This window comes from Sinohyriopsis cumingii, chromosome 14 (assembly GCF_028554795.1).
Source record: "Sinohyriopsis cumingii isolate HCF-2022 chromosome 14, ASM2855479v2, whole genome shotgun sequence".
NCBI lineage: Eukaryota > Metazoa > Mollusca > Bivalvia > Unionida > Unionidae > Sinohyriopsis > Sinohyriopsis cumingii.
In genome coordinates this window covers 4709287-4853465 of record NC_142974.1, presented here as the reverse complement: position 1 = coordinate 4853465, position 144179 = coordinate 4709287, and the positions used below count along the sequence as shown (strand labels likewise).

Sequence of the window (144179 nt, the reverse complement as noted above, 5' to 3'; positions counted from 1 at the left end):
GTTAGTATCTGATGACCATCAATTTTACACAACACTAGCGTTATCTTCCTTAAATCAATGTACCGGTAAGGACATTTTACACTGTAATATCCGTCCTACACTTAAACCATTGTCTCAGCCTGAATGTGTCAATAGTCTATTTTTGGATGATAAGACTAATATCCATCAGACTTGTAACTTCCGTTTTATGACAAACCGCGTTGTACCACATATTCTTGATATTACTTCAAATCAAATATTAGTTTATCTTATAGACGAAATAATATTAGAATGTCAAAATCAACGTCGAGTTATTAAGGGTTGTAGTTTTTGTATTATGAACATCCCATGTCATTGCGCAGCTGTTACCACGTCGATGACTTACGACGGACATATCACTACTTGTACTGACAATTCGACAGAAGTTACTCAACTTCACCCAATTAATTTAGCACTTTTACAACAATTCTTCAATTCTACACTTAGCAGCCATCTTAGGTAAACACATCTTTTGACAATCCTTTGACTATTTCCTTGCCTGAATTCAAATTGTACGAGCACCAAATGTCACAATTTTTCGCTACAGATAAGGAAATCGATTTAAATCTTAAGAAGGTAGCCGCACGCGCTAAAACAGATCAAAAGATCTTTTCGTCCTTGGCAGAAACAATGTTAAGTGGTGAAATTTCGATTGACAATGATTCTTGGTTTGATTCCCTTCATATTATGACTATAATTAGTTTTTCATTGTCGATTCTTAACACCTTGGCGATTGTTTGGCTTATATGGCGTTTTAGAGCATTGTCAACTGCACTGTTACTTGCACATACGACAAAAGCACAATCTACAGTCCACTTCCAATATACCATTGCACCTACGACTTCTTCCCCTGACTGGTTTACTACTATTTCTGATGTCCTCACATGGGATCATTGGATCTTTTCAGTTTCCATCATGACGTTTGTAATTGCCCTTGTCCAAGTCTATAAATGGATTTCACAGTCCAATGCACGAACTAAACTTCGTCTTGAAATAACTACGGGAGTTCAATGTATGATGGTAGATATTCTTCAGCTTAGCCTATGTCCCTCATATTGGAACATTACTGGACCATCGATGATTGATAACCTTCATGTCACAGGTTACCTTCGACCTCGATTGCATGTCACATGGACAGGTTTTAAGCTCACCAAAGTGAACAGTAACGCTGAACTAACCATGCCAACCTCGTTCAGCATCGACATCGCATCCGCATACAAAATTCGTTCAATATTTAGCCAACCCTTCTGTGCTCACGTTATTTCGACACACCATGATATTGCGTTTCCACAACGCTCGGACGGAAGTATTTCGGAATGTTCTCCTCAATCACACCCTCTCTTACCACTTTACACTATTTTACCGTAAATACACACATATGTGCCCATGTCTTATTTCCTAACAGGAAAATATGACTGTCTTTTCTTGATGGGTTAATAATAATAATAAAAAAACCCCACCTATATCTATATTAGAGTGCAAATTGTCTTCGATTGATTTAACATATAACAACTAATTTTGTGTGAATAACCATGTATTTTTGTCAACATATTTTTTTTATAAGCAAATGAATAGCTTATCAAGTATATCTATTATATTTTGTTTTTTTTTTGTTCTTCTTCAAAACCAGCACCGTAACATCGAACATACACACTTCCGAAGCACGAAGGATCGTGTGGTGAGATACGGTAAGCCTCTAAACCCTAGATCCTCAAGAAATATTTATAAAATAATATATATATATATATATATATATATATATATATATATAAACCGCCGATCAACGATAAAGGATGGAAGGGTCAATCGTACTAATTTTCGGTACAGATAAAGAAATTGTCTTACAATCGCCTGTACTCGAAAAGGTGGTTGACCTCTCACCCGTGTTGCAGGCACTTCAGAGATGGGGAGAATCTTCTCTACACATGGAAAAATTTGATATATCGATAGTTAGACACTTAATTTTATCAATTGACAGAGGCACGACAATGTATAATAATCCAAAATTACTATTTCATATTGTTGGCATCGCAGCGTATCTTCTGTTTACTGAAGAAACTTTAGCTCAATTACTTACTGGTGGTGTACCTTCTTCGGACGCAATTCCGAGCTTTCTAGGTTTTTTTCACCAACTTTTAACGCACGCATACTTTGGATTGGCTGAACTATATATCCGCAATGCGAAATTACCCCTTTCGCTTATACAAAATCCACAAATTTCTTATCACAAATTCAAAAAGTTATGCCGAGATGCTCATAATCTCCAAGAATATCTAACCAAAAGAGTAAGACCAAGCTGTGTGTGTCCCCGGTGCACTCAGCATCGTACAGATCGTTGTCGACCAGATCCTAATAGTTATAGACCCCAACTTGTTCTTCGAGGTAGAATACGTATCTTCCCTCAACGTTCCGCACTACCTTCATATTTAGCACTTAAAAATAAACAAACGACTTCTACACAGAACAAAGATACACCGTAAAAACAATACAGATCTTAGGGTTTCTGTTATTTAGTAAAGTACACAGATAAATACCCTCAGTCTGTGGATGTCTACGACGGTAACCGTCTGGAAATCCTCTTGTCACGGCGACAATCATCTGACAGGTCTAGTGGTAGAAGTAGTTTGCGTAGAATTTCTACTAATATTGGTCAGCGTTACTTGAAATTTTATTTAATGTCGTGCCATGACCTCCTTATTGCATTTATTTTTAACAAAAAAATAAGAAAATAAAAGGTGATTTCTAACCGATATTGTCAAATGTTCCATCCATTATATTGAGAATCTTATTAAATATTTTGAAGAAAGAAAAACAAAATACTCCTTATTGCATTTTTGTTGTTTGATGCTTTTTAGTGAGTATTTTAAATTACTCACTGTATTTTTGTATTTTACTAAGTACGTTGCAATGATTTTTCTCATGGTAATTTTTGTATTTTATTAAGTATTTTGCAGTGATTTGTTTCAGTGTATTTTCAATTTTACTGAATATTGTACAGTGATTTTTAGTGATTTTTTCTTATTGTATTTCTTCAAAGTATGCCGAGTATTTTGCAGTGACCCTTCTCATTGCATTTGATGTACTTTACAGAGTATTCTGCAGTGATTTTTCTTATTGTATTTTTCAATTTTACTGAGTACCTTGCAGTGATTTGTTTTCTCATTGCAATTTTGTATTTTACTGAAAATTTTGCAGTGTTTTTTTTCTCTCATTGTACCTTTTGATATTTTATGAATACTTGCATTGTTTTTCGCATTGTATATTTTGTATTTTATTCTGTGTTTGCAGTGTTTTTCTCATGTATTTTTGAATTTACAATATATTTCACAACATTTTATTACTGAATGTCTTGATCTGTCACCTTTTACCTACTATTTATGAATGTAATTTTTTTCTTTTTCTCGAGCCTCGAGGACTCGGCTCAAATGAACCGGAGGGTATTATTAGGACAGAATTTTTCAGTACAAGTAACAAGATTGAAATTTTCTTTAAATTGTATTAAGAGTAAGTTTTGATTAAATTGTATTAGACGTAAATTGATAAATCATACTGAAAGTAATCCTCTACTAAAATATATTGAGATTTAATCCATTTATTCGTGTTACAATTATATACTACTATTCAACAATGATTACGATATTATGATCAAGTACGAACCGTCTTATACAAAACATTACTTGTATCTCAGACTCAGCAGAAAGAGGGTACATTCATCAGGTTATAAAAATAGCGAACTAGACAGATTCCAAAAATTCTTATGGAGGGCAAATGTGCTGATCTTGCAGAAGTACTTACGTAATAATGTACATAGACCTAGACAATAATCTGTAAGAGACTACGAAGCCTCGCTTTGAGATTCTGGCCAAACGCAAGAGCTAAAGAACACGCCATATTTGGCGTTGTCTTAAGAAAGCGGGTATATTAAGTCCAGCCGCGGGTCAACACCAGTTTTGCTGGCCAGAAGCTCAAGCAGTCTCTGTCTTTTGCAGTTCGATCCAGAGTACCTTCAATTCCCCAAGAATGTAGTCACGTCTTCATCATCGAATGACACTACATCAAATGACTTGAACTTCCCTCCTTTCTTCTCTCTCTCTCTCTCGGAATTGAGAAACGGATTGACTTAGAGTTTACGAAGCAAAACTCTTCGTAAAATCAATATCAAGTTCAATTAAATAGTCTTTAATGCTATTTTGTCAAATTCTTAAGAGTTTTCAGAAAATTGAAAAACAAATATGTTAGTAACATAACATCCGTAACTAAATTCATGATACCGGTTTCTGTGCTTTATGTTTTTACTTAGATGCTCTACAGCCAACATCATTGTGTTTTCTCTTACTTCATACTTGCAGTTTTTGAATGATGATGACAAACTGTCCTATATATTAAACTATTATTAAATATCAAATGTTAAAAAACATGTTTAGATAGTTTAACAGTCAAGAAATATTTGGTTTCTTTTTGAAATAAAGATAGCAAGATGTTTTTACAATAACGATCACTAGTTGTGTTTTTTTCAAAATATTTGATGTATTCCTAGACTAAATTGGTGTGTAGAATATATAATGCATCTCATAGTTGAATATTTTTTTCTTTATTACGGGTAGCCGTTTTAATTTTAACATCCATAACGCTCGTTTTTATTGTCATAACTAGACACACTAAAATTTTGTAAATTCTCAAATTTGGTGTGAGAAAAATTGGATTTTAATCACTGAAATATCCAAGATCATGAAACAAAGTCAAATAAGTTATTTCGGGTAAGTTATTTTTTTCGCCAGTTGTGAATTTTAGTTGTTATTATTATTCTGGAATGGCTGATATCCACATCATTGGTCACATTTGTGTTGCTAGACTAGCCAGGTGTGCATGGCTACCATCATCATGCCAACAGCTAAGCAACCTAGTTGGTACTATGGATGGACGCCCGTGGGCGAGTATTTATTCGTTCATCTCACATGCTACAACAATGGATCCGTTGCCCGAAGTTGTTTTTGTTTGAGTTTGTTTTTTTGTATATCAATTCCACTGTTTAGGAATTTGCCAAACCAATAAATATATAATCCTTGCCAATAATGTGTGGGATTGGGTGTTAAGTTATTTTATCTAAACATTACATTGGTCTGTTGTTTATTTACTAAATTAGGGAGTCCTTGTTCACCCAATTCTTGTCTTTTTTGTAGTGTATGTTTCGATACTCTGAATTTGTGTGCACACACATACATAGTGGAAAACAGGGTGACACCACTATTTGGTTAAGAAACACCTGGCTGCCATAAACGGAATACACTATTTGGTTAAGACATGCCCATTGAACGCACAAGACCATTGACTGCTCATAATGACATTTCACTAGGCAATCTGTAGGGTGGATTCCACACTACAAATATACCTCCCTCCACCCCCGATATCAACTGAGCAACACCCGTACTTTTACCTGATATTGTTCATGTCCTGGGTATTTAGACATTTTTCATTTAAACATATGTTATAATGGACATAACAAAACAAATTATCCATACTGAAACATAGGAGACCATTTTCCCACATTCCCTTTCGCGATTCGATTCGAAAAATGGCAGCCAGAAATGTTCCTTGAACACAAAAGACTTTTCCCACAATCGCAGTCAATCAGCAAATATAATACTGCACCATAATTTCTTTGATCTGTTGAGCAAATATATAACTGTATAGCAAACAAACATTAAAAGTTGCTCTTAGTAACCAGTTATAACTGATTACCACTCCAATTGGTTAATTGGAACCTATTATTGGTTGTGAAATTTTGACAATTCTCATCTCTGACATACACATGATATGAAGACTGGTTTGATGGAATTGTGCGCCACATAGTTCTGCATGAACACTCACTCTAGTTAATTAGGTCCAGGATAAACTATATCGGATACTGCAGCAGTTCTGGAATCAATGAAGTTATTTCCTTTCACTCTTTGCTGCAGTTTTACTTGTGATTTCGTTTAACACGAAATATTCATTTTTTTTTTGCCTCTTTAGTACAAAAAGTTCAAATTTTTGCAATTTCTACATTTGGTTGCCTCTTTAGTACAAAAAGTTCAAATTTCTGCAATTGCTACTTGAAAATCGCCATATTTTAAAAGAGCGCCATCCTACCAGTACGGCCACTCATTGTAAACCCATATCCAGCTAATATGTGACTGGTGTGTTTCACTATTATTTTACTCCCGCCACTCTATCAATAACCACGTCCCTTACACGGCCAAATTTCCGAATTTGTCACACTCAAAGATAATTGCATTTAAAGAGACTGCACTATAAACATAAGCATGCAAACACTATCTTCGAAAACATTTAATAATTTTATAATCAACATTTTTAAACTGTTCTTGTACTACCCAAAAAGTTATTGGTAGCGCGTGTATATTCTTCTACTTGTAATTGTAACACGGATTTGCAAGTGATAATCAGATTAGAGTGGCACTTTACTACCATGTACCGTAAATGTTATATAAAAGATACATATTTTCCAGTACGCAAGTTTAGAAACGTCTCTGCCCATGTACTGCCACTAGGTTATATATATATATATATATATATATATATATATATATATATATATATATATATATATATATATAGGATGTAAAATTGTAAGTATATTTTATTTTGCCATTCGTATCACCAGCTAAAGAAGACAGTATATAACTTGTCACTTGTATGTTATTTGTAAGGACCTTATCTTGCGTCTGTTATATAATGTAGCTAGCCTAAATCCGTAACACTGTATCAACGCGGAATGTGCCAAAACAGCTGGTATGTGGCAGTCCACGAAACATCTGTTGTAGTTCATTCAGAAACGAATTTAAACAATCACAACGTAAAGAGCCTCTTACGCCAGTGTACATGATTTGTGAACAAATCAAAAGTGCTGGCGTCTGCGTCCATTGTTTGTTTACAATAGAAAGTAGTTCTTTTATGCACGTGAATGCTATATGTGTATTGTCGCGTGAGTACAGTATCGGGTAAAACTGAACGATTCTGACAATATAAAGTTAACGGGGGTTAAAATGAGCATATAATAAAACTCACTTATATATCGAGTCCAACTGTAAACTGCACAGACCCAGATCAGCAATCGCATAATACGCCGGCAGATCTGGGTCTGTACAGTTTGTACGGACAGAGGGCGTAGCTACCTTATAGCAAGGGTATGCAAAGCATAGGGGCCCATACATTATATTTTTATATTATATATTAGGCAGGAACCCATCAGTAAGCGTTGCATAAGGGCCCAAATATCTTAGCTACGCCGCTGGTTCAGAGTAATCAGTAAGACAAACAACTCGCACCGTGGTCTGCTGGCGCATTATGTTATTGCATATTATGAACGTTTTGTTTGCAGTTTGACTCAACTTGTAAGTTTGGAACTTTGTTCTTCCTTGTATAGATGTCCTCCTTTTGGCAGAAGTAATGGTAGCAGTGCTCTGTTGTAGAATAAGGGCTTCATACATTAAAAGACGGATATCTGAATCCAGTACAGGTGTCGGATTAATTCCGCTTTATAGTTGTTGTTGCTGTAGGGTTTAACGCCATTTTTCAGCACACGATATGCTATACGTGGCGGCCAGTATTAACCCCAAAAAGAACCACCGACCCACGAGAAGGTACTGACAAGCTTTCTCACATACATACATTGGCCGAATCCGAGACTCGAACCCACGCAGACAGAGGTGAGATGGTAGTGATCCGTAAAGGAAAGCGCTTTAGACCACTCAGCCACTCGGGGCCCCTGCATTATAGTAGTCATGCTTGTTACTTATAGTTGTAATTTGGGATGGTCGTTCTTGTATCATCGATCTGTCGTATGTCCATCTGATAGCACAAGTTTGTTATTGCCACTCCTCCTAAACTACATGAAGGACTGCCTTGAATTAGCACAGATGCATTAACCCTACTGTCTAGTTGATCTTAAATTTAAATGGTGCTGATAGAACATCCACTATTACCATCACAGCTGCTATCTTCAAAATCGTATCGCTACTCCTCCTAAATCAATGTTGATATCAACGTGGTGTTTCCAATAAAAACAACTTCTTAAGAAACGTGTTTGAACCTAATCTAAATAGGTGATAATCTGATGTCCAACATGGCTGCCCTGGCAACCATCTTGAACATCTTCTTATCACTAATTCTTAAGAAATACATGACATAGTGGTTTCATCCGAAGACCTCTTACAACGTCTAGTCATAAAACAATTATTATGAAAATGTGATGTTTAACATGGCCACCACTGCAGCCATCTAGAAAATCGTATCAATGCTCTTCCTGAATAGATATGGTCATATCAAAGTGTGTTTTTCGATATAAAAAAGACCTTCCTTTTGATGAACATTTGTGATTTCCTTGTGCGTGTAATCGAGAGGAAGAAGAGAGAAATGTATCCGTAACTTTTCGTATCAAGTAAGTTTCTTAATGCTGAATAAATTTGTGAATTTGTTTTATCTCTTTTGGGGTAGGGAGGAAAACTCATCAAACCCACCCTTCCGATGATTGAGAGATCGTACTTAAAAGAGCGGAAGCACGTGTAAAAGTTGTTATCAGCACGCACTACACCTAAATTCATTAGAACTATATCATGATTTACTCACAGCAAGGAACCATAGTGGCGCATCGTTATCATACAAAATTCTTTTAACTGAAAGAGTGTGGGTCAAATCAGCCCAAGTTGGATACTGCGGTATGCTTTTGGACAAGGCACATTACCCTAATCGAATCATCACCAAATGTCATACAGTGCTGAGTATGTGATCGGTATTCTTTATAAATCGATTGATGTATTCAACTGAAAATCTGTAGTATTATATTGTGAAGTTTGTACCTCAGTCTTGTATCACCACTATCTTATTGGGTACCAATTTTCATTATTTTGTGTTTGCTTTGAACCACGACATTACAGGCACAATGAATGTGTCTCGTGGTGACGACACGCACATCCCGCCATCTGCCTTGGTTTCTTTAACTGGTACATTCTCTGTGCTTAGTTTTTTGATCATTAAAAAGTTATTATTATAAACTTATTTATTTTCTCCATTAACTTGACATTACCAGAATTGTGCATCTTGTTATACTGCATTTTTGCATCACGCATGACATTTGTGTCTAGATACAGTCATAAAAGAAACTTTCAACAAAGCAGGCAACCCCACATGATACCATCAATGTCCACAGATGACTTGTGACATCATATTTGAGATACTGAGTATTCTGATCATTTAAATACTTATTTAGCAGAAATGTTCATAACGATTTGCAGATCAAAATGTTCGTAACGATTTGCAGATCAAATGGTTCCAGCTGTGTGTCTTGAGGCTTTAAAACATAGCATGGAAAGGCATATTAAGTGAGTCTAAGCAATGAATTAAAATCAATGCAACTGAAGAAGGTGGGTTTTGACAGAATAGTAAGAGCCAATAAGTCGCGGTGACAAATAAGCCTTTTTCTGCTGGCAAAATAGGCTCTCACGCGCCAGCTGAATAGAAATTAATGTTACTCTTCAAGAAAATGATTGGATTTATAGTAAAGGTCATGCAGGTCATGTAGCTGGGGTCCCTCCAACAATTTAAACAAAGTTCATGCAAGTGATCGCATACAAATCTGTCATTATAGTTGGTAATAACAAAGGCGATAAATGTACTTACCTTTCTGCATCTTGAATTTCTCTAAATAAACCTTCTTAGTTATTTGTGCTAATTAAAAATATATCGGTTCCAAAAACGATAAATATTGCAGTTTTGCTGCAACAGAAATCGTATTATAAAGTATAATTTACTACACTCCAAAAATGAGCTGAATTTTATGTTCCCAAAACTTATTTTTAATCCTGCAACTTCTTTAGAGTTTAAATTTCATTTTTTCCACATTATTATTCCAAACTATCAATGGCAGAATATAAACAGGTTCTGCTTGATATCGGTGCAAGTCCCTCCAGTGACATGTACATCATATGAATTATTATCATTTACATGTTTGGTTTTATTTTAGCCTATTTTGGACAAATAAACAAAATGTGAAGAAGTTTATATTGTTTCAGTGAAAATGTATGTATCAGATCAGTAAGGATAGAGACTTAAAGAGAAAGAGTGTCAAGTATTTTAGTACCATTACTAACTGACAAAAAAAGAAAAATGAAGTGATGTAAAAATAGATTTAAAATTTATTTGTGTATGCCCATCATTTATGTGAAACTATTATCAAAAATTATTGTGTGACAAAATTGCACTTCATCTATTACACTTTTATGCGATTTAAGATGAACTCAGCCATGAACTGTCTGAATGAATATTCTTTATAAAGCATAGAAAAAACAACAGGACGGAGAGTATCGTATTAAAAAATTCTAATTAAACACCGAAAGTCCACTGATTACAGCTTGGTATTTAAGACCACACTTCACACATTTTCTGACAAAGACTACTGAATAAACATTGTGTCAATCAAATCTCCAGGTACACTCAAACACTGGGCACATAAATAATCATAAAACAGCAAATGTACATAAGCCCCGCTTTCTCAAAGTCATTGGCAATTTGGACTGATGCATCTGGCATTTTTTCGTTAGCCGTTGTCCTCCATCAAAGATGGCCACAGCTTACTGATTGCATTTAGCAAGGGACAGCTTGTTCACATAACACGATTCTGTATGACGGTACAACATTATTGACAGTGGTTTAAGTAAAAGGTCAACAGATATGGTTCATTAAGCCGCTTATAATGTTATGTACTTGGGACAAGCATTATAAGATTGATTTTGACAGGTGCTTGTTTCATACATGCAAATTATTGTTTTAGCCATTTAAGCAAATACTGTTTTTTGTTGGGATAGTTTTTTCTTATGTATTCATCATTTTAGGCATTGGTTGCGTTTACTAAACAAACTAAAGCGCGTACCATATCTACTATCTTATATGGACAAGGACAACTTCAAACTGCAAAAACCCAGATCTACCTACATATAGTGCCCTGGTAGATTTGGGTCTGTGCAGTTTGTTATGACACATCAGTAGATCAAAGAAGATAGACCCTGATCAGCAGACGCAGTATGCTACGACAAATCAGGACCTTTGTTGTCTGCAGTTTGGCTGGACTTGAAAGCGAGTATATGGCATAAATACTTTAACAGAGAAACAAACATATGAATGTAAGCACTCACGAACACGTCTTTGTGTACAAAACCACAAAATCTGATTAGCTATGATTGATTGATTGATTGTTTTTTTTAACGGCGCATCAGCACTCTTAGGCTATTTAGCGCCAAACAAAGTGTTACTTGTATAATCTTTTAAAACTTATAAAAGGTTCTACATCGACCAGCGATATAAAAGAACAAATGGTTGAAATTAAAAACGGTAAGATGGTAACGGTGCAAAATAAAGCTTCCCGATCAACGGGAGATGTAAAAAAGATGAATAGGTATTAAAATGGGACGGAATGTATATTGCATAAAACTGCACAAGGTGATAGCATAAAAGTCAGAGTTTAGAGTAAATATTTACGGCTTTCAAGAATTCGATAATACGAGTGATGTTTATATTATCAAAAAGTTCTTTCATATCATGCACAACGTAATAACGATCGCGCGTAGGTTGTAGGTCAAAACACTCTATCATAAAGTGCTTGACAGTGAATGGTTCATTGCAAGAAACGCACTCTGGTGGGTCTTCACCTTTTAGTATGTGGGTGTGGGTGATATAAGTATGACCAATTCGGATTCTTGCAATGACTACCTCCTCCCTACGAATGGTTCTGTAGGAAGGAGTCCATTCTCCTAGAGTTGGTTTGATTGCATGAAGTTTGTTATTTACAGCATCATTCCATGATGCCTGCCACTTCTGACGTAAGAACTTTCTGATACAAGGTTTAAAATCTGTATATGGTATTTTAAAATCAGATGGTTCTTGAGAAAGGGCCATTTTAGCAGCGCGATCTGCTTTTTCGTTACCTTTAATACCAATGTGGCTAGGTAACCAACAGTATATTATATTGTGGGAGACACTCAGCTCGGTATTTTTTACGAGTATGTTTTTCAATAATGGGTTCTCCAGTTTTCTATTGTGTAGTGACTGAAGTACTGATAGCGAGTCGGAGAAGATGATACAGTTTGAAATACGATTCTTTTCTATATGTTGCAGAGCAAGGTCTATTGCTCTGATTTCGGCTGTAAAAATTGATGCTCCATTTGGTAAGCGAACTTGCGTTGTGTGATTTCCACAAACAAAGGCTGCAGCAGCCTTTTCCTCATCCTTTGATCCATCAGTGTAAATTCTCGTGTAGTTTTTAAATTCGGTGAGGAGTTCATGGTAAGAGTTGTGGAAGATAGAAGGGTTTGTTTCGGATTTTTTTCCATCGTGTAGCGTAAAACGTACTTTTGGTTGTTTAATTAGCCAGGGTGGTGTTTCGGAGATGGATGTTTTCTGAATTTTTGAAAGATCTATATTTGTAGTGTCAAGGCTGGATGATATTCTAATGCCAAAGGAAGGTATGGCGTTTGGTTTATTTTCGTATAAAGTTTTGTATTTGGGTTGAAAAACAGCCGAAAAAGCAGGATTCAGAGGGTTTGATTTTAATTTGAGAGCATACTGTGCGGAAAGCATTTCTCTACGATGCGATAACGGTGGTTCATTCGCCTCAGCTAGAAGGCTTTCACACGGGGATGTTTTAAATGCTCCCAGAGCCAGTCTTATTCCCTGATGATGAATTGGATCAAGCATTTTAAGATACGATTTTCTGGCAGAACCATACACAACGCAACCATAGTCTAGTTTGGAGCGAATAAACGTTCTATATAAATTCAGGATGACTTTTCTATCAGCACCCCAGTCAGTGTGTGCTACTACTTTAAGTAGGTCAAGTGCTTTTAAGCATTTGGCTTTCAAGTTTTTTAGGTGTGGAATAAAGGTCAGTTTTCTGTCAAAGATAATACCCAAAAATTTTGTTTCCTCAACAACTGGAATAGGTGTTCCGTCCAGCGTGAGTTTAGGTTCATCGTGGTGTCGTCGTAATTGACAGAAATGCATACATACAGTTTTTGATTTCGAGAATTTGAAACCGTTCGTACTAGACCAATTTTGAATCTTGTTGATATTTTGCTGTAGTTGTCTTTCAATTGTATGCATGTGCTTTGACCGATAACATATGAGAAAATCATCAACATATAGTGAGCAATCCACACCAGGAGTCAAACACTTGGTGATGTTATTAATTTTGATATTGAAAAGTGTCACAGATAAAATACTGCCCTGGGGCACACCCATCTCTTGCTCGTGCAAATCTGAGAGAGTACAGCCCACTCGTACCTTGAATTCTCTGTCGGAGAGGAAGTTGGATATGAAAGAGGGCAGACGGCCTTTTAGACCTAGATCGTGCAGGTCTTTTAGTATCCCGTACTTCCATGTTGTGTCATAGGCCTTTTCTAAATCAAAGAAAACCGCTACTAAATGTTCTTTCTTGATAAATGCATCGCGAATGAATGTTTCTAGTCTAACCAGATGATCGTTGGTGCTCCGTCCATAACGAAAGCCACTTTGGAAAGGAGATATTAAATTGTTAGTTTCCAGGTACCATACAAGCCGAGAATTGATCATTCGTTCCATTGTTTTGCACATGCAGCTTGTGAGTGCAATAGGTCGATAGTTGGTAGGATCTTCACTATCTTTACCGGGTTTGGGAACTGGTATTACTGTTGCTTCTTTCCATATTTTAGGTAGGTTACCAGTAATCCATAAATCATTGAAGAGTTTTAAAAGAGATGTTAAAGATGATTCTGGAAGATGTTTTAAAAACTGGTAATGTATTTTGTCAGGCCCAGCGGAAGTATCATGGGCCTTGTCTAAAGCCTCCATAAGTTCTGATAGTGAAAACAGCTGGTTGTAGCTTTCCGAGTTGTTGGATGTGAATTTTAAACGTGACTTTTCTTTTTGAGTTTTCAATTTTTGGAAGGCTTCGGAATAATTAGATGATGACGAATTTTTAGAGAATGTATCAGCAAGAACATTTGCTATATCACGTTTTGAGCTAAGATTGTTATTGTTCACTTTTAGATGTCGGAAAGAATTGTGTTTTCTCTTTCCGTTTATTTTTCGGATCGTGTCCCAAACTTTCTTAATTGAGGAACGAGAGTTTAAAGAGGAAACATATTTCATCCATGATGCTCGTTTACTTTCTTTGATTGTGCGGCGAGCTTTGGCCCGGAGAATACGATATTTACTTAAATTCTCGGGCGTGGGATGATTGTTAAATTTTTTCAAGGCTTCTCGGCGTTGCCGTATGGCTTCCTTACATTCCTTAGTGAGCCAAGGTTTTAGGGTTCTTTTACAGTTTGCTGAGGACTTGGGGATAGATTCTTCTGCAATGTCGGTTAAAATAGATGTAAAATGCTGAATGGGGTCGTTAACATTGAAAACTGTATCCTCATTCAGCCTGGTTTTACAGAGTGTTTCGAATTTGGCCCAGTCGGCCTTCTTTAAATTCCATTGTGGAATTACTTCATCAATTGTAGAGTTATGATTTACAAGGGAGATTGGGAAGTGATCGTTGCTGTGAAGGTCATCAGCGACCTTCCATTCATAGTCCAAAAGCAGCGAAGGAGAACAAATTGTCAAATCGATGCATGTGTATGTACCCGTGCCTGGGTGTAAATATGTAGGTGTTTTGGTATTATATAGACACAGATCGTGTCTAGAAATAAAGTCTTCAACTTTGTGACCTCTGTCACTTACATGATTCGATCCCCATAAAATGTTATGGGCATTAAAATCCCCGAGTAAAACAAAGGGTGCGGGAAGCTGTTGAACAAGATTATCGAGTTCGTTTGGTACTAGGTTAGTGTTTGGTGGTAAATAAATAGAGCAAAATGTAATCACTCGATGTAGAGTGACGCTTACAGCAATGGCTTGTAAATTGGTGTTTAAAGGAATGAAACTATGAGGAGCTCTGTTGTTCACAATAACAGAAACTCCTCCTGATGCCCTGTCAACATTTGGAGAGCAGGTGTTAAACAGGGAGTAGTTTTTAAATGTGATATTGTCTGTATCTTTCAAGAAGGTTTCTTGAAGGCATAGTACCGCAGGATCATGTTCGTTTAAAAGCAGGAGAATATCATTGTAATTTGCTTTAAGTCCTCGACAATTCCATTGTATGATAGTGTTTTTCATTATAAATTTAAATTAAAGATTGTGGAGCTAGGTTAGACCTTTCGCAGACGGAATTTGTTTTGTTATTTCTCTGGAGGAAGTACGGGGGTGAATTTTTTGTTTGTAGGTCTGGAGTTCCCTTGGGCGCATGGAGCAGATTCTTCTGCATCCATGCTCTCGATGTCTCCAAACCTGTTATAAAGTTTGATGGGGTCATCTGACCCCTTTTGTTGCCTGTTTCCGTGAGATTTTTTATTCTTTGGTGATTTAGGTTGTTGGCTATTATTAAATGTAGTCTGAGTAGATGCCGTGTTTTTCTGTGCTTGGTAATGGGGGGTGTTTGAATTTGGTGTTGAATCGGGTGCTTCTGTTTGTGTTTGAGCGTCCTTCGTTGTTTTAGGATTGCTCTTCACTACAGTGGAGAAGGATGGGCCAGGATGGGCTGTTTTTGCCTGTACAATTTTTCTGGCTTCTGGATAGGGAATATTATTTGTGTATTTTACCCTCTGAATTTCCTTCTCCTGTTTCCAGGTATCGCAATCCTTGGAATTTGCGTGGTGCTCTTTTCCGCAGTTGACACAATGCGGAGTTGCTCTACAATCAGATTCCTGATGAGCATTGTCTCCGCATCGGCCACATATTTGGCTCTTGGAGCAGCGGTCTTCGTGATGGCCGTATTTTTGACACTTATAACACCGAAGGGGGTTGGGAATGTAAATCTCTACCTTTACTTGCAAAAAGCCAACTTTCACCACTTTGGGTACAGTTGGCCTGTTGAAGGTGAGTACAATGGTGTTGGTGTCCTGCAGATTGTTATTACGTTTAATACGTATTCATCGGACTGCAGTGACACCTTCATCTTTCATTCCTTCGATGATGTCAGCGTCGGTGACTCCAGCCAAGTCACGGCAGCGAATCACGCCTTTGGACGTATTCAGTGTGGTGTGAGCGAATGAGGTTACTGGGATATCAAAGAACGTTTTCATTTTCCTGATATTGTCTGATTGACCTCGTCGCTCACACTCAATAAGAAGACAACCCGATTTCAACTTTTTAACACTTTTAGGTGTGCCAATCGATCCTGTGATAGTCTTTTCGATGACAAATGGAGATAGTGCGGCAAGCGGTTTCGTGGCATCTTTTGACTGTATGACCATGAAGCGTGGAAATGACTCCACACTACATGGTTCATCGTCAGACTCTGATAAGGGTTTCGATCTTTTATTTTGATTTTTTTTGGAATTATCCATGATGGCTAGATTAAAAATTCAGCACCCGTGCTCCCCACCCACCAAGGAGCCCAACAAGGGGACACTTTTCAAGTGTCAGGGATACACAGATGCCATACTCAGTTGATAAAATTACCTTTGAATGACCCTGAAGTCGCCAATTTCTAAGGTCGGTAAAATTACCCCCCGATTGACCCGTTAAGCCACCGCCTTCTAGGAAGCCTTCTAAGACTTGGAAAAGGGAAATATAAAGGAAAAGAATATAGGGGCAACGGTGGTATCAAGAGAGATACAAGGAGAGAGAGAAAGAAGGTGAGAAAGTTAATAAAGACCTCCTAGGGCTCGGCGTGACCAGCCGATTTGTCGGAACCGGGCCCATCCCGACCACCCGTCTAAGAGAAGTAGAGGCCAAAGTAGTGTGTTGCAGGGAACTGCTCAACTACCAGGATCCTTTCCTCCCCCGACACGGGACGCAACCCACGGCAAACAGGTTGCCTCTACTTAGTCGCCTTTTACGACACGTAGCGAGGCACGTCGGGCCAATTCTACAACCCCTGACCCGCAGGGGGACATGCACAATGTAATAACGATCGCGCGTAGGTTGTAGGTCAAAGCACTCTATCATAAAGTGCTTGACAGTGAATGGTTCATTGCAAGAAATGCACTCTGGAGGGTCTTCACCTTTTAGTATGTGAGTGTGGGTGATATAAGTATGACCAATTCGGATTCTTGCAATGACTATCTCCTCCCTACGAATGGTTCTGTAGGAAGGAGTCCACTCTCCTAGAGTTGGCTTGATGGCATGAAGTTTGTTATTTACAGCATCATTCCATGATGCCTGCCACTTCTGACGAAAGAACTTTCTGATACAAGGTTTAAAATCGTTCGAATCTCGTTCGGTACTAAAGACGGAGATCAAAATTACAGCGGCGTTACTGTCGAAGGATTGATTGATTGATTGTTTGTTTTTTAACGGCGCATCAGCACTTTTAGGCTATTTAGCGCCAAACAAAGTGTTACTTGTATAATCTTTTAAAACTTATAAAAGGTTCTATATTTTTATTTTTATTAACGGAGCCGTAGATTAAAAGTGTTTTAGGAGCCGCTAATTGTAGAAGGAGCCGCTAATTGTTGTAGGAGCCGCTAATTGTAGTTCATATAAAAATATCGGGAAAGATTGTAATCACCGTCATTTTAGGAGCCGCTAATTGTTGTTGGAGCCGCTAATTGTTGCCCATATAATAATATGGGGAACAATTGTGATCACCGCCGGGTACCTGCGGCTTTCCATAGTTAGCTGCTGACGAAACTATAAGATAGGCATCAACATTAGACAGTTGTAGCAATAGAGACTCCAACCAACGACTTTACAATAGATCCTTGTCATCGAAGTAATAAGAGGGCTTCCATTAGCTTTGCCCGGGTGACCACGATTCAAAGGATAAAGCTCAGAGTAGAAATCGCTTACTTAGAAGAGGGAAAACCCCGAAATGATATATTACATGTTGATAGAAATTTTCACTCAATGTTGAATATTTTCTACAGAATCGTTGTAGCAACAGATTACTGAAAACTTTAGCATCTTTTTTTTACGATATTATCTTCAAGTCATTCCATTTAAAGCATTATTCCCTATCGATTTGTTGATGACTTCCAATCTATTTTGAACTTAAGAAACATTCAAATTTAGACACAAATGTTATAAACAGAGTTGCCAAGTTTTCCCCCGAAAATTAAAAATGTATTATTTGCGGTCACGAATACTGATATATGTTTAGCAAATTTATAATATTTGGACCATCTGGTGTCAAGAGTGAAACAGCCTTTTTCAAACTGTAAAGAACCAGATCAAATTATTCCTAACCAGGTAGCTATAATCCTGATAAATGTGGGAGAGCATATTACTTCATCCACCCACTCATGGTAATCACAGAAATTACAAAATACACAATTGATAAAATGTCTCATAATAGTACTTAACGATGATGAACTTGACAGAGCTGAGGAAAAAATGCCATAAAAATACCCTAGAATGAGAAGGAAGGGTACAGCATTGTTTCTCTGGTTTGACCCACATCATTATGGGCATTACTATGGATATTATACGATACCAGGACATGAAGGGAGAAAAGATCCCGCTTGTTCTGCTTATGCATACATGGAAAATGCCCCAGAATAAATATTTTACGAATTTATTTGCGAGCTTGAAGAGTACAGTTTGAATCAAGAACCTGGTTTTTGGAAAAACACTCGTTTTTTTCATGATACAGTTCATGGCTTTTCCCACAAGTGTCCACCAGTGTACAAGTCATTATGTCTCATGTTGTTACAAAATATTAACACTTAAAATCACACTGTACTTATATCAGCTAGTACAAGTTAAATATGCATGATTTACTGTGCAAATGGATGTACCATATTTGAGCAAATTATTGTCCCTGTCTATATTATGCATCGTGAAACTTAAGACTATTTTAAGGCAATTCTCTTACAAAATATATGTATTTATATTGTTTTTGGATAATAAAATATGTTGACAGTAGAATAAAATATGTAGATCCTTCAAGTGTGCCGAGTTTGGAAAATCTATAAATATTTTGATTTGTTTGGTAAGAATTTCAGATAGTGCTGTGGCTAGCACATGCTATACCAAATCAGTTTTGGGGTTAATTAAACAGACCAGTGGTAAAAATGCAGTGATTAGTATTTCATCTATTTTCCAAGAATTAAATTAAGTATACAGTGAACGTGTTGTCCCCATGTATTTGTAACCTGTACAAAAGTGTATGTACTTAATTATAATGTAACACTTTGTCCCCACATATTTGTTACATGTAAAAGTCTGTCCTCACTTATCATGTGACATTTTCGTACATCTTTTTTTTACATTTATTTGGAAAAGTGTATAGTCTTGTACATTACCTTTTCTTAAATTTAAAAGACTAAAATTCACGTGAAACACTTTGTATCATTTTCATTCCCAATTGTTTTAATGTGGTCATTTTCTAAGATGATTTGATGCTTATGGCTTTTCCTGTACCCGAAGGAATAAGTTGATTCAATATCTTCCAAATATTGTTAAAACAATAAACAAATCTCGAATTGTGATTTATATTATCAACTTTATAAGAAAAATAATCAAACATTTGCTGAATTTTGCGACACCCTAACATTACTTAATGATGCCTGTCAGTCAATTGACCAATTTACTATTTCCAGCAGAGTTAATTGTGCACCTGAACAGATGCAGAAACTTGTGAGTAAAAAAAAAGTGCCATGTGTAAAAAAACATTAATGAACGTCTAGGAAAGGAATTCAAAACAACGGTGCCAATAAAAAAAAAATGTAATATATGTGACAGCAAACAAATGCTGCAATGAGAACGAGTCAGATAGTGTCAAAGCAATTAAGATTTATTGATAGTATTTTAACGGCGCACCAGCACTGTTAGGCTATTTAGCGCCAAACAAAATAGTATATGTATAATTTTTTAAAAATTATAATAGTCATATCTAACAGCGATATCAAATCCAAATAGTTAAAATTAAAAGATTAAAATGGTAACGGTGAATAATGCTTCCCGATCAACGGGGGATGTAAATGGTGTCCGTTAATCAAGACAGATGAAAAGGTGTTGATAAAAGGGATGACATATATATTATGTAAAACTGCTTCAGGTGATGGCATGCAGGTTTTAAGTAAATGTGTAAATGTCTACTGCTTTCAGAAATTATATATTACAAGTGATGTTAATTTTATCATAAAGTTCCTTCATGTCCTGCACATTGTAATACTGATCGCGGGTAGGTTGCATGTCGAAACACTATCATCAAGTGCTTAACAGTAAATGATTCATTGCAAGAAACGCACTCTGGTGGGTCTTCACCTTTTAGGATGTGGGAGTGGGTTATGTAAGTATGATCAATTCGGATTCTTTCAACGACTTCCTCTTCCCTACGCATGGTTCTGTAGGAAGGAGTCCATTCTCCTAGGCTTGGCTTGACTGCATGAAGTTTGTTATTCACTGCATCATTCCATGCTGCCTGCCACTTCTTACGTAATGTCTCCTTGATACTAGGTTTAAAATCAGTATGCGGCATTTAAAATCAGATGGTTTTTGAGTAAGGGCCATTTTAGCAGCGCGATTTACATTTTCATTACATTTAATATCAACATAGCTAGGTAAGCCAACAGTATACGATATTGAGGTAGGTACTCAGCTTAGTATTTTGGACGAGAACTTCGGTCAACAATGGGATGTCCAGTTTTCTATTGTGTAGTGACTGAAGTACTGATAGGGAGTCGGAGAATATGACGCCGTTTAAAACAAGTTTGTTTTCGATATATTGCAGAGCAAGCTCTATTTCTCCGATTTCGGCTGAAAAAAACATTAATGTGCGATTTGGTAAGCGAGCTTGCGTTGTGTGATTTCCATTAACGAAGGCTGCAGCAGCCTTTTTCTCATCATTTGATACGTCGGTGTTAATTTTCGTGTCGTTTTTAAATTTGGTGAGGAGTTCATGTTAAGCCTGTCAAGGCTGTATGATATTCCAATGCCAAAGGAAGGTATGGCGTTTGGTTTATTTTCGTACAAGGTTTTGTATTTGGGTTGATAAGCAACGAAAAAGCAGGGTTCAAATGGTTTGATTTTAATTGAGAGCATACTGTGCGGAAAGCATTTCTCTACGATGTTATAACGGTGGTTCGTTTGCTTGAGCTAGAAGACTTTCGCACGGGGATGCTTAAATGCTCCCAGAACGAGTCTTGTTCCTTGATGATGAATTGGATCAAGCATTTTTAAATACGACTTTCTGGCTGAACCATAAACCAGTTTGGAGCGAATAAACGTTCTATATAAATTAAGTAAGACTTTTCTATTATCACCTTAGTGTGCGCTACTACTTTAAGTAGATCTAGAGATTTTAAGCATTTAGCTTTAAAGTTCTTTAGGTGTGGAATAAAATTCAATTTTCTGTCGAAGACAACACCTAAAAACTTAAACAATTGTTGTATCGTTGACATTTCTTAGCTCCATCCCAGCATATGTAGCTGGTTAGAACTTAAAAATAACAACCCGTTTTCCAAAAAGTATTTGTGTGGGTTTCCCCCGTCTCCCTTTAGATCTGTAAGTGTTATTGTCAAGAAACAATAATGCAGTATAAAAGAATTTAGCAGGGTGTTTCTATTTTTTATCCATCAAATGTTTGAGTTTTATTATCCCATAAAGTTAAATTGGTGTACTTTCTTTCCTATGTCCGGGCTGACAATGGGCCCGATTTCCACCATGTACTTTAGATTTCGGGTTGTACTATTACCCCAATGGTCATTTAAGGCCTTGGGCTAATTTTCCTTCTCTTTTCCTTATTAGTTTATTTAAAGTGACTTTGCCAGGGTCATATGTCCGTTTGTTTGTTTCTTTGTTGTTGTGTATGTAATATTTCCGGACAGTCTATCTAGATCAAATTCTAGAGTTTCCAATCCTATTCTTATCAAAATCCCAAGGATAATAAATGTCTAATGAAGTTGAATTGTATAAGTGTTATGCGTCTGTATAATAATATACATTCCTTGGCATATTGGGATTTAGAATAATCTTTTGTTGTTAAGATAGGATTGAAATCTTCCATCACGCGAACGTGATGGAAAGCATCGCATCTTGTTTAAAGTTTTATTTGAATGTGCCTTGGCACATTGTTTTGTTATAAATCGGATTGAAAGCTTCCATCGCGCGAACGTGATGGAAAACATTCAGGTATTTTAGGTTTTGCTTTATTATGCCGTAACATGAGAAATTTTCTTCCAAATTGGTTCTTTTCTTTTTTAGTTTTGTAAATTGAAGCGCCATAGCACTGACTCGTTAATTCTGGGGTATCCTTGGATTTGATTGGTGGGTTTGGGATTAATATTGCGTATTACTATCGTTTGGAATTCACTCGAGTTCCTAACACGTTAGAGTCAAGATGCATACAGTAATTCCAAAATAAAGATTACGATTTCGTATTTAAACTGTCGCCGTTATTGCAACTTTCTAAAAATCGTCTTACCCACAACTTTTTATAATGTCGCTTTCTTGTAAATCAAAACTAACCATTCGTTTTTACTATACAACTTATAATAGCGTTCATATTATGGGCTCATTTCAAACAAAATATGTTCCACTTTCATTGGTAGGAATGGCAAGTTTCTTGAAGTTCGTGCCTTTTATAAATTTTAATTATACGTATGTCGTATATCGATAGTTGACATCCATAACAATTTTTAGACTAAGCAGTAATATAACATTGGATGTTAATAAATATAAGACATACACATTTTAATAGAGAATTTTGGTGTAAAAAAGGATTTTTTTTTACCTAAAAATTGTTAGGTCTTTAAAGTTTTGTTTCGGTATTTGATTTAGCTGGCTAATTGTGTTGTCGCATTTAAAATTTTAACATACATAACGCCAATATTTAATTTTTCACTGTTTGCGCGAATTGTAATGATAATTTTAAATAAACCATATGTAATAAACAAATACAATTAGTTACTTTTGTTGCTACAGGGAGACTTTATTTTGCAAAAAAATCCGATACAAAATAAATTTTAGCCTCCATAACATTAACATGCGTAACAGTTTTCATAGATTCTCTACATACAAAATACAGATGAGTAAAACAGGGTGATTTTTGTCCATACACCGCCGGAAGTATATAGTTAAAGCAGACGACGTCATGTCATACATGTAAATGCAACTACAGATACATTTTTATTCAAGCGTCAAGGTAAGTTTTTATATATATTTACTATTTGTAATAAAAGATGTTCATCTAGAATAAATTGATCACACATACCGTTTATTAGAACAGTAATATGTCCAGTTTACCAAGTCTCCGTTTTCTGCAAATGGAAACCGGTGAAAGGGGAAATAAATTCATTATTATTTTGCACCACTATTGTTACGCAGGTTAAAAGAAAGAATAAACATGGAAAAAAACATTTTCCGTAAATAACAAATCAATCAAGTTCTTATTAGATGTGATTTTTATGATTAACCAAACGTTCCCCACGTGTAATGTGCATTTTGACATGTTTAGAAGTCTGTATATTTAAAAATAACGTTACGGAGATTAAATTAAATAATAAAATTTGAAACCGATTTTTAAAGTTACCTGTGACATTCATGCACAATGTTTATGCTATTTCGTTTTGTACCAAGAGTTTTAAAAACTATTATGTCTATGTAGCAAGGAACAATGTCCATTTAAACAGAGACTCCATAAGGTTCGTTATGGAGGTTAATAAAAAGTTACGGACGTTAATAATGATTCCCGAGTTATGCGTTTTGATCTTCAACATTACAATGTATTATTTTTTTCATAATAACTTACACTGTTTCCCTTTTAGATTGTATGTACACACAAATTCCTGTGTTTTAAAATGTTTAAAACATTTTTAAGGCAGTTCATTAACAGTACCTTTTAATTTTCAGAATGGCACTAACTGATGCTGAGAGACAACGCCGATGGGGAGAAAAACAGAAACAGAAAGATGCTGCAAAATGTTTAGAAAAGGAGGCAAAGAGGAAGAGAGAGATTCTTATGTTCCTACAACTATGCTTAAACCAGCTCAGCTAAAAGTATGGAGAGCAGAAATACTGAAAAGAGTGAAAAACATTATAAGAAAAAGAATCAAAAGGACAGTACGCCTATTCCCTCAGATAGTAATGATTGATTGATTGATTGATTGTTTGTTTTTTTACGGCGCATCAGCGCTTTTAGGCTATTTAGCGCCAAACAAAGTGTTACTTTTATAATCTTTTAAAACTTATAAAAGGTTTTATATCGACCAGCGATATAAAAGAACAAATGGTTGAAATTAAAAACGGTAAGATGGTAACGGTGCAAAGTAAAGCTTCCCGATCAACGGGAGATGTAAAAAAGATGAATAGGTATTAAAATGGGACGGTATATATATTGCATAAAACTGCACAAGGTGATAGCATAAAAGTCAGAGTTTAGAGTAAATATTTACGGCTTTCAAGAACTCAATAATACGAGTGATGTTTATATTATCAAAAAGTTCTTTCATGTCATGCACAACGTAATAACGATCGCGCGTAGGTTGTAGGTCAAAGCACTCTATCATAAAGTGCTTGACAGTGAATGGTTCATTGCAAGAAACGCACTCTGGTGGGTCTTCACCTTTTAGTATGTGGGTGTGGGTGATATAAGTATGACCAATTCGGATTCTTGCAATGACTACCTCCTCCCTACGAATGCTTCTGTAGGAAGGAGTCCATTCTCCTAGAGTTGGTTTGATTGCATGAAGTTTGTTATTTACAGCATCATTCCATGATGCCTGCCACTTCTGACGTAAGAACTTTCTGATACAAGGTTTAAAATCAGTATATGGTATTTTAAAATTAGATGGTTCTTGAGAAAGGGCCATTTTAGCAGCGCGATCTGCTTTTTCGTTACCTTTAATACCAATGTGGCTAGGTAACCAACAGTATATTATATTGTGAGAGACACTCAGCTCGGTATTTTTTACAAGTATGTTTTTCAATAATGGGTTCTCCAGTTTTCTATTGTGTAGTGACTGAAGTACTGATAGCGAGTCGGAGAAGATGATACAGTTTGAAATACGGTTCTTTTCTATATGTTGCAGAGCAAGGTCTATTGCTCTGATTTCGGCTGTAAAAATTGATGCTCCATTTGGTAAGCGAACTTGCGTTGTGTGATTTCCACAAACAAAGGCTGCAGCAGCCTTTTCCTCATCCTTTGATCCATCAGTGTAAATTCTCGTGTAGTTTTTAAATTCGGTGAGGAGTTCATGGTAAGAGTTGTGGAAGATAGAAGGGTTTGTTTCGGATTTTTTTCCATCGTGTAGCGTAAAACGTACTTTTGGTTGTTTAATTAGCCAGGGTGGTGTTTCGGAGATGGATGTTTTCTGAATTTTTGAAAGATCTATATTTGTAGTGTCAAGGCTGGATGATATTCTAATGCCAAAGGAAGGTATGGCGTTTGGTTTATTTTCGTATAAAGTTTTGTATTTGGGTTGAAAAACAGCCGAAAAAGCAGGATTCAGAGGGTTTGATTTTAATTTGAGAGCATACTGTGCGGAAAGCATTTCTCTACGATGCGATAACGGTGGTTCATTCGCCTCAGCTAGAAGGCTTTCACACGGGGATGTTTTAAATGCTCCCAGAGCCAGTCTTATTCCCTGATGATGAATTGGATCAAGCATTTTAAGATACGATTTTCTGGCAGAACCATACACAACGCAACCATAATCTAGTTTGGAGCGAATAAACGTTCTATATAAATTCAGGATGACTTTTCTATCAGCACCCCAGTCAGTGTGTGCTACTACTTTAAGTAGGTCAAGTGCTTTTAAGCATTTGGCTTTCAAGTTTTTTAGGTGTGGAATAAAGGTCAGTTTTCTGTCAAAGATTATACCCAAAAATTTTGTTTCCTCAACAACTGGAATAGGTGTTCCGTCCAGCGTGAGTTTAGGTTCATCGTGGTGTCATCGTAATTGACAGAAATGCATACATACCGTTTTTGATTTCGAGAATTTGAAACCGTTCGTACTAGCCCAATTTTGAATCTTGTTGATATTTTGCTGTAGTTGTCTTTCAATTGTATGCATGTGCTTTGACCGATAACATATGAGAAAATCATCAACATATAGTGAGCAATCCACACCAGGAGTCAAACACTTGGTGATGTTATTAATTTTGATATTGAAAAGTGTCACAGATAAAATACTGCCCTGGGGCACACCCATCTCTTGCTCGTGCAAATCTGAGAGAGTACAGCCCACTCGTACCTTGAATTCTCTGTCGGAGAGGAAGTTGGATATGAAAGAGGGCAGACGGCCTTTTAGACCTAGATCGTGCAGGTCTTTTAGTATCCCGTACTTCCATGTTGTGTCATAGGCCTTTTCTAAATCAAAGAAAACCGCTACTAAATGTTCTTTCTTGATAAATGCATCACGAATGAATGTTTCTAGTCTAACCAGATGATCGTTGGTGCTCCGTCCATAACGAAAGCCACTTTGGAAAGGAGATATTAAATTGTTAGTTTCCAGGTACCATACAAGCCGAGAATTGATCATTCGTTCCATTGTTTTGCACATGCAGCTTGTGAGTGCAATAGGTCGATAGTTGGTAGGATCTTCACTATCTTTACCGGGTTTGGGAACTGGTATTACTGTTGCTTCTTTCCATATTTTAGGTAGGTTACCAGTAATCCATAAATCATTGAAGAGTTTTAAAAGAGATGTTAAAGATGATTCTGGAAGATGTTTTAAAAACTGGTAATGTATTTTGTCAGGCCCAGCGGAAGTATCATGGGCCTTGTCTAAAGCCTCCATAAGTTCTGATAGTGAAAACAGCTGGTTGTAGCTTTCCGAGTTGTTGGATGTGAATTTTAAACGTGACTTTTCTTTTTGAGTTTTCAATTTTTGGAAGGCTTCGGAATAATTAGATGATGACGAATTTTTAGAGAATGTATCAGCAAGAACATTTGCTATGTCACGTTTTGAGCTAAGATTGTTATTGTTCACTTTTAGATGTCGGAAAGAATTGTGTTTTCTCTTTCCGTTTATTTTTCGGATCGTGTCCCAAACTTTCTTAATTGAGGAACGAGAGTTTAAAGAGGAAACATATTTCATCCATGATGCTCGTTTACTTTCTTTGATTGTGCGGCGAGCTTTGGCCCGGAGAATACGATATTTACTTAAATTCTCGGGCGTGGGATGATCGTTAAATTTTTTCAAGGCTTCTCGGCGTTGCCGTATGGCTTCCTTACATTCCTTAGTGAGCCAAGGTTTTAGGGTTCTTTTACAGTTTGCTGAGGACTTGGGGATAGATTCTTCTGCAATGTCGGTTAAAATAGATGTAAAATGCTGAATGGGGTCGTTGACATTGAAAACTGTATCCTCATTCAGCCTGGTTTTACAGAGTGTTTCGAATTTGGCCCAGTCGGCCTTCTTTAAATTCCATTGTGGAATTACTTCATCAATTGTAGAGTTATGATTTACAAGGGAGATTGGGAAGTGATCGCTGCTGTGAAGGTCATCAGCGACCTTCCATTCATAGTCCAAAAGCAGCGAAGGAGAACAAATTGTCAAATCGATGCATGTGTATGTACCCGTGCCTGGGTGTAAATATGTAGGTGTTTTGGTATTATATAGACACAGATCGTGTCTAGAAATAAAGTCTTCAACTTTGTGACCTCTGTCACTTACATGATTCGATCCCCATAAAATGTTATGGGCATTAAAATCCCCGAGTAAAACAAAGGGTGCGGGAAGCTGTTGAACAAGATTATCGAGTTCGTTTGGTACTAGGTTAGTGTTTGGTGGTAAATAAATAGAGCAAAATGTAATCACTCGATGTAGAGTGACGCTTACAGCAATGGCTTGTAAATTGGTGTTTAAAGGAATGAAACTATGAGGAGCTCTGTTGTTCACAATAACAGAAACTCCTCCTGATGCCCTGTCAACATTTGGAGAGCAGGTGTTAAACAGGGAGTAGTTTTTAAATGTGATATTGTCTGTATCTTTCAAGAAGGTTTCTTGAAGGCATAGTACCGCAGGATCATGTTCGTTTAAAAGCAGGAGAATATCATTGTAATTTGCTTTAAGTCCTCGACAATTCCATTGTATGATAGTGTTTTTCATTATAAATTTAAATTAAAGATTGTGGAGCTAGGTTAGACCTTTCGCAGACGGAATTTGTTTTGTTATTTCTCTGGAGGAAGTACGGGGGTGAATTTTTTGTTTGTAGGTCTGGAGTTCCCTTGGGCGCATGGAGCAGATTCTTCTGCATCCATGCTCTCGGTGTCTCCAAACCTGTTATAAAGTTTGATGGGGTCATCTGACCCCTTTTGTTGCCTGTTTCCGTGAGATTTTTTATTCTTTGGTGATTTAGGTTGTTGGGTATTATTAAATGTAGTCTGAGTAGATGCCGTGTTTTTCTGTGCTTGGTAATGGGGGGTGTTTGAATTTGGTGTTGAATCGGGTGCTTCTGTTTGTGTTTGAGCGTCCTTCGTTGTTTTAGGATTGCTCTTCACTACAGTGGAGAAGGATGGGCCAGGATGGGCTGTTTTTGCCTGTACAATTTTTCTGGCTTCTGGATAGGGAATATTATTTGTGCATTTTACCCTCTGAATTTCCTTCTCCTGTTTCCAGGTATCGCAATCCTTGGAATTTGCGTGGTGCTCTTTTCCGCAGTTGACACAATGCGGAGTTGCTCTACAATCAGATTCCTGATTAGCATTGTCTCCGCATCGGCCACATATTTGGCTCTTGGAGCAGCGGTCTTCGTGATGGCCGTATTTTTGACACTTGTAACACCGAAGGGGGTTGGGAATGTAAATCTCTACCTTTACTTGCAAAAAGCCAACTTTGACCACTTTGGGTACAGTTGGCTTGTTGAAGGTGAGTACAATGGTGTTGGTGTCGTGCAGATTGTTATTACGTTTAATACGTATTCATCGGACTGCAGTGACACCTTCATCTTTCATTCCTTCGATGATGTCAGCGTCGGTGACTCCAGCCAAGTCACGGCAGCGAATCACGCCTTTGGACGTATTCAGTGTGGTGTGAGCGAATGAGGTTACTGGGATATCAAAGAACGTTTTCATTTTCCTGATATTGTCTGATTGACCTTGTCGCTCACACTCAATAAGAAGACAACCCGATTTCAACTTTTTAACACTTTTAGGTGTGCCAATCGATCCTGTGATAGTCTTTTCGATGACAAATGGAGATAGTGCGGCAAGCGGTTTTGTGGCATCTTTTGACTGTATGACCATGAAGCGTGGAAATGACTCCACACTACATGGTTCATCGTCAGACTCTGATAAGGGTTTCGATCTTTTATTTTGATTTTTTTTTTTATTATCCATGATGGCTAGATTAAAAATTCAGCACCCGTGCTCCCCACCCACCAAGGTGCCCAACAAGGGGACACTTTTCAAGTGCCAGGGATACACAAATGCCATACTCAGTTGATAAAATTACCTTTGATTGACCTTGAAGTCGCCAGTTTCTAAGGTCGGTAAAATTACCCCCCGATTGACCCGTTAAGCCACCGCTTTCTAGGAAGCCTTCTAAGACTTGGAAAAGGGAAATATAAAGGAAAAGAATATAGGGGCAACGGTGGTATCAAGAGAGATACAAGGAGAGAGAGAAAGAAGGTGAGAAAGTTAATAAAGACCTCCTAGGGCTCGGAGTGACCAGCCGATTTGTCGGAACCGGGCCCATCCCGACCACCCGTCTAAGAGAAGTAGAGGCCAAAGTAGTGTATTGCAGGGAAAGCCACTGCTCAACTACCAGGATCCTTTCCTCCCCCGACACAGGACGCAACCCACGGCAAACAGGTTGCCTTTACTTAGTCGCCTTTTACGACACGTAGCGAGGCACGTCGGGCCAATTCTACAACCCCGGACCCGCAGGGGGGCCCACAGAAAGAAATAGAAAACATTTCAAGGGCTTTTGATAAATATGCTTGAAATTGTTGTATGTGTGTAACCTCCGTAACAAAAAGAGATTGTAAGGTTTTATGCAAGATTTCGATAATTTGTTCAATAATGTCAATATTAGGACAGAATTTTTTAGTACAAGTAACAAGATTGAAATTTTATCTAAATTGTATTAAGAATAAGTTTTGATTAAATTGTATTAGACGTAAATTGATAAATCATACTGAAAGTAATCCTCTACTAAAATATATTGAAATTTAATCCATTTATTCGTGTTACAATTATATACTACTATTCAACAATGATTACGCTATTATGATCAAGTACGAACCGTCTTATACAAAACATTACTTGTATCTCAGACTCGGCAGAAAGAGAGTACATTCATCAGGTTATAAAAATAGTGAACTAGACAGATTCCAAAAATTCTTATGGAGGGCAAATGTGCTGATCTTGCAGAAGTACTTACGTAATAATGTACATAGACCTAGACAATAATCTGTAAGAGACTACGAAGCCTCGCTTTGAGATTCTGGCCAAACGCAAGAGCTAAAGAACACGCCATATTTGGCGTTGTTTTAAGAAAGCGGGTATATTAAGCCCAGCCGCGGGTCCACACCAGTTTTGCTGGCCAGAAGCTCAAGCAGGCTCTGTCTTTTGCAGTTCGATCCCGAGTAGCTTCAATTCCCCAAGAATGTAGTCACGTCTTCATCATCGAGTGACACTACATCAAATTACTTTAACTTCCCTCCTTTCTTCTCTCTCTCTCGGAATTGAGAAACGGATTGACTTAGAGTTTACGAAGCAAAACTCTTCGTAAAAGCTGGCGGAGAACAAATTGAAGAGAGAATATCATGAACAAAGGTGCCACCCCACACAACTACAACTTAAGAAACAGAACCGCCACACAGCTCCTGAGGCCGTCAGATTTCACACCACCCAACTACGCCGCATTAACCCCAGAAGCGACAGCGCCACTACTTCCACATGATAACCGCCTTATTCCATCGACGTCACTTCTGCTAGACGGAGCAGCAGCCATCTATAGATCGCCCGTGACAATCTATCCACCTCTGACCACCTCACAAACGATTTCTACGAGTTCTACATGTACCTCGACTACACCTTCCGTAGTACCAGCGGTCCAACCTACGCCCGATTCAGATTCAAGCAACCTAACAACGACAACGACCACTCCAGTACTAGTGACCCAGCGCCCAGCCGAGTGTGCCACAACATCATTTGGGAGTCCCAGCCACCTAGATTCACTGTTATAAACAGTCTCACCAGTGCTCGTGACCCCTAAAAGTACTCATTTTACTGCGAACTCATTGGACTTTACACCAGCTTTACCTACTGTGCTAGAAGATAGAACATTAACAGCTCAGCCGTCTAACACAGGACACGTTACTTTAACACCACCTGAATATTATTCTAGGAGTGGTACGATTTTTGGAAACAGATTCTCAGAAACAGGTATGTCTTCATCTATTAAATTAGAAGTTTTTAATGGAGATCAGTCTCTGAATCCTGTTAAATGGTTAAATCATTTTATACAATGGGCTAAGTTTTATGAACTATCAGAAGCTAAGGTCTTGAATGCTTTCCCTTTTCACCTTCAAGGGCATGCTAAAATTTGGTATGATACATTACCAGAAAATGACATAACCAATTGGCACAACCTAGTCACTGCATTGAAGGCTAGATTTCACAATGACGATGTCATTTTAGATCTATCAATTTTGCAAACTCAACAAGGGTCTTCTGAATCAGTTATGGACTATCTAAGTCGCTTTTTTCAAATTGCAACTAACAAAACAATTCCAGATCAAGTTTTATTAGCGGTGGCATTGAATGGATTGAAACCTTCCATAAAAAGGATTGTAATGACCCAAAATCCAACAAATATGGCAAATTTACGCCAAGCAGCAGTTTTAGCAGAGAAAGCCATTGCCACTACTGATAACACTGACCTGTCTACATTTAACACACTTTTAGATGAAGTAAAACAACTCAAAGACGAAGTAAAGGTTTCGAATTCAATACAAAATCAGTACATCAATGCATACTCTCAATCTCACGCACTTGCTGACACCAAAAAACAGCAATTTAGCCCTCAGAACTCACACTACCAACAGCGCGGTATGTATTACAAACGCAACACAAATTTCCCAGTACAACCACCGACGTTTCCAAACAATTACACTGACACTAGCTACACATCTCAATCATCACGTGGTTCGCGCTACCAGCCCAAACCATAAGGCCGTCCTCTCACCCCTTGTTTTGGCTGTGGCGGACAATGTACGTCAAGAGCAGTCTGTCGTGCACAAAAAGTGCAATGTTATTTTTGTCGCAAGATAGGACATCTATCACGTGTTTGCATGACGACACTAAAACAATAGGGATGCGTATCTCACGGGAGGACACAACCCTGTCGTGAGTATCACCAACAGCAACAAATCACGCCAGTCACACCTATTCACAAAAATCTAGTACCAATTTTTGTTAGAGACAAACCAACAAATGCATTAGCAGATACAGGCGCAACAATCTCGGCCATCAATTTAAAATTTCTTTATCGTACAGGAGTAAACTCTAGTCAGTTTCAAAACTCAAACATTTCTCAAATTATTGGAGCCGGAGGTGAACGTCATAGTGTTTCAGGTTTGGTTCAACTTAATTTGAAAATAGGAGGCATACGCTTCTCTCACTCATTCTATGTAGTACCTAACTTAAATCATTCAATTATTTTGGGTATTGACTTTTTGACTAAACACAAAGCTGTCGTGAATTTAGATACACAAACGCTCTCTTTGTTAGACGATATGGTAACCATAAATTTAATTCATACAAGTCGATAATCGATTCAATAATGTTAAATGCTATTGGTCGCAACTCGCAAACGCTTTTATTATTAGAGGAAGCGATGGTAGAGAATGAAGAAAATATACGTCAACAGTATCAGAAATCGGAAGAAGTCATTGCCGCGCAAATGCTGGAATCTCAGCAAATCAGGCACGAATTAGAGAAATTACAGTTAGCAACAGTAGAATTGGCAGCAGGCAAGTTACCCGCCGTTCTGATTCCACCTCATGTTTTAGCGGAATCAATCAATCAAATCGAGGCCATTATATCTACCGATTATCCAGGTTATTCGATAACGCCGAAAGATCCGCGTTACTATTATCAGTTTGGGGCATTTATAGCAACACGTAAAGATCGCGGCCTATATATTGCGCTACAGATTCCTATCTCGTCCCGACAGCGATTATTCGAAACGTATCGAATTCAATCGTTTCCAGTCCCAATTAACGCATCATCAACACACGTTACACAATTACTTGATTTACCTGACATAATGTTAGTATCTGATGATCATCAATTTTACACAACACTAGCGTTATCGTCCTTAAATCAATGTACCGGTAAGGACATTTTACACTGTAATATCCGTCCTACACTTAAACCATTGTCTCAGCCTGAATGTGTCAATAGTCTATTTTTGGATGATAAGACTAATATCCATCAGACTTGTAACTTCCGTTTTATGACAAACCGCGTTGTACCACATATTCTTGATATTACTTCAAATCAAATATTAGTTTATCTTATAGACGAAATAATATTAGAATGTCAAAATCAACGTCGAGTTATTAAGGGTTGTAGTTTTTGTATTATGAACATCCCATGTCATTGCGCAGTTGTTACCACGTCGATGACTTACGACGGACATATCACTACTTGTACTGACAATTCGACAGAAGTTACTCAACTTCACCCAATTAATTTAGCACTTTTACAACAATTCTTCAATTCTACACTTAGCAGCCATCTTAGGTAACACATCTTTTGACAATCCTTTGACTATTTCCTTGCCTGAATTCAAATTGTACGAGCACCAAATGTCACAATTTTTCGCTACAGATAAGGAAATCGATTGAAATCTTAAGAAGGTAGCCGCACGCGCTAAAACAGATCAAAAGATCTTTTCGTCCTTGGCAGAAACAATGTTAAGTGGTGAAATTTCGATTGACAATGATTCATGGTTTGATTCCCTTCATATTATGACTATAATTAGTTTTTCATTGTCGATTCTTAACACCTTGGCGATTGTTTGGCTTATATGGCGTTTTAGAGCATTGTCAACTGCACTGTTACTTGCACATACGACAAAAGCACAATCTACAGTCCACTTCCAATATACCATTGCACCTACGACTTCTTCCCCTGATTGGTTTACTACTATTTCTGATGTCCTCACATGGGATCATTGGATCTTTTCAGTTTCCATCATGACGTTTGTAATTGCCCTTGTCCAAGTCTATAAATGGATTTCACAGTCCAATGCACAAACTAAACTTCGTCTTGAAATAACTACGGGAGTTCAATGTGTGATGGTAGATATTCTTCAGCTTAGCCTATGTCCCTCATATTGGAACATTACTGGACCATCGATGATTGATAACTTCATGTCACAGGTTACCTTCGACCTCGATTGCATGTCACATGGACAGGTTTTAAGCTCACCAAAGTGAACAGTAACGCTGAACTAACCATGCCAACCTCGTTCAGCATCGACATCGTATCCGCATACAAAATTCGTTCAATATTTAGCCAACCCTTCTGTGCTCACGTTATTTCGACACACCATGATATTGCGTTTCCACAACGCTCGGACGAAAGTATTTCGGAATGTTCTCCTCAATCACACCCTCTCTTACCACCTTACACTATTTTACCGTAAATACACACATATGTGCCCATGTCTTATTTCCTAACAGGAAAATATGACTGTCTTTTCTTGATGGGTTAATAATAATAATAAAAAAAACCTCACCTATATCTATATTAAAGTGCAAATTGTCTTCAATTGATTTAACATATAACAACTAATTTTGTGTGAATAACCATGTATTTTTGTCAACATATTTTTTTATAAGCAAATGAATAGCTTATCAAGTATATCTATTATATTTTGTTTTGTTTTTTTCTTCTTCTTCAAAACCAGCACCGTAACATCGAACATACACACTTCCGAAGCTCGAAGGATCGTGTGGTGAGATACGGTAAGCCTCTAAACCCTAGATCCTCAAGAAATATTTATAAAATAATATATATATATATATATATATATATATATATATATAAACCGCCGATCAACGATAAAGGATGGAAGGGTCAATCGTGCTAATTTTCGGTACAGATAAAGAAATTGTCTTACAATCGCCTGTACTCGAAAAGGTGGTTGACCTATCACCCGTGTTGCAGGCACTTCAGAGATGGGGAGAATCTTCTCTACACATGGAAAAATTTGATATATCGATAGTTAGACACTTAATTTTATCAATTAACAGAGGCACGACAATGTATAATAATCCAAAATTACTATTTCATATTGTTGGCATCGCAGCGTATCTTCTGTTTACTGAAGAAACTTTAGCTCAATTACTTACTGGTGGTGTACCTTCTTCGGACGCAACTCCGAGCTTTCTAGGTTTTTTTCACCAACTTTTAACGCACGCATACTTTGGATTGGCTGAACTATATATCCGCAATGCGAAATTACCCCTTTCGCTTATACAAAATCCACAAATTTCTTATCACAAATTCAAAAAGTTATGCCGAGATGCTCATAATCTCCAAGAATATCTAACCAAAAGAGTAAGACCAAGCTGTGTGTGTCCCCGGTGCACTCAGCATCGTACAGATCGTTGTCGACCAGATCCTAATAGTTATAGACCCCAACTTGTTCTTCGAGGTAGAATACGTATCTTCCCTCAACGTTCCGCACTACCTTCATATTTAGCACTTAAAAATAAACAAACGACTTCTACACAGAACAAAGATACACCGTAAAAACAATACAGATCTTAGGGTTTCTGTTATTTAGTAAAGTACACAGATAAATACCCTCAGTCTGTGGATGTCTACGACGGTAACCGTCTGGAAATCCTCTTGTCACGGCGACAATCATCTGACAGGTCTAGTGGTAGAAGTAGTTTGCGTAGAATTTCTACTAATATTGGTCAGCGTTACTTGAAATTTTATTTAATGTCGTGCCATGACCTCCTTATTGCATTTATTTTTAACAAAAAAATAAGAAAATAAAAGGTGATTTCTAACCGATATTGTCAAATGTTCCATCCATTATATTGAGAATCTTATTAAATATTTTGAAGAAAGAAAAACAAAATACTCCTTATTGCATTTTTGTTGTTTGATGCTTTTTAGTGATTATTTTAAATTACTGTATTTTTGTATTTTACTAAGTACGTTGCAATGATTTTTCTCATGGTAATTTTTGTATTTTACTAAGTATTTTGCAGTGATTTGTTTCAGTGTATTTTCAATTTTACTGAATATTGTACAGTGATTTTTAGTGATTTTTTCTTATTGTATTTCTTCAAAGTATGCCGAGTATTTTGCAGTGACCCTTCTCATTGCATTTGATGTACTTTACAGAGTATTCTGCAGTGATTTTTCTTATTGTATTTTTCAATTTTACTGAGTACCTTGCAGTGATTTGTTTTCTCATTGCAATTTTGTATTTTACTGAAAATTTTGCAGTGTTTTTTTTCTCTCATTGTACCTTTTGATATTTTATGAATACTTGCATTGTTTTTCGCATTGTATATTTTGTATTTTATTCTGTGTTTGCTGTGTTTTTCTCATGTATTTTTGAATTTACAATATATTTCACAACATTTTATTATTGAATGTCTTGATCTGTCACCTTTTACCTTCTATTTATGAATGTAATTTTTTTCTTTTTCTCGAGCCTCGAGGACTCGGCTCAAATGAACCGGAGGGTATTATTAGGACAGAATTTTTCAGTACAAGTAACAAGATTGAAATTTTCTTTAAATTGTATTAAGAGTAAGTTTTGATTAAATTGTATTAGACGTAAATTGATAAATCATACTGAAAGTAATCCTCTACTAAAATATATTGAGATTTAATCCATTTATTCGTGTTACAATTATATACTACTATTCAACAATGATTACGCTATTATGATCAAGTACGAACCGTCTTATACAAAACATTACTTGTATCTCAGACTCGGCAGAAAGAGAGTACATTCATCAGGTTATAAAAATAGCGAACTAGACAGATTCCAAAAATTCTTATGGAGGGCAAATGTGCTGATCTTGCAGAAGTACTTACGTAATAATGTACATAGACCTAGACAATAATCTGTAAGAGACTACGAAGCCTCGCTTTGAGATTCTGGCCAAACGCAAGAGCTAAAGAACACGCCATATTTGGCGTTGTCTTAAGAAAGCGGATATATTAAGTCCAGCCGCGGGTCAACACCAGTTTTGCTGGCCAGAAGCTCAAGCAGTCTCTGTCTTTTGCAGTTCGATCCAGAGTACCTTCAATTCCCCAAGAATGTAGTCACGTCTTCATCATCGAATGACACTACATCAAATGACTTGAACTTCCCTCCTTTCTTCTCTCTCTCTCTCTCGGAATTGAGAAACGGATTGACTTAGAGTTTACGAAGCAAAACTCTTCGTAAAATCAATATCAAGTTCAATTAAATAGTCTTTAATGCTATTTTGTCAAATTCTTAAGAGTTTTCAGAAAATTGAAAAACAAATATGTTAGTAACATAACATCCGTAACTAAATTCATGCTACCGGTTTCTGTGCTTTATGTTTTTACTTAGATGCTCTACAGCCAACATCATTGTGTTTTCTCTTACTTCATACTTGCAGTTTTTGAATGATGATGACAAACTGTCCTATATATTAAACTATTATTAAATATCAAATGTTAAAAAACATGTTTAGATAGTTTAACAGTCAAGAAATATTTGGTTTCTTTTTGAAATAAAGATAGCAAGATGTTTTTACAATAACGATCACTAGTTGTGTTTTTTTCAAAATATTTGATGTATTCCTAGACTAAATTGGTGTGTAGAATATATAATGCATCTCATAGTTGAATATTTTTTTCTTTATTACGGGTAGCCGTTTTAATTTTAACATCCATAACGCTCGTTTTTATTGTCATAACTAGACACACTAAAATTTTGTAAATTCTCAAATTTGGTGTGAGAAAAATTGGATTTTAATCACTGAAATATCCAAGATTATGAAACAAAGTCAAATAAGTTATTTCGGGTAAGTTATTTTTTTCGCCAGTTGTGAATTTTAGTTGTTATTATTATTCTGGAATGGCTGATATCCACATCATTGGTCACATTTGTGTTGCTAGACTAGCCAGGTGTGCATGGCTACCATCATCATGCCAACAGCTAAGCAACCTAGTTGGTACTATGGATGGACGCCCGTGGGCGAGTATTTATTCGTTCATCTCACATGCTACAACAATGGATCCGTTGCCCGAAGTTGTTTTTGTTTGAGTTTGTTTTTTTGTATATCAATTCCACTGTTTAGGAATTTGCCAAACCAATAAATATATAATCCTTGCCAATAATGTGTGGGATTGGGTGTTAAGTTATTTTATCTAAACATTACATTGGTCTGTTGTTTATTTACTAAATTAGGGAGTCCTTGTTCACCCAATTCTTGTCTTTTTTGTAGTGTATGTTTCGATACTCTGAATTTGTGTGCACACACATACATAGTGGAAAACAGGGTGACACCACTATTTGGTTAAGAAACACCTGGCTGCCATAAACGGAATACACTATTTGGTTAAGACATGCCCATTGAACGCACAAGACCATTGACTGCTCATAATGACATTTCACTAGGCAATCTGTAGGGTGGATTCCACACTACAAATATACCTCCCCTCCACCCCCGATATCAACTGAGCAATACCCGTACTTTTACCTGATATTGTTCATGTCCTGGGTATTTAGACATTTTTCATTTAATAATATGTTATAATGGACATAACAAAACAAATTATCCATACTGAAACATAGGAGACCATTTTCCCACATTCCCTTTCGCGATTCGATTCGAAAAATGGCAGCCAGAAATGTTCCTTGAACACAAAAGACTTTTCCCACAATCGCAGTCAATCAGCAAATATAATACTGCACCATAATTTCTTTGATCTCTTGAGCAAATATATAACTGTATAGCAAACAAACATTAAAAGTTGCTCTTAGTAACCAGTTATAACTGATTACCACTCCAATTGGTTAATTGGAACCTATTATTGGTTGTGAAATTTTGACCATTCTCATCTCTAACATACACGATATGAAGACTGGTTTGATGGAATTGTGCGCCACATAGTTCTGCATGAACACTCACTCTAGTTAATTAGGTCCAGGATAAACTATATCGGATACTGCAGCAGTTCTGGAATCGATGAAGTTATTTCCTTTCACTCTTTGCTGCAGTTTTACTTGTGATTTCGTTTAACACGAAATATTCATTTTTTTTGCCTCTTTAGTACAAAAAGTTCAAATTTTTGCAATTTCTACATTTGGTTGCCTCTTTAGTACAAAAAGTTCAAATTTCTGCAATTGCTACTTGAAAATCGCCATATTTTAAAAGAGCGCCATCCTACCAGTACGGCCACTCATTGTAAACCCATATCCAGCTAATATGTGACTGGTGTGTTTCACTATTATTTTACCCCCGCCACTCTATCAATAACCACGTCCCTTACACGGCCAAATTTCCGAATTTGTCACACTCAAAGATAATTGCATTTAAAGAGACTGCACTATAAACATAAGCATGCAAACACTATCTTCGAAAACATTTAATAATTTTATAATCAACATTTTTAAACTGTTCTTGTACTACCCAAAAAGTTATTGGTAGCGCGCGTATATTCTTCTACTTGTAATTGTAACACGGATTTGCAAGTGATAATCAGATTAGAGTGGCACTTTACTACCATGTACCGTAAATGCTATATAAAAGATACATATTTTCCAGTACGCAAGTTTAGAAACGTCTCTGCCCATGTACTGCCACTAGGTTATATATATATATATATATATATATATATATATATATATATATATATATATATATATATATATATATATATATATATAGGATGTAAAATTGTAAGTATATTTTATTTTGCCATTCGTATCACCAGCTAAAGAAGACAGTATATAACTTGTCACTTGTATGTTATTTGTAAGGACCTTATCTTGCGTCTGTTATATAATGTAGCTAGCCTAAATCCGTAACACTGTATCAACGCGGAATGTGCCAAAACAGCTGGTATGTGGCAGTCCACGAAACATCTGTTGTAGTTCATTCAGAAACAAATTTAAACAATCACAACGTAAAGAGCCTCTTACGCCAGTGTACATGATTTGTGTACAAATCAAAAGTGCTGGCGTCTGCGTCCATTGTTTGTTTACAATAGAAAGTAGTTCTTTTATGCACGTGAATGCTATATGTGTATTGTCGCGTGAGTTCAGTATCGGGTAATATTGAACGATTCTGACAATATAAAGTTAACGGGGGTTAAAATGAGCATATAATAAAACTCACTTATATATCGAGTCCAACTGTAAACTGCACAGACCCAGATCAGCAATCGCATAATACGCCGGCAGATCTGGGTCTGTACAGTTTGTACGGACAGAGGGCGTAGCTACCTTATAGCAAGGGTATGCAAAGCATAGGGGCCCATACATTATATTTTTATATTATATATTAGGCAGGAACCCATCAGTAAGCGTTGTATAAGGGCCCAAATATCTTAGCTACGCCGCTGGTTCAGAGTAATCAGTAAGACAAACAACTCGCACCGTGGTCTGCTGGCGCATTATGTTATTGCATATTATGAACGTTTTGTTTGCAGTTTGACTCAACTTGTAAGTTTGGAACTTTGTTCTTCCTTGTATAGATGTCCTCCTTTTGGCAGAAGTAATGGTAGCAGTGTTCTGTTGTAGAATAAGGGCTTCATACATTAAAAGACGGATATCTGAATCCAGTACAGGTGTCGGATTAATTCTGCTTTATAGTTGTTGTTGCTGTAGGGTTTAACGCCATTTTTCAGCACACGATATGCTATACGTGGCGGCCAGTATTAACCCCAAAAAGAACCACCGACCCACGAGAAGGTACTGACAAGCTTTCTCACATACATACATTGGCCGAATCCGAGACTCGAACCCACGCAGACAGAGGTGAGATGGTAGTGATCCGTAACGGAAAGCGCTTTAGACCACTCAGCCACTCGGGGACCCTGCATTATAGTAGTCATGCTTGTTACTTATAGTTGTAATTTGGGATGGTCGTTCTTGTGTCATCGATCTGTCGTATGTCCATCTGATAGCACAAGTTTGTTATTGCCACTCCTCCTAAACTACATGAAGGACTGCCTTGAATTAGCACAGATGCATTAACCCTACTGTCTAGTTGATCTTAAATTTAAATGGTGCTGATAGAACGTCCACTATTACCATCACAGTTGCTATCTTCAAAATCGTATCGCTACTCCTCCTAAATCAATGTTGATATCAACGTGGTGTTTCCAATAAAAACAACTTCTTAAGAAACGTGTTTGAACCTAATCTAAATAGGTGATAATCTGATGTCCAACATGGCTGCCCTGGCAACCATCTTGAAAATCTTCTTATCACTAATTCTTAAGAAAGACATGACATAGTGGTTTCATCCGAAGACCTCTTACAACGTCTAGTCATAAAACAATTATTATGAAAATGTGATGTTTAACATGGCCACCACTGCAGCCATCTAGAAAATCGTATCAATGCTCTTCCTGAATAGATATGGTCATATCAAAGTGTGTTTTTCGATATATAAAAGGCCTTCCTTTCGATGAACATTTGTGATTTCCTTGTGTGTGTAATCGAGAGGAAGAAGAGAGAAATGTATCCGTAACTTTTCGTATCAAGTAAGTTTCTTAATGCTGAATAAATTTGTGAATTTGTTTTATCTCTTTTGGGGTAGGGAGGAAAACTCATCAAACCCACCCTTCCGATGATTGAGAGATCGTACTTAAAAGAGCGGAAGCACGTGTAAAAGTTGTTATCAACACGCACTACACCTAAATTCATTAGAACTATATCATGATTTACTCACAGCAAGGAACCATAGTGGCGCATCGTTATCATACAAAATTCTTTTAACTGAAAGAGTGTGGGTCAAATCAGCCCAAGTTGGATACTGCGGTATGCTTTTGGACAAGGCACATTACCCTAATCGAATCATCACCAAATGTCATACAGTGCTGAGTATGTGATCGGTATTCTTTATAAATCGATTGATGTATTCAACTGAAAATCTGTAGTATTATATTGTGAAGTTTGTACCTCAGTCTTGTATCACCACTATCTTATTGGGTACCAATTTTCATTATTTTGTGTTTGCTTTGAACCACGACATTACAGGCACAATGAATGTGTCTCGTGGTGACGACACGCACATCCCGCCATCTGCCTTGGTTTCTTTAACTGGTACATTCTCTGTGCTTAGTTTTTTGATCATTAAAAAGTTATTATTATAAACTTATTTATTTTCTCCCTTAACTTGACATTACCAGAATTGTGCATCTTGTTATACTGCATTTTTGCATCACGCATGACATTTGTGTCTAGATACAGTCATAAAAGAAACTTTCAATAAAGCAGGCAACCCCACATGATACCATCAATGTCCACAGATGACTTGTGACATCATATTTGAGATACTGAGTATTCTGATCATTTAAATACTTATTTAGCAGAAATGTTCATAACGATTTGCAGATCAAAATGTTCGTAACGATTTGCAGATCAAATGGTTCCAACTGTGTGTCTTGAGGCTTTAAAACATAGCATGGAAAGGCATATTAAGTGAGTCTAAGCAATGAATTAAAATCAATGCAACTGAAGAAGGTGGGTTTTGACAGAATAGTAAGAGCCAATAAGTCGCGGTGACAAATAAGCCTTTTTCTGCTGGCAAAATAGGCTCTCACGCGCCAGCTGAATAGAAATTAATGTTACTCTTCAAGAAAATGATTGGATTTATAGTAAAGGTCATGCAGGTCATGTAGCTGGGGTCCCTCCAACAATTTAAACAAAGTTCATGCAAGTGATCGCATACAAATCTGTCATTATAGTTGGTAATAACAAAGGCGATAAATGTACTTACCTTTCTGCATCTTGAATTTCTCTAAATAAACCTTCTTAGTTATTTGTGCTAATTAAAAATATATCGGTTCCAAAAACGATAAATATTGCAGTTTTGCTGCAACAGAAATCGTATTATAAAGTATAATTTACTACACTCCAAAAATGAGCTGAATTTTATATTCCCAAAACTTATTTTTAATCCTGCAACTTCTTTAGAGTTTAAATTTCATTTTTTCCACATTATTATTCCAAACTATCAATGGCAGAATATAAACAGGTTCTGCTTGATATCGGTGCAAGTCCCTCCAGTGACATGTACATCATATGAATTATTATCATTTACATGTTTGGTTTTATTTTAGCCTATTTTGGACAAATAAACAAAATGTGAAGAAGTTTATATTGTTTCAGTGAAAATGTATGTATGAGATCAGTAAGGATAGAGACTTAAAGAGAAAGAGTGTCAAGTATTTTAGTACCATTACTAACTGACAAAAAAAGAAAAATGAAGTGATGTAAAAATAGATTTAAAATTTATTTGTGTATGCCCATCATTTATGTGAAACTATTATCAAAAATTATTGTGTGACAAAATTGCACTTCATCTATTACACTTTTATGCGATTTAAGATGAGCTCAGCCATGAACTGTCTGAATGAATATTCTTTATAAAGCATAGAAAAAACAACAGGACGGAGAGTATCGTATTAAAAAATTCTAATTAAACACCGAAAGTCCACTGATTACAGCTTGGTATTTAAGACCACACTTCACACATTTTCTGACAAAGACTACTGAATAAACATTGTGTCAATCAAATCTCCAGGTACACTCAAACACTGGGCACATAAATAATCATAAAACAGCAAATGTACATAAGCCCCGCTTTCTCAAAGTCATTGGCAATTTGGACTGATGCATCTGGCATTTTTTCGTTAGCCGTTGTCCTCCATCAAAGATGGCGACAGCTTACTGATTGCATTTAGCAAGGGACAGCGTGTTCACATAACACGATTCTGTATGACGGTACAACATTATTGACAGTGGTTTAAGTAAAAGGTCAACAGATATGGTTCATTAAGCCGCTTATAATGTTATGTACTTGGGACAAGCATTATAAGATTGATTTTGACAGGTGCTTGTTTCATACATGCAAATTATTGTTTTAGCCATTTAAGCAAATACTGTTTTTTGTTGGGATAGTTTTTTCTTGTATATTCATCATTTTAGGCATTGGTTGCGTTTACTAAACAAACTAAAGCGCGTACCATATCTACTATCTTATATGGACAAGGACAACTTCAAACTGCACAAACCCAGATCTACCTACACATAGTGCCCTGGTAGATTTGGGTCTGTGCAGTTTGTTATGACACATCAGTAGATCAAAGAAGATAGACCCTGATCAGCAGGCGCAGTATGCTACGACAAATCAGGACCTTTGTTGTCTGCAGTTTGGCTGGACTTGAAAGCGAGTATATGGCATAAATACTTTAACAGAGAAACAAACATGAATGTAAGCACTCACGAACACGTCTTTGTGTACAAAACCACAAAATCTGATTAGCTATGAAAATAAATTTAAGAAACGTCATGCTAAATGTAGTATTTGCTATCAAGTCAGCAGTACCTGATGCCTGTGTCACTTGTACACATATGCCTGCCTCTAGAAACTGATACCTGTATTACTTGTACACATTTTCCCGCAGAACACTTGCTTAAAGTCTGAAGACATTAATGTATTAGCTACATGTACCATGAGAAATACACTACCTAGAATGTGCTTGCTTTCACTGATGGCACTCCATAGGGAACTTGTTTTACAAGTGGTCATTTTTTCTTGATGTGTTGCCCATCAGCTGTAAAGATCACATTAAAATATTTTTTCCATTTCAGTGGTGATATAAGTATTTGTGGAACATGAAGATGGATACAGTTTTGTGGAGGTTTTAGAGAAGTATGAAAATGTCTTGTTGAATATCAAAGTCCAACCTACACACCAGAAATGATCACCAGACCTAGTTCATACAGTGTTCCTGCTCCTCGTTTCTCTTTCCTTCATTGTGTCGATAATTATATTTCTAGCCTGCCTTGTATTCTACTACACAAAACACTGTCGACCAAGGATAAAGAGAACATTTAAATATGACTGAATATCTTTTTAGGAATACATAGAAGTTTCTTATTGTCCTCGGCTTGGCCAACATTTTAGTTTTAACTGCCACATTTATGGATCAAAACTTTTGTATGCAGTAGTTTGACTGAATGTACTCTATAGACAAAACCAACTTAACGTGCATAGATTCAAGTAATTTTCAGCAGATCCGCAAGATTATACAAACGTGTTATATAAAGTTGTGTCGATCAGAAGACCAGATTTCTAATCAGTTTCATCAAATTTGGAATATACGCTTTTATCATTTAAATCTCATGAGTGAGATCCATGCAAAGTAAGGTGTGATCTGATTGGCGGACCGTGTTACTACTCCGAGGACTATATTAGTAGTCCAAGTTCGATCAGACTTAATATATTGGCATATATCATTACGATCTTGGATGAGTTTGATAAGGAGCTATTTTGATGTGATATGTGTGAGTAAATGTGTATTGTAAGTTTAAACGTTTCCTCGATTAGACGAAAGCTTGCGAGCATTGCGTATTGACCTTTCCCTTGCCCAAAGAATATCTTGACATCCACTTTGGAAAGTCACATATTTGCTTTTCCACTCCTATGCTTTTCATACTGACGACATATGTTCTATGCATTATACATTTTGTCAGGACCAAAATGTGTGCTTTCTAAAAAATAAAAATAAAATATTTTTCACTTCAATTTTAGTTAATTTAGTTATTAACAGTTGTTAAGTCTGCAAAGTTTAATAAGTTTGAAGAAAAGCCGCCATTAGTTCAAAATTATATGGCAAGAAGTTCAATTACTATTATAAATAATTAAAGAACCAAAGGTTATATCTGATTGCAGCCTCTCGTGGAATTAGAAAAGATTACAGATGACAAATACTGACAACACAGTGCTTGGACTTGCGGAAGAATACTTTGAATCATCGACAAATATTATTTTCAAACTTAGACAATTTCTCCGCATGTACCAAAACTTCCAATTCGATAAATCCAGCAGCCTGTAAAATAAATCTACCATTTTTGTTATTTTATTTCTTTCTCTCGACATACTGCATTACGTTATATAAAATCATTAGTATTTGTATCAATAAATCCCACTTTCATCATATCGGGGAGAACAATCTTAACCCAGCTATCCATAGAAGCAACTTGATAGTCTCGTTATACATTAAGCAATCCAGTTCATCTATCATTATATACATGGGGCTGACACTCTAATAAATATTACCTTCATCTCCCAAATTTAATTAAATTATATATTAAAATTCCCAGATCTTTCCAAAGAAGTATATAATTCAACAATACGCCTATCATAATTAAGAAAAGTTGCACTTTTATTTTTTAAAACATAAAAGCCACATTTGAAATAATTTTGCCTCATATAATTTGTTCAGCATAATGTTGTTTTGTATGGATGAATAAATCTTTCTGACAAGTAAGTGTATTTGTACCACTATCAACGAATTTAGTATGTTGTTATTTTATGACATTTCCTTTTTTTTTCAAAATTAAAAAAAGCACTGAATTTTTTTGTCCAAATTTATAACACCATTCTTTCTGATGAAATCACTGCTCCCTCTATACCTACTAAGTTCTAATTCAGACTTTTTTGTTTCCTTATTAAATTCCCTGTGTTAGTTTGGTTTTCGGAGATATATAAAGGAATAATTTTAGACAAAGTAATGTTGTTTTGTGTTAGGCCTTTGCCTGTGAAATTCAAGTATCTCGAGTCTGCATTTCCGTTTAAGAACTTCAACAACAGTCGTCCCATACACGCCAGCTTCACAGTATGTGGATAACTTTTATCACCATACCTTTCGTAAATAGTTCAATACATGGATGTTCATTTTGCTTTAGGAGTTTCGCATTAAATGTCTAATACCATGTCTAATAACATGTCTAATACCATGGCCTCTAGGTAATACAAGCAAAGACAAAGTCAGACTTGTAGCCAAGCATCTGTTAATAGCCAGGAATATCTGGACGCATAAAATTTGAAAGCTTGCCCTGAGAAGTTAGGAGATTGTCTATGTTTGTCCTGCTCGAAGGGATTTAGTTCCCGCCAGGGCCGCTAATAATGCAGGAAAGGACAAACGTGCACTTATGGCAGAGTGATCTGTATAATAACCAGGAATAATATGTAAATTAATAAAATCTGAAAGCTCGTCCTCAAAAGTAAGACAATTTTGTTGTTTGATTGGATATGGCTCTATCGATGACCGCTTGATAATACAAGCATGGTAGTAGTAGCCAAAGGCCGTTATGGCCCCATCTGGCCTCTTTGGGTCACTGACATCCGATATAGATTCTACGCCCACGACCTTTTTAGCCCATATGTGATCCATGCATGCTTAGAAATTTAATTTTCCATTTGATCAGATGTGGTTAAATACGGAACGGATTGAAACACTGCAGACCCAGTCAACAAACACAATGTTAGCAGCTACTGTTTTGATCGATAACAGGCTTTTGCACAGAGGCTGCGTATTCGTTGTTTTACACAGTGTGGTAGTTTATGCAGCCTGATATATTTTTTTTTTTGTTTTATCCAAGTGCTTGTTATGAATGTGGTTGCATTAATAATTCACAAAAGTGACTAGTTGCCCCAATGAAAGGAGTACAGTGGCTGCCATTTTCACTACTGAATAAACACCTTTCTTATTTGATCTAAAAATTCATGTGTCATTTCTTTACCTTTTTTCCCCATGCTGTTTTCGATTGTATTCTATGAGTTGTATTATGTACGGCGGCTACTACTGCAATATCTGCAAGTTTTATTAGATGAACAAGCGTTGTTGGTATGTTTTACTCATATTTTCTAGCAACTTATGTATGTCACAGAATATCATTTTCTGGACTTCTTTTGCAGTAACAGAACTAAGCAAGCCCTGTATTTCCTGAAAAGCTTCTGGAGAAAGGTCTACTTTTGTTTTTGGGAATTTTATATTTTTATTTTCTTTTTAAAAGTAGATTCGTCAATATTTATTTATTGTAAACCCGTGCCAATTCTTATTTGTGCTCGTAACTGTCGGTGATTTTTTAATTTCTACCAGCATAGTATTAAACTCGGCCGCACTGATTATTTCATCCTCAGTTTCCACTGAATATAGTTTACTGATCGTATTCAGACTGATCGGTGCCGCTGCAAGCAATTCTGAATAGGTGCATACTAGTGAATGCATTCGCTTCCAAAATAGTTTGTTAGCACCAACAGAGACAATGGCTACCATCGATACTTCCGATTGGGCCACCTGCAGTGGTTGATGTTGTCGTCACTCCAAACACACCAAGACCATTATTTGTTGTCACAGCAAGACCACATATAGCATCTGCGACTAAGTATGCGCGTTTGTGTTTTATGATCAGTACGGATCTCTTGGTAATTTCATCTCGCAGCTGTTATTCCCCTTCGATTATTTTTTCACGACGTTAAGACTGACGGTCCGTCGTAGTTCTTTTTATAATACAATCGCGTATTTTAATTGCATGACAGGCAGACCTTGTTCGGTCTCATCATCAATCGCAGGTAAACACAAGCACTTCTGACCTATTGCCGGTACCTTTTTTTTTTTTTACTGGCACAATTGTCACATAATTACAGAAACCAATGGCACGGAATATTTAAATCTCTGGCCGGCAAAGTGTGTAATCGACTGTGTATTGTATGCAGCAGTGTTACAACGTGAAGCCTAAAATTAAGTATATTTGTTATATCTCATGTACACTACCCTTAGTAAAATATATATATATATATATATATATATATATATATATATATATATATATATATATATATATATATATATATAATGTAAAATGTTATATATTAAGCATTATTGTTTGATAAATCAATATTGATAATTTGACCGGAAGACTTATATTGAGAATGTCGTTGTGCAAATGCACATATTTTTTAGCACACAAAATGTATATATTTTAATTAGAACAAGCAAGATTTGTCAGTTTGTGTTTTCTCTAATAAATATGTACGTTACGAAGTATTATTGTTTTCTTTCAAGGAATATCAAAAGTTTGTTTAAATTTAGCTTTTATCCTAAAGCCTATCTTACACTGCATCTACTTGTTTGTTGAAGAAAAAGAACCTATTGTTAAGTTTGGCCGAATTGCATTTCGAATTGGGCCGAAGTGTCTGTGGGTCAAATTCACTATAATCCGGTATCAATAATACAACTTTCCCATCCCTCCCAAATTCGATCCCACAGATTAAATCCACTTTTTCTGGTAAACATGGTCTTTCGGAAAAAGAAAAAAAAAATTTCCCCATCATCACTCTTTTTGTTACAACCATATGCAACACAGTGCACCGTATTTGCTGTACAAAGCACGATCGTACGCTATATCACATAGACATTTACGCGTGGAAATGAAACACTTGAATGGCTAGGTTGAATAGAAGGGATAAATCTACATATCTGGCTTTGGCACGCGGAAACTACCGATTATTTACGGAGATTGCCGAATAATATTTTCATTTAAAAAAGCGGAGTTTTAAGTCTAATTAAATATGTGTATGGTGTGCATACATAGCCAATACATTTTGTTTATAGCTATAATAATATCACACGTTTGTACAATATAGGTGGCCAGTGACTTTTAAGTTCTTTTTAAGGATTTCCAAAACTTTTCAAAAAAAATTTCTTTATTACAGAGCACAAGTTTTTCCAGATTACCTTACCACTGCATAAATAGGTAATCGAGTAAATAAGAAAACACATACTATAAATAGCATGCAATTGCAGCCAAGAGAAATTATCAATACTCGTGTTGTGTGTTATTTGATCCACCCAATTTTATCATTTATTATTTTTGTAAAATACAAAGATAACGTTTATTCTAAATTTATAATGTAATATGTGTTATTAAGTGTTAATATTTGGTAAACTTTCAGAAAAATTCAAGGAGTGCTAGGCAATATTTAGTTTTCTTTTCAAGCAAAAATTCAATATTGTTTCAAGGACATACCAACTTTTTTTTTAAATTGTCAAGGCAACTTCTTGCATTCAATGACTTTTCAATGTTGAATGCAGCCCATGATGGTGAATCCTTAAATGCAGCCCATGCTGAACTGTGCACAATGAAATGAACTGAACCCAATTTTAAGTTTTATACATTTTAATGCCAAACAGACAGTATAATAAAGTGCAAGATAACATAAAAATGCAGAAAATTTTAGGAATACAAAATGACTGCCACATATACTTCACAACCAACAGCAAACTGTATAGACCAAGATATGCCATCATATAATGCATTGGCAGATCTGAGTCTAAATAGTTAGGGCATCATTAAAACAAAACACACAAACCCCAATCTATTATGGGAGTATATATATGGCAGACTAGTGTTCCTAATATTGTACAGATCATGGTGAATGGCAATAAATCTCAAAGAAACTTTAGTCTTTTTTTATGGTTTTTCCAACAAATTCATATTTAATACTGTAATGGTTACATATTATATGTATGGTTAAATTAACACCTATATGGTTATCATTATTATAGCTAAGAACAATGTCTGGGAAGTCAAATATTTATTCCAACCTTTATCACTATATTGTACTTAATTATGACTGAGAAATTAAAATCACCATCCTGATGTTGGACTCTGGGCCTAAAAATGACTGAGAAATTAAAATCCCCATCCCAATGAAAAGTACAACAAGAACAAGAAACAATACAAGTTGACTCTCACAATACCAAGCAAATTTTATTGCATTAACGCATACTTTGTGAAAATAATCCAAAACTGAATCATGTTTTATTTTAACCTGAATATTGTGAACAAAAGCTGAATTTTTTTTTAAGAGTACTTGGGTATAGTCTTACTCTAAGTGTGTTCTCAATTTATCCAGTTTAAAAAAAAGAAAATACAACATCAATATTTAATAATATTTACAGTGAAGGAAGTTTGCCGAAGCAATCCAAATGGACGTAAACAACTGCTCAAAAGTACTGGAAAAAACAGCCAAAACTAATTCACATCTTCCAGTAAAGAATATATAGATTTCAAAAATGGGACACTAATCATTTATACATAGGATAGGACAATCATTCAAACAGTCATATATGGCAATCTAGTCATTCAGTCAATGAACACATCATCCACTCTACCCAATTTGCAATAACGATCAAAATTTTTGATATCACGATCCAAGAAATGGTAGTAATATAGAGAAATATCTTTCATACATGGAAAATTCTTAGTCAAGATATACAATGATACACAAGATCCATATCCTATTTTCTTTCATGTTCAGCATCACTGTAAAGACTATCTTACAAGGGTAACACCGTGTATTCTTCATGTGTTACAAGTGTACCACTACACTCTACATACTTAATGCTAAAAATTCAATACTTCACTCTTTATATTTCATATTACAAGAGTACTACACTGTATATTTTATGGGTTCTAAGTGTACAAAGTACTGTGCTGTTGTGTGGTTACAGTGTGCAAGATTTAGTGATCAAAATTCCTCAAGGACAAATGATCAATGCGAATGGTTATTTACAAAATGGTAAGGTACATCCCTGATTTGTTTGGTTATTGAGTGTAATTTAGCAGTAGTAATATCATAATGAAGATGTCGGAATTAAAATAGTATACAAGATGAAACTAAGCTAACCTTTAGACATGAAGAAGAAACTGTCTCAATTATACAAGCAAATATCACGATTGTTACCTTTCTGATGACATCGGATTTATGTTAGCATATATTAACACTTGCCAGGCATCAGAATTATGTCAACATATATCAACAAATAAACTTGCCAGAAGACAGAACAGTCAACACACTTTTGCACTGCATATAAAACTCCAAGAGTAATCTTGAACATTCTCTCACTCTGGTAACTGCAAGCTCAAAAATAAAATGGTTCAATTTATTTTAAAATAAATTTTGCACCGTATAATCAGACAAAGTGAGCATATATACTTTTTTATTACATTAGAGATAGTCATATGCATAGATTAATTTAAATAATCAGTCATCCAGGTGAGTTGCTTATAAACAACACTTACATCATAGGTGCGTAATTATTCTACACTTACAAGCACCAATTAATCCCACAACACCAACCAATTATCCAGATTATAGGGCATTTCTGCAGAGATCAATTTAAAATTTTCTAAAAATGTTCCTTGCTATTTTTCCTATCTGGCTAGTGTAAGAGAACTTTAATCATACATAACCAGATGGAAATAAAAGATGTGTAGGGTTTAACAGCACATCAGCACAATCCTGGCTATATAGGACTGAATAAAGTAAGTATTACATTTAAAAAAATAAGCAAAGGATTACAAACTTTGAGGAAAACCTTACGTCTGGAAAGAATTTAAATATTGTTCAAATAACCAAGTACACTTCTGTTATCAAAACATTTGCACATGGGTCATTTCTTGGAAATATGTAACAGAGCAGCAGAAAAAGTATTGTTTGAAACAAATAACCAGCTTTACAATATACACAGACTGGCTCAACAGGAAACGTTCGTTTTAAATTCTAGTAAATACATCTTATACAAGTAAAGACTGAGAACTGGCCTATTCCCAAACGCAACAAACCTTGATGCTCTTCTCGTAATGTAAATAATATTGTTAAAATACAAGTGAATTCAACATTAATATGATTCAACATATTCTCTACAAGCACTTTTCTTTCAAAACATACAAAATTATATATATATATGTGTGTGTGTGTGTGTGTGTGTGCATATATACATGTGTCAGTGTAAGAAAAAAAAAAGACTAAAATTCTTAAGAATCAATACCATAAATCATACATACAAATTATAGGTATACAAATGCAAAAGTTGAAGAAACATACTTAAATTTCAAAATACAGTCATGCTTTCATTGGTAATGTATACTCCCCCACCCACAAAAAAACCAACAAGTATGCTACCAGTATTCTTGTGTCATTCTGGACAGAAAAGGTTTAGAAAAATCAGAATTAACCCTACAAGGCACTGTAATCAATCTGTGTGAAGACTTTAAGGCAATCTTTATATATATATATATGTATATGTATATCTATATATAAAGCCTCCAGAAACACTAGTACTAGAATATGCCTGACATGTCCCACAGTAATGACATTATGACTTACTGAAAACTATCCTACTCAGACATTCAAAGTTATACATGAATCATATTCTTTTTCTTAAATTAAACTTCACAACTGTGAAGAAAAAAAAGTAAAATACTGTCAAGCATTGAACAGACTCTTGACTTTGTACCGCTGGTTGTGCTATAACCAAAAATGCCCCTACGTCAGGTGTGAAATACATTAGGTCTGAAACGTTCAAGTGGAGGTTACATAGCTCTTTACCTCTACCAAGTTTTGGAGCTGACCATTTGGTTCCAAGGGTAGAAAGTATCCCAAATAAACAGTTTAGTAATTTTCAAAAACGGCTGTGAAAAGAAAAGATGAAATAGTTCCAACTCAGATTATAACCTACTCGTAAGATGACAACATTTAACAGCCATAGTGGCTTTGCATTTAATGTACAGCAAAGACCAGGACTTATAAAGACTGCTTGCAAGAGGAAATCCTTGCACCCATTGGGTGTGAGGATGGGTTTGGGTGGCTGGGAATTCTGGCTCTGACTCCCAAACAGCTTATATAAAACATATTCCTGCTCTGATTTGCATCAAGAGACACCATCGATCACAGCAGTACAAAAATTCAAGATAAAAAGAAAATAATCTGGGTTTTAAAAAAAGGCATTCCCCCCAAATAAATGGGTTGGTCCTTAGCAGTACAGTGTCAAATATCATGTGTAGATTGAAGTGTTCACGGCAGAGGTCTGCAATGTTTTTAAAAAAAGACAACTACAATGCCATTTTGCAAGATGATGGCAGGGGGCATAAGCTTCTAACAGATGAAATGTCCAACAGCAGTTTACAATTTTTCCTGATTTCTGATGTACACCGTACATACTGTTCTTGTTATCTATAAAAGATTTACAGTGTATCCCCTAGGGGTGCAAGACAGAGTCAAAACTCTCCTTGATGTCAAAACTGGGGGTCAGGCTGAGTAAAAAACTAACTTTGGTATCAGAACTGGCGGTCAAATTAAAATTTTGGGGGTCTCTAAAGCGGAAATGAAGGTTAAGGGAAACACTGTGATTAGTCAATACAATTTGTCACAATTTTGTAAAAGTTGGAGGTTTATTGTCTAACATAAAGTACTATCTGCAAAGTACAAATTTCATGCATTTTACGATTGCAAAAGAAACAAAAATAAAAAACATTCATCCACCTGTGGAAACAACAGGACACTTTCTGACAATCCATGAAATTAGTTTCCAATAAAAATATTTCAGCAATCAGTAGAACAAATGAATAAATATCAAAATCTTCTGATGTATTATGCAATGGCAGATCAAGATCTTTGCTGTTTCAACTGGACATGCCATTTTTTTATATTCGATATTGTTATATTAATCACTAAAATTGATATAAAAATATTTCCAGTCCCAGCATAAAAGGTATTAAGTGGCTTTTGAAAAATAGGTGACTTGCACAAAATCTTGGTAAGAGTAAAAATTTGCAAAGACTCCACTCTTCAAGCACAAAAAGCTTAATCAACCACCGAGACAAATCATTACTAAGGGCTTAAAGTGGTTATTTGTACACTGCCACAATTTATATATTAGACGTCTGCAGCAGAGTTCAAAATACAATAATCCCTCTACTTTATAATGAATGTCATAATGGTGAGGGAGTGTTGAACATGGATCCACACATTTACCTTAGTAGGGATCATTGTATCTAAAACATGGCAACTGAACAAACTAAGTAATGGTTGTACAACCAAATTTTAAAGACCAATGCCAATCTAAATTTTTAGAATTTCAAGCCTTGCTTCTTATGATAATAATATGCAACAGATTTTAACATGCCCTGCAAAAGGTTTGTTTAAAGAATCTGAAAATATGAAAATTGTCAGCTTTCATTTCTTAAAAGAAAGGAAAGTATGTTGTACTGATTGACAAATTTTATGAAAGATACTGTATATACATGAACAGAGGTTAGATCCAACTACCCAACAGAGCCTGGTCTATGCAGTTTGTTACAAGTAACCAGTAAACCAAACAATCCAGATTCATTATGCCAGCAGATCTGGGCCAATATTGTTTTACACCCAAAGTATATGCATGTATATACAGTAAACATATATTATTTTCATTTCCAAATTTGGGGGCCCCGAGTGGCCGAGTGGTCTAAAGCGCTCTTCGTTACAGATCACTGCCATCTCACCTCTGTCTGCGGCAGTTCGAGTCTAAGATTCAGCCAATGTGGGCATGTGAGAAAGCTTGCCAGTAGCTTCTCGTGGGTCGGTGGTTCTTTCCGGGATTTTCCGGGTTCTTCCTCCACCATTAATACTGGCCGCCATGAATAGCCTATCATGTGCTGAAAAATGGCGTTAAACCCCACAACAACAACAACAACAACTTCCAAATTTCATCATGCTATTGTGACATTTCAAGTTGCAGTCAAAGAAAACTGCCAGATATAGCATCATATCGGTCTGTCCACCTCAACATTTGTGTGCAAGTCCATAACTTGGAAAAAAGGGAGACAGAATTTTCAGCAGAGTCTATGTTATTTCTAAGAAGCAATCATTCTTTCTACCAAACATTAAAATACATGGTTAAATTGAACACATCAATAACTAATGAAATTCATATTAATTTCAATTTCACAGCATGGGAATAAAGTTAATAACACAGATTTAAAAAAAATTTACATGGTGATCTTCATAACAGAAATTACATTCTACCAGATCTATTTAATAACAAACATAATCAAATACTCATTTTTCACTATTATAATTAGCAGTACTTTTGCACATTTTTCCATACCATCGTAATACACCAAATCCAACCAAGTTTACAATGTTATGCATATGTAGACAGTTGTGTGATCTAGTGACTTATCTGCCCATGTTCTGTATTCCATTTGAATTATCCAGTGTAATCAATGACTGGATAGCTCACCTCTATAAAGCTGTCAGTAGTCTCCATTACCACGTTAACATAAAATAAATCTTTAGACAAACTGTTCTTGACAATGAAATGGTAGCCCCATTTATAATTATTTTTATTTTGTGCAACTTTTTCTCTTTACGTTCAATCTTTAAATGCTTAAAAAAGACAAGCTTTTAATTGGTACTATATAGTCAGCATTGTGTGGACTTAGCATTAAACCAAATAACCTACTGTGACAGATCAAATTTTTTTATATTAAATCACAGAAGAGGTATGATAATTAGATATTAAAATCCAGTCTGTAATCAACAACTATACAGCTCAGGTCACTAGTCTCCAATACCAACCATAAACATTAATCATCATGCTGAACACAAGCTGTGAAATGTGGAACCCTTTTCAAGTTAATAGTAAGCTTTGTAAAAATTTTCTCACACATTTAAATTTTTTGATGGCACTGTATTGCCAATTTTGTCTTGGTATACTGTTAAACAACTAACCAACCTACCTATCTACCTACCATGAACAGGCATAAACAAGAATAAGAAAAAAAACAATTTTTTAATACCAAAGTAGATGTATTACTGAGTTAATAAACACCAAAATCTTGCTTTTTTTAAACTATTTTTGTTTTATATCATTTTTCTGCTTAAGAATCTATTAACACTGTCCCTCCTTTTAAACCACATTGTACTGGGTTTAAGTCACTGTTTTTGAGTAACCATGGAGTTACATCCAGTAGAATATGCAGTCCATGCATTAACAATTACCTTGATTAGCCACTATATATTTCTCATGGAAAGTATGCTATATGCAGTCTACTCATCTAATTAATCTATTCATTCCCATCTACAATAATGACTAACATATCCAAGTATATAATGTATAGTCATTAAAAAAGAAAGGTCACCACTGAATCATCATATTTTTAATCCTACTTCTAAAACGAATCAGTCAAAAAGAACCTTCTGATTAGTCTGGGATTCATAAAGCATGGACACATATATTGGGTCATGAATACTTAACCCATGTTAATAAAGCACAGATTATAGGTCACGGTGATCTTTGGTTCAAACAGATTGATCTAATTATCAAGTTTCATGATTGGAACATAAGCAGCATGCTATGAAATAACTATACCTAAAATTTAAAGTCCTCATTAAAAAGACCTCATTCTACATTATGGTTGTAGTTCTTGCCAAGGTGCATCCTTTCTCCAAGCTTGATGATTCGAGTTAGGATAGTATACCAGAAACTCACTTGCTTCTGCTAAAGAAAAGCCAAGAAAAGATCAAATATAGGTTACCATAAGCTTCTTTTCTTGTATGTGTGTGGTACTAACAGATATGCATCCCATTATCAATTTTATGATTCTAACATGAACAGTGCCCATGAAATGATCATCAAACACAAAATTTAACCAAAGCCAGTGAAGTGTAAAATATGAATGAAAAGGTCCTACAACTTAAATTATTGTGTTGTTGTTGTTGTAGGGTTTAATGCCATTTTTCAGCACATGATAGGGTAGCCAGTATTAATGGTGGAGGAAGAACCTGGGAAATCCCCAGAAAGAACCACCGACCCTCGAGAAGATACTGGCAAGTTTTCTCACATACCGACAATGGCCGAATCCGAGACTCGAACCCATGCATAGGTGAGATGGCAGTGATCTGTAACGGAGAGTGCTTTAGACCACTCTGCCACTCAGGTCCCCCCCATAACTTAAAAGAACTGCTCATCAAGATGTATTCCCTCACCAAACTTCACAATATTGGATAGGAGAGTACAGCATGAAACAGACCGAAGTGGTCATGACCTGACTGCAACCATTAATCTAGTCTAACATGTGAAATTTTTCTATAACCTAACTGATTGATTCAAGCAACATTTAAAATACGAGAACCTATTCATGTTAAGTGTAAAATATGGGTAATATCTTGTTTTAAGATGACGTACAGTTTGCAAAGATTCATTCTTTCACAAAGTTTCAGGATGCAAAGAATAACAATATTATACAGGCGGTTAAAATATCTGTGGTAATATGGTAAACACAAACACATCGGTAAAATATGAAATGTGGTTAACAGAGACCTCTTGTAATATTTTGCACTTGAGAGATGCATACAATCATTTACTATGACAATTCTAGCACAATCCTTGCTTGATATAGAAGCCATGACAGTTAACGTGAAATATGGGTCACAGTGACATGGTTTTTGTGACGAGTACAGCTCATTAAGATGCATCCCCCACAAGTTCCATAATACCAGTTTTATCAATATGTTATATAAGATGCCATAAACCTTTTGTTAGTCATCAGCTAAATTTGCTGTAAAGATGTCTTACGAACATAGATGCATAATCATCTTGCTTAACGATCCTTGCAAAAACTGAGCTTGCGAAATAAACTTTCAACACAAGATTTAACCATTAAGTACAAAATTTAGGTCACACCGACCTCATTTTGTATTTTGTGATGAGGGTGTACTCAGCAAGATACATCTCACTAAGTTTCATGATTCTATGTTGAACAGTATCCAAGGTCCAAACAACTTATTTGGTCATGAGCTAGATGTCTAAACTTAACCCAAGCCAATAAAATATAAAATGTAGGTCACCATAACCTTTTTTTGTACGAAGAGAGATGCACACTATCACAGACCTGCCAAACCTAATGAGTCCGTCTCAGTAAGGCAGCTGATTTTTTCGTAAGATTGACCAGTTTTCAGTCAGGTGTAGCAAAATAGCAATAACTGCTACTGTAAAGCTGGAAAACGTAATTAAAAATTCAATGCATTGACGATAAACATTATGTTCAACTGAGAAGTTTGTAAAATACATGTACACTTTATTTACCACTAATACAGCTGCACAAACTCTAGTTCCAAACAGCTCAATGGCTTGTTGCTTTTACTCACAAGATTCTGAATACTCATTTTTATTCTTCTGTGTTGATTAACATTTTTCTAGAAACTTATTTTCCCTTTCGTCTTAAAAAAGCACATCTTTCTGGATGCCATTTTAAAAAAGTATCAACAGTATGATCATGCAGACACTTCACATGAACAATCAGGTGCAGTTTAAAGCATCTGGGGTGTTACTGTAAAGTTAGTCTGGTTCCCTGACTAATTTCACTAATTTAAAAATGAAACTCGGATCCAAATTAAACATGGATGAACCAATTATCTGGATTTTTCAGCAACGATCATTTTTCTCTAGTTTTTGCTAGTATACCATAAATCTGTATTTTAAGGGTAATTTTTGTAAGACTTACAGCAAAATCGTAAGAGTTGGCAGGTCTGCTATCATCTAATTTGATGATTACTACAGAAATAGAATTTGAGAAATATTTAAAACTGAAATTTAATCCAAGAGAGTGAAGCATGGAATCAAAATGACTAACTTTTGTGATCAGGGTGTAGTACTCACCAAGATGCAACCTGGCATTAACTTTAATGATTCTGAGTGGACGAATAAATTGTGTAGCAAAACCAATATTAGATGAAAAAACTTAACCACTACTGTACATCTATGTACAAACTTAGTCCTCTCCCAAGAGGGTAGGTACAATGAAACCCACTCCAAACTGGCACCTTGGACACAAAGGAAAAATGGCTGAGAGGCTGTATAAATGTGAACACCAACATAAATGCTGATATGAAGGGTAAAAGGGGTGAGCCAAAAATGAAACCAGTTTGCTTCAATAGCCTTTTTTTTATTACTGAACAAAAAAATTACATGAAAAGAGGTGATGATTTGAAATAAATTACCTATTGTGTGCTCAGGGATCATTTAAAATGGTGTGTCAATAATTCTATTCATATATGAAAAATAAATAAAATCAGTTTTATTTATACTGATTGCATTCAATTGACAGAGTACTATAGCTTGCAAACACCTTGCTCAGCTAATGGCTTCACATTGTGACATCAGACAGCGCTGCACTTGGTGACACACTGTACTAGGTAATACCTCTTTTTCTCCCAAGATTAATGGGAGATGGAACAGGTTCATGTAATAATATAGAAAAAATGGGTACATAAAAATACACTGCTACATGAATGGGAAAATGCACTTCTATCATCATGCAGCATTGCTTCAAAAAACCTAGTTCATATTTTTACAATACAAATTTAGCAAATCAGATGGATGTTAAATTGTTTAATTCACAAAGTATAAAATCATATACTAAATCAACTCTGAACAGTGTACACCCAAATCTACTGTCTCGTGATGCCCCAGTAGAGATCAGCATGGTCTATTCTGTTTGTAAGAGTACTTTAACTTAAACTGAAAAATATACTTTATATAAAAAAGCAATGATACATAGTTAACAGAATTTAAAAAAAAAATTAATATAAAAAAAATGTCAACCTGAGATTTCAATTTTTAATCTTCATATGAAATGAGTTTAAAAGACCTACTCCATCACACATTCTCTATCAAAGAATCCCATTCACGCTTGTGACATAAAATAACAGTGGTAATGTAAGAGAAAAACTCATGCTGAATTGCCTACACATTTGTCATTATACTGGAGATACTGGTACACTGTCCCTATTTGTCAATAAATGATGTACATTTCTATACATAATCATGCATTACATATGTTGGTTTTGGTACAGAATCACTCTGAAGTCCACAAAATGTGTCTCTGATCTTTTATTAAGCAGCACTTTAATCACCTGTACTTTCTACTGATTCTTTTATTTCATTTTTTTATTATTTTCTTTGATACTGCAGCTGAGATGGTCACTTAGTTAATAAACACCCCCTCCCTACTCTCTGCATTACCTGCTATACTGCCAAAAAACAGCTTCATCATATTAAAAATGGTTTCTAAAACCTTTAATATCACAATTCTGATCACCTGCAAATCAGTGTCCTCAGACGCCCCATGTTCTGTAAACAAAAGTAATCCATCATACCTCTATCGACCATGTGATGATTGGTTACTTTTGTTTACATACATAAATTTGTCTACAATATGACCTTACCTATGTTCAATATGGGAAAATACTTAAAAGTTACTTTAAAGCAAAATGAATGCTACTCGATTTAAAGTATATTGTAAGTTCTACATAGTGAACTCATGAAACTTTGGAACAATAAAATTCAGGGATGTTCCAAAACTTGAATAACTATCTTACTAGTCAAAAATTCATGTGAAAGTATCAAGTTTGTCCTTTGTCTTCAGATATTTAAAAACCAACAAATTATGGATTGATTCTTTACATGCTTTCCTGGACTGAAATTTAAGCAAAACATTTAGTTTAGAATATGGAGTGTTGAGGTATCAATCAATTTAAATAAATAACATCAACTGTATGCAAGTGACATTTAACTTCCTCTTAAAATACAAGGTCTTTCAAACACTATTTAGCTAACATGTCAACTCTGAAGCACATTCTAGACCTTGATTTTGCTATCTTAACACTAAGCACTTTCAAGGCTTCAATTCTGCCACCTCAGAATTCAAGCACTTTCAAGGCCTTGATTTACCATTTACAATTCAAGCACTTTCAAGGCCTTGATTTACCATTTAAGATTCAAGCACTTTCAAGGCCTTGATTTACTATTTACGATTCGAGCACTTTCAAGGCCTTGATTTACCATTTAAGATTCAAGCACCTTCAAGGCCTTGATTTACTATTTAAGATTCAAGCACTTTCAAGGCCTTGATTTACTATTTACGATTCGAGCACTTTCAAGGCCTTGATTTACCATTTAAGATTCAAGCACTTTCAAGGCCTTGATTTACTATTTACGATTCGAGCACTTTCAAGGCCTTGATTTACCATTTAAGATTCAAGCACTTTCAAGGCCTTGATTTACTATTTAAGATTCAAGCACTTTCAAGGCCTTGATTTACTATTTACGATTCGAGCACTTTCAAGGCCTTGATTTACCATTTAAGATTCAAGCACCTTCAAGGCCTTGATGTTGCTGTCTTTTAATCCAGCACTTTTAAAGTTTTCAATGACCTGTATGAATCCTTTACTTACAACTTTAAGCAAACAGTATAAACCCTGATTTGCCACAACATATGCCACAAAAACCTGTATCTATGCTAGTTACTTTAGGCTGTCTTTTATAATACAATTTTCTCCAAATGTGGAAGTTATATATATATGAGATTTCTTCATCTCATGTACCATTAATCAAACTTTTCTATGATTCTGTTTGTGTTGAACAGTCGGATCTGGAAATGGCTCAACAATGGTTTCTGTAAAATCACATACAAATTAGTTCTCATGAACGAAGATCAAAAACTGAAAATAAGTTTACTAGCAAATCATAAAACAAAATAAAATTTGTATGGCATCTATAACCATATCCATATTGGTTGCCTAGCTATGTCCTCGAGAGAGATACTTAACATCATTTTCCTTGTCATATTACAGATAATTCTGTATTCATAGTGCAATAAGAACCAAAACTAAAACAACAAAGAACACATACACATAATCCTAATGAATAAATTACATTTAACTGTATAGACAATGATCTGTGAGCACAAAATGCATTTGCAAGAGTGGGATTCAGGAAATTCATTCTATGTGGTACTTGAAGCAAACAAGAATGAGCTTCAACTTGGTCTCCCAGTCTCTGGCAACTTTCACAGCCTATTAAAAGAAAGTCAAACTAGAGCATGTAGCCTTTGTCATCTGATAAACCTGAACTTAGCTGCTAAGCACCAGAAAAATTGTTTTTATTCGATTAGCTTAATTTCTGATGTCAAGTACTTATGATGCCACAATCTTTATGATGCTAAAATTCTCTCAAGAATAAAGTCAAAATTAAATGTGGCCAAACAGCAAAGGGGTGTTTTATTGGCCATATTTTCACCAATTTGTGGAGGCCAAGACAACAACAACCCTAACCTAGTCTACTGATGCTAACTGCAAAGGCAGATTAATATGTGGCTACTTTTGTACCCAGACAGGAATATATTATACAGAGGTAATGCTGTTCGTGCAAGCCATTAAAGCTTACCATGTGAGAATGAACCTTGCTGGGGTGTATCAAACACTAATGCATAATGCAAAGGGATGCAACATATAAGAACGACGTTTTATACCGAGGTACCCTAGTGTGGAACCACCATACATAACATGTGATCTATAAATCTGAATATGCTATACGAGGTGATCTCTGCACTTAATTATGTAGAAGCTGCATTAACATTAGACAGGTAGCAATTTGTAGGCACAATTATTGTCACAAATGGAGGGAAAAAAATGATGCAAAGTAGCTCATTGCATGCATGAAATACAACAATCAACTCTGTGTAAACTGCATAGAAATTTACTTCATATAAATAATACAAGCATAAAGTGTAATCAGCAGGGGTATTTGAAAGAGTTTATGAGCATGCACAATTAAATAGATATAAAATTAAAAAATCCACAAATCTCGACTGTAGCAGGGATATAGAGTTACATAAAATATCCCCACTGACGACTCTGTCAAGATGCAAGATATGTTGGGGAAAAAGAAAGTGACAGATGGATTAATAGATGAAGAAATGAAAGAAAATGTTAAAAATACTCAAACTTAAGAAATCTAAATACCACAAAGCAGACATACACCAGTAGTCACATTTCAAAGATATCTTCATCTCTTCTGGGACTTTTCCCCAACAGAAACAAATGTGTGGATAATGGATGAAGAAGCAGGCAAATGTACAGACACAATGAAACTGAAAAACTGTGAATAATAAAAGGTAAATTTGAATTCTTAATCTAGAATATATAACAAATTTCAGAGATATCTTGAACAATTTAGAAGTTATGCTCTAGAAATGAAAATACTCGCAGACAGATAGAAACAGTGATAGCTGTTGCTCTCCAATATTGAATAAAATCACAAAAAATCTAAAATGGAAGGGTTTGATTGGAATGAACAGTAATCTTCAGGTAGGATTGTGATGAGACCATATAAACACAACAGAACCAAAGACAATTTGGTAAATGAGTAAATCAGACAACTGTAAGAAATAAACCTGCATGCTGAAAATCAGGCCATGTATTCTCAAAACTTCTTGAGCATAAAACCAGAATTCAAAGGCCTTAAGAGCTGATACTTTGTAACTGTACAAAATAATGAAAATATCGTGGTGCTTTCAGAACTCTGCAACTTTACTCAAAAAACAATCATGGAACTTGCAGGATTTTTGTTCAGTTCTATTCCTGTTATTATCTGAAAATTTTACTAATGTAACCCAAATGATTTTTCAGGTTTATTGTCTGTGAGAAAGTTGGTTTGAACTGGAGTTTGGTCCCATTCATACTTAAACAATAACTGACTTTAGATCGAAATAAAACTTGTACGAATTAAGGCACACAAAATATCATGTAACTCTCCTTATAATGAATGTGACATCCATGCACATGCAATCTCATGAAAGGGTAAAACCCAACTACATTATTTTTACCCAACTACATTATTTTTCATACTCTATGTGAACACAAAATTAATCCACTGTACATATACCAGTGTTATGAATCTAGTGTAATCCTGTCAGTGGGAATATTGTATTTAAGATTTTTACTCAAGAAGCTTTAAGAATACAGACTAAAATCTGAAACATGATCACACTAAATCCTGATTCAGTGAACTAATGTAATTCTGTTGCACATGCTAGTTTATTGCCCAGTTATTTGAAGCTTGTTTGTTTGCTATTTTGGAATCCTCATGCACACGATTTTGTTCTGTTGATAAACCATTCACTTGAAGATCATTCCCTAACATATGGTTTTGAGAAATGTCTGGCAGCTTGCTTTTCTTCCTTAGTTCAAACACTTCCTGAATTGCTTGCTGGAAACAGAGGAAATTGTAGTCAATCAAACCTGAAATATAAATTAATCATTATACTAATTTATCCATTTTTTCTCTATAATTTTCATTTATTTTAGCTACAAATATGTACATTATATCAAATTTTTAATTCATGGTAGATTTTATAAGGCATTATAACAGTTGAGTCATTTTTGCAGCTTCCTCTACAATTTGTTCAACATTTTGTTAGTTGTTACTCCTTACTTACATAGTATGTGGATCAAGTTGCTGTCAACATGACCCTATGCTTATGAGTGTAGCTTATCTCTTTAATGAAATATTTTTCAGAAAGACAATGAACTCACACAGCCCCAACCATATGTAAGAGGATGATGTATTTGCTGAACATGATCATCAGTTCCAATATTAAGATCAGCTCATACCAAAGGCAACTGGATATTGGTCATAGGATTTTGCAAATGTTACTATATCAAATTCTCTTTGATCAGGTTATCCATTAAAATGATAAATAAACACCTGAATGAAGACAAATTAAAAAAATTACTATGTTTAGTGTACAGACTGTTCCTTAGTTGGGCAATCACTAAAAACATCACCAACTAATGTATGAGATGTCTCAGCTGCAAAGGCGAGTACCTCAGACAACTTTGCCATCCTAGTCCCCTGGTAATGTATAACTGTTGTAGTTTCGTAATGATTCATTTAACATAATACATCAGGGGGTTTAGGAAATACAATCAAACGAAGCAACTATTACCAAAATCTAAATGCATATTTTCTACAACTAGGTCCTACATCCCAAGGCCAAAGATGTTTGATTCATGAGAATCTAGCATTGTATGTATATATGTACACATGTGTGTATGTATGCTAGTGTAATATATATATATATATATATATATATATATATATATATATATATATATACACACAAAATGGTAACATATGTAAAACCTATTTAAAAAAACACACTCAAAATCGGTTATATCTACCACATCCTCTCTAACGGTCAAGATTTTCTAAGTACAAATATTATTATAGTTTCTTCATGCAATTCATGTCAAAATGCATCATGGGATGGAGGTCTACAAGCATTTCATTTTCAATCATTAACAGACATGATTTTGGTCTTCCATGAAAAATGCTGAAACATTTTAAGGGGCTTTTTGGGATCCTCCCCCAACAGGGTCTTGAGGGGCAGTGCCCCCCGATCCAGGGGTCCAAAAATGCCAAAAACACATTTTACACTCATAAAAAACTGCTACTGGTGCAACTTATCATTATAAAATAAACCAAAATAATCATTTGAAAAACAAATAAACTTACCAAAAATGACCAACTTTACTTCCATAATTTCACGATATTTAAGGTCACATGAATTTGTTTTCCAATACTATTGATGCTGAACTTATTTCATGTGCACATCAGTGTTCACATCGTAATAAAGTCACAATAAAATTTCTCAACTTTTGTAGCAAATTTATTATACTTCTCTCTTTCAAAACAAATTTGTAAAATAAACAACCAAGTACAACAACCATATACAAATAATCCTATACATTAATTTTTCTCCAATGGACACAACCTGTTGATATGCCAGTCAAACTTTTTTGTGGCTTTGGCAAAGATTTCTTTAGCCATCCTTTTTTGTCATGAGACTTTTTGGGCTCAATGTACAATTGTTTCTTTTCCTTCTCAATGAGTCTTTTTACTTTCAAGCTGGTGCTTGTATTGGTGACATGCAGTGCGCAAATTCTGACAGAAGGCTACATCTGTTCTCTCATGCAAGAAAAATCATGTCTGCATTAACCAAACCCTTAACAAGCTGTTGCCACTGCCAAACACTGCTACAAACTGATTTGTCTAACATTAACCTCCAAAAAAACTGCATTTAAAAAATAAGCGGAAGAACTTATTTTAAAACCTAATTTTAAACAGAATTATAAGTGGAAGTTTTGGTTTGGTACCTTATGGCACAGCAACATGAGAAGTCATTTAGTGCCGAGGCAACTGGAGTAAAGTGCCTAGCCCAAGGATACAGTACAGTGGCTGACCCAGGTTGGTCCAATGGTAATCTTTGAACTCGCAAGACTGATATACTAACCACAGAGCTAATGCAGCTCCCATAAACACCTCCCCTTGATATCTCGTGCACACAAGGGTCCAGAAACACAGAACGCACTAAAAGCAAGGGCATGAGTTACCAAGGGATCTCCTAAAAGTCCACTAGACATCCAAAGAATCAAGCAGTTGGGGGGGGGGGCGTGTTTATTGACCGAATCATCGTTTTATTATTGCATCAAGAATAATTGTCAACAAAGTGCTTTTTCTGATGAAGTTCATTATTCTCTATAAATTACATTATTTTCAAAATGTCTAACATCTGAAAGATCAACAACATGATTCAAACTGGTTTCAACAACCAACAAGGTACGCGAAAACATTCACGTATTATGTCATGGCTTTCTGTTTTGTTGATGAGTCTGGTTTCTAGAGTGATGTATAATAGTAATTTGCGAAATACAGAAGCAGGGAATCAGATTAAAATGCAGCATTTATTTCATGTGATGTCAGGCCTCAATTTTTGTATTTTTTTTCAATCAGTAAAATACTGATGCCATAATTTCATTGCAAGTAATAGTGAAACTTCTTATTGTCCTTAAGGATATCTCTAAGCATGAATTCATAAATTCTCACAATGGACTGGATCTGTAGAGCAAAGCTCTTTATTTTATGCAGTACTCAGTTTGCTTGGTTACCTACGCATCTTTAATAACAGTTATGACCGAGTAGAATAATTTAAGGCAGTTTAATTTGATTATGTACACATTGACATGTATAACAGTGTTCGATTGATCAAATGAAAAGAGTTACCTGACATATGACAGAGGACGCTGGTTCTTAAGCATATAGGATTTGTATGCCTTTTAACTTTTTCTTTTATTCCACCTCCTTTATTTGAATCAAAAGATGTGATTATAATAGGAAAAGAGACCTGCTTTTTATTTGGCATAACAATACAACAAAATGCTTCCACTAGTTCAATTACAAAACAGTGGGCACTTAGTTAGGTTCTCAGAGAACTGTTTGCGGACATAGCTGTCATGGTAGATTGACAAGTTTTAAGTTTAATTACAAGAGGACACATTGCATTTATGATGATCACGCTTAAAAGGAACTAAAAGATAGACCTAGAACACAAATTTCAATGGATAAAAAAATTGTTTAATTTGTATTCATTTATTAAAGTACTGCCTTCACTAGACGGGACATTATCATTGATCGAAACTACCTTGAATATCATTAATTACGGTGTACTAAGAATGTTGTTTGGAAAGAAAATGTAATAAATTATATGACTTCATATTAAAAGTTGATATTTCATAACGTTGATTAAAATTTCCAGGTTCTTTACTGTTTTCAACAATTAAACGAGCAATATATCAAAGTTTCCATTACCAAAAAATGATCACAATTTTCTTCAAGTTCAACAAATAAGGATAATGTTTGGGGGGTATTTTCTGCTTTAAAAAATGGGATCCACACCTGACCCCTCATTATAAATGGGTTCATGAGTTATCAGGGTGTGAGTTATCAAGGGAGCGGTGTAGGTGTTAGTTTGTAAAATCAAATGTATTCAAGAGACTTTCATTGTATTCACAAGAATGAGTACAGATGTAATCTTCATCAGTTGCTCATCTGGATTATCTTTAACCACTTTGTGAAATATGCAAGATCAGATATGTTTACATGGAACATGGATGCCCCACCAAACTATGTCTAGAAATTAGAACTGATCTAAATGAAAATATAACCATGGTGTAATGTAGGAGGGTAAAGTTGTATGCCTCTATTATTCGTGTTAGAGGATTTTTAACAAAAGGGCAGGGAAACAGTCTAATTCACCTTGTCTATCAAAGCTGTCAACTCTCAATATACAGACTAGAGCAAGGTATCTGTTGACTTCTCTCAGATACAGAACTGTGCCGTTATTCAGTTTTATTACTGAAGAGCTCTGTGTGTCAAATATGGAGTCATCTCTTCCACTGAAAGTAGAATAAGAAAAATCCAAGCATTTTATGTAGCATATATACAATCAAACAATATTTTATGTTTAACATTTTGGACAATATAATGAGATATGTAAATTAAGCAACAAAACAAAAATTATAAGTGGCATAACTGATCTCTCATAATAGGTCATAAAAGGATATATGCATGTAGACTTCATTTCAACAAAAATGCCATGTTTTAACAAAGCTAATAAAGTAGTTGTAAATAACGTACTGTCATATCGGGGATACACCGATTTGTAATTTTGGGGATTGCTAATGTAGATAACAGTATCTGGTTTCATCCTGGACTTAACCTTTCACTATTTAGATGAAGAGCATTTGACAATGTGGGAAGAATATACCATCACACATATTGATTGAGAAGAAATATCTATTCATAATTTTACTACAACATCACCACTCCAATATCACTGACATTCAATAAATCAGAAACTGCCATCTGACTCATTTGAGTAGTTGATTTTTCTTGTTTAAAAAAAATCCATTAAGGATTTTTATTTTTACAGCCAACAAAATATCCATTTAAATTTAAAACAAAATATTTATTGCTAAAAAGTTTAATTTTATTCCAAAGATTGTACAAGATGAATTTTGAGAAACTCTAAATTAACTGAATTTTAGATTATATAAAGACAAGATCAGGGCTAAGATTCAAGTACACTATATTTTCGCATACCAGCAATTGGAATCCAGCCCATATGTTACCTTGACCTTGAGTCACTTCTCTGCCTCAGGTCTTTCATTGAGACAGATACTGTTTCCTAAAGATTTAATTCCACTGGACTTAAATCATTGAGAATGGTCCAGTGGCAATTTTTGGAGTTTGCGATCTTGAACTTTAACAATGTTCTTCACCTAGACTTTCTTCATTCCTAGTAAAATGACAGACCTGCCAACACTAACAAGACATCCTCTGTAAGGCAGTCTTCATTCCTAGTAAAATGACAGACCTGCCAACACTAACAAGACATCCTCTGTAAGGCAGTCTTCATTCCTAGTAAAATGACAGACCTGCCAACACTAACAAGACACCCTCTGTAAGGCAGTCTTCATTTCTCCTCAAGTTAGACATGTTCTAAGCAGTGACAAAATATGATAAACTGATAATGGCAAGTTGGAAAAAGAGCATTAAAAAAGTAAGAAGTGTTAATCAAGACTGATGCAGTGACAGTGAACATTATGTAAAGTAAAAAGTTTGTGTAAAATACACTTGTTCCTTCATAACCACCAGTACTGTTTCAAAGACTGCATTTCCAAACCCCATGGAGCTCAATTGCTTCTTGCTATCTCTCAACATGATATAATCATTGACTATTGTTTTTAAATTTATGTGCTGACAGCAATCATCTCACCTGCCATGAGAGATAGCAATTATCTCACCTGCCATGAGACATACTCAGGTCAACATATTGTGTTTAAAAAACAACTGTTGACTTGTCTGCTTTTCTTTAAAACCAAGAATCTGAATATTCCTTTTTATTCTTCTGTACTATTAAAACTTGCAGAGATTTATTGTCCCTTTCATCTTTAACATGTATTGCTTGGTAGACAAAAAGTTTAGAAAATTCTATAGGTGGTGATCTATAGTTAGTGTGTACTTATGAGATAGGGACTGGTTTAAGATGTAAGTTATTTGCATTGGCAACATGCACAATCAAGAAAATGCTAGCATACCTCAATGCTATTTTTATGTACTGGGACAGAATTTTCAAGATGGCTGGTGTGGTGACCATGCTTGATGTCAGATTGGGACAATTTTCATTAGGCCCAACTAGAAATCATTATTCTCCAAACAAGTCTACAATTCACATAATTAATCTCCTTGCAATGACCTTGACCTTTTGGTGATGGGGGTGGGGGTGGCATGGCTAGGGTATAAAATACAACATCGGATCAAGATATAAATTTTTCAGAGTTTCAGGAACTTGCAGAAAGTTATGTGCAAAGCAAGCAAATGTTAATGGACAGAATGCCACATCATAATAAACCCAACATAATGCAAGCATATAAAAATAGTTCTAGTAGTGCCAAAAAGTACTGTATTTACTAGGGTGCAACTGCAAACACCCAGCTCTGCAGTTGCATAATGCACTGGCAGATCTGCATATATGCAGTATGTTAAGAGGAATCAGTAGAACAAACAGCATAGACCCTGATCTGTTGATGCATTATGCTTTGGCAGATCAGGAGCTCTGTTGTTTGAAATTTGTCTTATCAGTGTGTATATAAAGTATAAATAAACTGTTTATGTACCTGAAATCAACGAATTGTTCAAAAGTATATATTTCATTCATACAGTCTGTACATATATGAGCTGGCAGACACAAAAACAGCCCAACTACCTTTATAGCTATTTAGCCATCCTTAAAATTCTCTGATGTCCTCCAACCAGCAGATTAAAACTGCTGTGAGTTACTTTTCCCCCATGATTCTAGGACTATATATTTTTTTTGTACATCTGCCAATGTCAAATATTTAAAACCACATTGAAAACATTATCACCTACTTAAACTTCTGCTTCAGGAAATAGCAAACCAAACTGAAATTTAAGGATGGCCAAAACACGCCCCACCAGACAATACAGGAAAACAATTGTCAGATCTGGAGGTAGAGAGAGTGAGAGAACAAACAGACAAACAGACAAGACAGAGAAGATAATTTACACTTGTATATAAATAGTGAAGACAGCAGACAATAAGGCCTTGCAAGACAACTTAATTCTTAAAATAAGTGAATGACCTTCACCAAACCAAATCCCTATTATTATTATCAATATTATTTCTACTACTACTACTACTATCAAAAGTAAAGATTTAGTATTTTTCACTCATACGTGTTAGTACAGATATGAACCTATTACAACAACATAAACCAATCAAACACCCTATATTTTTATTATTATTGAAGCAACTAATATTATAAATATTACTAATAATTAATTACTACTACTAATAACTATTGTTATTATTATTAATATTAAAGCAATTACTATTAGTTATTATTATTAATTACATTACTATTACTCTTAATAATATTACCATTATTATTACTGCTGCTAACATTACGCACTAATATCAGGAAAAACCAATATTCAAAATATACTTCAAGTTCTGGGGTAAGACGGTCATAATTTAACTGTTAATTATTACTGACCATTTATTATTCAATATACTGTACAACATTTCCCATTTAAAAAACGATTTCTTTTTTAAATGATTACAATTTTTGTGAAAAGTCAGCTCCGCAGCAACTAGACCAGTTCATAACAAAATACAAGGCAGTGTTATTTCTCAAGTATAACATTCTGATCATGACATGCAATAGAGAGAATATCTAGCTTAGTTTAACACAGCCTTTTTATGACGGCATGATACAACGGTCCTTCACTATAACAAATCTTGCTATGACATGTAAAATATGTGCAGATATACAAATATACAGTAAAACATGTGTAGATATACAAATATACTGTAAAATATGTGTAGATATACAAATATACTGTAAAATATGAAATTTTCATGGGTTTAAATGTGTTGATTTTTGCCAAAAAGCAATTTCACACATTAATGACCAGTGAGGCAAATAAATAATTAAGCTGAGTTTGAAATTCAAGTATTTTCTTTTTCTTTCAAATAGAACTCCACAAAAAAAAGAACTGTTAAATGCCAAGTGAAAATTTCTGATTGCACTAACACTTGTAACCACAGCCAAAAAGTCATATTACAAAAGTCCTCAAACCTTGAACAAATTTATTTTAGTGGTGCATAATGTAGTGTGGTTACAGTATATACTTGCATAAAAGTCGACTCCAACTGTGATCAACATGTACCTTGATCTGTCATCAAATAATGCACCAGTAGCTTAGGTTCTGAGTTGTTTGTTTGACAAAGTTCATAAATGCAGATCTACTGAAGCATAATGCGAAGCAGTTCTAGGTCCATACAGTTTGCAGTTGGCCCTATCTTAGAGAGGCATGTATAAACATAACTAAAAACATGCATACCAAATTTCATCTACCTAGGACAAGAAACATTGACGTTTTCATCAATAATTCCCGACAGTGCAAAACTCTGATAAATATGTGTTTATTTTTTTTAATCATGCTAACGAGCTAGCCAAATTTGGACAGAGGGATTTAGTGTGCACTAAGTTCATTGACCATATTTCATTCATGCTGGTGAAGTGTGATGTTCAATCAACTGTGCCTCAGAATCTGTCTGTCTCTAACTGTACTTCTCTTACCATGTGTAACCTTCTCTCAGCTCCACTTTAATTCTATCCGAAAGGTTGTGGATAGCCTCTAAATGACTAATCATGGGCTGTAAAACAATCCAGCCTAAAACACAACAGTACAGTGTAATTCAGATGTGACTCCAAATGTAAATCTCAGAGATTTTGATTTGTAGTGGAATAGACTTTAGTTGATACTACAGACACAAGTGGAAAAGGGTCAGTACACTTTGTGTACTGTATATGAATTGAAAAAAGCAAATCAAGATGTACCCTAAAGATGTATGTATACACATAGAGCTTTGCTACACTGAATACATGTACATAATTATAAAGAAAAATTTCCATTGACAGGATACCATATTTGTTATAATGAAGGACTACTGCAATATACTGAGGTGACCTGTCATGAGTAGTGACATACATAGCGTTTCTTTGACTCCGATTTGATTCGATACCTAGCCAGTACTCCTCTTCTCTGAAATGAATTTGATATTAAATAAAGAGTGAGTTTATATAAGAGAGTATACATATTTATACAGATCTTAGACTGGTTTCAATGAAGAGCAGATAGCAGTCAAGTAAATTTCTGAAACAATAAAGCAAACAAACTGCAAACTTTTTTTTAGTAAATATTGTGCATTCAGTGAACTCATGAAAATTTGATAATGATGTTCCTTATAGGAATAATAATTATATTTTTTGATCTCATGCATCAGACAACTGTCATTTAGTGTACATATTTAAGACAAAATTATTTTCTCCCAACCACTCAGTTCTGGCAGGTTATAATGTACTTAATTTCATACAAGCAAGTCACATGAACTTGTTGCTCACAAATCTGACTGAGTTTACAATGATCAAAAACAAATAAAAACAACAAACTAAAATAAATCAGCCCAAGTCTGAGTATATCAACTTCAGCACACAATAAACATATATTCAACACATTACAGCAGTTCAATTTCTACCTCCCCGCAATTTACATCAAACGTGGCAATGCAGTGAAACTACATTTTTGTCTCAATCCATTAAGCATGAAAATAATGATTTCATTAATCAAATAGCATGTGCAAGTTAAAATCATTTGTCAAATAAGATTTCTTGCAAGTAACCTAAATTTAACATTAAAAAAAAAAATTCACATGTTGAGACCACTGTAGAATTAGCAGTCAAAACAATTAGGAACCATTTCCCCCGATAAGACAGGAAGTTTCTTTCCAGAAACTGAAATTTACATATCAGGACATCTGAACATATCGAGCTCTAATATACACAATGGACTTGCTTTTGAACTGTAGTGTCCATATTTGCAGGGACTAGTCTAAAACAGAAAGTCCCTGCTAAACCCTGGGTTTGACGATAAGAGGGATGGAGTGGAGGGAATTTTCTAAAAATGAGGTAAATTTAACAAAAGTAGGGGAGGGATTTCAAAAAAATATGATGAATGATTTTTACAAAAAATATTTAAGTTGCTATTTTTTGTTGAAATCATCATGAATCCTAACCTTGAATTGGCCCTGGATTCAAATTGTATGCTGTCTTAGAGTGAACCATAGGTTTCAACACAAACTTGAGGCCTCTCCCTTTCCAACACTTAGAATGCATTTTTTTTCATGGGTATCAATTTTCATGATGTCTGAAAATGATGTTATCATCACTACTTAAATTCCAAAATCTGGAAACGATAATCATTTATTGGTCTTAAAATATTTCATTTGTTGCAATATGGAAATTTACAAAAATTGGTACCCAATGTAAAGTAGAACTTGCAGAATATAAAAGCAAATAAAACTGGCATAACTAAACAAAGAAATACAAAGAAATCTTTGAAATAAAGAACACCTCAACAACAACACTTTATACAAATGCATATTCTCCATCAAAAGTGTAGACTCAACAAAAGTACCACAAATGGCACCATATACAATCACCCCATGTTCCACACTTGTCAACGTAGCAGTAGCTAACTAAGGAAATTACTAACCAATGGGTCTCATTGTCCTAGACCTTTGGTCTAGGCATGCAGTCTTGAACTAAAGTTACTGTGCAGAAACTAATATTTTCTTATCTGACTTATTATGACTGTGACCCCTGACCTATAGATGAAAGAAGCTCTAGAACAAAATTATCCTGCAAAACCCAATAATTTTAGGCATCATGACCTTGATCACTGACCTTATAGCCATACAATTTACAGGCGTCTTCCATACCACAAGAGCAAACTCTCCACAAACTTTAGTTAAGGTATATGGCCAAGAATTAAAGTTAGTATGTGTCAAACATTTTTGTTCATAGTCACACAGTTATTCACATTTCGACTTCTTATCCCCAAAAATCAATAGCCTTTCGTCTTGCAAGTAATTCAAAAACCTAGGTGAAGGTATACGGATGATAACTGAATATTTTATGAGGAAACCATTTTTCTTCTTTGAGTCACATTAACCTCATATTTTGACCACAACATCAAATAGGCTTCTTTCTTACCCCAAAAGCAGGCCATAAAATAAGTATGTGACTAGAACATGTTATTGTGCAGAAACAAATTTTCCCCACTATTTTAGTCACCATGACTTTTTACCTTTTAATCCATAAATCAATAGGATTATTCCTTACCCCAAGTGCAAGCTATCCACCAAGTTTGGTCCTGGAATGTCATGCAGAACCTGTTACTGGGCAGAAACCATTATTCTTCTTTCAGTCAGTGAACTTGAACATTTATCCACCCATCCCCCAATAGACTTCAGCCTCACAAGTGCAAGCCATCCAAAAAGTTTGTTTCCAATATTTGTGACTGAGAACTTGTACTATTGTTTGGAAATCTTTTTACTTTTGTAGTGACCATGACCTATGACCTTCTAAAGCCAAAATGGATAGGTTTCATCATTATCCCAAGTGCAAGTCAACCACAAATTTGGGTAACTGCTGAAGCTGGCAAGCTTGAGGTACCGTGTGGTTGGACAGACAACATCGTAACAGGATATGATCTGCATTATGGTGGGCTTATCAAAATTACTATTCCCATGGAGAATTTATTAGAATGAAACAAACTAACACCTGCAAATGTTTAGCATATTCTTGTAAGATACGTCTCCAATGTGGCAATGAAATATAATATTCTGTTTTTAAATGGGGATTAATAATACAATCATTCTGGTAAATGATGATTTAGGCATTACACAGGAGATTTTTTTTTTTTTTTACTATAGGCCCATTTGATTGAACAGAATGAATGCCATATCATATTCAAGCAGCCATTTGCAATCAAATCTAATTCAGTATAAGCTTGGCCATTACGATGTTTGACCATCATGCTGGTGAATAAATGTCAAACATCTTAATGACCAGGAACTTCGGAGTTAAGTGTTAGTCATTTTGTTATGAATTTCAGTATTTTCACATTTTAATACCACAAATGATGGAACTGGACTGTATGTCTTTCCGGATTTTTGAGGTTTCTTATTTTTATAGTCTTTTGGGTGTTTTGGGCCACTTGTCCACAAATCCCCCAAAATTTATACCAGTCATGGACAATGGGATCTGTACAATGTCAAACCCTTAATGTTCCCCCACAGTGACTGACATGATATCAGGACAACAAAAATACTTACCCATAAATACATGACACATCAATTACAACGTCGATCATATCACAGCAGAGTTCATAGGACTGCATATCTACAGGTGAGCTGTCCGTGGCAATGTAAATCTTGCTAACTACATCAAAGAGGAAAGCCTTTTCTATTCCCGAGTTCTAGAAATAGAATAATCAAGCTTGACTTGAAACTTGCTGCATATAGGAAGTATTTCATATGGTTGAATATTTTTTTTTAACCTGGTTGCAAACCGTGAACAATTGTGAGGAATGGAAATTTTTTTAAAATGCACAATTTTATCAACAAAATCTAACATTTGTAAAACAAAATAATTCTGGTTTTCTCTGGAACATGTGCAGTTTGTACATTCATCCCTCTAAAAGATGGGGAAAATGATTCAGATCTTTTACATATTTTACATTCTCCAACCAACCTTTCCTATCAGTGGTAACACTACTGTATCTGCTTCCAATGAAAGTGACAAGACTTTCCTAATTTTGATTCTGCGCCATTTGGAAGATCTAGATTGGAGCATTATTCAAATGCATGCTGGGATACATGATGAATTTGTTTTTGAGAACAGATAAACACTATAAGGCGGAACCCAATTGCTAAATGGTCACTTGGTAAAATATCCACAGCTAGCAGATTAGTATGTTCACTTGGGATAGTATCCAAAGCTAGCAAATCAATATGGACACTCTGAATAGAATCCTAAGCTAGCAAATCAGTATGGTTACATGGTGAGTAACTCCAATAAATCAAACCTCCTACAAATCTGTGTTGATCCTGATAGACAATGCATGTGTGCATTTTGGATTTTTAACATAGCTTTAACAATCCTTTAGCCATATCCAGACATGATTTTGGTCTTCCATTAAAAAAAAAGCTGAAACATTTTTATGGGGCTTTGAGGGTCTTCCCACAATGGGGGTCTCAAGGCAGTGACCCCAATCCGGGGGTCCAAAAATGCATTTTACACTCATAAAAAACTGCTCCTGATGCAACTTATGATCATAAAATAAACCAAAATAATGAAAAACTAATAAACTTACCAATAATATTCAACTTGACTTCAATAATTTTACAATATTTATAGTCACATGAATTTGTTCTCCAGTACTATTGATGTGGAAGTTATTTCATGTGACTATCAGTGTTCAAATCATAATTAAGCAAATATATTATACTTCTCTCTTTTCATAACAAATCTATAAAATAAACACCCAAGTACATCAACTAAATACAAATAATCCCATACATTCACTTGTCTTTTTCTCCAATGGACACAACCTGTTGACGTGCCAGTCGAGCTCTTTTTATGGCTTTGGCAAAGATTTCTTTGGCCTTCCATTTGTCATCACTGATTTTATTTGGCTCAATGTACAATCATTTCTTTTCCTTCACAATGAGAGCCTTTTTCCTTTCAAGCTGGTGCTTGTCTTGGCATCCTGTCCAACCCAGTCACCTTATCATGACACCATGCCAACCAGTCCTAACTCTAACCTCTTAATGCTGAGCACCAAATGCTGCTAGTACCATTGTTATAAGTACTTGGTAAGACTAGGCCGGGATTTGAACCTATGACCTCCCGCATCCAAGGTGGACATTCTAAATGCTTAGTCAATCAGAGTGGTCATATGTTGGTCTGAGGTCACCTGTTTATTAAAATGTGTAATTTTGCTGCATGCAAATTTTTCCAGAACACAGTTTAGACATTTACTGGTTTTGGTAAAAGCATTATGTATAAAGTTTAATTCCAATCATACCTAAATCAATGCATACTTACCCGCACACAAAAACCACTCAAAACTGAATACTCACAGTGGGTTACTTCCCTTCTGAGGATAAAGCCACCACCACAGTGTAAATTTGGTGGTCAAATACTACCAGCAGGAATCTGTATGCTTTGATAACTACATAATAATCAATTCATACTGCATTTTCTAAGATCAACAATGGCATTAGTGAAGAATGTGAATATTTTACCAAATATGTAGGAAAATATCAGAAATTTTTTACATGCAAATGTGATGTTGCAAGATAAAATGCAGCAAACCTTATACCAATATCATCACAGTGAAGAACATCTGACCTGCCTGGTTGTTTATTTATCTTTTTGTATGATTGGATTTCAATGTGAGACAAAAGGCAATGATCCCAGTCAATATGTACATGTATTATTGCACAATGATCATGTACTAAGGGTTCAAAATAGCATTTGGACAGCGATATATTCTAAATTCTACATTCCATGCATCCATGTATTTTGTGTGTATTTTGCACGCGATTCCATGGTTACATTATCAACTAAAATTCCATGCACCAAATAAATCCGGATTTATTTTGCACAGATGTAAAAGTAAAACCTGACAATGATATGTAGCTTCATTACTTTTTACAATGCAAAGCCATTTAGGGTCTGTTCTAGAACTTAAAATATTTAGGAAAATTCCCCGCTCCATTTGAAAATATGCTTGAAAATCACTCATTCTGTAATATGGGATGGTGACCTAAAATACTAAAAATAAAGTACTATTATTATTATTACTTGTAAAAGACAGAAACTTCTGCACTCAGATCAAAACATGCATACAAATTAAATGGTCAAAAATGTAAGAATGATAACGTATTCAGACCTGCCAAACCTAACTATACCTCAGTAAGGCAGTGAATTTGTTTCCTTAAGTTAAACCAGATTTCCGTAAGGTGCAAACAAAATATCCTGAACTGCAAAAAAGCTGGAAAAGATGAACTAAAAAAATTCAGAAGTATGACTTGAGACTGATGTAGAGTTGGTAAAAATTATATTAAGTGAAAGATTATGTGAAGTACACTTAGACCTTAGGCAGATACCGGAAGTACAGTTTCACATACTGTAGATCCAAAGCCCATGGAGTTGAATGATTTCTTGGATCCCCCAACATGACATAGTCCTTGACTGTTCTTGAAATTTTGTATGGCAACAGTAACCATTTCTCCCGCCCGCAATGAGATGTACTAAACAACCCGTTTTGTCAATTAAATGTAATTGTTCCCTTGCTGCTTTTTTCCAACAAGAATCTGAATATTCCTTTTTGTTCCTCTGTGCTTTCTATTAAAACTGTCTACATGGGTTATTGTCGCTTTTGTCTGGAACAGTATTGCTTGTTGGATACCATTTTAGAAAATGTAATAAGCAACAGTTTGATCATGCAGACTGTCATGTTATAAGGAACAACAGCCAGATTGCAAAATGTATATGCTTGACCATGAGGCTAATCAGTCGCTTCATAAATGATGCGAGTGTACGCCAACATAAAAAAAGACGTGGAGAAGCCAGTTGTGTATAACATGGTCATACGAACTTGTTATTGGCGCCTTATTTGGCGGTGTGCAATTCACAGGTAAGTGGCAGGAATTGCTGGTGTTGAATCAAAAGAACACTGAATGTCATAAATCCACCCTTGACAGACTGCTGGGGAGGGGCAATGTCTGCTAATTATGTAGACCATGGATGAATTGACATCCACTCGGAATTGAGCAAGGCATGCCCACCATTGGAATCGCAAGTTTAAATCTAGTGTCTTGAAACTAAACGTCAGTAGTCGCTAAACCATCTTGCAGGAATTACATAAGGAAGTTCTAAGCTACTCCGACGTCATTTGAAATTGGCAGGGAAACATTGTTATTCTGGGAATTACAAAGGAGCTTCAGAAAGGTCAGTGACATATTTGCTTGATTGTCGCAATCTATTATGGCAAGGTAATTGTACTTTATGTGCAGTATGTATATTTCATTACTAGAATCGTTAGTATGTAGAATTACCATTTGTTGGGTTTGATTCATTTGTATAGTTTTACATGCATATTTTGAGATATGAGCAATGTTTATGTAAAGAATTAATATTGTAATTCTCTATTTGGTTAATTCGTAGTAACCTAGTGCATTTATTCACGTGATATTCTAGATTTGCAAATGTTGAATTAAATTATAACTTTGTATAATGGTTGCAGTGTGCAACATTAGTTAATGAGTACTGGACTATTTGTGTAAACTTTGTAGGAGTATAATGTGTAAGGATATATTAGCGCATGGATATGTGGATATCTGTGTACACTTGTTGAAGTGTAATGTACACAAATGCATCTGATTACATGATAATGTTCTGTATAATGAGATTGAGAATCTATATATACCGATGTGATGAAATCTACTGATACATGCATGATAAGCAGTTGATACCGTGTATACCATACCAGAAAGTATGGGTATTTTGATGTGCACGAATGCGTGACCAAAGAAGATAATGGCTTATATGATGATAGATTGTTGTTTAGTGTGAGGCTAGATAGTAGAGGAATATACTAATGTCCTTGTGTGTGTTCGGACAGGAAGCTTTTAGGGACCGGAGGAGTTGTAGGAGACAGAGAAGGGAAATACCCTGGTACAGTTGGTCCAGAGTCTCTGGGAGACAAGAGGAGAGAACGGAAGTGGAAGGTTGAAGAATGTGGGTGTTGGACTGAAGGGGTACTGAATACCAGTCAAGAAATACTACAGATCAAGAGATGAGTAGAAACACAGGACAGGAGGAAAATCTATCACTAAGTCAGATGATGAAATAGGCCATCACTTGGTTGAGTGAAAGACGAGTGATAGGGTTTTGAATATTGAATTTCATTTGAGGAATGATTACCTGTAACTGAATGGCATCAAATTTGTTGTTCATTTCAATTTCACCTTTTGTGTATTCAGTAATTTAACTGTCAGCATCGCTGACTGGGGGCTCAGAGATTTGCATCTCTATCACTACTTCAATTTCTAACAAAAACGAGCCAGGGTGGGTCTTCTGTAATAATTAAAGATAATACTGGGAGCACCCCACCCCAACCTAAGGTAATCAACAACGAGACACCCTTTACACAGACATTTTGCATGAAAGAATATGTTTAATTAAAAAGCATCTGATGTACTACTGTAAAATTCGTCTGGTTCAAAGGCTCACTCCACTGAACCTAGTATGAAACCCAGAATCAAATATGGACATGCCAGGATCCTAATTTTATTGCAACAATATTTCCATAATTTTTGTGTTTATTGTAGAAGTCCATATTTTAAGGGCCAAATAAAAATGACTTACAATCAAATCATTAAGTTTTGTAATGTCTGCATACTGATATAAAAAAATTGCAAATTAAATGAACACAATTTAATTTATTATACTTACTGATATTAAAATGTTGAGTAGGTTTTCCAATGTTGGCAACTGAGGAATCAATTTCTGCACTACTTTACTGAAGGCCTCAAATATAGAGTGGTCATAAATACTGGTCAAGTAAAAACTGAAATTCAAAAAATGGCAAACAATTGAAACAGCATTAAAATGTAACGATATACAACCACCTTTCATTAATAAAAATTTAAGGGGACATTGTGAGAACAATTATAAAGCTACAGCTGTTATATCAAGCCTGTCCAACTGGATGTGTTTCACCCTAATGATCAGACATACCTTGTGCGTCAATGATTTGTTAGACCTGAATATGCTGTCCTAATTGTTAGACATACATGAAGCCCCAATGATCAGAGAAACCTTCAAAAGGCCGCCAGACACACCTGGACATGCCACCCTAACAAGCAGACACATATAACAGTTTTTATGTGTATAAATTCAGTTTATTTTAATTTGACCATTTTTTCTTCTTGAATTTACAAATATTATCTATTTAATAAATTCATGCAAACAATATGTAACCTGGAAGGATCAACAGAGTTCTCAACAGATTTCCAAACTGAAGAGTCAGTTGACCCTTTACCCCCAAATATAAGGAGTCAAAATTAAAATCTCAAGAGTCAAAACTAAACTCTTGCAAGTCAATTTGTTTGGACAGTCATGAGCCCATAGCTGTGATTCCTCGTTATTGGTGGAAAAAAATGTTTAAGATATATTGTCTCCTGCTGAATAATGAGAAAAACCTTTTCAATATTTTGTAAGAAAAATACACATTTTTGTAAAAGTGTTTCTCTTTACAGTAAGTTACTGTATGTATATTTTGTGTATGAAATAGACAGGATTATTTTAAAGGCCTAATAATCATGATCAATCCCTCAACACAAAAAGTTGTTGAGGCACCACAGCTGACTTTACAGCCAATTATCTCCATCATTCCCTGTTCTTTACTGCCAGTCGGGAATCTCCAAATCCCATGCCTGTCCACTCCTTAATGTTGTCCTACTTTATTATATTCTGAACTTTCAGATCATTTTATATGCAAACATATACCCATACAACTATGAAGATTATATATTATTCAAAATATCAGTGATGTACATCACAGAATTGTCAGTTCACTTTTCCACTCTTCCTTAAATTTTCTAACTTATTTCTGAGACTGACTCTTCTCCTCAGAACTGACAAATTTAAGAGAAATTCTGGTACTAGTAAAGTCATCAGCGGATTCAATAATCAGAAAAAAATATAATTCCTTTCACATGCTTCTTTGTATATCAGAATAATGTGTCAGAAAATTCATCAACATCAGGTCGTTTCCGAGTCAAAGACTGAAAAGAAAATATACTTCTTTGCACCACTGTGATTTTAAAGTTCAGATGTATGCACTGAGTGTTATGTCCATTTGATTTTAAAGTTCAGATGTATGCACTGAGTGTTATGTCCATTTGATTTTAAACTTCAGATGTATACACTGTGTGTTATGTCCATTTGATTTTATTCTGAATAATCCATAATTAAAACGTTCGAGATTATAAACGTTTTGCTGATTTAAGCTAATTAATTGCCAATAAAACACAACCCCACACCGAAAATGCCCTTGCGAGAAGCCACATATTTCCATTTTGTTTAACTGATTATATTTTTGAGCACAATCAAACAAATGCAGACATTTTATCAAAAATGAATCCAGTGAAGTCATAAATGATTCAGAACTTTTAAACATCCCGCTAAATGGAGCAACTTGCCAATAAAACAATTTAAGTTGGTCTACTTCCAGTGACAACTGGCTTTGCGAGCAGCCCTAAGGATATGCTCCAGTTCTGACCAGTTGATAATAATTTGATGACCAAATATACCAATGCTGATATCTGATCAAATGGCAGTCCATTCATGTCACAACTGTTGTCTTCCTCTATCATAAACTTCAAACATAATCTCAAAACAATCCAAAATAAGTTGGCTGAATCTAACCCTGACTTCAGTGAACTGTTAGCTCTGCCTAGTTAATGTACATCTTCCATTAGTGCGATAATGTTGGCCATCAAGATCTGAACTATTGTCGAGCAGATGTCAATCAGTGGCTTCTACAGTAAATTTGTTATGGACTGAGTACTCATGGCAAGAAATTAAGCTGGAAGTGAATCAAGGGTAATTTAGATTGACATTCCAGCCCAAACCTACATGAGCCGATAAGATGTACAAGTCAAAATTTCTGCACATAAAAAATGGGCCATTTTTAAATTCCAGGCATTAAAACCAGAGGGTACATGTCCATTAAAAACTCAGATAAAGATAGCAAGTTTATGTACTTCGCCATCCTCTGTTACGGTATGGAGATAACAAATCTATCTACTTCTTTTACTCATGAAGAGAACTTCTTTTCTAAGTTGATAATATTCTTAGACTGTAATCATGTATTCACCAGAAGAAAAAAGATGAATAAGTGTACCAAAAACTATTACGCCTTTTGTCTCACACACCTCAGATGAACATTTTCTAAGCCAGCATCTATGAGGTCATCACAAGCTCTCTGATGGATGTCTCGTTGGGCTTCTATTTTATGATCATCTGACAAGCCATCGACTTTGTGGATGAAAACTTCAAACTTTATGCCAGGATTGATTTTGTAGACCCTGGTTACGGTCACATGCAATTTCTGCAAAGCATCCATGTAATCATCCTGAAAATGAAGCAAATATGTTAAGACAAAAATGAGTTCAAAGAACACAAATTCCCAGTTACCTACTGACATAACAACAAAACTCGACCAAAGTCAATCAAGAACTAATGTTTGGACACAGTAAACTACTTCTGGTTGAATACTTTTAAGAGATCTTTTCAGCAAAGCAAGTGTTGTTGTTTTTTTTTAAAATCTAGGCAGTACCTTCATTAAATAGTACGAATACACACACACACACACACACACAGTCATTCATCATTGGGAATACAACTTTGGCTTCTTTTTATCATTATCCACAGGAATTTTGAAAATAAATTGAAACAACGGAACAGTCTTTTAAAGAGACAAAATCTAGTGCTTCATGCATGGATACCAATGACCCAGAGTATCCCCAAAAAAAAGAAAATAATTCCATGAATTTGTGTGTGAAGGTCAGAAGAGAATTAGATTTTGCAATGAGAATAAATTGTTTATCTATTCCTACAAAACCAGAACCTTGAATTTAATTAACAATATGGCAAAAGCAATAATTATTAACACTGGTTTTCATCATGAATTATCCAAATCTTTTTTTCTCTTCAGTTGTCTCACATATTTCACCTATTTAAAATCAAAATGGTTTCTGGCTATCTACAGACTTTCATATTAAGAAACAATATTCTCTGTACCAACCAAAAACATTAGCAGTCATTTTATGCCTGCCTTGCACTGATGTTGAAAATTCCTGTTCAAGATTTTCCAATAACACCATTAAGCTCTTGAATATTATCAGTGTAATTTGGAATGTTATAATTTCCACACAAGAATCCTAACTCCAAAATATCCCAAATGGCTGATGTCTTGGCTTAATGCCAGGATGATCACTGCCAAATGCAGTTGAAACTGCATTATTTTGTTTTTGGTACTGCTCCACTGGCCTAGTGGTTAGAATGTCTGCCTCAGATGTGGGTTCGATCCCCAACCGAGTCATCCTAAAGACTTACAAAAATGGTACTAACAGCTGCCTTGCTTGGCGCTCAGCATTAAGAGGTTAGTGTTAGAACTGGTGTCAAGATAATGTGACTGGGTGGGACATCATGCTACATGTCTGCAGCATAATGCACCAGTGCTAGACATTACTATAAACTGGCACACTGCAGACACCGTAGCGATATCACTGAATTTATTTTAAAGCTACATCAAAAATCCAAATCACACACACATTTAGTTTTTGATAAAAAGTTAAAGTAATAAATGTTGACAAATGCAAAATGCAAGACAGATAATACAATATACAAATATTGCACACCATAAGCTCACTTTTCCTTAGAGCAAAAGAAACTGAACTTGAATTTGTATATAATTTATATCTTATTAATAGATTGTTGTCTTATAATGAAACATCACTACAAGTCCTATCATTACAACTGGTTTATGTTACAAGGTGGGTACAGTCATGCGTCACTTTTCATTATTCAGTTGTAGAATTTAATATACTATGGACTTCATGATTAGGTGGTTTCTCTATAGGGTGACATGCTAAATGGCCCAATGGACAGTGTTGTAATTAGGGAGTACTGTATCAGGTATTCCATTATAAGGCAGTTTCACTACAAGGCAATATACTGTAAGGTTCCCACTAATGACAATATCGCGCAGGACGACTGGATCATGTACGCCATATAGAGGCAGTATAGTGGATGGCCCCCATGCTTTTCTAAATACAAATTTTCACAGTATGAAAAGAAACCAATAAATGCAAAGTATTAGAATCTTATCTTGTAATGAAAAAAGTTTAACCCTGAATAAATGTGTGCCAATAAAATCTCAAACAAAATTTTTCAACCAACCAAGACGATTTGGTTAAAAAATTCCATCATTTAAAGACATTTACAAAAGGATTGTTTAAATTTTGACAAAAGACCTTCAAAACCATATAGTGTTGTATAAACTGAATTTTCTGTAAAATCAAATTGTCTTCTTGTAGTTCAATAAACCAGTCCCAAAACCTGTATTGATACATGGGCTCTTATCATTTCTTGATATGTAATAAAAGGGATGACAATTTTCCATTTCTCCTGTGTTCTATTTAAGAGCTGAAACCAATGCTTCAAGCTACATGTCACTGTGTAATAGTTTCGCACCAAAGTTCAGCTCAGAAATTTGAAATTTTCTAATTCGGGTTTCCTCCAAATATTCCAACCCATTTTTCACATCTGGATATTTGGGATGGAGTATGGGTTCAGAGCAATTACATATCAAAAATTTGAAATCTGCCACCACCGTAAGATAGCTTACCAATGGGCCTAGCAAATTTAAACTATGTTATGTCAACTTGGAGCTGCATGAAATCAATAGGAAAATTATTTATTTCTCAAAAATGGCAAGTATTATAATCGTTGTCTTTAATCCGCTGACAAACTAGATGAAACTCGGCATAGATGAAACCTGAACCAGCACTCGCCATTTACGTTAAGTCACATGACATCACAACCCTCACACAACATCGGAAGTCCAATAGTCACGTGATATATCAACTCCCTTTTAATGTTGTACAAAATTTAAATTATATTAAAAGAAAGTCTGATACCTTTTGTAAAAACCAGAAAGAACATATAATTCTCAACATATTTATTTCAAGAACAACAAGAAACATGGCCAGTCTGACTCATCAAGAAGAGTAGTCTGTTTCCTGCTTTGTATGCTCCCTGCGTGAAAGAGCACATGCCAACTTGGTAGTCACGTGATACAACAAAACTTTGGAAGTTGGTCTTGAAATAAATATAGAGAATTTTGTGCTCTGTCGTTTTTGTATTTTTTTTAATTACAAACAGTATACGACTTTCATTTAATTTTTTCTACAATATTTGAAAATGACGATTGTGAGATTCCGTGAGCTCGTGTGACTACCAACTAAAATCACTAGTACCAGCTCAAATTTCATCAACACATTAGTTTTATCGTCTTTCAGCAGATTAAAGACAACGATTTTAATGCTTGCAATTTCTGAGAAAATAAATAATTTCCATATTGATTTTATGCAGGTATAACTCGATTTAACAAAGGTTAAGTTTGCTAGCCCATCCACAAAGCGGCTATGCTTTAAGGCCACCATGATGGCCTCTTTTGATTCTAGACTGGTTTTCATATAAAAAGCGATACAGATATCGAACTGTCTGTGAAACAAAAAGTCTACCAGACAAGTCTAATCCACTGAGCATTTGGATTGTTTTAACAATTATATATATATATATATATATATATATGGCAATCACCCAAATGATCCATACTCCATACTACAACCTCCTAATATCCTCGTTAGAATTTGATAAATATAACTCACGATCATTTCAGTTACGACTAAATCGTGCAATTGTTTCAAACATCAAGTTGTAAAGCAAAATTCCCGGGTTTTCCCCAGACTTTCGTCAATATTTCCAAATTCAAAGACTTTTCACTGTTGGGAAAAAAATAATAATTTCTCCCGATTCCATTATAAGACAGTTTCACCACAAGACAGTATAAGCTATATCTCCTGGACAGTGTTATAATGATGGGGTACTGTATGTTATCTTGCAAGTTCACAATGTGCAATGGATATATACCTGAGCATCAATAACAAATATCAGAGCTCCGTAACTTCCAAATATGTTCTCTGCATCAAATGTTGAATCAAAGTAATCTAAATGCCCTGGGAGATCCCATATTTGAAAGCAAACAAAGGAACTATTGGTGACATCTGAAACAAAAGAAAAATATAATTATTGAATATTTTCAATGTACAGAGATCAAAACCCAAACTGTAGCAATTATCTGTACTATAATTGGGGGATATAATAACTTACTAAATTATTTTGGACACATTTAAAAAGATAAATAAGACAAATCTGCTTTTTACAAAATTGTGCATCCATTGCCATAAATTAAAACTACGAAAATTTTCTGGACAAAAAAAATCAGTAACACATAAAGACCATCCACTTTTTAAAACAATTGTTGCTTGTACAGAAGGAGAAATGCAGAGCTGTAAGTGGGATATATTTCCTTCAGCAAATGTTTGAACACAAAACCTTCATGATATTTTGAGCAAAAAGCTAAAATAAGCACACTAGTGGATAATGTGCATGTTAAAACCCACATTTCTTAACTCAAATGATTTCTTATCGACCTTTTCTATACGTACTTGGTACTTTTATGAAATGATGATTAATAACTAGTAAAATCAAAATTTAATAACTTCTTGCATGTTTATTTTAAGACATGTGATTGCATAATTCACACCAATGTCTAAACAAAGGGACCGATGTGTTGCTGGCCAAAATGATTTTACGGCAATCTGAGACACAGTTTCTTCTCATAAGCTGATGAGCATTTTCCTTCTTTGACAGAGAAAATATACAATAAATTTCAGCTCTGCTAAATTCAAAAGTGTCATATGGCTTAGCCTATAAGCCTTGAATGAAATTTATTTTAAATTAGTGGAGTTTTATAATTTTTGTTCAATCGAAATTACATTTGATTCTAAATGTTGTGCTTAGTATCAATACAGAAACTATTGACATGATCTTTTGTTTTTCCATGCATAGAATGCTCTTGTAGTACAGAATGGAACAATGATGGAACAGTGTTGTTGTTCTTGTAAGGTTTAACACCCATTTTTCAGCACACGATAGGCTATACCTGGCGGCCAGTATTAATGGTGGAGAAAGAACCCAGGAAAACCCCGGAAAGAACCACCGACCCATGAGAAGCTACTGGCAAGCTTTCTCACACCCACATTGGCTGAATCCGAGACCCAAACCCACGCAGACATAGGTGAGATGGCAGTGATCCGTAACGGAGAGCGCTTTAGACCACTCGGGGACCCTGATCAACGGTGTCTTTTATAATTCAAAAACATGCAAACCAGAATGTAGAATTAAGTGAGGACTACATGGAAAGAATAACCTCTACTGAGTGCCCTACAATTCCAATTATTCACATTTTTTGCCTTGACTTTACAGTGATGCTAAAATTCCATGTAATTCATATGTTGTTGTTATCAAAGCATTTATTCATCAAGGTATCACATTACACTGTAACAGCATAAACAACATGACATTTTCAGGTATAATAAATTAAAATGAAGTACAGATTATGACTTATTTCCTACCTATATATAAAGCTCAAGTTTAAAAGTATGGCACATGCACTTCACAACATACACTGGTATAGCATAATCATGCAATTTTGTTACATACCAATCTATGATCATGCAATTTTGTTACATACCAATCTACGTTCATGCAATTTTGCATTTGTTATGTATATCTATATTTTTTTGTAACTTCTGGTACATGATTTTATCTAATTTTTATAACTTGTATTTGTGGCTGTAATGTGTACAGAATATCTTTAGTACAGCTTGGAATACGTGATTTTAGTAATGTAAGACATAGTATTTGTAAATATGTATTTACGTATTTGTTGACAATTAGTGATAATTATCTTAATAATAAGATATAAAATGGCCAAGTTTATCACTGACTGATGGGATAAGAAATTTTCAAGAATAATTCTGTGGTTTCCCACTGGCTGCATGAGGTCACGTGAATATGCTTAGTTCATCAAAAGTCAATAGTGTATGGTCTTTGGAAAGTAAAGTCACAATATAGGGTGTATAAAATTCAGCCCTTCAGTTTCATTCTGATTTCTGGAGTTAGTCACACATTTTGTGTTCCTGATGTAAGTCTGCAGACGTGTTTTATGCTGAACTACATTTTGAGAGGAAAAACATTTTTGTTGGTACTGTTCAGGTGATAAAAAGTGCTCATTATTTGGACAAGAATATTATTCTGGAGCGGTTAGAACTTATTAGAAGGAATTCTGGACAACACAACAGTTCTTAGAGGACCATTACATTTCTGGTTTTCAAATTTTAATGGGACTTTTCATCCATTTTGGAGTTTCATGGACTTTTATAAAGACTAGCATCGATTCAATTAATAATACTGTTGAGTTTCTCTCACACTTTTCATTTATATCACTGATAATTAAATCGTTTGTTAAAGATGTACAAGACATGTTGGTTTTGCTTCTTTTCTGTTACTTAAGTTTGCATCAATAGAGTTGTAACAGTTGTTCATGCTATTTTGTTACATATTTGGTCTATATTCAAGCAATTTTGTTTTATATTTTCTTTATATAATTGATAATATACCAGTGAAAAGCAATAAATAAGCAATCATTTTGTAGCAGCTGTTGAAATACAACTGTTTATGTCCATGAAAGAAAAGTGGTCTGAGCATGTGGCAGAAATTAATGCACACTTGATAACACACACCCCAACAAAAACCCAACATAAATCATGCAAGATTGGGACAAAAGAGGTTGTTACAATTATCTGGTGTTCAATAACAATTACCACATTTAATAATTATGTGCTATAGGAACACTAAGAAAATGAGACTAACAACTGTTCTGCAACTTTTGAAACAGCAGAGTTAATTTTTGTACAATACACCAAGTCACCGCATGAAAGAAAAGTGTCTATAAATTTGCATTTCTGTTCTTCATTGTTCACTTTATTTTGATCCTGGCGAGTAAAAATAATCATCATTCTACAAAAAAGTATAATCCACTGCTGAATTTAAAGAAAGCATCACTTGAAAATCATGGATGAAAGGGCATTTATTCATGTACATATAGGATCCAATGTGGCATTATCAATCAACACTTTATATGGACATAATATTCTGGTGGACATTTTTGCTTATGACCAATTACCACTAAAACAGAAACTCTGTTAAATGTTTTTTTAATGTTGTCTGTGTGTGTGTGATTAGATTTTTAATACGGCTTTAACAATTTTTCAGTCATATCACTACAATGTCTGCAGCGTGGCAGTTTATTGTGATGTTTAGCACTGAGGCATTGTGCTGAAGACATGTAGCATAACGTCTCACCAGTCACATTATCCTGACACCGGGCAGACTAACACTAACCTCTTAATGCTGAACGCCAAGCAAGGCATCTGTTAGTATTATTTGTACAAGTCATGTTGTCAGTGTGAAAAATGTACAGCACATGATCAATAATAGATCAAGAGTATCACACAAATTTATTCAAAATTACTGTACAAGTACATGGAGTAAATGTGTGCCATAATTCTGTGCTAGATTCTAAAAACATATGTTTTACATACTTGTAACACAAGTATGAGATAAATCAAAATCTGAATTGATATTTTATTTTATCACTGAATTAGACAAGTTTATAATTCTCACATTCTTTGGACATTCCTTTTATTACAGCAACTGTAAATGATAATCACCTCCTCAAAACTTATTGACCTCCAAGCACTCTCCGAATACTTACTTGACATGATGGCATTTGATACATTGAAATATGCTTAAACACAATCCTATCCTTGCTAGATTTGGCACTTGTGCCTTTTGATATGCAAAGATTTTCCATGGTAAATAATCTTTTTGTCCAAGTTACATGATACATGGAGTATAGTGTTCCATCATAGTTAGTGATAAATGCACTGAAAATGGGAGAAAGACAAACAGTACACGTGATTTTAAAGAATACAGTACCTTCTTTGACTATCTTGTTTGTGCTTTCTAAGAAAAGAGTTTCATTTGGAGAGACCTTGTGAAAAACTACTTTCTGTATTGAGGACTTCCCACTCCTGAAAAGCAAGAAATGAAGAGTCAGATTGGTCACAAGATAAATATCAAGAAAATTTTCACAGAGTGCTATAAAAACACCTGACAAAGGCTAGGACAAGCCTCTTCGCAAGCCAAGGTTCCGATATCTTAACCCTATCTACACCTTAGCAGATAGAACAGATTTTATAGTGCTTTGTTCAGGTGACATCAACTGGATTTAATGAGCTGCATCCCTCTGTTATGTAATACCAATTAACCATTAGCATGTAACAGTGGTGCATTATACATCGATCAAAAACGGATGATACAATTAACTGAACAAAGATACTTTTTAGTTTTACATCAAACATATGATTGTGTACCAGAGGGAAGCCATTAAAGGTGTATTTGAGTGAAAGATATTTGTACAAACACGGACTGGCAGAGGAAAATTGCTTATTTATCAGTCCATTCAAGTTGTGTGCTCCCCTGGTCTTGATCATGTAGGAACAGTGTTCAAATCTGAAACGACTTAATTCTGATAGCATGCAGTGGCTTGCATCTGCATACGATGATTTTACAGGCCTGAAGCACATAAATATCTGCTTAATACGTAAAGGTGTAGATAGGGTTATAATACTGGAACCTTGGCTGGTGAAGATGCATGACAAGTAGTGTAAAGAACATCAACTGCCATGACAAAATCCACTTTACTGAAAGGCTATACTTTTTATTACGAATCTATCAACATGTTGAAATTGCAGTGCTCTAAATAAAACAATTAACATGAAAGGGTTTTTAATTAATTTTCTCTGCATCTGTCTCTCATCTTAGTCTTTAATCAGGACATGGTTATTTATCTGACAATGAAACTGTAACTTACTGCATTAGTCAAACTCAACGACTTATTCAAAGTAGATAATGCTGAAAAAAGTGAATATTTAGTGCAGAAATTAATTGATAAACCCAGTGGCTGTGTATATTACTGGCCTACCAATCATGATCCTTCCATGCTGCAAGTTGAATTTCTCATGCCTGAGTAACCACTCCTTTCTAGAATATTTCCAAAATTTGTGTCAGCATTTTTCTTCCCTTTGCAAGCTAATTCAACACCGTTTTTATCAGAGAGTTCATCTCTTCTTTGTATATTCTACCAATGATCCACCATGTACTCTTGTTTAGTACCAAAGTTAATAAAAATTTGTAAGACATTTCTGTCAACGAATGAAACTGATTGTCCCACAATTCTTTGGCAAAGACCACACTCTACTCTGTAAGCTTGTGATGCCTTCAACAGTCTCAAGTCAACAGTAACAATATTTTATCTTATTTAATTGGTTTTTCTATGTGTCTGACAGTCACTATAAGGGAACTTTTGTGAACCAATGATGGTGCATGGGCACAGTCCAGAATGAATCCTGCCAATGCTGACAGAAGACAAAGGCTAAAGAAAATCCCTTGTTTGACAGGTTCAGACAAGTTCAATCCACATAGACAAGTAGAATTTTATCTCACTTGCCCAAACTGTTATGCCAGAAAATGGTTGGGGAAAGAAATCAATATTCAGATTTTTCTAAAAAATTTTATTGCCAAAAATAAAAAATACAAGATATTTCCAACTTTGTGGGAAAAATCCCCCATCTGGCAACATGGAACAATTGCAAATTTTAGTTAGGCAAGTATGTTCAATGTCACTTGCCTAGACTTTTCTATAGTATATGATGGTATATAAAGGAAAACTGTCGAATTTTGTTGTGCAATGTCAAGAAATTCCTGATTCTGGTCACACAGCAAATTCATATTTTTCCAACTCTTGTTGATGGATGGGTGGATCAAGAAGAGATTGTAACCAAATATCATCTTTCCACTTATCACTACAATTAAAAACAAAAATAATCTACCATACCTTCTTAGTCCCATCAGCAGTATTCTGGGTTTGACTTCTGAACTAGCTGCTGCCTCACCATCCCCTTCATCTTGGCCATATTCAAAGCCTGTGGGAAATGACACCCCATACGAAGCATCCTCATCCTCCAAATCAAAGGACTGCAACATAAGGGATATTATTATGAAAATAATCTAAAGTTATAGGCATGAATAGAAGACTGGTAACACGCCCACTATGCATATCTTTGATTTCTAGTTAAATCCTTAGTTTCTGCAATACAATATGGCTTTACCTCAAACAAAAAAAAAAACCTAGAAATTTAATGTTTATCCAAGAAACATTGATGAATAAAAGTCATGGATGTTTTTAAAGGGATCTGCATCATGGGCTGTGGGGGACAATGACTGTTCCAAAACCAGTAAGCCCAAAATACCACAAGGAAAATATTTGTAACATACAGAATTTCCAATGTTATAGTACAACTTACATGTACTGTATTGTGGTGGGGGTGGAGAAAGTGGAAGAGGATTAAGAAAAAAATAACAGGCACCATCTCTTCATCCACCCTGATGGAGTTGCTCTGGTAGCTTGGGGAGAATTTGAGAATTATTGTGCACACCATGCTTTCTCATAGAGTTCAGTTGACTGCTGAGTTGACGTGGTCTCTAACAAACTGGCATGGTTTATTGTGTAAAACCACTGTTGTTGTAGGGTTTAACGCCATTTTTCAGTACACAATAGGCTATACATGGTGGCCAGTATTAATGGTGGAGGAAGAACCCAGGAAAACCCCAGAAAGAACCATTGACCCATGAGAAGCTACTGGCAAGCTTTCTCACATACCCACATTGGCTGAATCCGAGACTGGAACCCACACAGACAGAGGTGAGATGAAGTGATCCATAACGGAGAGCGCTTTAGACCACTCGGGGCCCCTAAAACCCGTGTGTGTGAGTATATATATATATATATATATATATATATAGAGAGAGAGAGAGAGAGAGAGAGATGCCAATTTATGTTATCTGTATCTATATATATATAGAGAGAGAGAGAGATGCCAATTTATGCATATAGTAGTTCTCATATGATTATTGAGATTCAAAAGTTCTAATGAAGACTAATTAGTAATAAATATATTGCTAAATCAAATTTTACATAATATTGTCATAGTCACACCTGTACTATTACTAATGTACTTTTTTTCACTTACAATGGCTTATTTACACTTTCGCAAGAAGTTTATGCTTTTACTTTATTCAAAGAAATCTGAACAAACTTGTGCAATGACTTGACAAGACCTTGTTGAGCTTCCCTTGAAATTACTGTTAAAATATGAAAAGTAATCCTCTGAGGTATGTGCATTTAAATTCCCAATGACAACAGCTTTTGTTTAAAAAGATGAGAACCACGTGTTTGATCTGTAAAAAGTAATAACCCAGTCAGAAGAAGGAAATACATATGTACAAAGCTATGAACTTTAGTTTAATTCTGGCTGCTTTTATACAGCAAAGGACTGGTCATTTAATTTATAGAGGATTTTTGTTCTTCCTGATTGGAGTCTAGTTTCATTCATCACAAGATAAATCTGTTTCAAATAAAATAACCCTTTAGAAACTTAAATGGTCTCTTCTTAATAAAGACTTGGCTTGAGCGAATTTCAGCAAAGATCAAGGCAGTGACCATTGTAAACACTGTTATAAAATGGTAGCATCAGAAGACGATGTAAGTTTCAGCTTGGGAAAGGTGGGTTTCTAACACAAAGCTATCTTCCTTGTGTGTTATATATACATGACATAATAACTTTACACAAATAAAAGACTTATCTGGAGTTTTACCAAGTTTGGTCTCAAAATTTGTCAGAAATTGGTTTAGTGCTTTCTGCTGCATATTGTAGAATAATCTACTTAACACTAAACAAAATAATTAAGTGCTAATGGTTCTATTTAGAGTACAATCAGTGCAATTAATCTTAATTTACATTTTTTCTCAATACTATGTTTTCAAAATGAACAGATGCGTTCATTTCCTTGTTTCTGTTCCAGATTGAAAAGTATAATTTGTTAAGTATCACATGAAATTCAGTAATATTGCACTTGCTGCAGTAAAAAGAATGTTAACAAAATATAGACATAAAAACGTTTACAACAAAATTGCATTCATACTTGACTGAAGTGAAACAATGTTGCAATGATAGGTACCCCATGCACATGTTCTCAGTAATATACTGAACTACATCTTCTGACATCCAAATCACAATATTACCGAGGGGTGATTTAAACTTTTGAAAGTAAAGTTGTCATGGTTGTGGCATGATCATGCATAAAAAATATTGCTCAAAGCCAATGGGTGTCTGAATATAGACGCAAATTGTTGATCATTATGTCTGCCCCATCCACCCCACCCCCCGGCCTAATAATTCTTTGGGCACACCTGCTCAAAAGCTAACTGACCATGTACTGTTCAATAATATCAAGATGATGGCGAAGTTCAATAACAGATCTGTGGGCAAGGCACTGAAAAAATGTATATCAGTCTCAGATATACATTTAGGTGTGTGTATGAGGTGTCGAGAGAAAATTATAAAATTTCACATCCTTAATTTAAACTATTGTATTTTATATCAATTACCAAATGGTCAAATAACATCCCCAATACATTTAGATTTAATTTTCTAAGGGAGGCTGCTTGCTGGAAACAGTCCTCTCATTCGGATTTGTATTTTAACAATGACACCATGTCATTCCTTTTCTACTGGAAATAAATTTATCTTGAAACGAAAAATATTATCCTGGTCAAAAAGAACATTCGAGTCCCATTAATTAAATGGCCAATCCCTTGCAGCACATGTATAGTTAAAATTAAACAAGTATGTTTATTTAGCCTCAGGTCTAGATCATTATGTGGCTTTTAAATTCAGAATTTACACCTTTTGGTGTGGGGTCCTGAGTGGTCTAAAGCACTCTCCTTTACGGATCACTGCCATCTCACCTCTGTCTGTGTGGGTTCAAGTCTCGGATTCAGATAAAGTGGGTATGTAAGAAAGCTTGCCAGTAGCTTCTCGTGGGTCGGAGATTCTTTCCGGGTTCTCCCTCCACCATTAATACTGGCTGCCATGTATAGCCTATCATGGCGTTAACCCCACAACAACAACAACAACTTCTTGGCGTTTTTTTTTTAAGTGGCCGCAAACTTAATTTTTCCAAACCTAGGACAACTGCATTATATGTTTAAACAGCAGGAGAAATACAGCGTGCCTCTCATTAAGTCAGTATGCAAGTCTGTTCATATTTCTTTGAATAAAGAGAGCATACATATTGCAAAAGAAGTCGATCAACCTTCTCCAAATATATAGAATATAAGAGACTTTTTTAAAATTTATTTGTTTATCCCAATATATTTTATAGAAATTAAAATCACTTGCTTCTTGACATTTTATCTCACTAAATCATGCATGACATCTTGGTTTGTCTGTGAGAGGTCTTCAGCCATTGGTTATTCAAATGTCAATCAGTATAACAACAGTTACCATAATCTGAGCTACATGTATTAAGTGCAACATGCCAATGCATTCATGTAATAGAAATGCACCTTTTTCAAACTGAACTGGATATCATCTTCTGATGCTAAGAATTTGTAAGTGGTTATAAATGGTCAATGCCTTCATTTCTACTCTGGGAAGAGACCATTTAAGTTTCAAAGGGATTCAAGGAAAGGTCTTATTCCAAACACTAAGCCCAGGCATAACACACTTTCATAAACTTGGCTACTGTTTCATTTAAGCTATCTATTCGAGCAACTTCGGCATTCTTCTGAATCTCATTACAATCTTTGGCAATTTGCCTTTAACCCCAAAATACTGATCAAAATTTGCAAACAGCATTTTGTCTAAGTCGTGACAGGTCTTGATTTTGAGGTCATATGTACTACTTATTCAGCAACACAAGGAAATGAAGATAATGAAAGCTAAAGTTGTTCACTTAATGTACTCTCTAAGTATGACCACATGTACATCTCTTCCTGCCTCAGAATTCAGTCAATGTCAATATCAGCACATTTTCCAACCACACAGCAGCTAGTCTAAGTCTTTGAACTTGACGACCAACTATTGGGTCGTGTTCTATTGATGTACATATACATCCAGGGGGCTTACAGCCACTGAATTCTGTCATTGTAAATATCAGCACAGCTAAAATGATCAACACATTTTCCCACTCAGCAGGACTGGCAAGTCTTTGAATTTGCCGCCTGGTCATTGTGTGCATATGTAGGATTCCTGCATGATTTTCTGCATCCCAGATAAAAAATTGGCATCAAAGTACGTGTGATTAAGCATATCTGAAACCTCTGACAAGGACACTGTGCCATTCCTTGCTCTACTTGAAACAAACTTATCTTGTGATGAAAGAAAGAATAATAAAAAAAAATATAACACAATTGGAAATAATAAGTTAGCCCCATAAAATTAAATGGCCATTCTCTTACAGTACATGTGCATTCAGAATTTAAATAGTTCACAGTTGTGTTCACATACATTCAACCTCATAACTGGGCCGTTACTACTTAAGAACTAAATATGTGGTTGACATTACAGTGTAAATCCATTGTTCTTTTTTTTTGTTTATGCTTTTAAAGATAAGCTGATGTTATCATTAACGATGTCCGCAGTGTGGCAGTTTATAGTGATGTCTAGGACTGGGGCATCATGCTGTAGGCATGTAGCATCATTCCCAACCAGTCACATTATCCCGACACCAGGCTTTTTAAACCAAATGATTTTACTCAAGAAATAGATTAAGACCTCATCCTAATTACCCATTGCAAATATCTGCAAGATTATTGACATATAAAAGGTTAATTTGCTGATAAGTGGTCCCATGGCAGAATGTTTGTGTAACACATTAGAGCATTTACTTTCATTTAAGGATGACTGCCACTGAATTGTTCAATTAAGCTTTTTTTTTTTTAATTTACTTTTACATATCTAACGGTCCAATCAATACTACCTTCGAAAAACGTTTCTCTTAAACATTTTCAAGCCCACCGCTAAGTTCTGAGTTCAAATTTACTATAGTTACATTGTAGGTACACAATAAACTTGCAGAGCAATAGAAAATTAACTGGTCTTGCAAGATGTCGAGTAATGGAAATGTTGAAAATGAAATCTTTACATGATTTGGCCTATTACATGAATGATGTGCGGAAATAAAACCCTGATAATGTGCGTATCGTAGTGATTGCAAATATAAGGGAATTAAACGAAACAATTTTACTATTAGACCATATCTATCGTCACTAAACGAAAATTGAGAAGAAGAATGGTTACTGTGCAAAGTGCTTTTACATTTTAAATGAAATAGCATTATATTTGTGTACGTTTGGTTCAAATGGCAACTTATATTTACCATAATTTAAAAATTTATATTGTCTCCTTGTCTGTACTTCTTCAACTCTACAGTAATATGTTAAATGTTCAAGTTAACGCAGTTCCAACAAATCTTCGTGCATCATATGACTGATATTAATGTTCTCGAACTATTAACCAAATGTGTTAAAATTTATGTACTGAAGGATGTTGTTGAGTACCAGTCTATTTTGGGTTCAAGAATATTAATAAACAAATGATAATTTAGGTTTCATTTTTTAGAATATATTTGACACAGTTTAAACATAAATATATTTATTTTTAAGATGATTTCAAAATAATTATGAATTATTATAAGTTTTGGTACTAATTAGCGAAAAAAGGCGAAATTACCTATTTCGAGATTATTAGACAATTGTACAAGTGACCAATGTACATCATTCGGGTTTATTTAAATGGATTTGGTCGAGGTAATGAAACATGCTACAGATTGTAAAATAAGGTCAAAAATTGAACTTTTATGAAAGAAAATTGAATTTAATGGTTTTTTTCAAATGCATATTTAACGAGTTTGGTGTAATAAACACCCAAAACAACAGTGCTTTCGGTATGGTCGACAGTCGTTCTTGATTTTTGTGCACTTTTATATGCCTGACGACTTGTGACGCGCTTGGTAATCAGCTGGGACACTAACAGTATAGCATAACTTTTGACGTTGGCCACATTTTCAAAAATATCTCAGATAGTTGGCAGCCAACTGGATTTTTCAAAATGTACTGTTTGTGTGATATGTGGATTTTTAAGGTAGCTTGAACAATTTTTCAGTCATATTGCTACGATGTCTGCATTGTTGCAGTTTATATAGATGTCTGGCACAGGGGCTAGTCCTACAACGTAAGACATCACCCGATATTTTTGTTCTGGGAGTGATGGGTCTTGCTGCCTAACTAACAGTGCTGTGTAGCCAGTTTTGATGTTGACTAACTGTAACGAAAGTCAAATTTTCAGGAATATCACACATAACTGCCAACCAATAACAACACATTTCTGCAAAGTAAAGTTATAATGTTTTTGTCAGACTTTACTTACCCTGACGTATTTTCTCTAATAAATTCAAATTCTCACACGAGAATTGGACCTGTTTTCAAGTTTCGTTTGATTTGGCTGCAAAGCGATAAAAGCCAGGAATGCCAAAATTGGGTTAAGTTGAAATATTATTCTTTAATGAAATGAACAAGAATATATTATTCCTATTGGAACTGTAAGCAACGTTTCGTTTTGTTCAAGAAACATATCTCTACATGAACCTACTTAAACATACTTTGGCATACCTCAACTACTTTCGCATTGCAACAAATTCAAATGTATGTCAGGTGAACATGAAAATGCATCCGTTAGGTAGTGTCATATTGTCATTCCGCCAGGATAAAGACAGCACAGTAAGTACATTATACATAAATTAGCGGAAGAGTGTCAGTATAGGCTGCTGAGCTTGTGAGATATTCCTGAAACTTTGGCTACTCATTCTCATGTCAACCGACATCGGAACATGCTATACAAGGCTGTTATTAGGGTAGTAAGATAGCACTAAAACAAAAACTGTATGTGCTATGTCTTACATTGTAGGACTAGCACTGGGGCATTATGTTGCAGATATATAGCATGATGTCCCACCCAGTCACATTATCCTGACACCAGGCCAACCAGTTATCACACTGGCCTCTTAATGTTGATAGCCTAGCGAGACAGCTGTTAAAACCATTTTTATAATTGTCTGTTATGACTTGGCCGGGATTCAAACCTGTTACCTCCCACATCCAAAGAGGATGTTGTAACCACTAGGCCATCTGAGTGGTTGTTTTGTCTATTTGGTCATAGATGAAAGTGGTGCCCATCTGATATCTGAATAAATTGGCTGCCATGGTGTACATTTGAACATCTTATTACTACTTACGATTATTGACTTAGGGCTTTCCTGGAAATTCTTTTTGATCAGCTGAGTGTCAGTCCCTTTAAGAGACTTATTTTATTGAAAATCTTTTGGGGGCTTTTTTGTACTTGGATGCTGGTGTTTAATTCATCAAAATTATTTGTCAACAAAATCAAAAGTTTTCATTACTTACAGTTCGCCCCCTGCGGGTCCGGGGTTGTAGAATTGGCCCGACGTGCCTCGCTACGTGTCGTAAAAGGCGACTAAGTAGAAGCAACCTGTTTGTCATGGGTTGCGTCCAGTGTCAGGGGAGGAAAGGATCCTGGTAGTTGAGCAGAGGCTTTCCATGCAATACACTACTTTGGCCTCTACTTCTCTTAGATGGGTGGTCAGGATGGGCCCGGTTCCGACAAATCGGCTGGTCACGCCGAGCCCTTGGAAGTCTTTATTAACTCTCTCCCCTTCTTTATCTTTCTCCTTGTATCTCTCTTGATACCACCATTGCCCCTATATTCTATTCCTTTATATTTCCCTTTTCCAAGTCTTAGAAGACTTCCTAGAAGGCGGTGGCTTAACGGGTCAATGGGGGGGGTAATTTTACCGACCCTAGAAATTGGCGACTTCAGGGTCAATCAAAGGTAACTTTATCAACTGAGTATGGCATCTATGTATCCCTGGCACTTGAAAAGTGTCCCCTTGTTGGGCTCCTTGGTGGGCGGGGAGCACGGGTGCTGAATTTCAATCTAGCCAAAATGGAAAATTCAAAAAAAAATCAAAACAAGCATACGAAACCTTTATCTGACTCTGATGACGAACCATGTAGTGTGGAGTCATTTCTGTGCTTCATGGTCATACAATCTAAAGATGCCACAAAATCACTTGCTTCACTCTCTCCGTTTGTAATTGAGAAAACTATTACCAGATTGATTGGTACGCCAAAGAGCGTAAAAAAGATGAAATCGGGTTGCCTTCTTGTGGAGTGTGAGCGACGAGGTCATACAGACAATATCAAGAAAATGAAAACTTTCTTTAATATTCCAGTGACCTCATTCGCTCACACCACACTCAATACATCCAAAGACGTGATTCGCTGTCGTGACTTGGCTGGAGTCACCGACGCAGATATCATTGAAGGAATGAAAAGTGAAGGTGTCACTGCTGTCCGTCGAATACGTATCAAACGTAATAATAATCTGCAGGACACCAACACCATTGTTCTCACCTTCAACAAGCCAACAGTACCCAAAGTGGTCAAAGTTGGTTTCTTGCAAGTGAAGGTTGAGATCTACATTCCAAACCCCTTTCGATGTTATAAGTGTCAAAAATATGGCCATCACGAAGACCGCTGCTCTAAAAGCCAAATATGTGGCCAATGCAGAGACAATTCTCATCAGGAAGCTGACTGTAGAGCAACTCCGCATTGTGTCAACTGTGGAAAAGAGCACCACACAAATTCCAAGGATTGCGATACCTGGAAACAGGAGAAGGAAATTCAGAGGGTAAAATACACATAATATTCCCTATCCAGAAGCCAGAAAACTTGTACAGGCGAAAATTGCCCATCCTGGCCCATCCTTCTCCACTTTAGTGAAGAGCAATCCTAAAACAACAAAGGACGCTCAAACACAAACAGAAGCACCCGATTCAACACCAAGCTCAAACACCCCTCATTACCAATCACAAAGAAACACGGCATCCACACAAACTACTTTCAGCAATACCCAACAACCGAAATCACCAAAAAAACAAACACAAATCTCATGGAAACAGGCAACAAAAGGTTTCAGATGACCCCATCAAACTTTATAACAGGTTTGGAGACATCGAGAGCATGGATGCAGAAGAATCTGCTCCATGCACCCAAGGGAACTCCAGACCTACAAACAAAAAATTCACCCCCGTACTTCCTCCAGAGAAATAACAAAACAAATTCCCTCTGCGAAAGGTCTAACCTAGCTCCACAATCTTTAATTTAAATTTATAATGAAAAACACTATCATACAATGGAATTGTTGAGGACTTAAAGCAAATTACAATGATATTCTCTTGCTTTTAAACGAACATGATCCTGCGTTACTATGCCTTCAAGAAACATTCTTGAAAAATACGGACAATATCACATTTAAAAACTACTCCCTGTTTAACACCTGCTCTCCAAATGTTGATAGGGCATCAGGAGGAGTTTCTGTTATTGTGAACAACAGAGCTCCTCATAGCTTCATTCATTTAAACACCAATTTACAAGCAATTGCTGTAAGCATCACTCTACATCGAGTGATTACATTTTACTCTATTTACTTACCACCTAACACTAACCTAGTACCAAACAAACTCGACAATCTTGTTCAACAGCTTCCCGCACCCTTTGTTTTACTCGGGGATTTTAATGCCCATAACATTTTATGGAGATCAAATCATATAAGTGACAGAGGTCACAAAGTTGAAGACTTTATTTCTAGACACGATCTGTGTCTATATAACTCCAAAACACTGACATATTTGCACCCAGGCACGGGTACATGCACATGCATCAATTTGACAATTTGTTCTCCTTCGCTGCTTTTGGACTATGAATGAAAGGTCGCTGATGACCTTCACAGCAGCGATCACTTCCCAATCTCCCTTGTAAATCATAACTCTACAATTGATGAATTAATTCCACAATGGAATTTAAAGAAGGCCGACTGGGCCAAGTTCGAAACACTCTGTAAAACTAGGCTGAATGAAGATAGTTTTCAATGTTAACGACCCCATTCAGCATTTTACATCTATTTTAACCGACATTGCAGAAGAATCTATCCCCAAGTCCTCAACAAACTGTAAAAGAACCTTAAAACCTTGGCTCACTAAGGAATGTAAGGAAGCCATACGGCAACGCCGAGAACCCTTGAAAAAATTTAACAATCATCCGACGCCCGAGAATTTAAGTAAATATCGTATTCTCCAGGCCAAAGCTCGGCGCACAATCAAAGAAAGTAAACGAGCATCATGGATGAAATATGTTTCCTCTTTAGACTCTCGTTCCTCAATTAAGAAAGTTTGGGACACGATCCACAAAATAAACGGAAAGAGAAAACACAATTCTTTCCGACATCTGAAACTGAACAATAAGAATTTTAGCTCAAAATGTGACATAGCAGATGTTCTTGCTGATACATTCTCTAAAAATTCCTCATCATCTAATTATTCCGAAGCCTTCCAAAAATTGAAAACTCAAAAAGAAAAGTCACGTTTAAAATTAACATCCAACAACTCGGAAAGTTACAACCAACTGTTTTCACTATCAGAACTTATGGAGGCTTTAGACAAGGACCATGATACTTCCGCTGGGCCTGACAAAATACATTACCAGTTTTTAAAACATCTTCCAGAATCATCTTTAACATCTCTTTTGAAACTCTTCAATGATTTATGGATTACTGGTAATCTACCTAAGATATGGAAAGAAGCAACAGTAATATCAGTTCCCAAACCCGGTAAAGATAGCGATGATCCTACCAACTATCGACCTATTGCACTCACAAGCTGCATGTGCAAAACAATGGAACGAATGATCAATTCTCGGCTTGTATGGTACCTGGAAACTAACAATTTAATATCTCCTTTCCAAAGTGGCTTTCGTTATGGACGGAGCACCAACGATCATCTGGTTAGACTAGAAACATTCATTCGCGATGCATTTATCAAGAAAGAACATTTAGTAGCGGTTTTCTTTGATTTAGAAAAGGCCTATGACACAACATGGAAGTACGGGATACTAAAAGACCTGCACGATCTAGGTCTGAAAGGCCATCTGCCCTCTTTCATATCCAACTTCCTCTCAGACAGAGAATTCAAGGTACGAGTGGGCTCTACTCTCTGATTTGCATGAGCAAGATATTGGTGTGCCCCAGGGCAGTATTTTATCTGTGACACTTTTCAATATCAAAATTAATAACATCACCAGGTGTTTGACTCCTGGTGTGGATTGCTTACTATATGTTGATGATTTTCTCATATGTTATCGGTCAAAGCACATGCATACAATTGAAAGACAACTGCAGCAAAATATCAACAAGACTCAAAATTGGGCTAGTACGAACGGCTTCAAATTCTCGAAATCAAAAACAGTATGCATGCATTTCTGTCAATTATGACGACACCACGATGAACCTAAACTCAGGCTGGACGGAACACCTATTCCAGTTGTTGAGGAAACAAAATTTTTGGGTATTATCTTTGACAGAAAACTGACTTTTATTCCACACCTAAAGAACTTGAAAGCCAAATGCTTAAAAGCACTTGACCTACTTAAAGTAGTAGCGCACACTGACTGGGGTGCTGATAGAAAAGTCATCCTGAATTTATATAGAACATTTATTTATATAGAACATTTATTCGCTCCAAACTGGACTATGGTTGTATTGTGTATGGTTCAGCCAGAAAATCGTATCTTAAAATGCTTGATCCAATTCATCACCAGGGAATAAGACTGGCTTTGGGAGCATTTAAAACATCCCCGTGTGAAAGCCTACTAGCTGAAGCGAACGAACCACCGTTATCGTTTTGTAGAGAAATGCTTTCCACACAGTATGCACTCAAATTAAAATCAAACCCTCTGAATCTTGCTTTTTCGGCTGTTTTTCAACCCAAATACAAAACCTTGTACGAAAATAAACCAAACGCCATACCTTCCTTTGGCATTAGAATATCATCCAGCCTTGACAGTACAAAAATAGATCTCTCTAGAATTCAGAAAATGTCCATCTCCGAAACTCCACCCTGGCTGCTTGAACAACCAAAAGTACTTTATACGCTACACGATGGAAAAAAATTTGAAACAAACCCTTCTGTCTTCCACAACTATTACCATGAACTTCTCACCGAATATAAAAACTACACAATAATTTATACCGACGGCTCAAGCTGAAAGGATGAGGAAAAGGCTGCTGCAGCCTTCGTTTGTGGAAATCACACAACGCAAGTTCGCTTACCAAATGGAACATCAATTTTTTCAGCCGAAATCAGAGCAATAGACCTTGCTCTGCAACATATAGCAAGCAAACGTATTTTAAACAGTATCATCTTCTCCGACTCACTATCAGTTCTTCAGTCACTACACAATAGAAAACTGGAGAATCCATTATTGAAAAACATACTCGTCAAAAATACCAAGATGAGTGTCTCCCATGATATAATATACTGTTGGTTACCTAGCCGTATTGGTATTAAAGGTAACGAAAAAGCTGATCGCGCTGCTAAAATGGCCCTTACTCTAGAACCATCTGATTTTAAAATACCACATACTGATTTTAAATCTAGTGTCAGAAAGTCCCTCCGGCAGAAGTGGCAGGCATCATGGAATGATGCTGTAAATAACAAACTTGATGCAATGAAGCCAACTCTAGGAGAATGGACTCATTTCTACAGAACCATGCGTAGGGAGGAGGTAGTCATTGCAAGAATCCGAATTGGTCATACTTATATCACCCACTCCAACATACTAAAAGGTGAAGACCAACCAGAGTGCATTTCTTGCAATGAACCATTCACTGTTAAGCACTTTATGATAGAGTGTTTTGACCTGCAACCTGCGCGTGATCGTTATTACATAGTGCATGACATGAAAGAACTTTTTGATACTATTAATATCACTCGTATTATAGAGTTCCTGAAAGCAGTAAATATTTACTCTAAATTCTAACTTTTATGCTGTCACCTTGTGCAGTTTTATGCAATATATATACCGTCCCTTTTTAATACCTTTTCATCATTTTTCATTAACATACAACATTTACATCCCCCGTTGATCGGAAAGCTTTGTTTTTCACCGTTACCATCTTACCGTTTTAATTTCAACTATTTGTGTTTTAATATCGGTGGTCGATATGAGACTTATCATAATTTTTAAAAGATTATACATATAACATTTTGTTTGGCGCTAAATAGCCTTACAGTGCTGATGCGCAGTTAAAAATAAAATAAAATCAAACAAACAAATACTTACTGTTCAGTTAATTATTATCTGTTATCTACTCAGCTGTTTATGTCTGCATCAGAAGCTCACTCTTTCCAAGTAATTTTCTTATTTATTATTTGGTATTTAAATGGACTATGGGGCTTCTTGTTATTAAACTATGTGGAAAAGTAACTTGCCAAATACTTCATTGGATGAATTATTATCTTTATTATTCCTGTTTTCATCCAATGAGTATGTATCTACTTACACTAATAAAATTTTCTTATCTTACAATATTTAAAAAAGAGAACATAATTAACATTGACACTATTGTAACTTGATGGCCTTAGAAAAGATCTCATCATTACCCTGCTCTGAAGTGTTTGACCTTTAGTTGACCGATGATATTGCACACCAGTCTACCACTTTACCAGTCAGTTTGAATTTTGCAGGGCCTAAATTAGACCAGAATGGAGAAGTACTCCAAGGGCCAATAAAAGAGAAGTTGAAACTTATATGGAGATTTTGGTTTTATCAGCAAATAATTTCCTACCTGCCCTTGCATTTCAACTACTGTATGTAGATGTAAATTTTATGTACATGTATTTATGGTTATATTTTTGTACGTTTGTGTGTATGTATCTGTGTACATATGGATGTTAATATTTGCCTGTATATATGAAGAAATGAATATACAGTGGATGATACTTGATCAGACAAGTGTCTGTTATGTAACTCTGTATAATTATGCTGTGGTGTTTAAAGAAAGAAAAGATTCTGAGAAGAGAAGATAGGCATAGTCAGATGTTAGATCAATCCAGTAAACACTAGTAATACAACAATATATTTTATTAATTTATCCATCACATTTTTTATTTTCAAGACAACTCTTCCATAGAAGCAAATAAATTTGATTTGCCCTATTGTGTTATCCAATCTGATGTTTCGAAGGCAGTATGCTCAAATTGTCTGTTTTTAAATTCCAACATTCAGATTTCAGTTTTTCACATTATACAAGCTATTTCATCATATTATAAGTTGCAACCCAAATCCATAAATTAGTCCTGCTGTACATCAATGATGTTATTTGTGTCAGCTGTGCAGGTCTTTTGAGATAATCAGTGAAATTACTTGCGTGTCTCCATGCAGAAAATACACACAGATTTTGCTCCGTTGATTGTTCCAAGTTAACCAAGAAGAGAGCAGTCTTATATTTGCATACAGTAAAGAGAGCTAGATGTAAGTCTGGTGGTCTTTAGCATAGCTTTTGTCTGCTTTGCCAAGTCACATGGTTCAGTCCCTTGAAAATAATAAACTGAAAAGTTTTGATGTTAGCACATGGCTAAAAGTGTTTCCCAAGAATTAGCACACTGTAATCTTTAAAGGAGTTTGATCCCATTGTGCATTAATATTAAGGTATAGGACATTATATGAGTAACAGAAGCCCAAGTTATCAATGACATTAAATTCATATTGTGTCATTTGTCCATTTACAGACAATAGAATATTCATAGAACATGTGCTTGTGTACTTTGCATTATTTATTTATATAATTCTTTAAAAAATGTACCCCTTTTATTTTTCAGAAAGACAAAAGCAAAAGGAAAACTATGTGCTGAAGGTGACCAGCACTGGATAACATAAAGTTTGAAAAAGATGGCAAGTGGTTAAATAAAGGTGACAAGCAGTGCAATACAAAGAGGATGGAGTGCAAGATGCTTCCAGGTTGTAATCGTATGCTGAACCGGCTTGCACGCAACCACTTGTGGCCATTAATTAGTTGTTTTCTTGTACTACTGATAGTGTCATCACTGCTCTGTCACTATTACCTATCAGATGTAAGCAGTTTTTCAGTAGATCCTGTACATCGCTCAAGATCAAAGCTCGATCATTCAGATGACCTTGATCACCTGAAAAGTTCCGACTTGAAAGGTCAAATTGAGGAGCTAAGAGCAATTAAAGCATCTGTGAATAACGAGCTGAGACAGCTGGAGGGGAAACGCCAACAACTGCAAGTGGAAATTTCGAAATTTCAGATTCAAGCTGAGAGCTTTAGGGAAGAACAGGATTCTATGGAAAAAGATCTGAAACAAACTAAGCTCAGTTTGGAGCAGTTAAAGTTGGAACAAGACGAAATTGCTAACCATTTTATGCCAGTTTTGAAAGCACCAGAAAAGATATTATCGTCAGGAACTATTACTGATACACTCTCTCCTCCTAAATTCTTATCTTTGTGTAGAATGCATTCTTGTTTTGATTATTCCAGATGTTCACTATTGTCAGGTTTTCCTGTTTTTGTTTATGACACAAGTAATTATCTCTCATCATTACTCATTGATACATTCATCAAGGAATCAGTCACTTCTGCTTTTAGAAGTAATCCCTATGTAACAACTGACCCACTTGAAGCTTGTGTGTTTATTGTTATTCTTGGTGAAAATACAGCAGGATTAAATGACAAAGAGCTGGAGCAATTGCTCACCAGTCTGCCTCATTGGAATGGAGATGGGAGAAATCATATATTGGTAAACTTGCCAAGGACAGAAAAGAATTTTGATATGTTCGGCGGAGTTGGTACTGGAAGAGCAATTATTGCACAGAGCTCTTTTGTTGAGACAATATTCAGAGAAAAGTTTGATATTGTTTTACCACCATCATTCAGCAGATCTGATGGAGATTCGTGGGATGAGTTGTCTCCCCTTTCCCCACTTAGGCGCAAATACTTTGCCTCATTCATGGGTCAGTTTTGGTCAGCAGATAACAAAGTCTTAGATATGAATACAAATTTGAACTTACCAAGTGAAACATTCCAAGGCAGACAATTGCAGTTGGCTAATGATGCAAATGAATTAATCAACTTAGAAACAAGCATAGTTCAGAATTTAAAGCACATGAAATTCACATCCAAGGATAATGTGTTCTTACAATTTATCTGTGATAACAATGTGGCATCAGGCATTAAAGGGGAGTGGGGACTCTGTGCTGAAAGAAGCAAACGATTTGATATTTTGAAACAGTCCACCTTTGCACTCATAATATCTCCTGCCAACTTTTCTTTAATTTCAACAACTGTTTTTCAAGCTCGTCTCTATGAATCTCTAAAAAATGGAGCTATCCCTGTGATTATTGGAGACTATACAGAGCTGCCTTTCAGTGAAATCTTAGACTGGAGACGGGCAGTCATATCATTACCGAAACCAAGAATAACAGAATTGCATTTTTTTCTAAGGACTTTAAGTGATAACAATGTAGCAGAATACAAACGACATGGACGTATGATGTGGGAAGCATACTTTGGCACTTCGAAAAAGATTATTACCACTCTCCTTTCTGTAGTTAGAACTCGACTACAGATACCTCCAATTCCAACAGCTGATGAACCGAGCCCAAGTGTGTTCAATACATCATTTGTACCATTAACATTCGAACCAGCAAGTCCGGGTCAAGAAACAGATGAGCTATTGGGACCAGTCGAAGCACCATTTGCATCAGTTAAATTTCGGGAAAATTTTACAAGCTATATTCATCTGGAGAATTATAATCATCCTGGGGACCCCTTTCATTTATACCCATTTACTCCATTCGAGAAGGTTCTTCCTTCAGAAGCAAAATTCTTTGGTAAGTTATTAGCTGATTGATCCAATATTTTAGTAAAATGTGATCATGTATTTTTGTCAGGTTTCTATTCTGTGTCACATTTGCATAGTGTTATGTTTCATTATTCATGAGTGCCTTATGTCACACAATTCATAAGTGAGCGCAGGAAATTAATGAGCGACTTTATCTTAGGCACAGTTTAGTGATTTCTAAAGGGGTTCATTCCACCCACTGGTGTTTTGTAAGGGGGGAGGATCAATTTGAAGTGGGGAATTAGTTATTATACAGTACAGGCTATACATTACAGTGGGATAGTAGAGAGTTACAAACAAGTCCATCTACATTGTCATTTTATAATTTGATGGAATCACACTGTTGGAGAATGGAGATTTGCCTTGTACACCACATACACTTGTGATGCCATGTTGTAATGGATATTTTTACATGTCCATTTCTGCTGCAGATATGCATACTGAAGAAAGGATAAATACTGCAAAATAAATGTAAAATAACCAAATCATCTCCCTGTGATTTTATATTACAATATCTTTAGTAGATGTAGTTTTTATTTTTCTAAGAAATGACACTCTGCTTCAGTGACTAACACTATACCCAATAACTCATTATTAATAATTAAACAATATTTGACTTTATTTTAAGTATGTAATTTGAGTAGGTAATTATTTGCCATTAAAAACATGGCTACAAATTTTGCATGCAAAAGCTGACAAACCTTAGGAATACTTGAATGCAGAGTGAATGCCAATTGATGAAGCCTGGAGAAAGTATAGTTAACTGTATAAGTATCTTCAATGAAGTATGTATTAATTGCCTGTCATAGAGTATATGATAATAATAATAATAATAATAATAATGAGGACTTTGTATAGCGCCTAATCTTTAGAAACTCTTAAGCGCTTTACAACATTAGACAACACCTATAAGATAAAAAATATATAATGATATGATTACAAAAACAAACACCATAAAATGAGAAAACATTAAAAAAACATCCTGAGAATATTTAAGGTAGGAAACATTATTAGGTCTTTAAGTTTGTTCTTGCAGTCAAAATAAGTGAGTTTTGAGAGCCCTCTTAAACGTGATCACTGTGTCTTTGTGTCTAAGTTCAGTGGGCAATTCATTCCATGTTGCTGGGCCCTGGTATGCAAAAGAACGCTGTCCATGTGACTTTGTTTTCATAGTGGGAATAATGAGTATACGATTGTCAGAAGAAGAGCATAAGTATCTTGCTGGTGTGTACACGTGGGTGAGGTCGGATAGGTATGTTGGACTAGAGTCCGACAGTGAAACATAGCACAGAGAACAAATTTTGTGTTTGATTCTGGATCGAATGGATAGCCATTATAGGGTACAGAGCAGTGGAGAGGTGTGCTCTGATCGTGGTACTCTAAGTATGATCCATGCAGCTGTGTTTTGAACATTTTGAAGTTTCTGGAGCAGATATTGAGATGAACCAGACAGAAATGAGTTACAATAGTCCAGTCTTGAAAGTACTAATGAACACACAAGTGTTTTAGTGGCATCAACTGAAAGACATTTATGAAATGATAAAATTTGTGAATAAACCAATATTCCAAAATAAATAATCCAACACTGGAAGTGTTGATGTGCCTGTGGTGGGCCGTGTTCTGGTGATGTGACAACAGTCTTTTGTTTAAACACAATAATACAGTCGAAGAATATATTCTTATATTTAACTCTAAATCTAAGTCTCTATTTCCAAGAATGTTATTTTTGTGCTGTTTGTTTTTCCAGAGAAAAATTACTTGAATTAAATAATTTGAATAAATACTAAACTAAATGAAATACTGGACACAACAATAATACAACTGATTCTGTTCAGATTTTAAAGCACAAATGAATAATTTCTAGAGAAACAAGATTATAAAGTGATCTGCTTGACCTCAGGTAATAAATTAACATTGTTTATGAAAAGAATATTACCTTAAAAAAATTTCTTTCCAAATGCTTACAAGATAAAAGCTTAGTTATGATTAGAAAGTCTATTACTGAAATTATATTAAAACACATGGAAAACTTGATGTCCTTGAGTCAGGCAAAGATAATTAATCCTAATGGTTAACCCATACTCATAGATAAAAAAAAATTGTTTTATACTAGTTATTTACAGAAGTTTTAATAAAAAAATATGATTAAAGTCAGGTAGAAATGAACTTGATTTTGGACAAGGTTAAGTCCAAAATATAATTATTTGTTGCATATAATGAAATTAAAAAAAATTGAATAGCTAACAAACAGTGCAAATTGAATATACATAAGTTTATTTATATGAATATTATTTTGTTTTTAAAAATGTTAAGTTTACAAAATGAAGCAAGAGAGCTGATCAGTGAACAGTCACTGAAAAATACATAATAGGATAACATGTTACAGCTAAAGTGAATTTCTCTATCTTAAATTAAGTATATTTCTTTTTAACATCTCTTCAGTAGAGTTTTAAAAGGAATTCATTGTAAAAATCATTCCTTTGATCATCTTATGGTAACAATCATCCTTTGGATTATCATCTTATGGTAAAAAATCATCCTTTGGATTATAGTCTTATGGCAAAAATCATCCTTTGGATAATAGTCTTATGGTAAAAAATCATCCTTTGGATTATCATCTTATGGTAAAAAATCATCCTTTTTGGATTATAGTCTTATGGTAAAAATCATCCTTTGGATTATAGTCTTATGGTAAAAATCATCCTTTGGATTATAGTTTTATGGTAAAAATCATCCTTTGGATTATAGTCTTATGGTAAAAATCATCCTTTGGATTATAGTCTTATGGTGAAAAGCATCCATAAGATTGTCTTCTTATGTTAAAGTTCATCCTTTGGATTATCTTCTTATGGTACTGATCATCCTTCGTATTATATTCTTATAGTAATACAGTAGAACCTGTCTTGAAAGACCACTCCTTCTGCCAAAACATTATGGTCTCTCAAGACAGGTGGTCTCATGACATGTCATAACACATAACACTATAAAATCAATACATCTGTGCATAGAGAATATGGTCTTTCATGACAGGTGGTCTCACATTTTATGGTCTTGCAAGGCAATTTTACTGTAATCATCCTTTGGATTATCTTCTTATTAAAGCTGTACTGATTAATAGGCCATACTCATAATCGGTCCGATTATTAGAACAATCAGTATAATCTGTATTGGCAGAAATCGTCAGTACCGATGTAAACAAAGTTCCCAAAAATAAATTCAATCATAACATTCATCTTGATGTGGCTTGAATTTTAAATCAAAATTAAATAGTGGAAATTAAGGAATACAAATTTGATTTGGGGGTTAATTGAAAGACAATATATTCTTAAAAGTAAATACTTTTTAACACACTTGCTGTATAAACTACTGCTGATTGTCTGCACACAACAAATTATCAATACCATTCATGCACTCATCCCAATCACAGCAGCCAACCAGCCAATGAGGCCTTGTGTGGCTGTTGAACTTCCAGCATACGCATTAGCGGATAGCTAGGCAGATTAAATAGCTAGCTAAATTTCTAACTACTATGAAACTATGACCCACTATAGGTAATCTGTTCCTTAGACAGTCCTGCAATGCTGTTAATCAACGAATAGTGGTCGCACACTGAAGCAGTTGAGCGGATTCATACAAATATTATGCAGCATTGATATTGGTATGCCAGTGCCAGCAGTGTTACCTCAGCTGCTGAGCTGCTTCAGTGCATGACTCGCAGCGTGGTTCGTGCATCCAGCCAGCTACGTGGACAACTTAATAGGAATTTACTTGATTTAAAACATTATTTCAAGAGCGTGAATCTATTGGATTATTAATATTGACTAGCGATTGTACACTATTAAATATACTACCAAGCCTATGCATAATGTCAGTCTTGAACTACTCAAGTTTAGTCTGGAATTACTTCAAAGTAAATGCAGTTGACGAGTCCAAAGCAAATTGCACACTTTGCAAAGCATGCATTTCCAGAGATGGAAAGGATTCTAAATATTATACGACATCGAATCTTGTCCAGCACTTGCACTGCAAGCACATCATCAAACATGGCCTGTTTCAGGCAGATAAAAAAGAAAAGGATGCTGCGCAGTTAACCTCAGCAGCTGCAGCAACTCCTCGTACTCTGACTATTGATGCTATGCTGGACCAGAAGCAGCCATTTGCATCTGACAACCCAAGAGCTAATAGTTGGCACAAAGCTATTGCAGAGTTCATGGCAGTAGATGTGCAACCATGTTCCATTGTTGAAGACACTGGATTTCAATCTCTGATGGCCAAGGCAGAACCACGCTTTAAAATCAAGTCGAAAGTACTTTTCCACATCTTTGATATCTGACATCCATAAGACGATACAAAGCAACGTACTTGATTTAGTTTCTGCCCAATCTGACCTTAGTTTGACCTCTAATGCATGGCCAGACCTGCCCATCCTTGTTGAGTCTTACGGCACACTGGCTGACGGAAGACTTGCATTGAAAACAGGTGATTTTAACAGCAACGCCTCTCAATGAATCACACAGGAGAATATTTAGCAAGCAAACTGGACAAATTATGCGAGTAATACATTTCCAAACCTAATATCCATATTCTTCTGCATGACAGAAGTGCAAACATGGTTAAAGCAATGCGTCTGGATGAATTCAAGATCATCAGCTGTTTTGCACACTGAAGCTCATTGTCAGTGATGGCGTTCAGTCAAAGATGTTTTGGCGATCTTGTGATCCATAGTCAGCATGTTCCGGCACTCCATCCTGGCACAACAGCAGCTCGAAGAGCAGCAGGAAGAGTTTGGCGTTGCCCATAAGAAACTCGACCAGGATGTCCAGATACGCTGAAATTCTGCAAACAATATGATGGTTTTGTTATATGAACAAAAACAAGTCTTGGGGGCTTACGCTACTCTCTATGACCTGCCTAGTCTAACAGCCCAACAGTGTGTCTTGATTAACTATATTGTGGACACGTTAGGCCCATTCACAGACATTACCAAGGAAGTAAGTTATAGTCAGACATCAGTATCAATCATACTTCCTATGCTGAAAATGCTCCGAATGTTGCTGGCTTGAGGGCGTGAAGCGAGTCATGGTATTCCGACAATGTGCTGTGATATGTTGACATCACTGAACATATGCTTTGCTGATGTTGCCGGCAACAATAGGCTTGTCTTGGCCACCATCTTAGATCCACAATTCAAACATTGCCTATTCAGCAAAGAATTACTTGTGACCAGATCCAAAGAATGGCTTAGAGCAGAATGCATCATAGTTGTGTCAGCTGACAAGCAGGAGGAACCCCCAAGCAAAGAAAAACGAAAAACTGAAACTGAAGCAAATGCCACTGGACCATCAATGTCGCATCACTGGGATTTTTATTCTGTGTCCTGTGATGAACATTGACCTCTAACTTTAGTCTTAAAGCATGCGTATTATTAATTTTAATTATTATTGGGCTATTGTTATTAATATTTTTTAGTCATTTATTGAAATCTAGTAATGGCGACCTGCATCATTAAACGTAAGTTAAAAGACTAACTTAATACATTTTCATTAATTTATATCCTGAATTGGCAAACCATAAGTTTTATCAGTCTTAATTTTATAGTTTTTCAAGTTTTATGTTTGTGTGATCGTTGTTTTCGGTAAATAGTTATGTACTTCTTATCTGGTTTCTGTTTGTTTTGTATAGAAGTTCAGATTGACTTGCTTCATAAAAAAAACCTTGTTATAACTCACATGGCAAAATACCTTCTTGCATTACACTAATAGGTTCGTGTTTCTGAACCAGTCATTGTTATAAAACAAATAATAATGAAATAATCAGTCTCATAATCGGTATCGGCAATTTTAATAATCGGCTATACATGGTATCGGCATAATCAGTAAAAATTGACAATGGTACAGCTTTACTTCTTACGGTAAAGATCATCCTTTAGATTATCTTCTTATGGTAAAGAAATAATTGCTGAAATAGTAGATATCTTTTTTGAGGGACTGCTCCCAAAAAGATTTAAAAAGGACAGATTTCAAGTAAACCTGGCCTTAATATTTGAAGAAGGTAAAAAGCTTTGTTTCTTACCATTTCATCTACTTTGCACCAGAGTCTTTTGGTAACCAGAAAATTGTGTGTATTTTATTTTGGTTTAGAATTTTGGTCAAATTCCATCTTGTAAACAGCTACCGTTACGATCTACAACTTTATTTCTCACTATTTTGTATTGGTTGTTGTTTCCTATGGCTTTATATTGATCACATGTTTTTATTGCATGTGTGATTTCTGGTGTATTCCACTTTGGTTGAATAACACATTTAACTCGGTGCTTTTTTCAAAGGATTGTGCCTATCAGTGACACCTATGAAGAGTAAAGCATCATAGACATCATCCAACATACCCATAATATCTCACAGTACATATGTTAATATTCTTCAAATTTTGAAAAGCTCTGTATGAAGTTGTATGGTGAGATGATTTGGGGATGAAAAGTCTAGTTTACCTTTTATGCTGCCTGTGTTGCTTTCCCCAATACAAATAGAAGAGAACAACACAGGGAGCATATGAAACAGGGAACCAGACTAGACAATAAACTACATATACTTTAGTCTGGTTTACGATAGAAACTATTAAACACTATAGGCATAGCTAAAAACATTCAGACATCGGAAGCCAGCATTTTTTTAAATACATTTTTTTAAATTTGGAACTGTATGAGCGGTTGTTTTTACGGGGATTAAATAAAGTCGCTGGAGATTATCCTTGTTTTTTGTGATGTGGTTGTTCATAGCAGTGTTCAAATGCATATTTTGCCAAGACATCATGGTCACTGGTCGCATTCAGCAGGTGGTCCCTCATAACAGAGTGTTTATATAATAAAATTGATCCATGCATTATGATTGTGGTCAGAAATGAAAGATGGTCGGTCACTTATAGCAGTTTTTACTGTAATATGATGCAGGTCAACTTTTAATTTTTTGTAAGAATACAACCAACACCTCAACAAAGTCAGAACGTTTCAGCTTATCATTGATCTTTTACACCTTAATTACATTCCTGCACAGGAGCCATTCAAGGTGGAAACTACTGTCTCAGCCAGAAGCGCTATAAGACCCTTTGACTGGGGTGTTTCCATATGGATGCATACCTTCCCATAGAAAGCACCTCTGGTTTTGCCTAGAGCTGAAGGTTTTTCAATTTCAAGCTCTGCCACGCAGCCTAGCCCCCCTTCCCTTGAAACTTTCACCAGTTGATGAGAGTAGATGAATCTCATCTGATGTCTCAAGGGATCCCCCATCCTTGAGTACTAACTAGACTGGACTGCTCCGGTTGCCTAGTGGTTAGAGCATCCGCCTTGGATGCAGGAGGTCGTGGGTTCGATCCCTGGTCGAGTCATACTAAAGACTTACAATAATGGTACTTACGGCTGCCTCACTTGGTGCTCAGCATTAAGAGGTTAGTGTTTGGACTAGTTGGCTTGGTGTCAGAATAATGTGACTGGGTGGGACATCATTCGGCATGTCTGTGACATGATGCCCCAGTGCTAGACATCACTGTAAATGGTCACACTGCAGACATGGTAGCGATATGACTGAAAAAGTGTTAAAGCTACGTTAAAAATCCAAATCACACACACACACACTCTTTGTCCTATATGGAATAGTCTAGGTTCCAGTCAAAGACTGTGAATAATCTGAATGGGCCTATGATGTGAGAGTTAGACTGGGTCTGTGTTCTTTCAGTTCTAGGTGTTCCCTTACTAAAAAGAAGAAGGAATTATGAGTTTGCATGAGGTGACTTACATACTGAAAGAGGTAAGTTGATTTTGTTGTAGGTATAACGCCATATTGTAACACATGAAAGGCCAGCATTTTCAGGTGGAGGAAGAACCAGGGAAAACCCCAGGAAGAACCATTGAACCACAGGAAGCTAATGGCATGCTTTCTCACATATCCATGTTCAACTTGGCTGTTCCTGACATTTGAACCCACACAAACAGAGATCTCAGTGATCAGTAAGGGTGAGTTCCTTAGACCAATTAGCCACATAGGGCCCTGAAGAGGTGAGAAGGCAGTAGTAACAGGTAAGTATTCCATAACTGAAATTAGTTTTATAATAAAAATAAATTTTGTGTCATTTGGAAAAAAACATTAATTCATTTGTTGTGGAAGGTTGTGTTTCTACCAAAAATGCATGTAATTTTTTATTAGGTTTTTAAATTCATGGTTTACTGCAACCACAAAATGAAAAACATATCAGTGGCTCACAAATATAATGATGTTACAGCATTATAATTTCTTGAAAAGATCAGTTTATCATTTTTAAGAGAAAACCATTGTTTTCTTCCAGGTTCAGGTTATGGGTTTCGGCCAATTAACAAAGGGGAGGGTGGTTCAGGCAAAGAGTTCAGTGAGTCATTGGGTGGAGATCTTCCGAGAGAGCAGTTCACAGGTATATTTTATTTTTCTTTCCTTATCAGCAAGTACCATATTCACTATAGTAGTTTCTTATGTAATAAATGCACACCTCTCCTTTTAATCAGAAGTTGCATGTCATCATACCTTGTAATGTGCCTCCACTGCAGACATACCTCACAGTCTTCTCAGAACTTGCATATCTGGTGTATTGCGACCATGTTGTAGGATAAATCCTTTCAGAAACCACTCTTACAACAGGTGAGAACAATTCCAACATCTTTTTAACTTGGGCAACTTAAACTTGTTGTAACTAGCTCAGTTTTGATATAGTGACAAGAACAAATATTAAAATTTTAATACAGTTTTCTTTGTCAGGTCTGTTGGTCTAAATTGGAATTTTTATTATGTTATAAACTTAACCATATCTGGAGAGAAACTGAATCTCAAAATAGAGAGTACCTAAAACAGACAAAGGGAGCTAATTCTTCTACTATATACGTTCAGTTGATGAGGAACTTGTGACTTGTTATGGTGACCTTTGAGCTAGAAAGTGTTCCCAAAGTGAAACACGGTGTCTGTTGTGCAACCAGATTTTGTAGTGTAAATTCACCACTCCATTTGAAAAAAAAATAATTTTCTGAACATAGGAGGGACTTAACTGAAGACATTATGGAAGGACTTGGAAATATAATACACAGTATTCACATGTGGTTTATATGTTCGGTGCAGTTTCTCTTCGTAATATTTGCATCCTGTAATTGCACATCTTACAGGAGACACTGAAAACCATTACACAGTGCTGTTAAATCAGATGCTGTATCTGAAATATTCTACCCATCAAGTCATCGTCTGACCTTATTTCTACATAGCGAGTACAGCAAAACTTTCCTAATCGGCCCTTCTGTAACTCAGTTCTATATATGGACTCCACACATTTTGTTCCACTAAGGGGGCACTGACCAGTTATTATGTACTTTTGAGAGAGTGACTTGTATATTATGAAGTTGTTTGCATTTAAAACATGCACACTGGAGAGGATGTTGGCATACCTCTATGCTACATCAATGTAATGTGAATGATATTTCTTTGGATATTGTACTTTTGGAAATTGTACACGATCTTAGCACCCTGTTAACTAAAATGACTGCCACCTTGTACTAAAAATATTAGCCTGAATTAGTCTAAAGTACACAATCCATAGCAGCTATTAAAATAGGGAAAATGAAATTTGCCAGACTAGACAATACCAGCTTCTGAAAGTGCAATGAATGAATTACCAAATATATAAAATGTAAAATTGTTATCGGCTCTTTTTTTATACAATTTACCTCTGAAGTTCAGGAAGTGAAAATGACCAAGTGGAGCTAGCACATTTTTGGTCTTTTATAAATAGCCAGTATAACCAGTGAGGAAATCCAGGAAAATTCTTTTTCTTTAAAATTCTAACCCTATGCAAAATAGGAAACTGTAGAGTGCCACCTAAGGTCATTATGATACTGATCTTAGTACTGTATAAAGATAGTAGCCACCTCCATGAGGCAACTTCAGATTTTTTGGTCCCAACTGATTCTCAGCCTTGACCATCAAGTAACGCAGCTTGAAGGTTTTTTTTTAGCAATAATTTAAAACTTGTGTGAAGTAGTCACCAATTTATCCTGAAATTTGCCTTCTTATCCCTATTTTCTCTGGATAAAAAAGCAACTTCCCTATTTGGGGACAAGGTTAGTCTCTATTAATTCAATCTATCTAACCTGCTACTTGACTATTGCTGTGAAAAGTTTCAGATTTGACATTTTTTTCAGATCAGAGGGTTATAGATATATTTTTTGCAATTTCTGTAATGCCCACATTATTAGGAAAGATAAACATAAGAGACGTGTTTCTGGGTGCACAGACATCAACAGTTTGCTATTATTGTTGGTAAAGACATTTTCATAAAGCTATTAGATCATTAATTCAGTGACATACTTATTTGCCCCTTTGACCTTGGGATCAAAGTCAGGGTGATATAAAGTTTATTACCGGTGTGATTGAAGCTTTTTATTTTCCATGTTTTTTTCGAAACACCTTGATGGATTTTCTCCCTGCTTGAATTGTATGATTATGAAGTTCAGACAATTCATTCTGTGACATGCTTTCTTGCTCAACAATTTGACCTTGAAATCAAGGTCACACATTTTACCATAATGTTTCTGGGCTAAACAAGCCCTGGCCTTCTTGTTCTTAATTGTTTTCATTTCATATTGTGTTTGGATTGGTTTGGTACTTATCAGCACAGCAGCACAAGTAAGGTTATCTAGTGCCAAGTGCCTCACCTAAAGATACCATGGTAGCTGACTGAGGGTGGTCCAACGATAGGATTTGAACCTGCACCCTTTCAGTCCAGCACGCTAACCATTGAGCCACCGCAGCTCCCTCATTTATTGAGATATAAAGCAATAATTGGAGAGTAAAAGCTGGTCTATTTTTGAATTATATATCTATAATTGTTTATTAATAAAAGTTGTCTATTACAGTTGTGATGTTAACATATGAGCGTGAGGCAGTGATGATCAGTGCTGTCCAGCGGCTGAAGGGTTTGCCGTACCTGAATAAAGTGATTGTGATCTGGAATAACCCAAACCCTCCATCAGCAGATCTGCGATGGCCGAACATCAGAGTACCAGTCCATGTAATCTTTCACATTTATTTGCCTATAAAGTTAAGGGTTGCTTTATGTTCTGTAGTTTATGGCTTTGAAAAATTTCAGTGCCTCCTTGCCTTTTGCCTGAGTTCCAAAGCACTGTGTGTATTCTGTATATTTTTAAAATTGATTTCAAATGATGCAACTCTAATTTACTCCACTGGATGTTCAGAAATAGACCTAAATAATGTTAATTCCCCTGTTTACTTGTTAATTTTGGGCAATACATACGGCCTAATGGGGGGCACCGAGTGGTCTAAAGAGCTCTCCGTTATGGGTCACTGCCATCTCACCTCTGTCTGCGTGGGTTCGAGTCTAGGATTCAGCCAGTGTGTGTGTGTGAGAAAGCTTGCGAGTAGCTTCTCGTGGGCCAGTGGTTGTTCCCAGGTTTTCCTTCACCAATAATACTGGCCACCATGCATAGCCTATCGTGTGCTGAAAAATGACATTAAACCCCACAACAACAACAGCCCAAGAAGACAATTTTTATTGGAATGGTATGCAGTCATGGGGCTTAATTAAATAAATGCAATAAATTAAGCTGTAGAATGCTGAAAATTGAACTCCCTCCAGTGTCATCCTCATGGCTTTGGTTTCTATAGACGAATCTTCACTAAGGTTAGTTGGTTTTCAGCCAAATATAACATGTGACATGTGACTTGATTGTAATGAGATCTTGAATGAGTTAGATTTCCCACTTTCCATAACATCATTTATATGAGTTATTGTCCCTGATTGGCAATCTTCCCAAAAAAAGATTTTTGGTTGGGGGATGTATGTCATGTTAGGTCCTTCTAACATTGGTCTTCCTTATCAAAATTTTACTAAGGATTAAAGGGTTTTAGCCAAATTTACAATACAACTCTATATTGACAAGACTTTGAATGAGCAAACATAAATTTAAACATTATTGATAGATTCTATGATGAGTTTGGTTTAGCAGCATTGCTTTGTCAAATATTGTTAGATTTCATGCTTTATGATTTTTGGTGCTCTGTTTCATCCTTTAGAGGAAATATATGTTCTGATTACCCATTCTGCTGACTTTAATTTCTCATAGTTAACTTTACCAAGGATTATTGGATTTCAACAAAATTGAGACATGAAGTGCATGAGACCTTGAATTTTACCTTATGTCTTATAGTTTCTAAACAGTGTAACATGATGTTTTGTTGTACAGTACTACCCATTTTTCTCACCCATGTGACAGAGAAATCTACTTGTTTTGCTAACCTTACTTTTCTTGTCTCAGTCTAGTCATCTCAGACCAGTCGTCTCAGTCAAGGTGTCCACGCGCTCAGAACTACTTTTTAAAAAAAGAAACCCTTGTTGTCTTCTGCTGTGCCTGATGTAGTTGTACTAAAATCAAACAACAACAGCAACAGCTATGTAACAAAAACATTGTAACTTAAGTTAAATCCATCTCTGATAACACACCATACAAAACAATTCAAGAGAGACAAAGACAAACACATATGATGTCGAGCTTTTTGGTATTATGTTTGTTCATTCCACACAGCATAGTCAATTTTATCATATATGCAGGCCTGGCTCAATGCATTTTTAAATCAGTGTCATTAAATGTAGCTAAAGCTACCCAACTAGTTTTAAATACTTTGTGGGAAACAAATTATATACTGTTAGCTACATTTAATGATGCTAACCTGAAAATAACTGCGACAGATAGGATAAAATTCTCAATGCTGTGTGAAATGAACAATATAACAGAAAACACTTATGCATGAATATATGCTATAGACCTATACACTTCATAGCCTCCCAACTCTCTTAACAACTACGGAAAACTTAGTAACAGCCAGAAAAGTGTTATATAAAACATGCTTTTTTCTAATTTTGTTAGGCCTCTCCACAGTGCCTCTGTTGAATCAAAAATGTACCTACAATATTTAATGACAAATAATACACTTACCAGCCAGAAGGAATAATTTATCCGTCAGCACATTAATCCATAAGCTAATTTCACTGTAGCACTTGCCATATTTCCAGGACAGAAAAATAAATGTTAGCACATGGTTATCCGCTAGAGTCCGTTTTTGGAGGGTCTATTATACACGGGGTTAATTTTACAATCAGTATTAAGGACAATACAAGTATGTCACACCAGTTTCACCTCCTCCAAAGAAAAGAATAGTTATATACGATAGAGACACAGATCTCTAATTACCCATGTATAATCTAAAGAAAGATGTTACTCTTCGTTACAGCTTGTACTAAGTATAACTACAGTACAGTAGAGCTGAGTAGCCAATATCGTTTTATTATTTACAGTATAACTTTTCAAAATTGGAACTGATGAAAATAAAACAGTTTCTTGTAATAAATATTAATTATTTATTTTCAGTTTCATATAACATCCATATATTAAAATGTGATAATACCTCATTATTATGCGACGTTTTATGTTGTTATTTTTCTTTGCTCACTCATATAAACTCTGTACTTCAGACACAACAGTCATACCACAGCCCTCATTAACATATTTATATTATTGTGCCGCATGTAAACATTGGATGTGAACACTAGTGCAGAATTCTTTTTACTTTAAAAGGAAAATGTTGGGTGAGAAAAATAATCTACATTGGGGTTTGGAGTGAGACAAGGAAATCCCAGTCGCGGGTTTATATTATATGTCTCTTCACTCGGGCAAGCCTCATGGGGAGAAAAATAATATAAACCCTTGACTGGGATTTCATTGTCTTGGCCCAAACCCCGACATAAATTGTACATATCTCGACATCCTTGGGCCCAAGGTAATACTGTTGATATAAGGTGCTGTCAAGATGAGTTGGCAGGAAAAAATTGAACTGTAGCAGACGTGAAATTCATCTGTATGGGGCAGCTTATCATCAGTACATATGATTTGCACTTTGAGAAAGTAAACAATGAAAATTTGTGTTAAAGGCAAAAGAAAGAACCAGATTTAAATATGCTTGTATATTGACATCTTACATTTGTGTTACATATATGTTATACAATCCATGCACATAAAAAATCCTTGAATTTGTGTATGAGATCATATGTTAGAACAGAGGTGGGCAAACTTTCCAGTGCAAGTGCCACATACACAAATTTACACCTTTTCGCTGGTCGCTTAGTTCATTAAGTGAAATAATTAATATTTGAAATAGCAAAAACAAAAGATTTTTCTAAATTACATCTAATTAATTTTCAGTTAATATGTTGTTAATATTTGAAAACTTAAACTTAAACTTCAAAAGAAGCACTTTTATTTGATAAACAGAGTAACATAAACAGTCAGTGTGAATGATGACTTGTTCCTAGGCCGCATGAAAGCCCTTGGCGGGCTGCATGCGGCCCATGGACTGTAGTTTGCGCACCCCGTGTTATAAAATACTCTAATCAGACTTATCTCATTAGAGAACATATATTGTATAAACACATCTATAAAATATGTTAAATAAATCTTGTTTTATGTACTGTACAGTCCATTGTCAACCAACACAGGTCACTAAGCAATTAACTAGCTGCACATGGCTGTTCAGTTGTTCCAATATGTGCGTGCTACATGTGCTTAAATTGGCTTAGATTTTACAGCCACTGAGACAAGACTTCTCAATGAGGCTACCAAATGAAGGAGGCTACTCGCAGCAAGGTTTGATTTTCTTCTTCAGGTCATAAAAATGGCAAAGAATAGCCTTAACAATCGCTTCCTTCCATTTGATGCCATTGAGACAGAAGCTATCCTAAGTATAGATGATGATGCTCACCTTCGGCATGACGAGATTGTGTTTGGTTTCAGGTTTGTAAAGAAAAATGTTTGTGATTTTTTAGGCATGTGACTCCAGTTTTATTAAACATATCAACATTTCTTTCTTATTGCTTGGTTGCTTTCCATAATGGTTTTCACAGAGCATTTGAACACTCAGCTTGCACCAGATATTAAAATACAGTTTCAAAATTCCTAGACTTTTTTCAAAAGATTAAAAAGCTTTCCATGTGTTAAATTTTAGAACTAAAATGTGATTTACATTCATTTTACTATAACTGATCAAAATAATGATATTGTCTGAAGCACCATGAGCAAGATAACGTCAGATCTCAGCAGAGCAATTTAGAGTATTTTAGTGTCACTAGACCATGGAATCTAAACAGCAGTATCCATAAGATATACAAATGAACGTCTTTACTGTCACCTTTCGATGAAATCATTCAGTTAATCCCGACTGATTGTTTTATATCTCAGAATGTGGCTTAGTACGAGAGGATCTGAAAGGTGTCCTGCCAACTGGCATCTATTTTTTTTTCTTGCCATACAAATGCAGCGCTTATTATAGATTAAAGTAGTTATTGAAGATTTTGTTCATTATGCCTATTACCGAAGTGGTTAGAGCATCCACCTTGGATGTGGGAGGTCATGGGTTTGAACCCTGGCTGAGTCATGCCAAAGACTTTTAAAAATGGTACTAGCAGATGCCTTGCTTGGTGCTTAGTATTAAGAGGTTAGTTTTAGGACTGGTGAGTCTGGATAATGTGGCTGGGTGGGACATCATGCTTTATGTCTGAAGCATTGATGCCCCAGTGCTAGACTTTAGTTTAAACTGCCACACTACAGACATTGTAGCGATATGACTGAAAAATTGTTAAAGCTATGTAAAAAATCCAAATCACATACACAGACACATACTCATCCATTATGAAACAGAAACAACTAAAAGGATAATGCCAGACAAAACAGGTTTTTGATTTCAAATGATGTAACTCAAATTTTGTTAACTATTAGACCTAGTATTTATATCCCTTAGTGTCCTGCTGTTGAGAACACTTGGTACAAAAGTAGAAAATGCTTGTTAACACATTAACCCCTGGCGACCAGTTTACGTGGCAGGAGGTAGTAGCCTACTGCCGAGCTCTGTAGCATGAAGGTCATGTATGATAACTAAAGTGGGTGGTATTATAGAAAGGTAGACAGATGTTGCTCTACATTGATACCAAATAATCTGGAAGTTCTAGTTGCACTACAAAATAGAGGGAAAAACCTCATTTTATGGACCCGATTTGTTTCCACCCAAAATTCGCACATGGTCAGAATCCGATTTTGTATCCGGACTTTAGACTTTTCGGTCTCAGATCTAAGGCAGACCGGTATGAACTGCAAACAGACAGATGAACCTTTGCAAAAAGTAGGATAAGTTGGGCGTTTGGAATAAAGTTTGGTCTCGATACGAAAATAATGGGTCTGTTAAGCATATTTTAAAACATTTTTACCCTTCTGCTCATGCATGAGCCAAATAGCCAATGAAAAATGATGTTTCTAACACAACTCGGCATTAGATTATTGGAAAATCACCTGGAAGTTGATGTATTAGGATGTATTCACAATTAGCTTTCAAAATGTGTCTTTCCCATTCGAAATTCAGGCGAATACAACAAAAACCGCTAGGGGTTAATGTGTTAAGAGAAAATCAGAGTTGTTTCTCCAGTAATGTTGCAGATGTTAATATGTCATTTCAGGTCTTGCCAGTCTCACCTGCTCAAAAAGAAATTTTGTTGCATCATGTTGAACAATATAATGTTGTTCCCTAATCTGTGGAATGTCTACATTACTGGCTGCATTCAACTATAACTTTTATTTAATATTACTATTAGGTTTAAAGGTTGTAGTCTTATATGCTAGGACTTTCTGACTTGCTTGCTTTGCCCTTTTAATAATCAAAATAGGTTTTAAATTTATGTTATAATATATTAGGTATTCCTGTATTGCCTGTCCAGTAATGTTGCAGATGTTAATATAAAATTCTCTACTGACATAAAGATAATTAAAAAAATTTAAATTACTCTGGCTATGTAAAGCAGTATGTTTCATTTAATAGTGACTGTATTATACGAAATTGTATTGTATAAAGTATTTGACTTTCATTTACTCCAGTCTTAATGCAGTATTTTATGCAGCATTTCTCTTTCATTTACTCCAGTCTTAATGCAGTATTTTATGCAGCATTTCTCTTTCATTTACTCCAGTCTTAATGCAGTATTTTATGCAGCATTTCTCTTTCATTTACTCCAGTCTTAATGCAGTATTTTATGCAGCATTTCTCTTTCATTTGCTCCAGTCTTAATGCAGTATTTTAAGCAGCATTTCTCTTTCATTTACTCCAGTCTTAATGCAGTATTTTATGCAGCATTTCTCTTTCATTTACTCCAGTCTTAATGCAGTATTTTATGCAGCATTTCTCTTTCATTTGCTCCAGTCTTAATGCAGTATTTTAAGCAGCATTTCTCTTTCATTTACTCCAGTCTTAATGCAGTATTTTATGCAGCATTTCTCTTTCATTTACTCCAGTCTTAATGCAGTATTTTATGCAGCATTTCTCTTTCATTTACTCCAGTCTTAATGCAGTATTTTATGCAGCATTTCTCTTTCATTTGCTCCAGTCTTAATGCAGTATTTTATGCAGCATTTCTCTTGCATTTGCTCCAGTCTTCCTCTTTAATGCTGTTTGTGCATAATGTGAAGTTTTGGGGTAAGAATTGGAAGAGAAGTTTGGGATTCTTTACTTGCAGTGATTGAGTACAAGGCAGAAAATGTGACAAGACACCATGTGAGCAGCAATCATAATATACCACTCATATCGCAGTGAGGTGCATCTGGACTACCATTCTTAGTCTGGTACCTTTTCACTCTGGATTTCAGTTTATATAAAAGAATAAAAACAGGATCCAGTCAAGATGCATCTTTACTAATGGTCAGACTTTATAGACTTGGATATAAAAGAATTAGAAATCATTACAGCAGTGATATAGTCTGGACAAGCTTGAGCCGTGTGGAGAATATAGTGCCTTGTTTCATATCTTATGTAATCATGGTAATCTGACATTTTTAATTTAAACGTTTAGGATTTTATTTTAAGGTATTGTGATAAACAGGTACATGTATTTAGATAAAAATATGGGAAGTAATTTGCAGGGTGTGGAGGGAAGAAAGAGACAGGATTGTGGGATTTCCTGGAAGGTTTCATGCATGGGATTTGAAGAATAAAAGCTGGCTCTACAACTCGAACTACTCATGTGAGTTGTCCATGGTTCTGACTGGGGCAGCTTTTTTCCACAAGGTAATATTGATGCCATAGTGAAGTGTGGAACATTATTTTCAAGTGAATTAAAGAAATTTCATGTAACTAATAATGATACATACTCTGTCTATCAGTGTTTTTTTTATGATCGGTATTTCTCCTACACCACTGGAGGTAGCTATTGGAACTTATTAATATTTTTTGTACTTATCCCATTAAAATACGGTTTTACAGAATAAAAGGAAAAACTGTTGTAAAAAGATATTTGTGGTAAAATCCAGATAAATTTCTAATCTGTGTTTGATTTGGATCTGGGTCTCATATTAGCTTTAGTGGAATTAGAGAACCAAACTAACTTCACAGTAGTGCCTCAGACATTTTAGAGAGACACAGTCACGTTTATTGGACATCTCGATTCAAGTATGTTATGTGGCGGGGGATATGAAATCAATTATTTGAAATTGAGAGATAGTAACAAGCAATTGAGCTGCAGAGCTTTTGGAACTGAAGTTTGTTCAACTTAACTTGAGATAAATAAGGTCTATGAGAACGTTACACACTTTTCAGATGAATGTTTGGAATACCACACTTTTTAAATACACATTACTTGACAATATCAGTCATGTTATTTTGCTACATCTTACTGAAAACTGGTGAACCATGCAGAAAAAAAATGCCTTGCTGAGATGATCTAGTTAGGGTTGGCAAATCTGCAGAATAATTCAAAACATGTTTTTTTTACACACAGTTTTCTAAAATTTTAATTTTGAGTATTATATATATAATTTTATTTATGATTTCTTGATCACATGTTTGACATGTATCACATCTGCTAATATTGTGGCCAAATGGAATTTTGTGAAAGATACTCGGGCCAAATCCAACTTTTGGACAAATGTTGGATTTTAAAAAGGTCATTTCATTAGTTATTTACTAACATTTTATTATTGTATTTATGTGTATTCCTTTGTAAGTGTGCAAATCATTTCAAAGATTTTTAGGAGAGCAAATGTTTTGTTTCAGTTTTACATAATTTCTGAAGTTCACTTAATATTTTTTTGTTTCTTGAGTAAGTGTGCTTTATGTTTACTGTCTCTCTTGCTGCAAAAAATCTTTTTGGTGGGTGGGTGTTGATGTAAATTGTAGGCTTCAGTGGCAGCAGTTCTTTTTTTTTATCAGCACTCTAATGTCATCACAATGCCATCCCATCTTTGTTATGGTTTAGATTACATTTTATATAACATTGCCATCCCACCTTTGTTATGGTTTAGATTACAGTTTATACAGGGACCCAGAGTGGCTGAGTGGTCTAAAGCACTCTTCATTAAGGATCACTGCCATCTCACCTCTGTCTGCGTGGGTTCGAGTCTTGGATTCAGCAAATATGGGTATGTGAGAAAGCTTGCCAATAGCTTCTTGTGAGTCAGTGGTTCTTTCCAGGGTTTTCTCAAGTTCTTCCTCCACCATTATTACTGGCCACCATGTATAGCCTATCGTGTGCTGAAAAATGGCGTTAAACCCAACAGCAATAACAACAACAGTTTATACAACATTGCCATCCCACCTTTGTTATGGTTTAGATTACAGTTTATACAACAATGCCATGCCACCTTTGTTATAGTTAGATTACAGTTTATACATTGCCATCCCACCTTTGTTATGGTTTAGATTACAATTTATACAGTAAAACCTGTCTTGAGAGACCACTGCTATGAGAGACTGCCTGTCTTGAGAGACCAGGTTCTCCATGTACAGATTTAGAGATTATATATTGTTATAACCTGTTATGAGAGACCACCTGTCATGAGAGACCATTATGTTTTGGCAGAAGGGGTGGTCTTTCAAGACAGGTTCCACAAATATAAAGTTGCCATCCCACCTTTGTTATGGTTTGGAGTACAGTTTATACAACAATGCCATCCCACCTTTGTTATGGTTTAGAGTACAGTTTATACAACAATGCCATCCCACCTTTGTTATGGTTTGGAGTAGAGTTTATACAACAATGCCATCCCACCTTTGTTATGGTTTGGAGTAGAGTTTATACAACATTGCCATCCCACCTTTGTTATGGTTTGCAGTACAGTTTATACAACATTGCCATCCCACCTTTGTTATGGTTTAGATTACAATTTATACAATATTGCCATCCCACCTTTGTTATGGTTTAGATTACAATTTATACAACAATTAACATGTTCATAGTAATTTCATCCACTGATCATTTAATTGGGGGGGGTTTGCTGCAATTTTCTTTTGTTCTGAGATTTTTTATTTCATTTCTCTCAAGATAATTATCTTTTTTTCTCAAAAAATATTGAATATAATGTGGTGTTAATTTGCTGTCACTAAGAGCAAGATGTTTTATTCTATAGTTATTGACCAACAGACATTGATTTTTTTTTTAAAGTGTCGGGCACCTGTGCCCAAAGATTAAATTGTTGGTCCCTAACATATCTGCATTATACAGTCCTACCCATTTATGTCAACATCCTTAGGCCCGAGGAAATATTGTCGACAGGCAGATGTCAAGATAAGTGTAGGGGGTCTGAAAGAAAGATACAAGTTAAATTCATCAGTAAGGGGTGACCTGTCATCAGTGAGTAGCATTTACGCTTTGAGAAAAGAAACAATGGAAATTTTGAGTACATGAAGACAAAACTAGTGTGAAATACACTTGTATATTGACAAATTACATTTTGGTTACCTTTGTGCATCGGTCACATCCTGATATGAAAAACGTTCACTACAATATTCAGTGTTGATATTCAATGTTGGCATTAGCACATGGTTGCATAGTTGTTATTTACATGCTTCAAGTACATGTACTTAAATTGGCCTAGATTTTGGTCAGTCTGTTCCCATCTTATTGAGGCTACCAAGGGGATGGGGCTATTCACAGGGAAATGAAAACCTGTCAACAAGTTGGCTTAAACAGTACATGTATTTAGTTACAGAAGTCATCGTGAAAAGTACATAAAAGTGAACAAGAGATATGCGGCTGATATGATTAATGAAGTCATAATATTGTATACATTGACACGTGTTAAATAAAGTTAAAAAGGAAACTGTCACAGCACAATAAACTTGTTTTAATCACTGATCACTTTGGAAAATGCAAGAATCAATCAGATTTCATTGCTTTTATTTAAGTCGCCGCGAGAGTCTAACTTTACTGGACCAAACAAAAGATTGATTTTATATCTGACCGCAACATTAAAGCCTGGCGGCAAGATCAACTAATCGTTGAATAAAGTACAGGTCAGATCTGGCCGCTTGCCAACATAAATGATTAGGTGGGAAAATTAAAGCCTGTCAGCGAGATTAGCTAATTGTTTTGAATAAAGTATGGGTTGGAACTGGCAGCTTGTCGACATAAATGATTAGAAAACAAAGGATTTGTTTAATCTGGGACTAAGGGGTTCTGTCGACATGTACATCTATTTTTTATCTCGACATCGACATAAGCATGACAATTTTGGTAGTAATTGTTGACCAAGGGACTGGGACTTTGCTTTTTTGTCGAAATAGGTGGCATGTTGACATAAGTGATGCCGATATAAATGGTAGGACTGTACCATGGTATGTTCATATATACAGAGTTTTATAGATACCATATTTACTGTATGTATTGGGACACTATAAAATAATTACCAGTATATTTTCCTGTCCCAGACCTTATGGTACTTTTCACCTAGGTCATGTGACCCAAGACTTAAGAAACAAAATAAATTTGTGTTGAATTTGTGTTCCCCACTCATCACTGCATTCATTGTTATTTGCTCTCTTTCTTGGACAGACTGTCAATAAGAAAAGGGTTAATAGTGTGAGAATTTGCACTTAAAATTTTTTTTACTTTAGTCCTTGCAGTTTCCACTTCAGGAGATAAGTTGTCTTAAATGAGAATTTTTCATTGCATGGGGAAGCTAAAAAATATTTATGCACTGAAAGTATGAATCATACATGAGTGCAAATGACAATCTTTTAGCTAGCATGGGTTACAAAAAAGTATAATTAAAGCAAGTTATTGCTGTGTATACTATTTACCCTGCAGTCATCGATGCCCATTTGTATCAGTTATGATTACCAATGGCAATCAAATAGAAGCCAGGGTGGTGTATAAACACAATTGGCAGAGATGCCATAAACTCATTGTTTGTACTTAATGACAGGATATCAGATACAAAGGTTATTTTGTTACAAGCAAGCCGACCTCAGAAGACAATTTTGGATTCTTTTAAGCATGCCGATATTTTTAAAATACCAAGTTGGCTGACAGAAAATCCAACTTTGGTTCCTTTTTACCAATATTCACAGGAATTTTGAACAGTAATTGAAACAGTGGAGCAGTTTTTAATGCAACAGAATCTAGTGCTTCGTGCATGGACATTGATGACCCACTGTTTTCCAGAAGATTTTGTGGAGAAAATAAAACCTTGTTTGATAAATTTGTGATGGCCAGAAGAGAATATGATTTCACTGACACAGTATGATTATTAACATGGATGAAACTGGATGATCTCGTTCCTGAATGGACTCTTGATATGAAGTTGGTTAAAAGTGTGAGAATGTGCATGACTGGTGCAATTTTTGTTAAAAATCCAACATTACTTCTTGCAGTTTCTGCTTCAGGAGATGTGTTGTCTCTAATATAGTTTTTCTTGGCATGAGGAAGCTAAAAAAAATGTCCAAGAGCAGGGTTGGTTTGATGAGAAGATGTTAAAATGTTTTATTTCAAGTACACATTTTAAAATCTTTCTTAAATAAAATTTAAGTCCCCATGTGTGTGTCATTACATAGTCACTGATTGTCCAAAAGCCAGTAGCTGAATTCATATTTAAGATTTCATCATATTTGGCACAGATTGAAAATCATAGACTCCTCAGGTCAGGTACACAAAGATAATGGTATGTTAGTTAAATTTTTTCAGTATGAAACAATATCTATAACCAGGGCTTGAATGCTGGACTAAAGTGGTGCAAAGCAAGCATATTACTACTGTGCTGACCATGCAATAAATTTATTTTATTGCTCAGTACTTACACAAAAGATCCAATTTTGTTCCAAGTAAGTACAAAGAAAGGGTTTGACACAGTGTAGAAATATGTGGTGACCATAAGTCTGTTATGTATTTTTACACATTATCAAATAAGATTTTTTCTTCTTCAGATACGGAATAAAACTTGAATGTGATTTTGCACTTATATCATACCTCCATCTTTTATGATTTCCAACTAGCTTCAGCCAAACAGTTTGAATAGAAATGAAAGTACATATGAATTTAAAATACGTGTTTCAAAACTTACCCATGCTTAGCCTAGTTATTATTGCAAAGCTGCATGTGCAGTATGAAGATATGGAATACGTTGCTGTTGTTCTTGTTTTAGGGTTTAAAGCCATTTTTCAGCACACGATAGGCTATACATGGCGGCCAGTATTAATGATGGAGGAAGAACCCAGGAAAACCTCAGAAAGAACCACCGACCCACAAGAAGCTACTGGCATGCTTTCTCACATACCCACATTGGCCGAATCCGAGACTCAAACCCATGCAAACAGAGGTGAGATGGCAGTGATCCGTAACGGAGAGCGCTTTAGACCACTTGGTCACTCGGGGCCCCATTGGAATACGTAAGATCAGATGTAATTATGTTGCTGTTTTTATTTCAGTACTATGCGTATCTATACAGCTATGTGATGCCTCAGGCAATAAGGAATAAAGTGGACGAGTACATGAATTGTGAAGACATTGCCATGAACTTTCTTGTGTCCCATATCACTAGGAAGCCTCCTGTGAAGGTATGATGTATGAATGGTTGGATGAAATGAGTTTTATATGTATCATACTTAAAATAAGTCTTTTTCTTGGCTCAACTGTTTAAGTGTGGTGAAATATAGAAATGGATGCAGCAGTGTCAGCAATATTAAAGCCACATATCTTCTACATGAGTTGCTGGATTCAATTAAATCTCTTTGATAATATCCTCATAGGTCTCAAGTTTATTCTTTGTTAGTGTAGTATTACTTCTAGGGCTTAAACTATGTAACAAAGACAAGGCAAAACCCAACAAGCATTCCATTTTTCATAATATCAATTTATTTCCCTAAAATATAGAATCAAACAAAGTGAAAAAATTATAAATTAACAATAGTATGAATGAATTCCTTTAATTCCTAAATGTACAACAAGTTTCACAATAAGGCAGAAATTATGCAAAGGTATTCCAAATGAATGTTCAAAATTTCCCCTGAAGAATCATAGTTCTAATATACACAAAGTTTTTTTCAAGGTAATTCAGTGAAAGTTAAGTGTCTCTTGAGTTCTTGAATGTTTCACATAATCCAACAGAGTTGTTAAATATCCAAGTCCTTGAATAATTTCACGATAGTCCAGCAAGGTACTTTCTGTTCAGAATAAAGTTTTCCACTCTGCAACTATTATAAAGACTGAATATATCTGAAGAATGAAACACTGTGTGCTTAATTCCTTTAGATAGATAAATCTGGGAACATAGGAATAAGTTTTACAGTTTAGTTAAGTCTTTTGACAAAGGAGAAAGTAAACAAAAAATTTCATATTCTTTAACAACTTTTTTGACATTATCATACCTGTTTTACTAATGTATCTGAAACTAAGTTTATTTCTGTGAACAGGTGACCTCTCGCTGGACCTTCCGCTGTCCAGGTTGTCCACAGACTTTATCCAATGACAGTTCACACTTTGAAGAGCGGCATCACTGCATTAATTTCTTTGTCACAGTTTATGGCTATATGCCCTTGTTATACACACAGTTTAGAGTGGACTCTGTACTGTTTAAAACCAGAATCCCTCATGACAAACAAAAATGTTTCAAATTTATTTAACTCCAGAGAAAGTCTAATCGGACAAGGATTTTCAAGAGTGCCTTATGATGCAGAAAAAAATCTGTAAAGTTATCAAATTGCTTGTAATGTTATCACTACAGCCCTAGTAACATATGGCTGAATATTGCCTGTGACCTTGACCTCTGATCTTTCAACCACTCATTACCTCTGTTAATATGTGACAAATCTATTAAATCTATTAATCTATTAACACTTTTATTGAAATAGATTTAACCCATTTATACACATCTTAATTTGCCCCACATCAAAAAATTAGTTTCTTCTACTGATTATTCCAGATGATAGACGTACACTCCAATCTGCAAGCACATTATGCAGTGGCAGATAAGGGCCTGTGTTTTTGTTTACTGATTACTTGTAAAACAAAACTGCATAAACCCAGACCTGCCAATGCATTATGCAATGCCAAGTCTTGGTCTATGCAATCTGCAGTTTGACTTGACTTCCATAAGTAAGTATATGTGGTAGAGCAATCGGTGTTGCATTTTTCTATACAGATACTGCAATTGTTTTTTTTGTTTATTGATATTGTCATCATTTTATAGTAGTTCTTTTAATAAAGCAATTAAAGTATGTTTGGATTTGCCACAGATTGGGTATAGTTCTCAAGTTAATCTAGAAGTATTTCCTTGAATGCTATAAACTATGTTTTTCTTCTGGATGCAAACAGTTTCATTACAATTTAATTTCATAGATGTGTCTATTTTTTTCCTGAAATATGTATTTGTATCTATTTAATTTTCTTGATGTCATCACACCTTAAACTCAACAATAACAAAAAGATGACAAAAGGAAGTAAGTTGATTGCAGTACACCCTCTCTTTATGGTTCACTGTCTCAGTCCAAAAATATTTTTCTTAAAGTTTTTTTAACCTTTCCATTGTTTTGTGTTTTTATTTTATTATCATGTTTAGAAAATCAAGCTTTATTTATTGGAAATTATTAACTCCCCTGATTCTAAGACTAAGTGAAACTTATTGTATGACTTGCATCTTTCATCTGTTGTCCTTCTAATATTTTCTTGTTATCAATCTGTAATCCATTTTATTGATCCAGTTTTGATCAGATTTGGAATATGGACTTATATCATTAAGATGTCAAATGGGTTTGTTGATAAGTGAGACATATACATATTAACATGATTATCTTGCATGTAATGGAGCGAGGTTCTTACCATACAAGAGGCCATATTTCCTTGGTCAGTTTCAATCAACCTTGGTAAATAGGCTGTTATCATCATGGAAGTGATCCTGCATCAGGGTGTCTGAGATTGTTACCACTCAGGTATTTTATCAAATTTTTATCTGATTTGGAACATAGGCTTGTATGTATAGCATCAAGATATCTGACAAGTTTTAATGAACAACATCCATGCACATTTATAGGTTTACTTGCATATGATTGGCTGACTTGTTTCCACTCCTGAGGTCATATTAGTGGTGCAGGTTTTATCAGACTTTGAATACAAGCTTATATCATAAAGCTTGCAGACATATCCCATCATGAGTAAGAGTAAATGAGGGTAGCTGATCATGTTACCGCTCTAAAGACTGTGTATCTGATCCTGTTTGATCAGACTTGACATGATATAGATACAACAATTTATTAACAGTGACATCTATGCAGGGGATCTCACTTGTGATTGGTCAAGCTTCTCACTACCTGAAAGAATTGAATTTTAACCCAATTCTTTCAGAATAGGTAAATATGCTAATATTTTTAAGTTTTGGAGAATTTTTATTATGACCAAGATGTCTGCATATTATTGACATGAATTATATTGAATTGGCTGAGCTTCTTCCACATTTTTGTTTTTGATAGGATTTTGATCAAACTTGGTAAATAGGCTCACAGCATCAAGTTTGCATAGGTACATAATTATAAGCAAGATAACTGAATACCAATGAAGTGAACTTATATTAACTGAACTTTTCAACACTCAAGCAGCTCTATTTCTTATGAGATTTTGATCAAACTTCTTAGATAGGCTTATAATCGCCAAGATGTTGGATGAACTAGAGCTTATGGGTTTTTGTTCTTACAATACTAAATAAGCTAGCATAGTGCAAGGGAAGCTGTAAAACTGTTCAAACAAACTGAGTGGTATCAGGCACACATTGACCTCTTGTTTATTCTTCATGATATTTTTAAAATTTAAAGTCACATCAAATTTTACCAGAAGATTGTAAATGTTTCTTTTATTCTGACCACATATGTATAAGTATATATGCATGTGCATATACATACATACATACATACATATATATATATATATATATATATATATATATTCTTCAAATTTTTAGTGGTTCTATTTACTGTAAAGCTTTCTTTATAAATGTTGTTATGACAAACATTATTTCAGATTTCATCATTGGTTGGGTGATGCAGTTTTCCTGTTAAGGTCTTGGTTGCCAGGATGAAGAAGTCATTTTTGGAGTCTTCATGCTGTGAAGTTAAAGATTTATGCATGTTGTATGATTTGCATGATAAATATCATATTTTTCATATTTTTGTATGATACCATTTGTAAATAATAATGTAAATACACAGTATATTTATATGTCATGGTGTTTGTGTGCCTTTTAAACTCGTTATGATAACTCGTTTCTGATTTATGAAAGAAAAGAAAATTATATATTATGCATGTTATATCAGTTTTGATTTGTTTACAATGTAGTATATTTGTGAAATTATTTAATTATTTTCCATTGGCATGATGAAAAAGCCTTCTAGGAGAAAATAGATGATATGTACACTTTTTGGTGCATTGGTTGTCTTTAATAACTTGTGTTTATTCTGGTGTTGGTTACACACTTGATACTCACATGTACAGTGTAACACATTTATTACAAATCTCGCAGGAATGGCATATTTACTTCATTTCTTGCATGGAGGTTTTTTATCCACCAAAGCCTATGACATAATGTCCACTCTGTTATTAGGAACAGTTTGTAATAAGGTACTTTCTATACTTTGCTACTCTGAATGGCCTTTTGAAAAGATCAAGAAATTATCTTTGAGGAGAGGTAAACTAAAATTCGAATGAAGCAAGGTAGTATTTTACTTGGAAACAGCACATTGCGCTGATTTAATCTTTTTGTTGGTTTTTATGGCACTTTTAACACATTATTGGCTATACCATGCCAAGAGAATGTGAGGTAAGTGCACTGAGGCAGCTGGCCTAGGCAGATATCACATCCTTCAGCTTGTAAATTATGAATCTGACTCTACCAGTTGAGATACTATGGCTCCCTTTGAGCTGATATAAAGTTATGATCACAAAAAATATACAAGATGTAACATCCACATCTGGATTCTATCTGCATACATAAGAGTTCATATAATTGATTCACATAATCTATTTCTGTCATGTTTGTCATTCTAAGCAAAAAAAACCGACAAGACATGTTCTGTTGGCAGCAGAGGAAAAAGCCTTGAAAATGCCAAATAACACAGGATGAATGTGAGACAAAACTATCCATAAAACCTAAGTTGCCTCCCTTGTGAATGGGGAGGGATATGTATAACTTCACCAGTATCAACAGTGTTAATGTCCTCTATTGAAGCATGTATCTTCAGCAATAGTCATTGAATTCAACTGACACATTGGTACAGTATTTTACTAGTCTATTTGTTTCATATCTTTGATTTGTTATGCCCATGTTACATTTTTGTGTCGCATAACAATCACCTTCTTGTCCATGTTTATACAAAATGTTACAATTAAAAAATGTAATGCAGCTTAATTTTTGCCATGATTAATGTCTGATGCATATGAATAAATGCGTGATTTTTCAGTATATTTTTCATGTGTAGTACACACAGACTGTTTTCAGAATTTTGCTTTTATTTTTACAACAGTGCTATATTAGAGATTTACCATTTCGTTTTTAGAAGTGGATTGGGGATTTCTATTTCAATTTTGTTCTGGCTCCCAAGTAGCCCCCACCCCCAAATTCTTGATCTAAAATTTAGAAGAAAAATGCTAATTAGTTAGATTATATTAATTTACAGTATATTAACTATTTTGATGTAGAAAAATTATTTAAAACATCAGGTTTGAAAGATAATAACAACTCCCCCCCCCCCCCCCGCCATAATTAAATGATCCATGAATCCCTCACTATGAGAATGGACTAGACAATATGGTAATAGCATCAGATGCTTTTGTAACTTTTTGTTCTTTGTATTAAAGAAATTGAAGGCTAGTCTGAAATGATTGCCACATTTTATTAAATTAGATACATGGATACCACAAGCTTTAACTGTAAATCACTCAGAGATGATGTGTGCTTTTTGTAATATATTGTGTTTTTTGTTGGTTGATACAATTTATGGTTATGATCCATATATTAACTCAATTAAAAGTGGCCGTTTCTGCCAAAGTATTATGCGTTCATGTACTTTGATTAGGCAAAACTATAAATTGAAATACTAGTATTTCCCATATAGTTATGGAATAAGTACGTCTTTCCAACTCATTTGTGTACTAGCTTAGAAGTTGAGTCAAACTGCAAATGACATAGGTCCTGAGTAGCCATTGTATAATGTTCCAGTAGATCTGGGTCTGTGTTATTTGTTCCACTGATTACTGCTAAATAACTGCATAGACCAAGATCTGTCATTGCATTATGGTACAGAAGATCTGGGTCTATGTTATTTGTTCCACTGATTACTGCTAAATAACTGCACAGACCAAGATCTGTCATTGTATAATGTGCCAGTAGATCTGGGTCTATGTTATTTGTTCTACTGATTACTGCTAAATAACTGCACAGACCAAGATCTGTCATTGTATAATGTGCCAGTAGATCTGGGTCTATGTTATTTGTTCTACTGATTACTGCTAAATAACTGCACAGACCAAGATCTGTCATTGTATAATGTGCCAGTAGATCTGGGTCTATGTTATTTGTTCCACTGATTACTGCTAAATAACTGCACAGACCAAGATCTGTCATTGCATTATGGTACAGAAGATCTGGGTCTATGTTATTTGTTCTACTGATTACTGCTAAATAACTGCACAGACCAAGATCTGTCATTGCTTTATGGTACAGCAGATCTGGGTCTATGTTATTTGTTTTACTGATTACTGCTAAATAACTGCACAGACCAAGATCTGTCAGTACATTATGGGACAGCAGATCTGGGTCTATGTTATTTGTTCTACTGATTACTGCTAAATAACTGCACAGACCAAGATCTGTCAGTGCATTATGGGACAGTAGATCTGGGTCTATGTTATTTGTTCTACTGATTACTGCTAAATAACTGCACAGACCAAGATCTGTCATTGCATTATGGTACAGCAGATTTGGGTCTATGCATTTTGCAGTTCGGCTTGACTTATAAGCAAATATATGTGGTACAGATATAAGGAAGCCTCCATGTGCCATCAGCTCATTCCCTACATTTGATACCAGTTTCTACCTTGAATATGTTTTGTTTTCACTTCACATAACAGTGTAGCTTAGAGAGCTTTTCACCAAAGCAGTTTTATACAAGGTACCTGCATTTTGTATGAACAGTCCTACAGAACTTTTTAGTCTAGATCTTTTACACAGCGTTCCAACATTCTGGATGAACAGTCCTTTGAGAACCATTTACAGCCCCACATTTTTAACAAATGTCACATACACTATACATGAACAACCAAACACTATTTCAATAGAATGGAAAGAAAAAAGACTTTTTAATAAAAATTCACTCATTCTTTGAGTTCATCCTAAATACCTGTGAATGTATTTATCAATTAGATATAGTATTATAAAGGTACACATAATACCTGTGAATGTATTTATCAATTAGATATAGTATTATAAAGGTACACATAATACCTGTGAATGTATTTATCAATTAGATATGGTATTATAAAGGTACACGTAATACTCACAGTTTGCAAAATGTGGTATATAAATTAGTACCCACGAAGTATACAAAATCTATATAAATAAACATAGAACTAGAATGGTATAGAAAATGTTAATATGTCAAATTTATGTGATGATTAAAAATGTAATTATTATGATTTGATTCTCGTCATTCCAGTGTTTCCTTGTGTTCATTCATTCTTAGATTTTTAAGTGTATCATAAATTTCGTAGCATTTAGCCTTTCAATTTTTCTCAATAAGTTTTTGATATCTCTGAATTCTTATATTCAATATCTTGTGTGCAATATGGAAGCAAAAGCTTTATTTGTAATGGCTATTGAGACAAAAAAAAATCACTGAATTTGATCAGCTGATGTATTTTTTGCACCTTAAAATCTTGAAACACTTAATTGGTTTTAAATAAATACTATGCATTGGACTGTCTTGCCTTCATGTTCATTCAAGATTTAAAATGTTAAAATGTAATCTATGATACAGTGAAACCATTTTTTCCATGCATTGGACTATCATACCACCTTACTTTTTGTCAACATCAGACATGTTAGCAAATATAGCGAAGCCGGCCTGTAAACGACGCATAAGAAACCACAAATTGTATCCTTTATGGTCGTTTGTCCTATAAGATAGAGGCAAAAATAGAGAAATTAAGAACTGTGATTTGTTGATGCTTTTCGTTATTAACAGGAACCATGAAATGTCCATTGAGGCAGGGTTAAAAAAAAATATTTTTTTCATGAACTTGCAGATTGAAAAATGTAGCATGAAAAAATTCTCTAGTCTTGATGAATGTGAATCAGCAAGCTTTTGTACAATGTCATCAAAAGTGGACAGCTTTCTTTCAAATCCTATCCAGAAACAGTTGGACTGTTTGAAAAAAGATGAATCGATTCAACTTGCCAGAAAATATCTTTCTTAGGCAAAAGTTTCCTTAACGAAGCAAAAAAGAACAAAACATTTTGGCCTAGTATTTGGTGGAAAAGAATGTTTTGGATAAAAGTGCTTTTGTTTCAATCAGTAAGTAAAAGCAAATGAATTAAAACTAATATACAAGATGGAATTAGAATTAAGAAAGCTTGAACTTCAGATAGAGGAAAAACAAATGCAGTTGCAGTTACAGAAATAAAAAAATGCTATTGGAGAAAGAGTTACAAGCAGAGGAAGAGGAGAGAGAAAGAGAGAACAAATGCAGTTACAGAAAGAGGAGAAACAAATGCAGTTTTATAAGGAAGAAACCCAGATGCAAATGCAAAGAGAGAAGGAAGAGAGGGAATATCAATTTAGAATAAAAGAAATAGAACTGGCAAGTACAATGCACATTCTCACTTCGCATACAAATTCAAGTTTTGATGTGTAAGAATATTAGGCTAATGCCCCCATTTTAGAGAAAAAGATGAAGACAAATATTTTCCTTTTTTTGAAAAATTTGCTGAAAATTTAAAACAGCCAAGGGAGCATTGAACTAAATAATTACAGTGTGCACTTTTTGGCGAAGCCTGAGATGTCTATGCATCCCTGTCACTACAGCAGTGCTGACTATGATTTGGTGAAGGATTGCATCATAAAGTGATGCGAGTTAGTCCCTGTGGTTTATTGGCAAATATCCAGGAACTATGAAAAAGAAGCTGACAAACTCGTGTAGAATTTGCAAGAGAAAAAGAGCAGTTATTTGATAGATGGTGCATAACCAAGAAAGTTGATCAAGATTATGAAATTCTTAGACAACTTGTATTAAACCATGTCCATACTGACATAAAAGCTTATTTTGATGAACATAAGTTTGAAACCCAGGAAAATGCCACTCATGCTGTTGACGAGTATTCCTTAGCTGATAAAGTTTCTTTTGTAAATAAGACTTCCACTCAACAGTCTTCTGGTAGAAAAGTATTTCAGCCTAATACAAGCCCTTCTAAATCTCAGTCTGTCACAACATTGAAAAATCAAGCTTCTGATAAGCTTGATCAGAAATCCTTGTCTCTTCCTACGTGTACCTATTGCAAGAAGAAAGGACACGTGATTTTTTATTGCTACATATTGAAAAATATTCATCAGAATTAAGACAGACCTATTGCAAATGCTCTTATTTTTAAGAGGTCATGGTCACATTAATGTATTGAAAGCAATACATTTATTGGGTCTAATAAACTCCAGTCTGATTTTATTATGGAGAATTATGAACCATTGATGTCGAAGGGTTCTTTATCTTAGATGATTTGGCCA

The 144179-nt window shown here is 35.3% G+C and overlaps 2 protein-coding genes across 3 annotated transcripts; one reads left to right on the top strand and one right to left on the bottom strand.

Annotated features, from left to right (window-relative positions):
• Positions 1 to 50183: 50183 nt before the first annotated feature.
• LOC149783128 (uncharacterized) lies at positions 50184 to 99707 on the bottom strand. 2 transcript variants are annotated; one of them, XM_089931352.1, is made up of 10 exons: positions 99586 to 99707; positions 94199 to 94338; positions 92239 to 92333; positions 88264 to 88397; positions 84480 to 84679; positions 81994 to 82108; positions 76803 to 76945; positions 73616 to 73669; positions 68792 to 68931; positions 50184 to 64935 (listed from the first exon to the last, which is right to left on the bottom strand). In XM_089931352.1, exons 1-10 carry the CDS (start codon positions 99586 to 99588, stop codon positions 64727 to 64729), a joined length of 1233 nt encoding a protein of 410 aa, XP_089787478.1. In that variant the 5' UTR covers positions 99589 to 99707; the 3' UTR covers positions 50184 to 64726. The 2 variants fall into 2 exon arrangements, with proteins under 2 accessions (XP_089787478.1, XP_089787479.1); XM_089931353.1 differs by lacking the exon at positions 73616 to 73669.
• A 234-nt stretch (positions 99708 to 99941) lies between these two features.
• LOC149783127 (exostosin-like 3) lies at positions 99942 to 142378 on the top strand. Its single transcript, XM_089931351.1, has 8 exons — positions 99942 to 100015; positions 109000 to 111031; positions 119377 to 119478; positions 121961 to 122115; positions 125781 to 125908; positions 129074 to 129218; positions 134850 to 134978; positions 135834 to 142378. The coding sequence occupies exons 2-8, from the start codon at positions 109117 to 109119 to the stop codon at positions 136041 to 136043; spliced, it is 2784 nt and encodes a 927-aa protein (XP_089787477.1). The 5' UTR covers positions 99942 to 100015; positions 109000 to 109116; the 3' UTR covers positions 136044 to 142378.
• Positions 142379 to 144179: the final 1801 nt, after the last annotated feature.

Excerpts from the sequence above, each read along its gene's own strand:
- LOC149783128 (XM_089931352.1), bottom strand. Across the intron at positions 88,398-92,238 it reads AAACAAGATAGTCAAAGAAG|ATGTCACCAATAGTTCCTTT; the intron begins GTACTGTATTCT and ends CTTTTGTTTCAG. Across the intron at positions 68,932-73,615 it reads CGGAGTCAAAGAAACGCTAT|TGGAAGAGATGACTCCATAT; the intron begins GTATGTCACTAC and ends TTCTACTTTCAG.
- LOC149783127 (XM_089931351.1), top strand. The coding sequence starts at position 109,117 with ATGGAGTGCAAGATGCTTCCAGGTTGTAATCGTATGCTGAACCGGCTT. Across the intron at positions 125,909-129,073 it reads GAGATTGTGTTTGGTTTCAG|GGTGTGGAGGGAAGAAAGAG; the intron begins GTTTGTAAAGAA and ends AGTAATTTGCAG. Across the intron at positions 134,979-135,833 it reads CTAGGAAGCCTCCTGTGAAG|GTGACCTCTCGCTGGACCTT; the intron begins GTATGATGTATG and ends TTCTGTGAACAG.